The sequence below is a fragment of the Ranitomeya imitator genome, chromosome 3 (genome assembly GCF_032444005.1).
Source record: "Ranitomeya imitator isolate aRanImi1 chromosome 3, aRanImi1.pri, whole genome shotgun sequence".
NCBI classification, from domain to species: domain Eukaryota; kingdom Metazoa; phylum Chordata; class Amphibia; order Anura; family Dendrobatidae; genus Ranitomeya; species Ranitomeya imitator.
This window is the reverse complement of record NC_091284.1, coordinates 234537319-234677195: the sequence shown is the minus strand read 5'-3', so window position 1 is coordinate 234677195 and position 139877 is coordinate 234537319. Positions and strand designations below refer to the sequence as shown.

The 139877-nt window shown below is 43.9% G+C and overlaps 1 protein-coding gene across 2 annotated transcripts; it reads right to left on the bottom strand.

Annotated features, from left to right (window-relative positions):
- Nucleotides 1–26285: 26285 nt before the first annotated feature.
- LOC138672018 (complement decay-accelerating factor-like) lies at nucleotides 26286–121816 on the bottom strand. 2 transcript variants are annotated; one of them, XM_069760107.1, is made up of 13 exons: nucleotides 121728–121816; nucleotides 89434–89532; nucleotides 80853–81038; nucleotides 75617–75802; nucleotides 75291–75476; nucleotides 74236–74332; nucleotides 72588–72664; nucleotides 61131–61325; nucleotides 41042–41138; nucleotides 39218–39294; nucleotides 37314–37502; nucleotides 31395–31491; nucleotides 26286–26794 (listed from the first exon to the last, which is right to left on the bottom strand). In XM_069760107.1, exons 2-13 carry the CDS (start codon nucleotides 89507–89509, stop codon nucleotides 26710–26712), a joined length of 1548 nt encoding a protein of 515 aa, XP_069616208.1. In that variant the 5' UTR covers nucleotides 89510–89532; nucleotides 121728–121816; the 3' UTR covers nucleotides 26286–26709. The 2 variants fall into 2 exon arrangements, with proteins under 2 accessions (XP_069616208.1, XP_069616209.1); XM_069760108.1 differs by lacking the exon at nucleotides 61131–61325.
- Between the last annotated feature and the right edge of the window lie 18061 nt (nucleotides 121817–139877).

Genomic DNA, 139877 nt, shown 5'->3' with positions numbered 1-139877 from the left:
CATAATAATAGTTCCTATGTCAGGTTTCAGCATCATTCCTGTCAGACACTGGCTGTGTAACACAGCCAGCACCCGCTTTTGACAGCAGTTAGAGTAGTGTTATGAACTGGTGATTTAGAACCACAATGGACCTGGTGGTTAAGAGCACTGAAAATGACCTGATAGTTACTAATAACATAGGACGAGCTCTGAGACGTGGGAACTCAGCTGACCGCAATCCCTAATCCTATCACACCACACTAGAGGTAGCCATGGAGCGCTCCTGACCAGACCTAGGCGCCTCAGGCACAGCCTGAGAAACTAGCTAGCCCTGAAGATAGAAAAATAAGCCTACCTTGCCTCAGAGAAATTCCCCAAAGGAAAAGGCAGCCTCCCACATATAATGACTGTGAGCAAAGATGAAAATACAAACACAGAGATGAAATAGATTTTAGCAAAGTGAGGCCCGACTTACTGAATAGACCGAGGATAGGAAAGATAGCTTTGCGGTCAGCACAAAAACCTACAAACAACCACACAGAGGGCGCAAAAAGACCCTCCGCACCGACTAACGGTACGGAGGTGCTCCCTCTGCGTCCCAGAGCTTCCAGCAAGCAAGACAAACCAATATAGCAAGCTGGACAGAAAAAATAGCAAACAAAAGTAACACAAGCAGAACTTAGCTTATGCAGGTCACAAGAACGATCCAGGAGAGAGCAAGACCAATACTGGAACATTGACTGGAGGCCAGGAACAAAGAATTAGGTGGAGTTAAATAGAGCAGCACCTAACGACTTAACCTCGTCACCTGAGGAAGGAAACTCAGAAGCCGCAGCCCCACTCACATCCACCAGAGGAAGCTCATGGACAGAACCAGCCGAAGTACCACTCATGACCACAGGAGGGAGCTTGACCACAGAATTCACAACAGTACCCCCACCTTGAGGAGGGGTCACCGAACCCTCACCAGAGCCCCCAGGCCGACCAGGATGAGCCGAATGAAAGGCACGAATCAGATCGGCAGCATGACCATCAGAGGCAAAGACCCAGGAATTATCTTCCTGACCATAACCCTTCCACTTAACCAGGTACTGGAGTTTCCGTCTCGAAATACGAGAATCCAAAATCTTTTCCACTATATACTCCAACTCCCCCTCAACCAAAACCGGGGCAGGAGGATCAACGGATGGAACCACAGGTGCCACGTATCTCCGCAACAATGACCTATGGAATACATTATGGATGGAAAAAGAAGCTGGAAGGGTCAAACGAAAAGACACAGGATTAAGAACCTCAGAAATCCTATACGGACCAATGAAATGAGGCTTAAACTTAGGAGAGGAAACTTTCATAGGAATATAACGAGACGACAACCAAACCAAATCCCCAACACGAAGTCGGGGACCCACACAGCGCCTGCGGTTAGCGAAACGTTGAGCCTTCTCCTGGGACAATGTCAAATTGTCCACTACATGAGTCCAAATCTGCTGCAACCTATCCACCACAGTATCCACACCAGGACAGTCCGAAGACTCAACCTGCCCTGAAGAGAAACGAGGATGGAGACCAGAATTGCAGAAAAACGGCGAAACCAAAGTAGCCGAGCTGGCCCGATTATTAAGGGCGAACTCAGCCAAAGGCAAAAAGGACACCCAATCATCCTGATCAGCAGAAACAAAACATCTCAGATATGTTTCCAAAGTCTGATTAGTTCGTTCGGTTTGGCCATTAGTCTGAGGATGGAAAGCCGAGGGAAAAGACAAATCAATGCCCATCCTAGCACAAAAGGCTCGCCAAAACCTCGAAACAAACTGGGAACCTCTGTCAGAAACGATGTTCTCCGGAATGCCATGTAAACGAACCACATGCTGGAAAAACAATGGCACCAAATCAGAGGAGGAAGGCAACTTAGACAAGGGTACCAAATGGACCATCTTAGAGAAGCGATCACAAACCACGCAAATGACCGACATCTTTTGAGAGACGGGGAGATCCGAAATAAAATCCATAGAGATATGTGTCCAGGGCCTCTTCGAGACCGACAAGGGCAAAAGCAACCCACTGGCACGAGAACAGCAGGGCTTAGCCCGAGCACAAATCCCACAGGACTGCACACACGAACGCACATCCCGCAACAGAGACGGCCACCAAAAGGATCTAGCCACCAAATCTCTGGTACCAAAAATTCCAGGATGAGCAGCCAACACAGAACAATGAACCTCAGAGATGACTCTACTCGTCCATTTATCAGGGACAAACAGTTTCTCCGCTGGGCAACGGTCAGGTCTATCAGCCTGAAATTTCTGCAGCACCCGCCGCAAATCAGGGGAGATGGCAGACAAAATTACCCCCTCTTTGAGAATACCCGCCGGCTCAGGCAAACCTGGAGAGTCGGGCACAAAACTCCTAGACAGGGCATCCGCCTTCACATTCTTAGAGCCCGGAAGGTACGAAACCACAAAGTTAAAACGGGAGAAAAACAGCGACCAACGAGCCTGTCTAGGATTCAACCGTTTGGCAGACTCGAGATAAGTCAAGTTCTTGTGATCAGTCAAGACCACCACGCGATGCTTAGCTCCTTCAAGCCAATGACGCCACTCCTCGAATGCCCACTTCATGGCCAGCAACTCTCGATTGCCAACATCATAATTACGCTCAGCAGGCGAAAACTTCCTGGAAAAGAAGGCACATGGTTTCATCACCGAGCCACCAGAACTTCTTTGCGACAAAACAGCCCCTGCTCCAATCTCAGAAGCATCAATTCCTCTCAATGGAATAGGATACTGCAAGGGCTCCAAGAAAAACCCACAGCGCCTAGCAAACTCCAAATCCATCAAATTCAGGGCAGCGCCTGAATCCACAAATGCCATGACAAAATAGGATGACAAAGAGCAGATCAAAGTAACGGACAAAAGAAATTTCGACTGTACCGTACCAATGGTGGCAGACCTAGCGAACCGTTTAGTGCACTTAGGACAATCGGAGATAGCATGAGTGGAATCACCACAGTAAAAACACAGCCCATTCCGACGTCTGTGTTCTTGCCGTTCAGCTCTGGTCAAAGTCCTATCACATTGCATAGGCTCAGGTTTATGCTCAGATAATACCGCCAAATGGTGCACAGTTTTACGCTCACGTAAGCGTCGATCGATCTGAATGGCCAAAGACATAGACTCATTCAGACCAGCAGGCATAGGAAATCCCACCATGACATCCTTAAGGGCTTCAGAGAGACCCTTTCTGAAAATTGCTGCCAGCGCACATTCATTCCATTGAGTGAGCACAGACCACTTCCTAAACTTCTGACAATATATCTCTACCCCATCCTGACCCTGACACAGAGCCAGCAAATTTTTCTCTGCCTGATCCACTGAATTAGGTTCATCATACAGCAATCCGAGCGCCAGAAAAAACGCATCAATATCACATAATGCAGGATCTCCTGGCGCAAGGGAAAATGCCCAGTCTTGAGGGTCGCCACGTAATAAAGAAATAATGATCTTAACTTGTTGAACTGGGTCACCAGAGGAGCGGGGTTTCAAAGCCAGAAATAATTTTCAATTATTTTTAAAACTCAGAAACTTAGCTCTATCTCCAGAAAACAAATCAGGAATAGGAATTCTAGGTTCTAACATAGAATTCTGAACCACAAAGTCTTGAATATTTTGTACTCTTGCAGTGAGATGATCCACACAAGAAGACAGGCCTTTAACCCCTTTCTGCCATTGGACGTAATATTCCGTCCATGTGGGGTGGGCCTTAATTCCCAAGGACGGAATATTACGTCCAGCGCGATCGGCCGCGCTCACGGGGGGAGCGCCGCCGATCGCGGCCGGGTGTCAGCTGCTTATCGCAGCTGACATCCGGCACTATGTGCCAGGAGCGGTCACGGACCGCCCCCGGCACATTAACCCCCGGCACACCGCGATCAAAGATGATCGCGATGTGCCGGCGGTGCAGGGAAGCATCGCGCAGGGAGGGGGCTCCCTGCGGGCTTCCCTGAGACCCCCGCAGCAACGCGATGTGATCGCGTTGCTCCGGGGGTCTCCTACCTCCCTCCCTGCAGTAAGTCCCGGATCCAAAATGGCCGCGGATCCGGGTCCTGCAGGGAGGGAGGTGGCTTACCAAGTGCCTGCTCAGAGCAGGCACTTGGTAACGCTGCACTGCTCTCAGACAGATCGGTGATCTGACAGAGTGCTGTGCAAACTGGCAGATCACCGATCTGTATTGTCCCCCCCTGGGGCAAAGTAAAAAAGTTAAAAAAAAAATTTCCAAGTGTGTAAAAAAAAAAAAAAAAAAAAAAATCCTAAATAATGAAAAAAAAAAAAAAAATATTATTCCCATAAATACATTTCTTTATCTAAATAAAAAAAACAAAACAATAAAAGTACACATATTTAGTATCTCCGCGTCCGTAACGACCCGACCTATAAAACTGGCCCACTAGTTAACCCCTTCAGTAAACACCGTAAGAAAAAAAAAAAAAAAACGAGGCAAAAAACAATGCTTTATTATCATACCGCCAAACATAAAGTGGAATAACACGCGATCAAAAAGACGGATATAAATATCCATGGTACCGCTGAAAGCGTCATCTTGTCCCGCAAAAAAGAGCCACCATACAGTGACAACAGCAAAAAAATAAAAAAGTTATAGTCCTCAGAATAAAGCGATGCAAAAATAATTATTTTTTTCTATAAAATAGTTTTTATCGTATAAAAGCGCCAAAACATAAAAAATGATATAAATGAGGTGTCGCTGTAATCGTACTGAACCGAAGATTAAAACTGCTTTATCAATTTTACCAAACGCGGAACGGTATAAACGCCTCCCCCAAAAGAAATTCATGAATAGCTGGTTTTTGGTCATTCTGCCTCACAAAAATCGGAATAAAAAGCGATCAAAAAATGTCACGTGCCCGAAAATGTTACCAATAAAAACGTCAACTCGTCCCGCAAAAAACAAGACCTCACATGACTCTGTGGACTCAAATATGGAAAAATTATAGCTCTCAAAATGTGGTAACGCAAAAAATATTTTTTGCAATAAAAAGCGTCTTTCAGTGTGTGACGGCTGCCAATCATAAAAATCCGCTAAAAAACCCGCTATAAAAGTAAATGAAAAAAATGTATTTATTTCCATTTTCCCATTAGGGTTAGGGCTAGGGTTAGGGTTAGGGCTAGGGCTAGGGTTAGGGTTAGGGTTAGGGCTAGGGCTAGGCTTAGGGCTAGGGTTAGGGCTAGGGTTAGGGCTAGGGTTAGGGTTAGGGCTAGGGCTAGGGCTAGGGTTAGGGCTAGGGCTAGGGTTAGGGCTAGGATTAGGGCTAGGGTTAGGGTTAGGGCTAGGGTTAGGGCTAGGGTTAGGGTTAGGGCTAGGGCTAGGGTTAGGGCTAGGGTTAGGGCTAGGGTTAGGGTTGGGACTAGGGTTAGGGTTAGGGTTAGGGCTAGGGCTAGGGTTAGGGTTGGGGCTAGGGTTAGGGCTAGGGTAAGGACTAGGGTTAGGGTTAAGGCTACAGTTAGGGTTGGGGCTAAAGTTAGGGTTAGGGTTTGGATTACATTTGCGATTGGGAATAGGATTAGGGGTGTGTCTGGGTTAGAGGTGTGGTTAGGGTTACCGTTGGGATTAGGGTTAGGGGTGTGTTTGGATTAGGGTTTCAGTTATAATTGGGGGGTTTCCACTATTTAGGCACATCAGGGGGATCTCCAAACGCGACATGGCGACCGATCTCAATTCCATCCAATTCTGCATTGAAAAAGTAAAACAGTGCTCCTTCCCTTCCGAGCTCTCCCGTGTGCCCAAACAGGGGTTTACCCCAACATATGGGGTATCAGCGTACTCAGGACAAATAGGACAACAACTTTTGGGGTCCAATTTTTCTTGTTACCCTTGGGAAAATACAAAACTGGGGGCTAAAAAATAATTTTTGTGGGAAAAAAAGAGATTTTTTATTTTCACGGCTCTGCGTTATAAACTGTAGTGAAACACTTGGGGGCTCAAAGTTCTCACAACACATCTAGATAAGTTCGTGGGGGGGGTCTAGTTTCCAACATGGGGTCACTTGTGGGGGTTTCTACTGTTTAGGTATATTAGGGGCTCTGCAAACGCAATGTGACGCCTGCAGACCATTCCATTTAAGTCTGCATTCCAAATGGCGCTCCTTCCCTTCCGAGCCCTCCCATGCGCCCAAACGCTGGTTCACCCCACATATGGGGTATCAACGCACTCAGGACAAATTGGACAACAACTTTTGGGGTCCAATTTCTCCTTTTACCCTCGAGAAAATACAAAACTGGGGGCTAAAAAATAATTTTGAGGGGAAATTTTTTATTTTATTTTCACGGCTCTGCGTTATAAACTGTAGTGAAATACTTGGGGGCTCAAAGTTCTCACAACACATCTAAATAAGTTCCTTGGGGGGTCTAGTTTCCAATATGGGGTCACTTGTGGGGGGTTTCTACTGTTTAGGTACATTAGGGGCTCTGCAAACACAATGTGACGCCTGCAGACCATTCCATCTAAGTCTGTATTCCAAATGGCTCTCCTTCCCTTCCGAGCCCTCCCATGCACCCAAACGCTGGTTCTCCCCCACATATAGGGTATCAGCGCACTCAGGACAAATTGCACAACAACTTTTGGGGTCCAATTTCTCCTGTTACCCTCAGGAAAATACAAAACTGGGGGCTAAAAAATTATTTTTGTGGGAAAAAAATTTTGTTTTATTTTTACGGCTCTGCATTATAAACTTCTGTGAAGCTCTTATTGGGTCAAAGTGCTCACCACACATCTAGATAAGTTCCTTAGGGGGTCTACTTTTCAAAATGGTGTCACTTGTGGGGGGTTTCAATGTTTAGGTACATCAGTGGCTCTCCAAACGCAACATGGCGTCCAATCTCAATTCCTGTCAATTTTGCATTGAAAGGTCAAACGGCGCTCCTTCCCTTCCGAGCTCTCCCATGCGCCCAAACAATGGTTTACCCCCACATATGGGGTATCAGAGTACTCAGGACAAATTGTGCCACAACTTTTGTGGTCCAATTTCTTCTCTTACCATTGGGAAAATAAAAAATTGGGGGCGAAAAGATAATTTTTGTGAAAAAAAAATGATTTTTTATTTTTACGGTTCTGCATTATAAACTTCTGTGAAGCACTTGGTGGGTCAAAGTGCTCACCACACCTCTAGATAAGTTCCTTAGGGGGTCTACTTTCCAAAATGGTGTCACTTGTGGGGGGTTTCAATGTTTAGGCACATCAGTGGCTCTCCAAACGCAACATGGCGTCTCATCTCAATTCCTGTCAATTTTGCATTGAAAGGTCAAACGGCGCTCCTTCCCTTCCGAGCTCTCCCATGCGCCCAAACAATGGTTTACCCCCACATATGGGGTATCAGAGTACTCAGGACAAATTGTGCCACAACTTTTGTGGTCCAATTTCTTCTCTTACCATTGGGAAAATAAAAAATTTGGGGCGAAAAGATAATGTTTGTGAAAAAAAATGATTTTTTATTTTTACGGTTCTGCATTATTAACTTCTGTGAAGCACTTGGTGGGTCAAAGTGCTCACCACACCTCTAGATAAGTTCCTTAGGGGGTCTACTTTCCAAAATGGTGTCACTTGTGGGGGGTTTCAATGTTTAGGCACATCAGTGGCTCTCCAAACGCAACATGGCGTCCCATCTCAATTCCAGTCAACTTTGCATTGAAAAGTCAAATGACGCTCCTTCCCTTCCGAGCTCTGCCATGCGCACAAACTGTGGTTAACCCCCACATATGGGGTATCAGCGTACTCAGGACAAATTGTACAACAACTTTTGGGGTCCATTTTCTCCTGTTACCCTTGGCAAAATAAAACAAATTGGAGCTGAAGTAAATTTTTTGTGAAAAAAAGTTAAATGTTAATTTTTATTTAAACATTCCAAAAATTCCTGTGAAGCACCTGAAGGGTTAATAAACTTCTTGAATGTGGTTTTGAGAACCTTGAGGGGTGCAGTTTTTAGAATGGTGTCACACTTGGGTATTTTCTATCATATAGACCCCTCAAAATGACTTCAAATGAGATGTGGTCCCTAAAATAAAATGGTGTTGTAAAAATGAGAAATTGCTGGTCAACTTTTAACCCTTATAACTCCCTAACAAAAAAAAATTTTTGGTTCCAAAATTGTGCTGATGTAAAGTAGACATGTGGGAAATGTTACTTATTAAGTATTTTGTGTGACATATCTCTGTGATTTAATTGCATAAAAATTCAAAGTTGGAAAATTGCAAAATTTTCAAAATTTTCGCCAAATTTCCGTTTTTTTCACAAATAAACGCAGGTAATATCAAAGAAATTTTACCACTATCATGAAGTACAATATGTCACGAGAAAACAATGTCAGAATCACCGGGATCCGTTGAAGCGTTCCAGAGTTATAACCTCATAAAGGGACAGTGGTCAGAATTGTAAAAATTGACCCGGTCCATAACGTGCAAACCACCCTTGGGGGTAAAGGGGTTAATATCCATCACTACACCTGTGTCCTGAACCACCCAAATGTCTAGGGGAAAAGAAAGGCAAAACACAGTGCAGAGAAAAAAAAATGGTCTCAGAACTTCTCTTTTCCCTCTATTGAGAAGCATTAGTACTTTGGGCCTCCAGTACTGTTATGAACTGGTGATTTAGAACCACAATGGACCTGGTGGTTAAGAGCATTGAAAATGACCTGATAGTTACTAATAACATAGGACGAGCTTTGAGACGTGGGAACTCTGCTGACCACAATCCCTAATCCTATCACACCACACTAGAGGTAGCCGTGGAGCGCTCCTGACCAGACCTAGGCGCCTCGCGCACAGCCTGAGAAACTAGCTAGCCCTGAAGATAGAAAAATAAGCCTACCTTGCCTCAGAGAAATTCCCCAAAGGAAAAGGCAGCCTCCCACATATAATGACTGTGAGCAAAGATGAAAATACAAACACAGAGATGAAATAGATTTTAGCAAAGTGAGGCCCGACTTACTGAATAGACCGAGGATAGGAAAGATAGCTTTGCGGTCAGCACAAAAACCTACAAACAACCACACAGAGGGCGCAAAAAGACCCTCCGCACCGACTAACGGTACGGAGGTGCTCCCTCTGCGTCCCAGAGCTTCCAGCAAGCAAGACAAACCAATATAGCAAGCTGGACAGAAAAAAATAGCAAACAAAAGTAACACAAGCAGAACTTAGCTTATGCAGGTCACAAGAACGATCCAGGAGAGAGCAAGACCAATACTGGAACATTGACTGGAGGCCAGGAACAAAGAACTAGGTGGAGTTAAATAGAGCAGCACCTAACGACTTAACCTCGTCACCTGAGGAAGGAAACTCAGAAGCCGCAGCCCCACTCACATCCACCAGAGGAAGCTCATGGACAGAACCAGCCGAAGTACCACTCATGACCACAGGAGGGAGCTTGACCACAGAATTCACAACAGTACCCCCACCTTGAGGAGGGGTCACCGAACCCTCACCAGAGCCCCCAGGCCGACCAGGATGAGCCGAATGAAAGGCACGAATCAGATCGGCAGCATGAACATCAGAGGCAAAGACCCAGGAATTATCTTCCTGACCATAACCCTTCCACTTAACCAGGTACTGGAGTTTCCGTCTCGAAATACGAGAATCCAAAATCTTTTCCACTATATACTCCAACTCCCCCTCAACCAAAACCGGGGCAGGAGGATCAACGGATGGAACCACAGGTGCCACGTATCTCCGCAACAATGACCTATGGAATACATTATGGATGGAAAAAGAAGCTGGAAGGGTCAAACGAAAAGACACAGGATTAAGAACCTCAGAAATCCTATACGGACCAATGAAATGAGGCTTAAACTTAGGAGAGGAAACTTTCATAGGAATATAACGAGACGACAACCAAACCAAATCCCCAACACGAAGTCGGGGACCCACACAGCGCCTGCGGTTAGCGAAACGTTGAGCCTTCTCCTGGGACAATGTCAAATTGTCCACTACATGAGTCCAAATCTGCTGCAACCTATCCACCACAGTATCCACACCAGGACAGTCCGAAGACTCAACCTGCCCTGAAGAGAAACGAGGATGGAGACCAGAATTGCAGAAAAACGGCGAAACCAAAGTAGCCGAGCTGGCCCGATTATTAAGGGCGAACTCAGCCAAAGGCAAAAAGGACACCCAATCATCCTGATCAGCAGAAACAAAACATCTCAGATATGTTTCCAAAGTCTGATTAGTTCGTTCGGTTTGGCCATTAGTCTGAGGATGGAAAGCCGAGGGAAAAGACAAATCAATGCCCATCCTAGCACAAAAGGCTCGCCAAAACCTCGAAACAAACTGGGAACCTCTGTCAGAAACGATGTTCTCCGGAATGCCATGTAAACGAACCACATGCTGGAAAAACAATGGCACCAAATCAGAGGAGGAAGGCAACTTAGACAAGGGTACCAAATGGACCATCTTAGAGAAGCGATCACAAACCACGCAAATGACCGACATCTTTTGAGAGACGGGGAGATCCGAAATAAAATCCATAGAGATATGTGTCCAGGGCCTCTTCGAGACCGACAAGGGCAAAAGCAACCCACTGGCACGAGAACAGCAGGGCTTAGCCCGAGCACAAATCCCACAGGACTGCACACACGAACGCACATCCCGCAACAGAGACGGCCACCAAAAGGATCTAGCCACCAAATCTCTGGTACCAAAAATTCCAGGATGAGCAGCCAACACAGAACAATGAACCTCAGAGATGACTCTACTCGTCCATTTATCAGGGACAAACAGTTTCTCCGCTGGGTAACGGTCAGGTCTATCAGCCTGAAATTTCTGCAGCACCCGCCGCAAATCAGGGGAGATGGCAGACAAAATTACCCCCTCTTTGAGAATACCCGCCGGCTCAGGCAAACCTGGAGAGTCGGGCACAAAACTCCTAGACAGGGCATCCGCCTTCACATTCTTAGAGCCCGGAAGGTACGAAACCACAAAGTTAAAACGGGAGAAAAACAGCGACCAACGAGCCTGTCTAGGATTCAACCGTTTGGCAGACTCGAGATAAGTCAAGTTCTTGTGATCAGTCAAGACCACCACGCAATGCTTAGCTCCTTCAAGCCAATGACGCCACTCCTCGAATGCCCACTTCATGGCCAGCAACTCTCGATTGCCAACATCATAATTACGCTCAGCAGGCGAAAACTTCCTGGAAAAGAAGGCACATGGTTTCATCACCGAGCCATCAGAACTTCTTTGCGACAAAACAGCCCCTGCTCCAATCTCAGAAGCATCAATTCCTCTCAATGGAATAGGATACTGCAAGGGCTCCAAGAAAAACCCACAGCGCCTAGCAAACTCCAAATCCATCAAATTCAGGGCAGCGCCTGAATCCACAAATGCCATGACAGAATAGGATGACAAAGAGCAGATAAAAGTAACGGACAAAAGAAATTTCGACTGTACCGTACCAATGGTGGCAGACCTAGCGAACCGTTTAGTGCACTTAGGACAATCGGAGATAGCATGAGTGGAATCACCACAGTAAAAACACAGCCCATTCCGACGTCTGTGTTCTTGCCGTTCAGCTCTGGTCAAAGTCCTATCACATTGCATAGGCTCAGGTTTATGCTCAGATAATACCGCCAAATGGTGCACAGTTTTACGCTCACGTAAGCGTCGATCGATCTGAATGGCCAAAGACATAGACTCATTCAGACCAGCAGGCATAGGAAATCCCACCATGACATCCTTAAGGGCTTCAGAGAGACCCTTTCTGAAAATTGCTGCCAGCGCACATTCATTCCATTGAGTGAGCACAGACCACTTCCTAAACTTCTGACAATATATCTCTACCTCATCCTGACCCTGACACAGAGCCAGCAAATTTTTCTCTGCCTGATCCACTGAATTAGGTTCATCATACAGCAATCCGAGCGCCAGAAAAAACGCATCAATATCACATAATGCAGGATCTCCTGGCGCAAGGGAAAATGCCCATTCTTGAGGGTCGCCACGTAATAAAGAAATAATGATCTTAACTTGTTGAACTGGGTCACCAGAGGAGCGGGGTTTCAAAGCCAGAAATAATTTACAATTATTTTTAAAACTCAGAAACTTAGCTCTATCTCCAGAAAACAAATCAGGAATAGGAATTCTAGGTTCTAACATAGAATTCTGAACCACAAAGTCTTGAATATTTTGTACTCTTGCAGTGAGATGATCCACACAAGAAGACAGGCCTTTAATATCCATCACTACTAGTGTTGAGCGATACCGTCCGATACTTGAAAGTATCGGTATCGGATAGTATCGGCCGATACCCGAAAAATATCGGATATCGCCGATACCGATATCCGATACCAATACAAGTCAATGGGACATCAAGTATCGGAATGTATCCTCATGGATCCCAGGGTCTGAAGGAGAGGAAACTCTCCTTCAGGCCCTGGGATCCATATTAAAGTGTAAAATAAAGAATTAAAATAAAAAATATTGTTATATTCACCTCTCCGGCGGCCCCTGGACATCAGCGGGAGGATCCGGCGTCCGGCACGGCTTCTTTCTTCAAAATGCGCGCCTTTAGGACCTGTGGTATGACGTCCCGGCTTCTGATTGGTCGCGTGCCGCCCATGTGACCGCCACGCGACCAATCAGAAGCCGCGACGTCATTCCTCAGGTCCTAGAAGGCGCTCATTCTAGGACTTTAGCTGAGGAATGACGTCGCGGCTTCTGATTGGTCGCGTGGCGGTCACATGGGCGGCACGCGACCAATCAGAAGCCGGGACGTCATACCACAGGTCCTAAAGGCGCGCATTTTGAAGAAAGAAGCCGTGCCGGACGCCGGATCCTCCCGCTGATGTCCAGGGGCCGCCGGAGAGGTGAATATAACAATATTTTTTATTTTAATTCTTTATTTTACACTTCCGATACCGATACCCGATATCACAAAAATATCGGATCTCGGTATCGGAATTCCGATACCGCAAGTATCGGCCGATACCCGATACTTGCGGTATCGGAATGCTCAACACTAATCACTACACCTGTGTCCTGAACCACCCAAATGTCTATGGGAAAAGAAAGGCAAAACACAGTGCAGAGAAAAAAAAATGGTCTCAGAACTTCTCTTTTCCCTCTATTGAGAAGCATTAGTACTTTGGGCCTCCAGTACTGTTATGAACTGGTGATTTAGAACCACAATGGACCTGGTGGTTAAGAGCATTGAAAATGACCTGATAGTTACTAATAACATAGGACGAGCTTTGAGACGTGGGAACTCTGCTGACCACAATCCCTAATCCTATTACACCACACTAGAGGTAGCCGTGGAGCGCTCCTGACCAGACCTAGGCGCCTCGCGCACAGCCTGAGAAACTAGCTAGCCCTGAAGATAGAAAAATAAGCCTACCTTGCCTCAGAGAAATTCCCCAAAGGAAAAGGCAGCCTCCCACATATAATGACTGTGAGCAAAGATGAAAATACAAACACAGAGATGAAATAGATTTTAGCAAAGTGAGGCCCGACTTACTGAATAGACCGAGGATAGGAAAGATAGCTTTGCGGTCAGCACAAAAACCTACAAACAACCACACAGAGGGCGCAAAAAGACCCTCCGCACCGACTAACGGTACGGAGGTGCTCCCTCTGCGTCCCAGAGCTTCCAGCAAGCAAGACAAACCAATATAGCAAGCTGGACAGAAAAAAATAGCAAACAAAAGTAACACAAGCAGAACTTAGCTTATGCAGGTCACAAGAACGATCCAGGAGAGAGCAAGACCAATACTGGAACATTGACTGGAGGCCAGGAACAAAGAACTAGGTGGAGTTAAATAGAGCAGCACCTAACGACTTAACCTCGTCACCTGAGGAAGGAAACTCAGAAGCCGCAGCCCCACTCACATCCACCAGAGGAAGCTCATGGACAGAACCAGCCGAAGTACCACTCATGACCACAGGAGGGAGCTTGACCACAGAATTCACAACAGTACCCCCACCTTGAGGAGGGGTCACCGAACCCTCACCAGAGCCCCCAGGCCGACCAGGATGAGCCGAATGAAAGGCACGAATCAGATCGGCAGCATGAACATCAGAGGCAAAGACCCAGGAATTATCTTCCTGACCATAACCCTTCCACTTAACCAGGTACTGGAGTTTCCGTCTCGAAATACGAGAATCCAAAATCTTTTCCACTATATACTCCAACTCCCCCTCAACCAAAACCGGGGCAGGAGGATCAACGGATGGAACCACAGGTGCCACGTATCTCCGCAACAATGACCTATGGAATACATTATGGATGGAAAAAGAAGCTGGAAGGGTCAAACGAAAAGACACAGGATTAAGAACCTCAGAAATCCTATACGGACCAATGAAATGAGGCTTAAACTTAGGAGAGGAAACTTTCATAGGAATATAACGAGACGACAACCAAACCAAATCCCCAACACGAAGTCGGGGACCCACACAGCGCCTGCGGTTAGCGAAACGTTGAGCCTTCTCCTGGGACAATGTCAAATTGTCCACTACATGAGTCCAAATCTGCTGCAACCTATCCACCACAGTATCCACACCAGGACAGTCCGAAGACTCAACCTGCCCTGAAGAGAAACGAGGATGGAGACCAGAATTGCAGAAAAACGGCGAAACCAAAGTAGCCGAGCTGGCCCGATTATTAAGGGCGAACTCAGCCAAAGGCAAAAAGGACACCCAATCATCCTGATCAGCAGAAACAAAACATCTCAGATATGTTTCCAAAGTCTGATTAGTTCGTTCGGTTTGGCCATTAGTCTGAGGATGGAAAGCCGAGGGAAAAGACAAATCAATGCCCATCCTAGCACAAAAGGCTCGCCAAAACCTCGAAACAAACTGGGAACCTCTGTCAGAAACGATGTTCTCCGGAATGCCATGTAAACGAACCACATGCTGGAAAAACAATGGCACCAAATCAGAGGAGGAAGGCAACTTAGACAAGGGTACCAAATGGACCATCTTAGAGAAGCGATCACAAACCACGCAAATGACCGACATCTTTTGAGAGACGGGGAGATCCGAAATAAAATCCATAGAGATATGTGTCCAGGGCCTCTTCGAGACCGACAAGGGCAAAAGCAACCCACTGGCACGAGAACAGCAGGGCTTAGCCCGAGCACAAATCCCACAGGACTGCACACACGAACGCACATCCCGCAACAGAGACGGCCACCAAAAGGATCTAGCCACCAAATCTCTGGTACCAAAAATTCCAGGATGAGCAGCCAACACAGAACAATGAACCTCAGAGATGACTCTACTCGTCCATTTATCAGGGACAAACAGTTTCTCCGCTGGGCAACGGTCAGGTCTATCAGCCTGAAATTTCTGCAGCACCCGCCGCAAATCAGGGGAGATGGCAGACAAAATTACCCCCTCTTTGAGAATACCCGCCGGCTCAGGCAAACCTGGAGAGTCGGGCACAAAACTCCTAGACAGGGCATCCGCCTTCACATTCTTAGAGCCCGGAAGGTACGAAACCACAAAGTTAAAACGGGAGAAAAACAGCGACCAACGAGCCTGTCTAGGATTCAACCATTTGGCAGACTCGAGATAAGTCAAGTTCTTGTGATCAGTCAAGACCACCACGCGATGCTTAGCTCCTTCAAGCCAATGACGCCACTCCTCGAATGCCCACTTCATGGCCAGCAACTCTCGATTGCCAACATCATAATTACGCTCAGCAGGCGAAAACTTCCTGGAAAAGAAGGCACATGGTTTCATCACCGAGCCATCAGAACTTCTTTGCGACAAAACAGCCCCTGCTCCAATCTCAGAAGCATCAATTCCTCTCAATGGAATAGGATACTGCAAGGGCTCCAAGAAAAACCCACAGCGCCTAGCAAACTCCAAATCCATCAAATTCAGGGCAGCGCCTGAATCCACAAATGCCATGACAGAATAGGATGACAAAGAGCAGATCAAAGTAACGGACAAAAGAAATTTCGACTGTACCGTACCAATGGTGGCAGACCTAGCGAACCGTTTAGTGCACTTAGGACAATCGGAGATAGCATGAGTGGAATCACCACAGTAAAAACACAGCCCATTCCGACATCTGTGTTCTTGCCGTTCAGCTCTGGTCAAAGTCCTATCACATTGCATAGGCTCAGGTTTATGCTCAGATAATACCGCCAAATGGTGCACAGTTTTACGCTCACGTAAGCGTCGATCGATCTGAATGGCCAAAGACATAGACTCATTCAGACCAGCAGGCATAGGAAATCCCACCATGACATCCTTAAGGGCTTCAGAGAGACCCTTTCTGAAAATTGCTGCCAGCGCACATTCATTCCATTGAGTGAGCACAGACCACTTCCTAAACTTCTGACAATATATCTCTACCTCATCCTGACCCTGACACAGAGCCAGCAAATTTTTCTCTGCCTGATCCACTGAATTAGGTTCATCATACAGCAATCCGAGCGCCAGAAAAAACGCATCAATATCACATAATGCAGGATCTCCTGGCGCAAGGGAAAATGCCCAGTCTTGAGGGTCGCCACGTAATAAAGAAATAATGATCTTAACTTGTTGAACTGGGTTACCAGAGGAGCGGGGTTTCAAAGCCAGAAATAATTTACAATTATTTTTAAAACTCAGAAACTTAGCTCTATCTCCAGAAAACAAATCAGGAATAGGAATTCTAGGTTCTAACATAGAATTCTGAACCACAAAGTCTTGAATATTTTGTACTCTTGCAGTGAGATGATCCACACAAGAAGACAGGCCTTTAATATCCATCACTACACCTGTGTCCTGAACCACCCAAATGTCTAGGGGAAAAGAAAGGCAAAACACAGTGCAGAGAAAAAAAAATGGTCTCAGAACTTCTCTTTTCCCTCTATTGAGAAGCATTAGTACTTTGGGCCTCCAGTACTGTTATGAACTGGTGATTTAGAACCACAATGGACCTGGTGGTTAAGAGCACTGAAAATGACCTGATAGTTACTAATAACATAGGACGAGCTTTGAGACGTGGGAACTCTGCTGACCGCAATCCCTAATCCTATCACACCACACTAGAGGTAGCCGTGGAGCGCTCCTGACCAGACCTAGGCGCCTCGGGCACAGCCTGAGAAACTAGCTAGCCCTGAAGATAGAAAAATAAGCCTACCTTGCCTCAGAGAAATTCCCCAAAGGAAAAGGCAGCCTCTCACATATAATGACTGTGAGCAAAGATGAAAATACAAATAGATTTTAGCAAAGTGAGGCCCGACTTACTGAATAGACCGAGGATAGGAAAGATAGCTTTGCGGTCAGCACAAAAACCTACAAACAACCACACAGAGGGCGCAAAAAGACCCTCCGCACCGACTAACGGTACGGAGGTGCTCCCTCTGCGTCCCAGAGCTTCCAGCAAGCAAGACAAACCAATATAGCAAGCTGGACAGAAAAAAATAGCAAACAAAAGTAACACAAGCAGAACTTAGCTTATGCAGGTCACAAGAACGATCCAGGAGAGAGCAAGACCAATACTGGAACATTGACTGGAGGCCAGGAACAAAGAACTAGGTGGAGTTAAATAGAGCAGCACCTAACGACTTAACCTCGTCACCTGAGGAAGGAAACTCAGAAGCCGCAGCCCCACTCACATCCACCAGAGGAAGCTCATGGACAGAACCAGCCGAAGTACCACTCATGACCACTGGAGGGAGCTTGACCACAGAATGCACAACAGAGTAGCTGAGCTCCTCCCTCTGCTGTTAGCTCCTTTAGCACACAGTCCATGACTGGTAAAATGAATAATGTTATTCCAAACTACCACTCGTCTCAAAAAATAAGCCCTGATTCGGGTATGTTGACGGAAAAAAACGTTATGGCTTTGGGAATGTTTGTAGGACAAGGCAGAACTGCAAAACTTGTAAACTGCCTTGGTGGGAATAGATTAATTTAACTATAGTTTATTATTAAGCTGATAAAAACACATTGAAAACTGCCAAGATAATTGTGCAATCCGGCCAAAGGCTGCGATACCATGGGCATAGTTTTATACAATATTTTGTAGGAGTCAAAAATTTCCACACTCCTTTGTCACATCTTTCCTGGACCTGCTCCTGTCACATCTGCACCTGTCACTGTTGGGACCAGAAGCTCAAGGTGGCGCAAGCTGTATCCAGCCACTGACTAACTGGCTGGGACCTGTAGTGCCGTCCCGTTTGGCAGTATGGGTGTGTGCGCTGCTCGCTGGAGTAATCAGATGCCTACCTTGGCCAATAAGACAGCATCACACCCTACAAAAGCTCCTAGCTGCCATCTGGAAACTGCCAAAATTCTGCTTGCCTGGTTCATGCACCATGATTGTCAGCTCCTGATTTCTAGTAGATTTACGTGTTTCTCACCTCAGTTCATTTTCTGTCCATTCTTTGACCTAACATTTTTGTACCAGGTCTTACATCATGGTTTTGACCTGGCAACTTGACCACTACTGCCAACTTGCACCACCAAACACCAACCAACCCCTTGTCCCCAGCGAAGACCAGATCTCTGTGCAAAGGTTAAAGGGTGAAGGCCGGGATAACCCCCTGAGATATGGTAAATTCAGTGTTTAGCTCCAAGCCTGCTTATGGTAGCCATTTTTAGAGATGCCAGATGAGTACAAACAGTGGCCCTCTTACTATATGCGACCCATTTATGGATCCCCTACAAGCATTGGTGAATCAGATGCAAATCCTGGTCCATTTGCTCCTGGATCTTGCAGAGCAGTTTCAGTATCATGAAACCACTCAGGTGTAAGCCCCAGCAGCACCTAACTTTTCTGAATCCACGGTTACTCTGCCAGAAAAAAATTCTGGTGACCCTTAAACATTTTTTTCCTTTAAGGAAACCTGTCTCATGTATTTCAGGCTCCACCCACATTCATCGGTTCTTGATAGCTAGCGTGTAAGATTCCTCATTTCCCTGTTACAGGGTGTCCCCCAGGCTCAGGCTTTTTTCCTACCCCTGGACACCCCAGAACTCTCCTTATTCGATTTGTTTTTGAAACCTTACACATCCTATATGATGACCCAGACCGAATAGTTTTGCACAAAGTAGATTAAAAGTGTACCCGTGAAGATTACTGTAAAGACTTTTGGCACTAGGCAACTTACAGTAGAATGACCAAGTTCTTCACCATCAGTTTCATACTGGACTGTCAGACTCACTAAATTAAGCCACATCTCTGGCAGTTTATCTTGATTGGCATGACTAACTCCCATCATGGGCCAAGTGACAAAAAGTGAATCATGGCAGCAAGTGTGGACAGTCTGGAAGACATCAGCTATATACCTTGCTAAGGCAAGTGCTGTCATAACAACATCCCTTATCCAACCCTTATCTAAGAATTGGCCCAATATTTATGGAAGTAACTGTTTATCACCCATGGTAATTCTGCTTCATGTCACCTGGCTTATCCATGGTTTTTTCCCCTCTTTTTTTTTCTATACTATGTTGTGCATAAATATGTGATTCTTCAGAATTTGTTTTAGTCTTTGCCTGATGAAGAGACGTATGTAGTCTCGAAAGCTTGCAATTTGTTACCATCTTTTCCGTTAGCCATTAAAAGGTATCAACCACTGAGGACTCTCAATTCTAAATATTTTTCTATCTACTGGCTAACACCGTACCAAGATATATATCTTTCCTGTATCAGTATTGATACCAGGCATACCCACCTATGTGCACAGCTATTTCCACACAATTCTGCAAAATCATTGCCCCTTGCTTATTTATCTTGTCTTGAACAATCTATGTGGCTTGAGGCCATCATTGATTTCTGTTCCACAGAAAATTTTGATTTACCTTTATTAAAGTTTTCCTATGAAAAGCACTGGCAGTGATAATACACTTCTCACCCAGGGTGTTGTGAAGTACCGTATATACTCGAGTATAAGCCGAGATTTTCAGCCCAAATTTTTGGGCTGAAAGTGCCCCCCTCGGCTTATACTCAAGTCACGGTAGCGGTGGGGTCGGCGGGTGAGGGGGAGAGGGCGCTGAGGTATACTTACCTAGTCCCAGCGATCCTCGCGCTGTCCCTGCCGTCCCACGGGCTTCGGGGCTGCAGCTTCTTCCTCTCTTCAGCGGTCACGTGGGACCGCTCATTAGAAAAATGAATAGGCGGCTCCACCTCCCATAGGGGCGGAGCCGCCTATTCATTTCTCTAATCAGCGGTGCCGGTGACCGCTGATAGAGAAAGAAGCTGCGGCACCGAAGACAGCTGTGACAGGCGGGGACAGCGCGCGGATCGCCAGGACTAGGTGAGTATGTTATATTCACCTGTCCACGTTCCAGGCGCCGATCCATCTTCCCGGCGTCTATCTGCGCTCTGACTGTGCAGGTCAGAGGGCGCGATGACGCACTAGTGTGCGCGGCGCCCTCTGCCTGATCAGTCAGTGCAGAGAGACGCCGGGACCGGACGCTGGGAGCTGCAATCAGCGAGGTGAGTATGGCTTTTTTTTTTTTTTTTATTGCAGCAGTAGCGGCCATGGCACAGACTTATACCGAGCATCTATGGGGCAATATGAACGCAGCAGAGCACAGTATGGGGCAGATATGGGGATATATGAACGCAGCAGAGCACAGTATGGGGCAGATATGGGGATATATGAACGCAGCAGAGCACAGTATGGGGCAGATATGGGGATATATGAACGCAGCAGAGCACAGTATGGGGCAGATATGGAGATATATGAACGCAGCAGAGCACAGTATGGGGCAGATATGGGGATATATGAACGCAGCAGAGCACAGTATGGGGCAGATATGGGGATATATGAACGCAGCAGAGCACAGTATGGGGCAGATATGGGGATATATGAACGCAGCAGAGCACAGTATGGGGCAGATATGGGGATATATGAACGCAGCAGAGCACAGTATGGGGCAGATATGGGGATATATGAACGCAGCAGAGCACAGTATGGGGCAGATATGGGGATATATGAACGCAGCAGAGCACAGTATGGGGCAGATATGGGGATATATGAACGCAGCAGAGCACAGTATGGGGCAGATATGGGGATATATGAACGCAGCAGAGCACAGTATGGGGCAGATATGGGGATATATGAATGCAGCAGAGCACAGTATGGGGCAGATATGGGGATATATGAATGCAGCAGAGCACAGTATGGGGCAGATATGGGGATATATGAACGCAGCAGAGCACAGTATGGGGCAGATATGGGGATATATGAACGCAGCAGAGCACAGTATGGGGCAGATATGGGGATATATAAACGCAGCTACTGATGTCTCAATTAATTTTACTTTTATTGGTATCTATTTTTATTTTTGAAATTCACCGGTAGTTGCTGCATTTCCACCCTAGGCTTATACTCGAGTCAATAAGTTTTCCCAGTTTTTTGTGGCAAAATTAGGGGGGTCGGCTTATACTCGGGTCGGCTTATACTCGAGTATATATGGTATATCTTGTTTTCTGTTCTGGAAACCCTGACAGTGGTTATTGCTTTGAGCATGCCTTGGTTACATAAACTTAACCCGGTTAATTACGGGCACCAGGGTGATATTGTACGCTGGAGCCCAGTGTTAAAACAAATGTTCATAATACCCAGTTGTATAATTGCAATATTTAGAAATTTTGCTAATGTATTTTCTGTGTTCGAATATGAAAAAAATTCCCCCTACATAGATTATAACTGTCCCATTGATATTATACCAACAATTTCTGTGCCCCCAAGGGTAAAATACATAATTTTTCTGGTCCAGAATGAACTTTAAAAAATACTGTTAAAGGGAACCTGTCACCCCGTTTTTTGAGATTGAGCTATAAATACTGTTAAATAGGGCCTGCGCTGTGTGTTCCTATAGTGCCGAGTTTCTCGGCTTTGGGAAAATGGCCGCCGCGATCTCTAATGCACACGCGCGGCATCCCGCGGCCATTTTCCTGAAGCCCCGTGCAGCAGAACACTCGATCTGCGCACGCGCGGCCCCAGGAAGATGGCCGCCCCCACCGATGCAAGGGATTACAGCGCAGATCGCGCGCTGCTTGTTCACCACTACGCCACTACGCCACCAACGTAAAGCTGAGGAAGAACCAGCGATGTCACCACGCCCTCCCGACCTGACCAGCCTGATTGACAGGCGAAAACGGCGACTTTGGTAATGTATTTCTCAGCATAGGTGGGGAATCGGGGTACACTACATACACTATAGGAACACACAGCGCAGGCCCTATTTAACAGTATTTATAGCTCAATCTCAAAAAACGGGGGTGACAGGTTCCCTTTAAGAATCAATATCCTCTGCCACTCAGCCTTGATCTGTATAACCAGCTGCTGGGAACCCGTTGGTTCACCAAGCTTGATCTCAGGGGTACATACTGTATAACCTGACCTGTAAAAGAGAAGGAGATGAATGGAAGAGCTAGAAACCGAGTGGCTAGTGCCAAGCCTGTTCATGATAGCAATGTATAAAGCAGTGCCTCTCATTAAATCGGACCACTTTCTATATGAGGTTGCTACCTCTCCAGTCACTGCTGTTCAGGTTTAAAGATATTTTACCAGTTCATTTGTGACTGCGGTGCAAGATAATGGCTGCCATACTTGCACACGATGGAGAAAGTGATTTGTGGCATGAATGGATGGTGGAGGTCAAATGCACATGTGTCAGCCATGAAGAATGAGCCAGACGCCCTTCTAGGTCTGATGACTAGATTGAGCGTGCAAGTGAACGGATTTGGTTGGATGAACTTTCTGCAGTTTATAATTAATAAAAGGCATAAATCAAAGATGAATCACATATATGGTACTTATTGGAATTTGCTATAAACCACCTAATATATTTAAACAGGCTGAAGAAGAAATGCTGCAACAATCAGACAAGGTTGCAAATCATAATAGGGTCCTTATTATGGGGATTGTACTGTAACTGTTCTCCCAATAACTGTTTTTTAGAGGCTGCAGGTTGGCCTTCAAGTTTTAATTCTATATCTATAAATATGGACAATTATTTTGGTCATATTTCTGTCACTTGTTTGATGATCTAACCAACGGAGATAATTTTTTGGATCTGGACTTGCCAACTAACTAGATACAAGATTTTCAGATTGGGGTGAAATTGAGCAGCAGTGACTATGATATGCTCATTTTCAAAGTAATATTCAATTAGGCCGGGTTCACATTGCGTCAGTGGCAATGCGCTGACGGCATCCGTTACACAGCGGCATTAACGCTATGTAACGGATGCGTTAGCGCACCCATTGACTGCCACTATGTAGCGCATCGCTAATACATGTCATAATCGGCATGCGTTAGCAATGTGCCGTCATTCTGTGTCAGACCCTCGGACGCGGGCTGCAGTGTTTCCGGGTGCGTCACCGATAGCGTCGGCGGAGCATCTGCGCTATTGCGATTGCATAACGCGATCTTTAAAAGGCACTAGCGCTGGAGCAGTCCATTTAACGTATGCGTTCAATGGACTGCACCAATGCAATGTGAACCTAGCCTACCGGTCACAGGAAACATCTGCTGGGATTCGTTGTAGTCACCAGTACGTGGTAGTGCCCAGTTCATGCTTCAGTAGACATGCTCCTGTAAGTTAAATGGGCTCTCATAGAAATGGCAAACGTGTGCACACTAAATGTGGTTTAGGCATACTGTGGTGCTCCGAATTGATGGGGCATTTAAATCTGGGAGTGCAGAATTTATTGAATTTCGTTTGGGGGCGAGGAGCCATTTTGCTTTTTTAGAGCCGTATTTCCATTAACAGATGACAGAGCTGAGCGGGAGCTTTTTTTGTGAATTGAGTTGAAGCTTTTATTGGGAACATTTTACATAACATTTGAGATCACATTTATCCGGCGCTCTACGCTGAGCATTTACATCGGGATTTATATCTATTCCCAAGGAATGTATTCACTATAATGCAGCAGCAGAGTTACTCTGGACTCCGTTCAGCGATGTCCTTCTTTTCAGAAGTGCACAAAACTGTGGTCGACAGTGCTTTTATGTAATTCTAAAAAGACGGTACCACCAGATCATGGGCAGCCACATGGTGTCCATAGTGCCTTCATCTGCCTCATTATAGGGAATCTTCCACTGGGGGTTTCATCTGAGTCACGTATTTCAGAGATTTACATGGCGTCCAGGTGTAACTCCTCTTTGCAGAATGCAGGATAAGTGTTAGATGAGCCTTACTTCGATCTTTGGGATGCAGAATGAAAAGAGCAGCAGGTGAAGAATTGTTTTCATTTACTTTTTACATCGTTCGGTATAAGCAATTAAACGACTTTTATTCTTCGGGTCGGTGAGATTACAGTGATACGAGATTGATAGCGTTTTTTTATACTTGGCTGCTGTCACACACTAAAAGAAGCTTTTTATGGCAAAAACTATTTTTTGCTTCGCCATATTTTGATAGCTATAATTTTTCCTTATTTCAGCTGACATAGTCATGTGAGGGCTTGTTTTTTTGCGGGATGAGTTGACCTTTTTATTGGGAACATTTTTGGGCACATGACATTTTTTGATTGCTTTCTATTCTGATTTTTGGGAGGCAGAATGAACAAAAACCAGGAATTCAGGAATTATTTTGAGGGTTTATTTTATGCTGTCCCGTGTGTGGTAAAATTTATAAGGCAGCTTTATTCTTCCAGTCAGTATGATTACAGAGAGACCACATTTATATAGTTTTTCTATGTTTTGGTGCTTTTACACAATAAAAATTATTTTTGATCGGTGGTATTATGATAAAGCAGAGTTTTTTGCCTTGTTTTTTATTTATTTTTCTAATGGTGTTCATTGAAGAGGTTAACTAGTGGGACTGTTTTATAGGTCAGGTTGTTTCAGACGCAAAGATACCAAGTATGTGTACTTTATTTTTACATAAATGAATGTATTTATTGTACTAATAATTTTTCTTTTTGTTCTTTATTTTGGGATTTTGAAAAAAAAAATATTTTTACAATGTTTATTAACTTTTTTACATTGTCCCAGGATGAGACATCAACTTCAAACAGACAGATCACTGATCTAATACTCTGCAATACTTCTGCATTGCAGAGCATTACAGCAGCATCTGACATGCAGGAGTGTCAACTCATGCTCTGAGCATAAGCTGACAGGCCACCATCCCTGCCCACAGGCTCAGGGTCATCATGGAGACCATCAGCATAATGCGATTGCATCTCGTTGTGCCAATGGGAGCTCCCTCCCTCTGCAATGCCCAGCGATGTCGCTGGGTAATGCTTTACAGAGAACTGGTGGAGCATGAGGCAGTATTAGAAGGTTTGAATTGTAGAGAATAATTAGTCTTAGATCATTAGCATGTGGGTGGTACACAGAAGTGATGAATTGTGGGGAACGTTTTGTGGATGAAAGTGATGTTTGTTTTGTATTTCGAATTGGATGGGTAGCCTATGCCATGACTTGCACAGGGTGGATCAGTGATGGACACAAACAAGCCGCAAGATTGACACTGCTGTCCAGTAGTGTAGATTATTCCCAAGTTATGGAAGCTGCAAGTTTGTCTTCTACTAGTAGTTTCACGTGCACAGTGATCATTTCCACAATCCAATCCAAATGAAATTAAACCATCTTACTTATTGCATTGAATAAACATCACGTTTCAGAACTGGATCGGCTCCCTCAGAAGGTATATATATATTATACATCTGAAATGTGTTGTGTCAACTAGTCCAAGACTATCTTGTACCCTCCCTAACTTGGGCTTTTATACACTACCATACAGCAGTGCCAATTTTTAGGACTTTAGAAAGGATCCAATGGTTGTAGTTACTGTTTCTATTCAGGCAGATTTAGTTTTTATGCACTCAGCACAGCCAACATAGGTTGGTCATTTATGATAACAAATTGGATAACGCTCTGTCTGCAGAACTATTTTTTTACATCTAAAATCAAGGCACAGGGTCGAGACCCTGCATTCAGGTAGATTGAAGAGAAGGAAACTGTTTATTTGTAAGTTGCAGTAGTGAAGATTAGAATAAGAGAACTGGTAAAATAAATAATATTTCTAGTATGATGAAGTTGCATGGCCTATATCACAGAGGGAAGACAAAGCTCTTATCACAGATAATGATGATGACTGCACAGCTCCTGTCACATAATGTATATGTATACTTATATATTGGCTTATTTATAGATAAAATTGGTTAAGAAAGGTTGATCTGGATGGAACTATGTTACTAGAAAACATATACGGTATATTGCTTTTAATATGCAATAAAAAATGAATGAAGTATTGGCGCACAACAGTAAAAAGTGTAGCTAAAAAAAGAAACATTACCTTTCTAGTATTCCAAAAATAGGAAAACATAATTTCTTGTTTCTTGACATTTAAATTTATTTAACATTTAAGATGATATAAAAGCACAGTACAAAAATCAATACAAAGTAAACATTGTACATGATTTTAAAATATGTATTCCTACTTCTGTATCATTAAAATATTAAGAACACTTGGGATATATTACTCAATCACCTCTATGTAATATTGAAATATTTTATTATTATTACTACTTCTAAGCATGTTAAGATTAATATCTATGAAAACCAACCTACTATTTCTTAGAAGATTGTTCCTACTGTGTTAATAGTATAGCATGCAAAAACAAATTTGCTAAATAATAAAAGGTAAATATGAATTAATGACAGAGTAATCACATCTGATAATTCATACAGACTCAGGTAATGAAAGAAAAAAGCTAAAAAAAAGCATGCAAAACACAACAAAATGCTATCTTCGAGCAAGGTATTCAAATAGCTTGGCACGCAGGGGGATTGCCGCCCCATATACTGTCTGCTGTACATTTTCTCAGTGAATTTCCAATCAATTTGTACCTGTAAATAACCAAATAATTGATTACATAATCTTAGGAAGAACTACTTACTAATTTCTGCAGTTTTTATCTTTAAATTTAATGATGATAGTTGAGCAAATGTCACAAAATTCAATTCCTGCAGATTCTCTTATTTGGGAGTAAAGATACAATTTGCATCAAGTCAGAAGAAAAGGCTTTTAAAAAAAATGGACTATTATACTGGCTTCTCCTCGGCCTTCCTCGTTGCTGTCCTGTCCAGCCATCACCGCTACCAACATTGTCTTTTGTTTAATCATCTTCAGCCTTCTTCTAAAGCCTGGTCTTCTGGCATGACCTTTGACTAGGCCCTACACTGTCAAATAACACCATGGGGACTTCTCTACTGTGGCACTGAAATACCGGTAAAGAGAAAAAGGCCATCAAAGATGTGTACCCCACTCCATGTGACAGCATGGCTCCTAATCAACTTCGGTCCTTGAAGACCATAAAAAGAGCCAAGGAAAATTGAATATAATATATTACTTACCATTGGAATTGCAACACTAAGCAAAAGTCAAGAAAATATGAAAATCACAGGATCAAAAGATAAGTTAATGATATGCAAATGATGAAGAAATGGAAATCAATTTTTCAAAACCTCTTGATTTTTTATTCAGTATCAAGTATGAACACCACAAACAGAACTACTCGCACTTTCATATTTTAGTATGCTATTATTGAGGTTATTAATAATTGTCTGAGGAACATTCCGCTATGCTTAGTGAACTTTTGAATTCAATCCCAAAAGATGCTGCAGGCCATGGTAGACATGTTTAGGCCACCCTAGCTGCTAACAGTTGCACCACCAACTTGCAGCCTGGCATTGTCGTGTTAAAAAGGGCTCTTGGGACACTTTAGAGAGATGGATGTACCTCTGGTTCCACAACCAAATTAATATAACACTGAGCTGTTAGTTTATGTGGAATAAAGACAAGAGGGGTCCAGGTACCATACATTATACCATCTCATACCCTAATCTCGAGAATAGAACTGCTATGAAGTTCCAGAATGAAGACTTTCACATGGCACTGGCAAATTGTCTAATTGAATTCAATGAATGAGAATGAGCTGTGGAGATGCATTCTGTACTGGAAGTGAAATAAGACATCACATACGAAGACTAAAGGTACCTTCACACATAATGATTTCGTTAACGATATCGTTGCAATGTCACACTTTTTGTGACGTAGCAACGATCCCGCTAACGATCTCGTTATGTGTGACAGCGACCAATGATCAGGCCCCTGCTGGGAGATCGTTGGTCATTGGGGAATGATCAGGACTTTTTTTTGGTCGCTGAGCACCCGCTGTCATCGCTGGATCGGCGTGTGTGACGCCGATCCAGCGATGTGTTCACTTGTAACCAGGGTAAATATCGGGTTACTAAGCACGGCCCTGCACTTAGTAACCCGATGTTTACCTTGGTTACCCGGGTGCTGCAGGGGGACTTCGGCATCGTTGAAGACAGTTTCAACTATGCCAAAGTCTTTCCCCTGATCATTGGTGGCTGGAGAGAGCTGTCTGTGTGACAGCTCCCCATCGACCACACAATGACTTACCAACGATCACGGCCAGGTCGTATCGCTGGTCGTGATCATTGGTAAGTCGTTTAGTGTAACGGTACCTTAAGGCAGGGGTCCCCAACTCCAGTCCTCAAGGCCCACCAACAGGTCATGTTTTCAGGATTTCCTTTGCATTGCACAGGTGATGCAATTATTACCTGGGCAAGACTAAGGAAATCCTGAAAACATGACATGTTGGTGGGCCTTGAGGACTGGAGTTGGGGATCCCTGCCTTAAGGTATCAAACGTTGTCTACTCAAACTATCAGAAGGCATTTGCATGACATTAGACTACAAGCTAGACATCCAGCTATACCTACCAGCTACAACTGCCACCGCTCTCAAAGGCTATCATGGTGTAGAGCAAGATGACAATGGAGGCTGGAATGGAAGTCTGTCCACCACAGCAACGAGTCCTGCTTTTGTTTTTTGATTTGTCTGTAGACCATATGGGTAACACCATGAAGAGGACTTCACAATGAAACTTCAAAGTGTTCCAAGAGCCATTTTTCAATACAAAAATGCCAAGCCACATATTGCTGGTGCTACTGTGAGCTACCTATGTGGTGCTGATTATTTGCCTGCCAAAGTGCATTGAATGTGGTAGAACATTTCTCATACAACCATTAGTAACCCCATTAATAGTGGAGACTTCTGCATGTGGCGCTCCTACTTGATATTGAAATGTATTTCCATTTTTTCATCATTTGCATGTGATTAATATGTCTATCCATCCTATGATTTTTATAATTCACAAATTTTCCTTCTTGGTGTTGCGATTTCAGCGTTTATGTGTGTAGTTTATTACTTTTTAACCCCTTTCCAGGCCTCACAATCCAGCAAAGTGGCGGCCGTCTGGTCATCATTTTTGTGAATTCATGCAAATTTAATCCCCCCCAAAAATGTCTTAAAATCCAAATTTTGATGAACATTCATAGTGAAATTGGTTGATTCTTTTAGAAGAAGAGATTCACTAATCTCTACTGGTGAAATATCCGCTTTAAAAAGGAGCAAAACCAAATCACAGCGTTATGTTTATAGTGTAAAAGCTAACTCGTCTTTTACATTCTGAATTTTATTAGTGGTTAGAGTAGAAATTTCATTTATGTTCAGAAAGTCCAAGAATGACAAATATTGTTTTTCTTAATACTGCATATATTATTACTGGATTAGCTTCCTCACTATCCCACAGTGAATAACACGCAGAGCTCTATGTTATTTCTAGTTACTAACATTCGTCATGCAGATCATTGAATGTGAAGTTCAGTGACCGTTCTACAGGGCAGTTCCTCGGAATGTGGAGTTTCAGGTTCTGCACATATACAGTGGGGCAAAAAAGTATTTAGTCAGTCAGCAATAGTGCAAGTTCCACCACTTCAAAAGATGAGAGGCGTCTGTAATTTACATCATAGGTAGACCTCAACTATGAGAGACAAACTGAGAAAAAAAAAATCCAGAAAATCACATTGTCTGTTTTTTTAACAATTTATTTGCATATTATGGTGGAAAATAAGTATTTGGTCAGAAACAAACAATCAAGATTTCTGGCTCTCACAGACCTGTAACTTCTTCTTTAAGAGTCTCCTCTTTCCTCCACTCATTACCTGTAGTAATGGCACCTGTTTAAACTTGTTATCAGTATAAAAAGACACCTGTGCACACCCTCAAACAGTCTGACTCCAAACTCCACTATGGTGAAGACCAAAGAGCTGTCAAAGGACACCAGAAACAAAATTGTAGCCCTGCACCAGGCTGGGAAGACTGAATCTGCAATAGCCAACCAGCTTGGAGTGAAGAAATCAACAGTGGGAGCAATAATTAGAAAATGGAAGACATACAAGAACACTGATAATCTCCCTCGATCTGGGGCTCCATACAAAATCCTACCCCGTGGGGTCAGAATGATCACAAGAACGGTGAGCAAAAATCCCAGAACCACACGGGGGGACCTAGTGAATGAACTGCAGAGAGCTGGGACCAATGTAACAAGGCCTACCATAAGTAACACACTACGCCACCATGGACTCAGATCCTGCAGTGCCAGACGTGTCCCACTGCTTAAGCCAGTACATGTCCGGGCCCGTCTGAAGTTTGCTAGAGAGCATTTGGATGATCCAGAGGAGTTTTGGGAGAATGTCCTATGGTCTGATGAAACCAAACTGGAACTGTTTGGTAGAAACACAACTTGTCGTGTTTGGAGGAAAAAGAATACTGAGTTGCATCCATCAAACACCATACCTACTGTAAAGCATGGTGGTGGAAACATCATGCTTTGGGGCTGTTTCTCTGCAAAGGGGCCAGGACGACTGATCCGGGTACATGAAAGAATGAATGGGGCCATGTATCATGAGATTTTGAGTGCAAACCTCCTTCCATCAGCAAGGGCATTGAAGATGAAACGTGGCTGGGTCTTTCAACATGACAATGATCCAAAGCACACCGCCAGGGCAACGAAGGAGTGGCTTCGTAAGAAGCATTTCAAGGTCCTGGAGTGGCCTAGCCAGTCTCCAGATCTCAACCCTATAGAAAACCTTTGGAGGGAGTTGAAAGTCCGTGTTGCCAAGTGAAAAGCCAAAAACATCACTGCTCTAGAGGAGATCTGCATGGAGGAATGGGCCAACATACCAACAACAGTGTGTGCCAACCTTATGAAGACTTACAGAAAACGTTTGACCTCTGTCATTGCCAACAAAGGATATATTACAAAGTATTGAGATGAAATTTTGTTTCTGACCAAATACTTATTTTCCACCATAATATGCAAATAAAATGTTAAAAAAACAGACAATGTGATTTTCTGGATTTTTTTTTCTCAGTTTGTCTCCCATAGTTGAGGTCTACCTATGATGTAAATTACAGACGCCTCTCATCTTTTTAAGTGGTGGAACTTGCACTATTGCTGACTGACTAAATACTTTTTTGCCCCACTGTAGCCACGATAATTAATATCTGATCTAATTCTAGACATTGTCGTTGTGTAATTCTCAATGCAAAGAAGTTGATATTCTTGGTCACTCACCCCTTACTGCAGCTGTAAACAGCTATTGATCCAAAATCTGTTCCTGTTATTAGCATATTTCCATTTCTGATCCTCTCAGGTTCTCCACAGATGACTTCTATAGAAAGAGCAGTTTAGTTATTATGACTTAGTTTAGTTAATCTAATAGGCCGGGATCACACATGCGAGAAACACGTCCGTGTCTCGCATGTGAAATCCAAGCTCTGGCACTGTGGAGCGGAGCGTGCGGCTCCATGTGTTGCTATGCGGCCGCACGCTCCGCTCTGGAGTGCCGGCGGCAGAGTTTGGATTTCACATGCGAGACACGGACGTGTTTCTCGCATGTGTGATCCCGGCCTTACTGACACAATGGGAGATGAATATTCTTCTGCAAATCAGTATGGTGATTTCTTTTGAAATCCATGACAAATACACAGCAAATCTGCATGTGTAATATTTTGATTTGGCTGCTGACTTGTTGTGGATTTCAGCTCTACAATGGGAGAAGTGAAATTCCGGAGTGAATTTTTTGCAACAGAAATGTATATGTTGCAGATTTTAAATTCCATGACAGAAGTCAATAATTTCACAAAGTGTGGATAAGATTTGTTGACATCTCACTTGGCTGATGCTGGGATTTACTACAGATTTTTTGCCTGCAAATCCACATGAAAATTCTCCAGCATTTCATATGGCTGTATTTAATGAACCTCTAACGCAAAATAACACAACTACATCAGTGTTGGGTTGTCTGTGTGTAACAGGGGGCTCAGGAGCTGTTACAAAAACATCATCTCTGCCTAACATCAGCTGCCGGAGCGGAGTTTTGATAACTGCTATTAATTATTAAAATACCCCTGTCAATGTCGGACAGCGGTATTTAAAGGGAACCTGTTACCATGTTTGTCCGATACGAGATATGGCCACCCCCTTTCAGCAGCCCTCAACAGGACAGATAAGTACGCCTGCGCAGGAGCGCAATGCCGGAGAACCTGTGAAGCAAGCAGGAGGGCGGCATCGCAAGAAGATGGGAGGCGCCAGACCAGGACCTACAGCACCCATCAGATTGGCCGGCCCTGCAGGTGAGTATAATAAAAGTTATTTTTCTTTTTTTGCAGGTCGGATCGGGGCTTATCTACAGCATTATAGAATGCTGTAGATAAGCCCTTAAAGGTGATGGCCGTAACTTGTATTGGCAAACCTGGTGACAGGTTCCCTTTAAATGGATGCAATCATGGTTTATCTATGGTTTTGTATGGCAACCAAGGACCTGCTTAAAGCACCTGTCTCTGGCATCTCAGTACGTCTGTGAAGCAGGCTCTGCTCCCTTCACCTTGGTCCGCTGCCCTCCACATCAGGTTTTGCAAGTTGCCTGACGTGACTCAGTAATATTATCTCTCTAGGCCTTTTAAGGCCAATTAAGACATACACCTGTGTCTTCAGACTTTTATTCAAGGCTCTAGTTTGGTGTACGAAACCTTCAGTGCACACAGTGCGAACCTGCTTCTATTACTGATGCCCTGCTGACTTCACTTCATCTGACCTGATGCTCCCAAGATTCCATAAGTTGTCTCGTCCTCGCTCCCCACATACCATCTTGCCAGCTGTACAATTCCCGGGGTCCATGTACTCACCTGGACCTGGGGCTTAGTGGGGCCACTTCAAAAGGTGAGCCTAACACTCAGTTCACTTGATTTTCCCTATTGTGGTTTTGCAGTATGTAGTATGTAGTATATTCACTATTGTTGTATTTTAGTATAGCGTATAAGCACTTAGGCAACTGCATGTTCAAGTCCCATTAGGGGACTAAAAAAAAAATAAAGTAAAACAAAAAGTTTAAAAAATATCAATAATTGAAAAAAACTCTAAAAACTCTAAACACCCACCTTTTCCTCCATTAAAAATAAAGAAATAAAAAGATAAACTTATCAAAGCATGCAATTATTCAACCCATAGATTTAGCAACAGAAAGAGAGGAAAAAAGTTAAAAAAAAGCCACATATGCAGTTTTTCAGTAAACATAATTCCCTAAAAATTTCAATGAAAAGCAATCAAAATGTCATATGTACCTCAAATTGGCTTCCATCATCAGCTCCCCATGCAATACCAGGTCCTCACACTGCTCAATCGATGGCAAAATATTTTTACGGGTGTAAAAAAAATGGCGACATAGACCAAATATACAAAACCAGAGCTCCTCTCACGTCTAACAGTATGAGATCTGTTGTGTTACAACATTGTGAGAACTGTAGGTCTGTATCTACTGTCATGATCTTTCTTTAGTTTTTTTTACTCTCCTTTAGTTTATCTGTGCAGACAGATGTTAATAATACGTAAGTGAAAACACTGTGTGCACAGTCACTATATGGTGCATAGACTAGGTTCCCAGACCATCAATATAAATAAAAAAGAAGTCTAGCACTCATCTTCAGCAAACGTGGAATAGATTTATTTGTAGCACTTGAAACGTTTCAGTCCAAAGGGACTTTCATCAGTCACTACAGTATCATAAGAAAATAAAGAAACAAAAAATGATGTACAACCAGTTCAAAAATAACCAAGGTATATACAGGATAACATACAGTAACTTATAAACAATAAATTGACATACAACATTCGCTTGAGGTCAAAATGGAATATCATGCTAGAATAGGATATAAAGGCAGTAAGTTGAACTGCAAATATCTACCCCTCATGTCAAAGAAAGTGAGACAATAAGTGACCATAAGAGCCCACACAATGGAGAACGTACCATGCTAATGATAGCCAGTAGGGCTATGTTATGGCCAAGGTCCATAAGAATTTGGAGAATCCACCCGGTAGGCCCATTGTAGCCTCCACTGACTCTATCCTATCTCCTATTGCCAAATATCTTGAGAGAATCCTCACTCATCTAGTACCCACTGATGCCCTCCTGGTTACCGTTGATGTTAGGGATTTATATACCTCCATTCCCCATATCGAAGGCATCAATTCCACACGCCGTGTATTAGAGAACACAAACATGGACACGGATCAGATATCACTCTGTACTGACCTCTTGAAATTGGTTCTCACGTCTAACTTTTTTCTCTTCCAAGAGACATTCTATCTACAGGTAAAAGGGACTGCGATGGGCTCGCACGTAGCACCTCCGTATGCTAATGCATACATGATAGACTTTGAAGAAAGTATCATCTATAAGAACCCTCTCTTCCAGGCTAACGTCATCCTATGGAAGAGATACATTGATGACGTGTTCTGTGTATGGCACGGTCCCACTGAGACTCTCCACTCTTTCTTTGAAACACTCAATGTCTCTTGGCCAGGCATCAGCTTCACTATCAGTAACAGCCCTGAGAGGATGAACTTCCTTGATACACTGGTGATCAAAAATCCTGAGGGCCTCTTGGGCACTGATCTGTACTCTAAGAGTACGGACCGGAACAGCCTACTGCATTTCGAAAGTCTCCATCCCCCCTCCACTAAGAAATCTATACCCAGGGCACAGTACCAAAGAGTCCAGCGGATTGTATCCAACATGTCTGTCAGGGAGTCACGAATACGTGAAATGACGCACAAATTTGAAGCGAGAGGCTACCCCTCCCCCTTCTAGAGGACTCTAAAACCACACCAAACAAACCTAAGAGTGACACCTCTAAACGGATTCCATTCGTACATGCCTTCCACCCCTCGGTATACAAAATACATAAAGCCACACGGAAAAATTGGTCAATTCTCGCCACTGCTCACCCTCAAGTCCCTGAATTCAAACAACCGTTTTTACCATGCTTTAAACGAGCTCCCAGTTTAAGGGGCACTTTTGTGAAAGCTGATATAGGCCCGAGCACGGTAACAAGGCAACATTTTCTCCACAAACCTAGAAAAGGGACTTTTCCATGTCTTCATTGTGCGCAGTGTAACAATGTTCTCAAAGGTGACAAAATTACACACCCATATTCCGGCAAAGAATTTAAAATTCATGGTTACTTCACATGCAGTTCTACATATGTAGTCTATGTTATTAAATGCCCTTGTGGCCAACTGTATGTAGGCGAGACATCACAATCCATCTGTGATAGAGTGTCTAAACACAAATCAACCATCCGTTGCAAAAACCTTCTCTTACCGATACCCCATCACTTTATCTCCATGGGACATAACATTTCCCAACTGAAATTCTTAATCTTGGAACATGTACCACCCCCACGTAGAGGTGGAAACAGAATCCTGACCCTCAAGAAGCGTGAGGCGTTTTGGATACATGCATTAGACACATTGTCACCAAAAGGTCTGAATAGAGAGTACGAACTATCTGCTTTTACCTAATGTAATACCATAGTGGCTATTGTATATATGTAATAATTGTGATATGTTCTATTCTCTAATATATGTCTCTGCTTCTTTTAGAGTCGTCTCTATTGAACCGATCGGATGGGCACGCTAAAATATTTCACCTAACATCTTGCCACCCTTCTGTTGATTTAGCACTACCTGGAGACACCTCTTCATAATGTACTCTAGACACCATTAATGCCATTAGACGTATGCAACTATATCACGGACCCACTAAGTGTCTAATACCATACTTTTTCCTTGTTATAGGTATTCAGATTTCACCTTCTATCATACTCAGTATATTCGTCTCAATTTAGACACTCTTACACAGATAATACAGCGTTCTATTTTTTTTTTCTCCAACGCCACATCACATCCTGTTTAGCGGCACTGCCCCCTAATTACCCGGCTCCTGCCTCCTATACTATTTATACACAGACAGATCCACACTCCCCAGACTTGCGGTGGATTCCGTGTCTGGAGGTTGTGCCTCTCTTTCTCCTGTTACCATCATCCTCAGGTAATATGTTTCACGGACATTTGGCACATTTTTACTGGAACGCCCCATATCCTTAGGTTTAACAATAGTCTGAATCCCTTTTTTTTCCCAGACTGCAGGTGTTTTAATTCATAGGTGGTCATCGCCCCACCACTCTGCCTAAGTTATATTACTCCTATCCTTTGTGCCCTATAGAGTGGCGGCGTCTTTGTGAGGGCAGCACGGTGGCGCAGTGGTTAGCACAGCAGCCTTGCAGCGCTGGGGTCCCACCCAGGACAACATCTGCAAAGAGTTTGTATGTTCTCTCCGTGTTTCCTCCGGGTACTCTGGTTTCCTCCCACATTCCAAAGACATACTGATAGGGATTCTAGATTGTGAGCCCCATTGGGGACAGTGATGATAATGTGTGCAAAACTGTAAAGCGCTGCGGAATATGTTGGCGCTATATAAAAGTAAAGATTATTATTATTATTTTAGTCATACCCTTGGTTTTTCATCCTCTCCAGGATATCCTTTATAAGCATTCTTTACAAACATTCTTTTCGTTTCCTGTTTATTTATGTTAGGTACATTGATTGGGTACTGTTTCTTTTCCCATGAACATAGCCCTACTGGCTATCATTAGCATGGTACGTTCTCCATTGTGTGGGCTTTTATGGTCACTTATTGTCTCACTTTCTTTGACACGGGGGGTAGATATTTGCGGTTCAACCTAGTGCCTTTATATCCTATTCTAGTATGATATTCCATTTTGACCTCTTGCCTCAAGCGAATGTTGTATGTCAATTTATTGTTTATATGTTACTGTATGTTATCCTGTATATACCTTGGTTATTTTTCTACTGGTTGTACATCATTTTTTGTTTCTTTATTTTCTTATGATACTGTAGTGACTGATGAAAGTCCCTTTGGACTGAAACGTTTCAAGTGCTACAAATAAATCTATTCCACGTTTGCTGAAGATGAGTGCTAGACTTCTTTTTTATTTAGATGTTAATAATAGGCATCACTCTGATTTGCGTTTTTACTGTAGCTCAGACCCCTAATATCAGTATTTTTTCTGTATTTCTTGAGCATGTGGCAGTATTTGCAGATCACTTAAACTAATTCCAAACTGCACTTACTTTTGCAGAATTCATTGAGGTTTGACCATGTGAACCCTTCCAGACACTGAATGATTGGTGATAAAAATGGATCATATTTGTATCCAGGGAGGCAACTGTAGACTATAATTATGGAAACTGGATAATATTGGGTATCAGGCATCTGAATAATCTGTGCAGATTTCGGAACAGGTGGATCGGGGCAGCTTCCTATTTGGCAGGAAAAATAGAATTATTTTATTTACTATTGTACATTAAGGAGGTTGTCCAGTGAAATAAAAAGTAATCACTTATCCATTAGATGGGAGATAACTTGGTGATCGGTGAGTGGCTGACTGATGAAAATGAGCATTGCAATATGAATCGGCAGGACGGATTCCCGACCTCCATTCCACTGATCTTCTACGGAGCACCCAAGTCAGTAGCAAAGGGAATGGATGAAGTGGCGGTCAATCATACGCTCTGCCGCTCTATTCTAATGGGGACTCCCACCAATCAACAAGATGTCACCTCTTCTGTGACTGGTGATAATTTTTTTGCATCAGACTATACATTTAACAATGAGATCATGAACAACAGATGGTCAAGTTCAATCACATATTTCTGCACACATTATATGTTCTTCCCACTAAGAATGTATCACCTGTCTACACTAACGGTGATATATGTATGATTGCTGGATGGCCCACTTTTGGGACACCAGTGGATTATTACAATGCAAGTCCCATGTCCATTGTTCCTTCTCATTATATGACCATAGTGATGTAGATTTCGAATAGGGCTGTGGTCACACATGCACACTGACTGTCCAGTCAAATTCTTTGGGGCAGACTGAGACTGCCAAGCACAAGGTTTCAGGGTTGTCCAATATTTTTTTGCATAAGGGCAATTGTGGACCTGACAGAAGCAAGTTCTTCTCTTTGTGATTTTCTGACTTTGTATCTATTCTCTTAGAGACTAACCGTCATTTTCATTTTCATTTCATAAATCAATGGCACATATGAGAATAAGAAACTTTGTACTTTATCTTATCAGGGAAATGTGCTTCTTTCTACTCTTGGACTGATCATTCACTCCCAATTCATGGGTAAAATCTGTATTCATTGAAGACAGATTTTCCCTTTATTGAAATAGGAGATAAGAGTTGGTGCTTTTAACATTCTATGTAGAGGGGAGGAGAAGGGAGGAGCTGGAGGCGGATACATACATGCCATTCTACTACAAGTTCTCCTGAAATGACAGTTACAGTTCTCCATAGAACTTTATGAGCACCAACTGTCATCTCTTATTTCAGTAATGGAAATTCTATACTCATTGTAAGACAAATTTTACAGCTACGTTGAAAATTTTGAAAGTGAAACAATAATCCAGGAGGTGAAAGTAGCAGATTTATCTAATAGGATATACCACCGAGTTTATTATTTACTGTCAATTTATGAAAAATAAAATAAAAATAATGGATGATCTTTAACTGTCTGTATAAACACGGATGGATTTTGCTGGTAAGTGCAGTTCAGCTGTTCTGCGGTCAATAAAGATGAACTGCAATACCACATACAACCTTAGGACAGAGTTGGTTGTTTTGGAAGAAAGCAGACATTTGTTTTTTTACTAGTGCACAGCCCAATTACAATATTCTCAATTTGCTCTTGAGGACATCCATATTTTAGAAACATATCAGTGACATCACTTTGGAAAGTATCGGGTCCATTAAATGTTGCTATGAAGAGAGGAGTACTATATTCACTTGTGCTACTGATTTATTTATTTTTTAAATAAGATAGAATTTAATCATAGCACTTCCATATGTAAAGTGAAGGTTGTAGCACGTCACTTATCTGTGTAAATAGGTGAGTGGGACTGGTATTAAAGTAAGACAATATCAGCAGTATAAAATCTGTAGATGTATTTATCAAGTTCCTTACTCTGACAAGTTGGAATGCTTCCGCTCCAGATTCCTTCCTCCAGGCATTCTCTGTATGGATTCCCCACCAACTTGTAACTTCATGAAACATAAAAAGAAAACACACCACATTTGATGAATACAATAGTTTTTATTATATTTATAAACTTGCAATTATATTATATTTGGATGTGTATTGTCCCTCAACTGGTAATTTAATCCAATAAAGTAATTAGTATTGCAAGAGGACAAGTCTGTCATGACCAGACCGGGAAGGGGAGAACAGGACTCAAATCCCGGCCTGGATCATGACACAGTCAATGCTAACACCTAGCAACTCATATTCATAGTGGTCATACAAGGGGACCAGCCTTTCTGGGCTAAGACTGTGCTGCATTGGCATACTCATCTCATCCATGTATTATGTCAAAGGTCCCCAGGCTTTCTTACTTGGGGAGCCACATTCAGCTCTGAGACAGGATCATAAGCCACATCCAGACACCCCCGTCTCAGAGTAGTGACATCTGCTCCCGCTTCCAAATTGGCAACACCAAAAGCCCCCATTAATTATAATGTCAGCCAAAAGCTTTCCCAAACAAATTACACTAAGGCAGTATACTTACAGGGGTTCCGACCTTACCCCGATTTAGTATTCTTGCATAATGCACTTCCACCACATTATCGCATCCAGCTTAAACCGCCTTCTCCGACTGGCAGTGTCATCCTATCTCCAGATCCATAAACCCCCAAGGCCAGTATATGCATTCATATCTGCTCTTCTGTGTGAGGCTAGTCACAAAAGTCAGAATCTGGAGACCTACTATTCATAAAGTAGCTTTTTTGCTAGATCTGATGTTAATTAATCAAGCTGTCAGATAGCCTCACGTCTTGGGATCGCAAGTCACATGCAGCTCCTGAGCCATAGGTTATCACCGCTACACACAGTGATTGATACCACATCATTGCTAAAGCCCGGAAAACAGACAATGTGGCATGGTAATAGGGAAGTGTTGACATAGGAGGAGTGAATTAATCATTTGGTATTTTGGACCATTGTAAACAGCTTTTAAAATTTTTACATGAGGTTAAATCTTAACAAAGTAGTTGGAGAAAACATACAAACATCAGGGCTGATGCATATAAACTTTTCGCAAAAAGTGCCACTTTGGCCAACACCAATCAAATCCAATTTGAGATTTTAGAAAGCTGACCTAAAATGGGATTTAGGCTAAATGCATATGTCTGTATACCATCGTCATCGTGATTTTTATATTGATCAGAGGTCTCTTGGCCTAACTCGTCAGTATCTAAGGCATATATGAGGTTGATGAGTTTTGATCATGGAGACTTGCAGTCAATCCCAAGGTCGTGGTCCTTACTCAGCCTGTGATATACAGACATCTCATTCAGACCTTACTCATACTCTTTGTTATGCACTAGGTGCTCTGTTCAATTTAATAAGGAAATCGTTAGCTAAAATACATAATCAGCTGACAACGGGCCCCCACAATGATCGCCTGCAATCTGTGAGGGAACCTGGCATCAAGAGTTCAATTCTCCGATAGCCCTGCCATGTAATGTATGAATGTGCTGGGTCCCATGGCGAGATTGATGTGCTCTGTAGAAGTTTACTGCCCTGACTAATAGATGGAGTACTAAATAGAGGATAATTCCTCTTTTTTAACTCAAAATAAAAAAAATATTTGACCTTTTTATGGTGTCCATAATAGAAGCTAGATTGCTCGGCTAGCTGCTGTCTTCCCCAATGCACCAGTTACATTGCCATTAGGTTTCAACAACTGGCCATGTTATTTGCTTGTTGTTTGATGTTTCTATATAAACTTACCCACTATTACAGAAGAAAAATGCTTTTGACTGAAACTTGTCGTCTATCATTTCTACATCTCCATTTTCCACTTTTCCTGGTGAACCACAGGATACTCCTTAAAAACATAATTATTTCATAGATGACGTACTACTCCAATGTAGATGCTTTTTCACACAGCCCTTTAAGGACCAGTTCAGGAGGTATACATACATTAATGTTGAATTTTTATTAATTTAGTAATATAAGGGAAAAAAGCAACCTTTTTTTTTACTATTACCTGTTTAAAAAGGTTTTCCAGTTTCAGACAACCCCTTTTCTCCAGGTGAAGTTGGTTGTAAAATATACTACACTTTACCCACCCTCCCCAGGTCCAGAACTGAGTCTATACCACTGCTCCCAGTATCTGTTATTATCTGGAGCGTTGATGTAATGTTGATAGCATTGCAGCTAATTACTGAGTTCAGCAGCTCTACCCAAGTTGACAGCACGAGCCACTGAGCTCACTAATTGGCTGCAGCGCTGTCAATGTGACGTAGTGGCAGAGACTCAGAGCTAGACATGGGGAGTGGACGATGGATGAAGAATAGATTGTGTATTAAAGCAAACTGCAGTCAGGGAGCAAAGGTTTTCTACTAAACAGAAAACTCATTTAGATATACACAAAAAAAGTATTTAGTCAGCCACCAATTGTAAAAGTTCTGCCACTTAAAAAAGTTGAGAGAGGCCTGTAATTGACATTATAGGTAGACCACAACTATGAGAGTCAAAATGAGAAAACAAATCCAGAAAATCACCTTGTCTGATTTGGCAAGATTTATTTTGCAAATTATGTAGGAAATTAAGTATTTGGCCATTAACAAAAGTTCATCTCAATATTTTGTTATATATCCATTGTTGGCAATGACAGAGGTCAAACGTTTTCAGTAAGTCTTTATAAGGTTGGCACACAAAGTGATGTTTTGGGCCTGTCGCTGGGCAACACGGACTTTCAACTCCCTCCAAAGGTTTTCTATGGGGTTGAGATCTGGAGACTGGCTAGGCCACTCCAAGACCTTCATATGCTTCTTACGAAGCCACTCCTTCTTTGCCCTGGCGGGGTGCTTGGGATCCATCCATGTTTCATCTCCAATGCCCTTGCTGAGGAAAGGAGGTTTGCACTCAAAATCTCACGATACATGGCCCCATTCGTTCTTTCATGTACACGGATCAGTCATCCTGGTCCCTTTGCAGAGAAACAGCCCCAAAGCGTGATGTTGCCATCCCCATGCTTCACAGTAGGTATGGTGTTCTTTGGATACAACTCAGCATTCTGTCTCCTCTAAACACGACGAGTTTTGTTTCTACCAAACAGTTTTACTTTGGTTTCATCAGACCATACGAAATTCTCCCAATACTCTTCTCGATAATCCATATGCTCTCTAGCAAAATTCAGATGGGCCTGGACATGTACTGGCTTAAGCAGGGGACACATCTGGCACTGCAGGATCTGAGTCCCTGGCGGTGTAGTGCTTTACTGATGGCAGCCTTTGTTATGGTGGTCCCAGCTCTATGCAGATCATTCACTAGGTCCCCCCTGTGGTTCTGAGATTTTTTCTCACCGTTCTTGTGATCATTTTGACCCCACGCGCTGATCTGCATGGAGCCCCAGATCGAGGGAGATTATCAGTGGTCTTGTATGTCTTCCATTTTCTTATTATTGCTCCCACAGTTGATTTCATCACACCAAGCTGCTTGCCTATTGCAGATTCATTCTTCCCAGCCTGGTGCAGGTCTACAATTTTCTTTCTGGTGTCCTTCGACAGCTCTTAGGTCTTCACCATAGTGGAGTTTGGAGTGTGAGTGTTTGAGGTTGTGGACAGGTATCTTTTATACTGATAACAAGTTCAAACAGGTGCCATTACTACAGGTAATGAGTAGAGGACAGAGGAGCTCTTAAAAAAGAAGTTACAGTTCTGTGAGAGCCAGAAATCTTGCATGCTTTTAGGTGACCAAATACTTATTTTCCACCATAATTTGCAAAATAAATCTTGCCAAATCAGACAAGGTGATTTTTTTTATTTGTTTTTTAATTTTTGCTCTCATAGTTGTGGTCTACCTATGATGTCAATTACAGGCCTCTATCATCTTTTTAAGTGGGAGAACTTGCACAATTGGTGGCTGAATAAATACTTTTTTCCCACTGTATATCCATATTGACAAGCACATGAGACAGCCCGGTAGACCTTTGGTGGATCCAGGACACTGATGACATCAGCCTTAGAGATTGTACTATTGGAACTAGCAATAACCGTTTCAAGGAGGTGTCCTCCCTTTTGCTGTGCTGTGATCATGATGATTACAGCAATGAGTGGATTATCTCCTGAGTTCCGAGTTTTCTCAGAATCTGCATAACGCATGCTTCTACTGTTCATTTTGAGGGTGCAATATTACAATGTTACGAATGTACGTCATTATCAATCAACTAGAAGCTTTCCATAGCATACATTTTTACTGTAGATCATTAATGCTGTGAAGGTGGAGAAGATGTTGAACACCCTTTCTGAAGAGTAATGTATAGTTTTCCTGTGGATAAGGTCCAAATGCCCACCTCCCTTCTGAGCCCCCCACAAGTGTAGCTAAGCCACACTTAATGCTCACATGGTTGGTATTTTTGTTGCGATGAGAACCCACTTAATTTACTGGTGCATGTCTCCAGAAGCATGAGCTGGGCGTAACGTACTGGACATTACAACGTGCTGGGCACTGCAATGTGTGGGAGCTACAATAGCAGATTTGCAAATTTTACTCTGCAACATCCACTGCTGCTTGTTTCTGGAAAACACCCATGGAGTTAAAATCATCACTATACTTGTAGATAAATTCCCAAAGGGGTATAATTTCCCAAATTGGGTTACTTGAGGGAGCTATTCTGCTCTTCTAGCACTTAGGAACTCTATTCTACTAAAATCTGCGCTCCAAGAGACAAATAGGGCTCTGTCCCTCCGAGTCTCGCCATGTGACTAAGCAGTACTGTACCACCACATATAGGGTATTTCCACGTTCACCAGATATTGTGTGACACATTTTGGTGCCATTTTTACCCATTGCCCCTTGCAAAAATGTAAAATCTGGGGCTAAAGCAACATTTTTTAAAAATATTATTTTTCCTTCACTGCCCAATGGTATAAAATTCTGTGACACACATGTGCTGTGAATATGATCACTGCAACCTTAGATAAATTCCTTAGAGGTGTAGTTTGTAACATGTGGTTGCTTAGGCTAGCTTCACACTAGCGTTTGGCAGGGCTGCGGACCGCGGCCTTCTTCCTCTGTGAAGCCCCGCCCCCACTGCCACGCCTCTTTCTTCAGCTCCAACTACGTCTGCATGCATTCTGCGTACCAGGCCATGCGGATGTATGCGGATGCCTCCGCATGCGTTGTTTTGAATTTCTGTGAGGCACATGTGGTGTCAATGTGAGGGGTCACAGAGGCTGTTTTATACCCCAAGCACATCCCATTTAAACATTATTAAATGTTGCTAATTTTATATGTTTTAATACCTTATGCTGCTATGTTCATACATGATGTGTAAATACTGTTGTATACTGCATACTGTAAGATGTGCATTATGTTGTAGCATAGGGAGAGTGTAGTTAGTGGTTAGGACACTAGATTGAGATACTTTAGTATTACATTTTCCTAGGAACAGAAACAGTTAAATTAGGAGGGGCCTGCTGTGGGTAAGAAAGGGAATTTCCAGTTTTCTAGTCAGAGTAGCCTGGGAGCTGAGACAGGCCAGAAGAGCCAGAGAGCCCAGGCAGTCCTGTAGGGCCTTAGAGCCCGGGGCAACATAGTGGTCCTCGCAACGTTCTAAGAGGTGAATCCCAGATATATATATATATAGAAGTGCAGCAGTGACAGCAGCAGTGCAAGGAGCCGTGACAGTGGAAGTAAGAGCAGGAGCTACCGCAAGAGTCACAGCAGTACAGTACCGCAGGTCGCTCCGAAAATGTGGCAACTAGCAACTTGGGCTGATGCCCTTATGTCTGAATGAAACGGACAAGGGAATTCCTAAAGGTAGTCAGGCTGGACACAGAGGACGCTGCAATACCGAGTGGAGCGTCCCGGAAACACATTGAAACGCACAGGGAAAATGAAGAACATGTGCTGTGAGGAACCTAATTTTGATGCTGTAACTGAAAAGACAAAGGAAATGTGCTGTATGGAATGTTGTGTTGATGCTGCAAAAGATATGGATGTGCTGAGAGAAGAAACGAGTAGAGTTATCTGTTTAAAGTTGAACGTGAACTCTGTCTCTATTTGTGCAACAACACCAACAGCAGAAGTTCAGCCGCTCAGATGGGACCCTGATGGTGCAGATGATGTAGCTGAAGGTACGCTAAAAAGGGGACATTGTTTTATGTGACGGGAGACCAGGGCGTGCAGGAGCCATTAGTCTCAGCCACGACTACGGCCCTGGCTCCCTCACATTAACATACTCACCACACCCCTAGATGAATTAATTGAGAGGTGTGGTTGTAAAATGACATCAGTTATGGGAGCTTTCTGCTATTCTTGCACCTGAGGGGCTCTGCCAATGTGACATGGCACCCTCAAATTATTCCAGCAAATCTGAACTCCAATATTGCCCTTCTTCCCTTCTGAGCTGTGCGCTGTAGTTTTTGACCACATATGGCATATCTGTGTTCTCAGGAGAAATTGCACAACAAATTGTGTGGTGCAATGTCTCCTGTTACCCTTGTTAAAATAAAAAATTGGGGATAAAAGGACATATTTATGGGGAAAAATTTGTTGTTTTTTTTGTTTGTTTTTACACCTCAACATTATAAACTTCTGTGAATGACCTGTGATCTCAAGGTGCTCACCACACATCTAGCTACACTCCTTGAGGGGTCTATTTTCCAAAATTGGGTAATTTCTCAGGGGATTACACTGCTTAGGCACATCAGTGGCTCTCCAAACACGACATGGCATCCACTAATGATTCCAGCAAATTTCGCATTCAAAAAGTCAAATGGTGCTCCTTCCCTCCCGAGCCCTGTCATCCGCCCAAACAGTAGTTTTCCTCCATATCAGCGTACTCAGGAGAAATTGCACAACTTGTATGGTGAATTTTTCTCCTGTTACTCTTGTGAAAATGTAAAATTTGGTGTGAAAACAATTTTGTGAGAAAAATGTGAATTTTCTATTTTGACAGCTTTACGTTATAATATTCTGTGAGGCACCTGGCATTTCAAGGTGCTCACCAGACATGTAGATACATTCCTTGATGGGTCTAGTTTCCAAAATTGGGTCAGTCGTGGGGGGTTTCCACTGTTTAGGAACATCAGTGGCTCTCCAAACACGACATGGCGTACGCTCTCGATTCCAGACAATTTTGCATTCAAAAAGTCAAATGGTGCTCTTTCTCTTTCGAGGCCTGTACCCAAACAGTAGTTTTCCCCCACATATGGTGTATCGGTGTGCTCAGGAGAAATTAAAGAACAAATTTTCAGGTCCATTTTCTCTTGTTACACTTGTGAAAATAAAAGCAACATTTTTGTGATAAAAAGTTAAATGTTTATTTTCTCCTTCCACATTGCTTCAGCTTATGTGAACAATCTTCTTGAATGTGGTTTTGAGCACCTTGAGGGGTGCATTTTTTAGAGTAGTGTAAATTTTGAGTATTTTCTGTCATATAGGCCCTTCAAAGTCACTTCAAATATCATGTGGTCCCTAAAAAAAATGATTTTTGTAAATTTGGTTGGAAAAATGAGAAATCGCTGGTCAACTTTTAACCTTCTAACTTCCTAACAAAAGCATTATGTTTCAAAAATCATGCTGATATAAATTAGACATGTTGGAAATTTTATTTGCTAACTATTTTGTGTAACATATCTCTCTGGTTCAAGGGCATAAATTTTAACATTTTTATATTTTCACCAAATTTCAGATTTTTTCCAAAAATAAACACAATCAAACAAATTTTACCACTATCATGAAGTACAATATGTCACAAAAAAACCATTCTCAGAATCTATAGGATCAGTTGAAGGGTTTCAGAGCTATTACCACATATGGTAAAACTGGTCAGAATTGTAAAATTTGGTCTGATCACGAAGATGAAAACAGGTTTGAGGAGTGAAAGAGTTAACAAGGGAAACTGTAAATGGTCTTGTAAATTATTAATAACTGCTGCTGTAAAAAAAAGATTGGAAATCGATGACAAGAGAGAAAAAAATCATCTGGGTGAAATTATTTTTTTTTATCGCTTTAACGAACCCAGCCTCACAGTCCTAGTGTTTGCCTCCAGTCTCCGCTAGGGGGAGCGTATTACTCACAAGAATGTTATGCTATTTCACACATTTATGGCATATGTTTATGGTAAGGTTGGATTTTCTTTTCTGGGACTCTTATTTTTGGGACAATTGGGACCCTTTAATCCCTTGTTTTCTAGTTTAAAACAGCCTTTAGTGGATGCTTTTCACATTGAAGTCAGTGGACATCTAGCATCCACCAGAGGTCTTCAATTTTCTTCAATGGTGCATGGCAGGTGAAAGATGCACAAAATTAATTCTGAGGTACATCAGAACTGGCTTTTTGTACTATCTCTGTGTGTGTTCTCATACATACAACTGTATTAAAGCTTGATATCACATGGATCCTAGTTATGTTCCCTATGGAATTTCATGAGAGTACACTGAACCATTTTGTGCCCCAGATTTGAGTTTAAAGAGAACCTGTCATCAGAATCATGCAAGGTAAACTAAAGGCATAGGCAGCACTGTTCTGCTGATTTAATTGGTACCTTCATTGTTGAAATATGTAGCTTGGTTATTCTATATTCACCAATAGAAGTTTTGGGGCATCAAGTTGTTCATGCATTGGGGTTGGCATGTGGGGTGGGACTGTGGGATGGGTCTTCATCTCTACCAAGGCCACTCAGTTGCTTTTGATGTAAGGATCTACATATTGTTTAAAATTCTGCACCTGCACTGTCCTAGCCACAAGCGACGCACAGATTAATCTGATGGCAGATTTTAGTAAAATGGTGCCAGTGTTGGCGAATGTGCATGTTAACCTTCTGGCAGGCTGCAGGAAAATGGCGCCTACGCAGATGGAGATCTCAGCTCCTCGTTGAGCCAAGATCTCAACCCGCGCATGCTCTGCCACAGGCGTAATTTTCCTGAAGCCTGCAACCAGATCTATCTGTTCAAGTGCTGTCCATGGCTAGGATGGCACCTGCGAGGAATTTTAACCCCTTAGTGACAGAGCCAATTTGGTACTTAATGACCAAGCCAATTTTTACAATTCTGACCCCTGTGACAGCTAGGGGGCGCTGTGAGTGCTCCTTGGGATGTGCATGGAGGCAAATCTATTGTGATAATCGTGGTGAAACAGTGACTGGCTGTGTTGTGAATGGCCGATATGTGTCGCAGAGGGAGTCTGCGTAGTAAGTCTTATGCAATGTTGTTGTTCTGGGACCTGTAGTCCCTCAAGAGTGTATATGTATGGTGTAGTGGTAAGGGAGACTTACTAGGCTAGTTGTGTGAGATGGGTGGGACAAACAAGCCACACATCCACACTCCCACCCAGGGGAGTGGTTAAGGCTTTATAATTTGACCAGGGTGTGGGTCACATGTTCCCGTGTGGTTACAGTGAAAGGTCCTGGAGAGCCTGTGTGTTGGGAGGTCCTGGGAGTAAGACCGGATCCCTGAATAGCACACTGAACCGCCTGTGTTGGATTTCCTGGGAGTAGGAGTCCTGAAGAGCACATGGTGGGGCTTTGGACCTGGTGGGCCTGGTGTGTTGGATTTCCTGGGAATAGGAGTCCTGAAGAGCACATGGTGGGGCTTTGGACTTGCTGGTGGCCTGGGGTGTTGGACGAGGCCCTGAATAGCACCTGGACAGGTCACATGTGCGGTTCATGTGGGGAAACTACCGTCCTTCGGTGGGTCTGGACTGACTAAGATATGCTGCCCAGGCAAGTTGGCGATCCCTGTGAGGCAGCTTTCCCGGAGGAGTGGACTGACAAGGAGTCAGCAGGTGGAGCAGGAGCTCCCGTCAGGTATGTATACAGACTGTTGGTGCTTGTGATGTTCTATGAACTGTGTGGTCTCCCACGGTGACTGAACGGAGTGAGGTTCGGCGTGTTTAGAGACCGCGACCCAGTGTCATATGCGCTGTATGTGACTTGGGACATTGGTGAACTGTACGGCGTACGGACACCCATGGTAACTGGGCGAAGTAAGAGGTCCAGCATGTTTAGTGTCCGTGAGTCAAAGCCGTATATGAAGTGTACAATATAAAGCTGCAAGTTAATATCACCAGTTGGTGCCTATTGTGTTCTATGGAATGTATAATATGGACTGTGCATAACCCAGTTTATGACTCTTTAATAAACTGTATGGACTGTTTTGTGTTCAAAAATCGTGCCTGACTACGTTAATCCCGTGCCAAGCGAGTGTCCCCCACTACACTTAGTGAGAGCAATCTTACAGAGGTTATAACTCTGGAACACTTTAACGGATCCTGCTGATTCTGAGACTGTTTTTTCGTTACATATTGTACTTCATGTTAGTGGTAACATTTCTTCACTATTACTTGCGTTTATTTATGAAAAAAATGGAAATATGGAGAAAATTTTGTACATTTTGCAATTTTCAAACTTTGAATTTTTATGCTCTTAAATCAGAGAGCTATGTCACACAAAATAGTTAATAAATAACATTTCCCACATGTCAACTTTACATCACCACATTTTTGGAAACAAAATTTTTTTTGTTAGAAAGTTATAAGGGTTACAAGTTGACCAGCGATTTCTCATTTTTACAACAAAAATTACGAAACCATTTTTTTAAGGGCCCGTCTCACATTTAAAGTCACTTTGAGGGGTGTACATGACAGAAACTAACTTTTTTTTGCAAACATTTTACTTCAGAACAAATTTTTGTTTATTTTCACAAGTGTAAAAAGAGAAAATGAACTGCAAAATTTGCTGTGCAATTTCTCCTGAATACGTCAATACCCCATATGTGGGAGTAAACCACTGTTTGGGCGCACGGCAGGGCTTGGAAGAGAAGGAGCACCGTTTGACTTTTTCAATGCAGAATTGGCTGGAATTGAGATCGGACGCCATGTCGCGTTTGGAGATCCCTGATGTACCTAAACAGTGGAAACCCCCCACAATTGACACCATGTTGGAAACTAGACCATTTAAGGAACTTGTCTACATTCGTGGTGAGCACTTTAAACCCCCAGGTACTTCACAGAAGTTAATAACGTAGAGCCGTGAAAATAAAAAATCTAATTTTTTCTACAAAAATGATCTTTTCGCCCTCAAATTTTTATTTTCACAAGGGTAAAAGGAGAAATTAGACACCATAAGTTGTTGTGCTATTTGTCCTGAGTACGCCGATACCCCATATGTGGGGGTAAACCACAGTTTGAACGCATGGCAGAGCTTGGAAGAGAAGACATTCCGTTTGACTTTTTCAATGCAGAATTGGATGGAATTGAGATCGGACGCCATGCCGCGTTTGGAGAGCCCCTGATGTGCCTAAACACTAGAAACCCCCCACAAGTGACCCCATTTTGGAAACTAGACCCATTAGGAACTTATCTAGATGTGTGGTGAGCTCTTTGAACCCCAAAGTGCTTCACAGAAATTTATAACGTAGAGCCGTGAAAATAAAAAATCTTTTTTATCCCTCAAAAATGATTTTATAGCTCGCAATTTTTTATTTTCTCAAGGGCAACAGGAGAAATTGGACCACAAAATTTGTTGTCCAGTTTGTCCTGAGTACGCTGATACCCCATATGTGTTGGACCACTGTTTGGGCACACATCGGGGCTCGGAAAGGAAGTAGTGACATTTAAAATGCTGACTTTGATGGAATGGTCTGTAGGCGTCATGTTGCATTTGCAGAGCTCTTGATGTACCTAAACAGTAGAAACCCCCCACAAGTGACCCCATTTTGGAAACTAGACCCCCCAAGGAACTTATCTAGATGTGTGGTGAGCACTATGAACCCCCAACTGCTTCACAGAAGTTTATAATGTAGAGCCATGAGAATAAAAAATCATATTTTTTGCCACAAAAATGATCTTTTCATCCCCAGATTTTTACTTTCACAAGGGTAACAGGAGAAATTGGACCCCAAAATGTATTGTGCAATTTATGCTGAGTAAGCGGATACCCCATATGTGGGGGGACCACTGTTTGGGCGCATGGCAGAGCTCAGAAGGGAAGGAGTGCCGTTTTGGAATACAGACTTCGATAGAATGGTCTGCGGGCGTTATGTTGCGTTTGCAGAGCCCCTGATGTACCTAAACAGTAGAAACCCCCCACAAGTGACCCCATTTTAGAGACTAGACCTCCCCAAGGAACTTATCTAGATGTGTGGTGTGCACTTTGAACGCCAAAGTGCTTCACAGAAGTTTATAATGCAGAGTCGTTAAAATAAAAATGTTTTTTTTCCACAAAAATGATTTTTTTAGCCCCCAATTTTTTATTTTCCCAAGGGTAACAGGAGAAATGGGACCACAAAATTTGTTGTCCAATTTGTTCTGAGTACGCTGATACCCCATATGTGGGGGGGACCACTGCTTCGGCGCACATCAGGGCTCGGAAGGGAAATAGTAACGTTTTAAAATGCAGACTTTGATAGAATGGTCTGCGTGTGTCATGTTGCATTTTCAGAGCCCCTGATGTACCTAAACAGTAGAAACCCCCCACAAGTGACCCTATTTTGGAAACTAGACCCCCCAAAAAACTTATCTAGATATGTGGTGAGCGTTTTGAAGTGCTTCACAGAAGTTTGACGCAGAGCCATGAAAATACAAAATCATTTTTTTCCCACAAAAATGATTTTTTAGCCCCCAATTTTTTTTTTTTGCAAGGGTAACAGGAGAAACTCGACCCCAAAAGTTGTTGTCCAATTAGTCCTGAGTACGCTGATACCCCATATGTGGGGGTAAACCACTGTTTTGGCGCACGGCAGAGCTCAGAAGGGAGGGAGCACTGTTATGATCTGGTGGTTTAGGAACAAGATGAGACAAGCTCTGAAGGAGGTGGTATCTGTACTGACCGCAGACCCTAAACCTAGCAGCACAACTAGAAATAGCCGTGGGGGGTACCTGACGCTCCCTAGACCCCTCGGCACAGCCAAAGATCTAACTTCCCCTAAAGATGGAAACAGAAAACCTATCTTGCCTCAGAGAAAATCCCCAAAGGAAAGATAGCCCCCCACAAATATTGACGGTGAGAGGAGGGGAAAATAACATACGCAGAGATTAAATCAGATTTTAGCATAGGAGGCCAGTCTAGCTTGATAGATAGGACAGGAAAGGATACTGTGCGGTCAGTATAAAAACTACAAAACAATCCACACAGAGTTTACAAAATCTCCACACCTGACTAAAGGTGTGGAGGGTAAATCTGCTTCCCAGAGCTTCCAGCTAACAGAAAAAATCCATAATAACAAGCTGGACAAAAATAGAATGCACAGAACAATAAGTCCACAACATGTGGACTGAAATGAGCAAAGCCAGAACTTATCTTTGCAGAACTGGTCAGGAAACCAGGAGAATCCAAGCAGAGATGTGAATCCAGCCAGAGAACATTGACAAGTGGCATAGGCTGAAGACTAGAGCCAGGTTAAATAGCAGAGCCAGGAGAGACGATTAGTGAAAGCAGCTGCTAAACCAAAACCCAAGGAGCGGCAGTACCACTCAAAACCACCAGAGGGAGCCCAAGGGCAGAATTCACAAAAGTGCCATTTACAACCACCGGAGGGAGCCCAAGAACGGAATTCACAACAGTACCCCCCCCCCTTGAGGAAGGGTCACCGAACCCTCACCAGAGTCCCCAGGCCGATCAGGACGAGCCAAGTGAAAAGCACAAACCAAATCGGTAGCATGGACATCGGAGGCAACAACCCAAGAATTATCCTCCTGGCCATAACACTTCCACTTGACAAGATACTGGAGCCTCCGCCTCGAAAAACGAGAATCCAAAATCTTCTCAACCTCATATTCCAACTCTCCCTCAACCAACACCGGGGCAGGAGGGTCAACCGAGGGAACAATGGGCACCACATATCTCCGCAACAAAGATCTATGGAAAACATTATGAATGGCAAAAGAGGCTGGAAGAGCCAAACGAAAAGAGAGCGGATTAATAATTTCAGAAATTTTATAAGGACCAATAAACCGAGGCTTAAACTTAGGAGAAGAAACCTTCATAGGAACATGACGAGAAGACAACCAAACCAAATCCCCCACACGAAGCCGGGGACCAACACGCCAACGGCGGTTAGCAAAATGTTGAGCCCTTTCCTGAGACAACGTCAAATTGTCCACCACATGAGTCCAAATCTGCTGCAGCCTGTCCACCACAGAATCAACACCAGGACAATCAGAAGGCTCAACCTGCCCAGAAGAAAAACGAGGATGAAAACCAAAATTACAAAAGAAAGGTGAAACCAAAGTAGCCGAACTAGCCAACGGCAAGAAAGACACCCAATCATCCTGATCAGCAGACACAAAGCATCTCAAATAGGTCTCCAAGGTCTGATTAGTTTGCTCAGTTTGGCCATTAGTCTGAGGATGAAACGCCGAAGAAAAAGACAAATCAATGCCCATCCTAGCATAAAAGGCCCGCCAAAATCTAGAGACAAACTGAGAACCTCTGTCAGACACAATATTCTCCGGAATGCCATGCAAACGAACCACATGCTGAAAAAACAATGGAACCACATCTGAGGAGGAAGGCAACTTAGGCAAAGGTACCAAATGGACCATTTTAGAGAACCGGTCACAAACAACCCAGATAACAGACATCTTCTGGGAAACAGGAAGATCCGAAATAAAATCCATGGAAATATGCGTCCAGGGCCTCTCAGGGACCGGCAAAGGCAAAAGCAACCCACTAGCGCGGGAACAGCAAGGCTTGGCCCGGGCGCAAGTCCCACAGGACTGCACAAAAGCACGCACATCGCGAGACAAGGAAGGCCACCAAAAGGACCCAGCAACCAAATCTCTGGTACCAAAAATCCCAGGATGACCAGCCAACACTGAACAATGAATCTCAGAAATTACCTTACTTGTCCGTCTATCAGGAACAAACAGCTTCCCCACAGGACAGCGGTCAGGCCTATCAGCCTGAAATTCCTGAAGCACCCGGCGCAAATCAGGGGAGATAGCAGAAAGAATCACCCCCTTCTTAAGAATGCCAACCGGCTCAAGGACTCCAGGAGAATCAGGCAAAAAACTCCTAGAGAGGGCATCAGCCTTAACATTCTTAGATCCCGGAAGATACGAGACCACAAAATCAAAACGGGAGAAAAACAGGGACCATCGAGCCTGTCTAGGATTCAGCCGCTTGGCCGACTCGAGGTAAATCAGATTCTTATGATCCGTCAGGACCACAACACGGTGTTTAGCTCCCTCAAGCCAATGTCGCCATTCCTCAAACGCCCACTTCATAGGCCGGCGTCACACACAGCGTAAAACAATACGGTCCGTATATTACGGCCGTAATACGCTGAAAAGTCCCCAAAAAAATGGGGACCCAGGGAGCCAGGGAGCTTTCTAGGTAATTTCCCACGATCTATGAACAGCCAGCAGAGGGCGCCTCACCGCAAATGATGCTAAATATAGATCATTGATCTATTTTTAGCCTCATTCCCTGGGGTTTTGCAGCGAGGAGCAGCCTGCATTAGCACAGCTCCTTGCTGCAAAATGTTTTAACCCCTTCAGAAGGATTTACATCGTTGGACGTTACAGATCTGCGGAGGGTAAGTATATTGTTGGTTTATTATGTTTCTTTACTCACAGAACGAGGGTCTTCAGTGACTGGATTGGGCGTTGAATAAAATACTACAACAACCATTGTTTTTATTTCATTAAAATAATTTTAAAGAATGTGTTTGTGTTTTATTTAACCCTTCACTACAATTGGATTAATAATGGATAGGTGTCATAATTGACGCCTCTCCATTATTAATTAGGCTTAATGTCACCTTACAATAGCAAGGTGGCATTAACCCTTCATTACCCCATATCCCACCGCTACACGGGAATGGGAAGAGAGTGGCCAAGTGCCAGAATAGGCGCATCTTCCAGATGTGCCTGTTCTGGGGTGGCTGGGGGCAGATATTTTTAGCCAGGGGGGGGCCAATAACCGTGGACCCTCTCCAGGCTATTAATATCTGCCCTCAGTCACTGGCTTTACTACTCTGGCGGAGAAAATTGCGCGGGAGCCCACACCAATTTTTTCCGCAAGTTAACCCTTTATTTTAAGAGCTAGAACGGCCAAATTTTGCAGATACACACTACTGACATTAGTAGTGTGGAATCTGCAAAAAAAATGGAGAGAAGACATGGTTTACTGTATGTAAACCATGTCTCAAATCATGTCGGGTTTTATGAAGGAGAAAGAAAAAGCCGGTATTTGAATTACCGGCTTTCAAGCTGTATAGCGCTGGAATAAATATTAATATATATACATATATGTGTCTCACTGACATATATATATATATATACCTATTCTATGTGTACACATTTATTATATCTATTGGACTGGAAGCTGTCAGTGTGATTTTACTGTACACCGCACTGAATTACCGGCTTTTCTCTCTAACAGCGCTGCGTATTTCTCGCAAGTCACACTGCTTGTCCGTGTGTAATCCGTATTTTTCACGCTTCCATAGACTTTCATTGGCATATTTCTTGCGCAGTACGGTGACAAACGCAGCATGCTGCGATTTTGTACGGCCGTAGAAAGCCGTATAATACTGATCAGTAAAATACGGCAAATAGGAGCAGGGGCATAGAGAATAATTGTGCCGTATTTTTTGCGAGTTTTACGGACGTAGATTCTGCGCTCTTACGTCCGTAAAACTCGCATGTGTGACGGCGGCCATAGCCAACAACTCCCGATTGCCGACATCATAATTGCGTTCCGCAGGCGAAAACTTTCTGGAAAAAAAGCACACGGTTTCATCAAAGAACCATCAGACTCCCTCTGAGACAAGACGGCCCCTGCCCCAATCTCAGAAGCGTCGACCTCAACCTGAAAAGGAAGAGAAACATCCGGCTGATGCAAAACAGGGGCAGAAGTAAATCGGCGTTTAAGCTCTTGAAAGGCCTCAACAGCCTCAGAGGACCAATTCGTCACATCAGCGCCCTTCTTCGTCAAATCAGTAAGGGGCTTAACCACACTGGAAAAGTTGGCAATGAAACGGCGATAGAAATTAGCAAAGCCCAAAAATTTTTGAAGACCCTTCACAGATGTGGGTTGGATCCAGTCATGAATAGCTTGGACCTTAACAGGATCCATTTCTATAGACGAGGGAGAAAAAACAAAACCCAAAAAAGAGACCTTCTGAACTCCGAATAGGCACTTAGACCCCTTCACAAATAAAGCATTATCACGAAGGATCTGGAACACCATCCTGACCTGCTTCACATGAGACTCCCAATCATTGGAAAAAATATCATCCAAATATACGACCATGAATTTATCAAGATAATTGCGGAAAATATCATGCATGAAAGACTGGAACACAGATGGAACATTAGAGAGCCCGAATGGCATCACAAGGTATTCAAAATGGCCTTCGGGCGTATTAAATGCAGTTTTCCATTCGTCACCCTGTTTAATACGAACAAGATTATATGCCCCTCGGAGGTCAATCTTAGTAAACCAACTAGCCCCTTTAATCTGAGCAAACAAATCAGTAAGCAAAGGCAAGGGGTACTGGAATTTGAATTTGACCGTGATCTTATTAAGAAGACGATAATCAATACAGGGTCTCAAGGAGCCATCCCTCTTGGCAACAAAAAAGAAACCCGCTCCCAATGGTGACGAAGACGGCCAAATATGCCCTTTCTCCAAAGATTCCTTAACATAGCTCCGCATGGCGGCATGCTCTGGCACAGACAGATTGAAAAGTCGGCCCTTAGGGAACTTACAACCAGGAATCAAGTTAATAGCACAATCACAGTCCCTATGTGGAGGAAGGGAACTGGACTTGGGCTCATCAAATACATCCTGGAAATCCGACAAAAACTCAGGGACCTCAGAAGAGGGGGAAGAGGAAATTGACATCAAAGGAACGTCACTATGTACCCCTTGACAACCCCAACTAGTCACAGACATAGTTTTCCAATCCAGCACCGGATTATGTTCCTGTAACCATGGAAATCCCAGCAGAACAACATCATGCAGGTTATGCAACACCAGAAAACGGCAATCTTCCTGATGTGCAGGAGCCATGTACATAGTCATCTGTGTCCAGTACTGAGGTTTATCCTTAGCCAAGGGTGTAGCATCAATGCCCCTCAAAGGAATAGGGCTCTGCAAAGGCTGCAAGAAAAAACCACAGCGCCTGGCGAATTCTAAGTCCATTAAGTTCAGGGCAGCGCCTGAATCCACAAATGCCATGACAGAAAAGGACGACAATCAGGGTCACAGATAAGAGAAATTTAGGCTGTATCGTACTAATGGTAACAGACCTAGCGACTCTCTTAGTACGCTTAAGGCAATCAGAGATAACATGAGCAGAATCACCACAGTAAAAACACAGCCTATTCTGACGTCTGAATTCCTGCCGTTCTATCCTAGTCAAAATCCTATCACATTGCATAGGTTCAGGACTATGCTCAGAGGATACTGCCATATGGTGCACAGCTCTGCGCTCGCGCAGACGCCGATCAATCTGAATGGCTAGAGACATAGATTCGTTCAAACCGGCAGGCGTAGGAAAGCCCACCATAACATCTTTAAGGGTTTTAGAAAGACCTTTTCTGAAAATAGCAGCCAGAGCCTCTTCATTCCATTTAGTGAGCACAGACCATTTTCTAAATTTCTGGCAGTATAACTCTGCTGCTTCCTGACCTTGACACAGGGCCAACAGTGTTTTCTCAGCATGCTCTACAGAGTTAGGTTCGTCATACAATAATCCGAGCGCTTGAAAAAATGCATCTACATTCAATAATGCCGGATTCCCTGTTTCAAGAGAAAAAGCCCAGTCTTGCGGATCACCACGCAGCAAGGATATGATGATTTTCACCTGCTGAATGGGATCACCTGAAGAACGGGGTTTCAAAGCAAAAAACAATTTGCAGTTATTTTTAAAGTTCAAAAACTTGGATCTGTCCCCAAAAAACAAATCAGGAGTAGGAATTCTGGGCTCTAAAGCCGGAGTCTGGACAACATAGTCCTGGATACTCTGTACTCTTGCAGCAAGTTGATCCACACGAGAAAACAAACCCTGAACATCCATGCCAAAACATATATCCTGAACCACCCAGATATCAAGAGGAAAAAAAAAAGACAAACCAAAGCACAGAAAAAAAAATGGTTCAGAACTTTCTTTTCCTTCTTTTGAGATACATTTAATTCATTTTTGGCCACTTGTACTGTTATGATCTGGTGGTTTAGGAACAACATGAGACAAGCTCTGAAGGAGGTGGTATCTGTACTGACCGGAAACCCTGAACCTAGCAGCGCAACTAAAAAAAGCCGTGGGGGGTACCTGACGCTCCCTAGACCCCTCGGCACAGCCTAAGATCTAACTTCCCCTAAAGATGGAAACAGGAAACCTATCTTGCCTCAGAGAAAATCCCCAAAGGAAAGATAGCCCCCCCACAAATATTGACGGTGAGAGGAGGGGAAAATAACATACGCAGAGATGAAATCAGATTTTAGCATAGGAGGCCAGTCTAGCTTGATAGATAGGACAGGAAAGGATACTGTGCGGTCAGTATAAAAACTACAAAACAATCCACACAGAGTTTACAAAATCTCCACACCTGACTAAAGGTGTGGAGGGTAAATCTGCTTCCCAGAGCTTCCAGCTAACAGAAAAAATCCATAATGACAAGCTGGACAAAAATAGAATGCACAGAACAATAAGTCCACAACATGTGGACTGAAATGAGCAAAGCCAGAACTTATCTTTGCAGAACTGGTCAGGAAACCAGGAGAATCCAAGCAGAGATGTGAATCCAGCCAGAGAACATTGACAAGTGGCATAGGCTGAAGACTAGAGCCAAGTTAAATAGCAGAGCCAGGAGAGACGATTAGTGAAAGCAGCTGCTAAAGCTAAACCCAAGGAGCGGCAGTACCACTCAAAACCACCAGAGGGAGCCCAAGGGCAGAATTCACAAAAGTGCCATTTACAACCACCGGAGGGAGCCCAAGAACGGAATTCACAACAGAGCACCATTTGACTTTTTGAGCGCAAAATTGGCTGTCGCGTTTGGAGACCCCCTGATGTATCTAAACAGTGGAAACCCTCCAATTCTAACTCCAGTCGTAACCCCAACACACCCCTAACCCTAATCCCAACCCAATCCATAACCTTAATCAAACCCTAACCCCAAAACACCCCTAACCCTAATCCCAACCCTAACCATAAACCTATTCTCCCAACCCTAACCCTAATCAAATCCCTAAGCCCAACACACCCCAATCATAATCTCAACCCTAACCTCAAACCTAACCCTAACCCCAACCCTAACCTTAACCCTAATCCCAAACCTAAGACTAATCCCAGATGTAACCCTAATGCCAACCATAACCCTAATACCAACCCTAATTCAAACCCTAATCCCAACCCTAACCCTATTCTCAACTATAACCCTAACTTTAGCCCCAATCCTAACCCTAACTTTAGCCCCAACCCTAACCCTAACTTTAGCCCCAACCCTAACCCTAGCCCTAACCCTAGCCCTAACTCTAGCCCTAACTTTAGCACCAACCCTAACCCTAACTTTAGCCCCAACCCTAACTTTAGCACCAACCCTAACCCTAGCCCTAACTTTAGCCCCAACCTTAGCCCTAACCATAATTTTAGCCCCAACCCTAACCCTAACTTTAGCACCAACCCTAACCCTAACTCTAACCCTAACTTTAGCCCCAACCCTAACTTTAGCACCAACCCTAACCCTAGCCCTAACCCTAACTTTAGCCCCAACCCTAACCCTAACTTTAGCCCCAACCCTAACCCTAACCCTAGCCCTAACCCTAATTGGAAAATAGGAAAAAATAATAAAATAAAAAAATGTATGTATTTCTAACTAAGGGGGTGATGGGGGTGTTATTTACTATTTTTTTTATTTTGATCACTGTGATAGGATCTCACAGTGACCAAAATAAAACAAGAGGAAGAATTTTCCTCTGCCGGCCGGCAGATCACGGTGGGCGCTTTGCACATGCGGCCACCATTTTCTTCCTGGAGGAAGAAGCCTGTGGCCAGGAGTGGACGCAGGAGGACCCAGTGACACCGGTAAGCATAACAGGGTCCCCGATCCCCCTATTTCTCTGTCCTCTGATGTGCGCATCAGAGGACAGAGAATGACATGCCACTGTTTGTCTTTTTTTGCGGTCGCCGGTAAATGGTTAATTACCGGCGATCACAAAACGGGTGGTAAAAACCGACCCCGATCATGTTCTTTGGGGTCTTGGCTACCCCCAGCAACTGAGACCCCAGAGAAAATCCAACTCTGGGGGGCGCTATACACTTTTTTCACAACGTCGTTAATTAAGGCGCTGTGGTTTATGTACCCTTAACTGCCGCCATTAAAAGGCGCATCAGTGGTTGTTAAGCGGTTAAACAAAGTGTAGATCCTGAAACCAGAGGCAGCTGAGGAGCCGTAGCAGAGCTGAAGACCCACAGTTCCACCCCACAGGTCTGCCTAGATACAAATACAGCTTGTTGCCCCAAAACTTCAACTGGTGAATAAAAAATAACCAGGCTGCATATTTCAAATGAAGGTACCTATTAAATCAGCACAACAGTGACTGATGACAGGTCCTCTTTAATATTTTTTGGGAGAATACAGTTCCATAAAGCAGAGATAGAGGGGCTTATAAGTAATCTGCAGAACCATAGTACAATCCACATACTATGAGCCTGCAATCCGCATTAATCTGTGTATGAGCTCGTTCTCTCACTCTCTCACTGGCAAGCAAAATAACAAAACCGGATAGGTAAACTGGTGAGGTGAGCTCTGGACACATAACAAATCATCTTTTAATTGTCTGGCAACACCTTTATTTCAGATTATAAATATTATAAATTTACTATCAGATTATATTTGGTAAAGCTATACTTACTTATGCAGGACTCTATGATTTTTGACCACTTGAAATCACTTTGACAAGTGGAAGATAATGGCGCTAAGAAGCTGGGTATAAATCCAGAAATACAAGAATAGACAACCTTAGATGACTGTGGGTAAAAGTGGGCAATTTGGTTTGTGGTTGAATTTATTATTGCAAAGTGTAAGATTGGAGGTTCAGGACAGGTTCCTAAAGGAAAGAAGAAATTAAAATCACTATACTGTAAAATGATGAAACTATATCACTAAGGGGAAATGTAACTACTATGTGTTGGATTATGACATGCAAATGGACACATTGTTAAGTGTTCATATGTGTTTGTAATACAGTTGGGCTCAAAAGCTTACATAGCCCAGCAGAATTTTTTCTTTCTTGGCCTTTTTTCAGAGAATATGAATGATAACACCAAAACTTTTTCTCCACTCATGGTTGGTGGTTGGGTGAAGCCATTTATTGTCAAACTACTGTGTTTTCTCTTTTTAGATCATAATGACAACCCAAAACGTCCAAATGATCAAAAGTTTACATACCCTTGTGATTTTGGCCTGATAACATGCACAGAAGTTGACACAAATGGGTTTGAATGGCTACTAAAGGTAACATCCTCGGGGGCGTGGCCTAGCAGGCGATGTGAACAGACGTGCAACAGAGCTCTCCCGCTTCATTATCTCCTTATTAACCCCTTAGAGGCGCCGCCGAACGCAAATCATACTCTCAGGAGTGCACATAGTCTCGGGGAGCGAGGTGTGACCCGAAGGAACGGAATCTTATCTGAGGATGACACGCAGGAGACAGAAGGAGCTGACAGCTACGGGAAGCTCACAGGCCCAAGATGGCGCCGAGACTGCAGAGGAGGCGGCGAGGGCAAGCGCGGCTTATCAGAGGAAGATGGATGTGATTGCTAAGTTGGAGCGATTTGCCAGGTCGGAGGAGGCTGTAAATCTGCAGTCAGAGGCTGGAAGTGTGAAGTCTGGAGCAGCTGGTGCCCCCGGAGAACAGCAGGAAGGAGGGGCTCAGCTACAGTGCAGTGGGTCAGACCAGGGATCTCCTACCAGAGCCGCAGGAGCTGTTCTGCCTGCACAGTCTGACATGCCAGAAATGGAGGAGCCGACTCTGAAGGACATATTTTCAGTGGTGATGTACTGTAAGTCTGCCCTGGGGGCTCTAAACCTACGAGCGGATGAATTAAAGGGAGAGATGGTCGCTTTAAACTCTGCTATGCGTAAAGTTGAAAAGAGAGTGGAAGTGGTGGAAGAAACGGTTGGGAGTGCAGAAGATCGGATTGGTGAATTGTTAAACAGGGAAAAAAAGTATATTCAACGTATTGCTGATCTGGAGTTTAAGACTGATGACCTTGAAAACCGATCCCGCAGGAACAACTTAAGGATTGTGGGGGTCCCAGAAAAGGCGGAAGGGAGCAACCCCACGGCTTATATTGAGGCATGGCTAAAAAACGCTGTGGGTGGAGATGGCCTTACTAAGATGTTTGCCGTTGAAAGAGCGCACCGTGTGCCCACCAGACCCCTCCCCCCCGGCTCGGCCCCAAGAGTTATCTTGGCTAAAATTCTGAACTATCAGGACCGAGACATTTTGTTGAGGAAAGCCAGGAATTGTGATGAGCTGACCATTGATGGTAATCGGGTCTCCCTTTATCCGGATTACTCTGCGGCGGTCCAAAAGCTTCGGATGAAGTTTGGAGAGGTCAAGAGGAGGTTGCGAGACTTAGATGTCCGTTATTCAATGATTTACCCAGCAAAATTAAGGGTGGTGGCTCTGGATCGGGTGCATTTTTTCCAAAATCCAGAGGAGGCGTCACAATGGCTGGATCTCAATTCTAAGCATGTCAGAGCGGGGCAGACCCGCTGAAACTGATTTAAGTGCTACTGAGGCAATTGTTAACCCTTCACTGTTATGTTTGGTTTGATAGTTAACTGGTACTTATACTGTGACTTTATGGTATATTGATATCATCAGGTTGTGTTCGGCGGCGCAACAGAATTTGCATTTTGGCTATGGTGGGCGGGGGAGCTGAAGGAACGCAGAGTTTTTATCGTTAGGCTGTGAAACAGCGTTCCCAGATCTCAAATTGAGAGGGAGAGTTTATTTTGATATTCTAAGAGTAGAGAGGAGTTGGGTGGGCTTAAGAGAGGGGAGAGATGGAGAGTTATTTCAGTTGGGAATTGGGGATGGGGGCGGGGAGGAGGGAGGGGGTGGGAGTTGGGGTTGAGACCTTAGGGAGCTTGAACTCATTCATTGTTTCTATAAGCTACAATGGGTGGGGAGGTTAAAATCCTAAGTTGGAATGTTAGGGGCCTTGCAAATGCTACTAAAAGAACAGCTATTTTCCAATATGTACTGAAACAGAGGCCTTCAGTGATATGTCTGCAGGAAACTCACCTAGTGAAGGAAAAGGTTGCTATTCTACAGAAGAGATGGGTGAGAAAGGCGTATCACTCAACGTTCTCAAATTATGCCAGAGGTGTGTCAATTTTGATACACGTTAGTGTTCCGTTTGAAGAGGTTGAGTTAACCACCGATAAAGACGGCCAATTTGTGTTTTTAGTATGCAAGATATTTAACAGGTTAATTTGTATTGTGTCAATTTATATTCCACCACCATATTCCAAGAAAAAGATACAGGAGATTCTGGAAATTACGGGTAGGTGGGATGGGGTACCCCTCCTTATAGTGGGGGATGTGAACAATATATCTAATGATCACTGGGACAAGGGTAGACATGCGGAGTTGAGAAGTGAAGGGAACTCTACTCCTTTTGGAAATTATCTAAGAGAAATAGGATGGATAGATTTGTGGCAGGTGGGTAATCCTAGGACATATGCCTACTCATGTTATTCAGCAACATACGGATCTTTATCTCGCATTGATGTGGCTTTGGGAAATGGGGGGGTGAATAATCTAATACATGAGGTGGAGTATAGGCCTAGAGTAATATCGGACCATAGCCCAGTACTGGTCTCGGTACAAATGACTGGGAAGAGTGGTCTGATGGGGTTGGGATGGAAATTTCACCCCTCCTGGCTACAGTATTTGGATATGGAACAGGTGGGAACTGAACCCGGGGAGTTTTTCAGGATTAATGAAGGGAGTGCGGGGAATCTTGTAGTGTGGGACACCATGAAGGCATACCTGAGAGGAATTTTATTCCGGGACATCTCGAGACATAAAACTAAGTCTAAAATTCAAGACAATGCAGTGATGGAGGAGCTGAGGGTGGCGGAAGAGACACTGGCCTCTCAGAATTCAAGAGAAGCGCAACTTCGTATGAGGGCGGCTCAGGTAGCGGTCGATGAACTCCATATGCGTAGGGCAGATAGGTTGAGAGCCTTTCAAAAGGAAACATTTTATTCTGAGGGAGAGAAGGTAGGACATTTGCTCTCGGTGGTGGTTTCTGCGCAGTGGGATTCTTCACATGTATACTCCATAAGAACAGAGGAAGGTAAAACGGTTACTCAGGGGGGGAAAATTTTAGACGTTTTTCGGAGATTTTATAGTAAATTATATTCTCTAGGGTGGATAAAAGTCCTGAGGAAATGAATAGATATCTGAAAGAGGTTGACTTACCCAGACTAGGTAGAGAGGAAAGGGAGTGGATGGATAGACCGCTTGGGGAGGAAGAATTGAAGGCGGCTTTGGCGGATATGGCGGGGGGCAAGGCTCCGGGGACGGACGGTATCCCAGTAGAGGTTTATAAAATTCTTAATGCAGAGTTAATGCCCAAATTGGAGCGAGTGTTCTCTGAGTCGTTGGAGAGGGGAGTGCTGCCTCCATCAATGAGAGAGGCCATTGTGGTGGTTATTCCTAAAGCTGATAAAGATCCTCAACAGCCGGAGTCGTATAGACCAATTTCACTTCTAACGGCTGACATAAAGATTTTGGCGAAGGCCCTGGCGAACAGGCTGTCCCAAGTGATCGATAAATTGATTCACCCAGACCAGTCTGGCTTTATGCCCAATAAATCCACGGCAATTAACTTGAGAAGGCTATTTTTAAATATGCAAATTCCTGCAGACAATGCCGGAAAAAGAGTTGTGGTGTCTTTAGATGCCCACAAGGCCTTTGATTGTGTGGAGTGGAGTTACTTGTGGTCGGTACTGGATCGCCTGGGGTTTGGTCCAAAATTCATCTCCTGGGTTAAGTTGCTGTACTCGTTCCCAACGGCAAAAATTAGAGTTAATAATAATTTGTCAGAGAGTTTCCCGCTGTTTAGGGGTACCAGACAGGGGTGTCCGCTGTCCCCGTTGCTCTTCGCTCTGGCCGTGGAGCCGTTAGCGGCTAAAATAAGAGGTGCTCAGGAGGTCAGAGGTTTCATCTATGGTAGGAGGGAAGACAAAATTGCATTATATGCTGACGATATTTTGTTGTTCCTGGAGGATTCTGAAAGGTCCCTGTGCAATGCGGTTGCTTTGATTGAGAAGTTTGGTCGGCTTTCGGGTCTCACAATAAACTGGGATAAGTCTTGTATGTTGATTGAGGGGGACAGTATTGGCAGTGGAGAGAGGGCGATAACCACAAAATTAAAGATTGTTCAAAAATTCAAATATTTGGGTATTCAGATTGCTCTTCCTCTAACTACCTTTGAGGAACTGAATTTAAATCCATTAATGCAGAAAATTCGAACCAAGATTGCGGCATGGAACAAATTACATTTATCGGTGGTTGGTAGGGTGAACCTCTTAAAGATGATTGTAATGCCACAGTTGTTGTACGTGCTACATAACTCTCCCATTTGGATTACACAGTGCAGGAAGGATATAATGGAACTAGAGAGAGTACAAAGGAGGGCAACAAAATTAATAAAGGGGATGGGAGAACTACAATACCCAGATAGATTAGCGAAATTAGGATTATTTAGTCTAGAAAAAAGACGACTGAGGGGCGATCTAATAACCATGTATAAGTATATAAGGGGACAATACAAATATCTCGCTGAGGATCTGTTTATACCAAGGAAGGTGACGGGCACAAGGGGGCATTCTTTGCGTCTGGAGGAGAGAAGGTTTTTCCACCAACATAGAAGAGGATTCTTTACTGTTAGGGCAGTGAGAATCTGGAATTGCTTGCCTGAGGAGGTGGTGATGGCGAACTCAGTCGAGGGGTTCAAGAGAGGCCTGGATGTCTTCCTGGAGCAGAACAATATTGTATCATACAATTAGGTTCTGTAGAAGGACGTAGATCTGGGGATTTATTATGATGGAATATAGGCTGAACTGGATGGACAAATGTCTTTTTTCGGCCTTACTAACTATGTTACTATGTTACTATGTTACTAGATTCCGTAAGATTAGGTCTTTGTTTGGGGAACTAATATGGGGAGGAAAGAGTCCTAGGTTTAAACAGGAGATACTTCAGAGGGCCAAAACAGAGGGGGGTCTTGCACTTCCTAATCCATGGCTATACTTCTTAGCAGCACAGTGTCAACATCTCAAAGGATGGGGGGAGGAGGCAGGGAGTGTGCAAATACCTAATAGCTTGAGGTTCTTACTACAGGCAGACGTTTTGAGTGACAGTTTGGAGGGAGGACAATTCAAAAAAATGGGTTCACAGGGGTGCACTATCAAATTAATTCACAGAGTATGGGAAAAAGTCAAACTCATTAGGGAAGTGAGTGGGTTCACCAGATTCTCGCCTATTTGGGACAACATTTATCTACCGGAATTTAGGCAGAGGGAGGGTTTTCACTTTTGGTCTGCAGCAGGTATTAAACGGCTGGGGCAGCTGATAAGTCAGGGCAGACTTAAAACATTTGAGGAGTTGCAGGAAGAATTTCAGTTGCCACGGTCTGAATTGTTCCAGTATAATCGTATCTCTCATGCTTATCAGGCACAGAATAAAAGGGGAGCCATAGTGGTACAGATTGATCTCATGCTCGACTATATCCTTAAGAATAGCTGCACGAAGGGGGCGATTTCAGAAATATATGGGTTTCTACTTTTTTCTTTCCTGGAAAAATATCCCATCCGAGCCAAAGGGAAATGGGAAGCTGAATTGGGAATAATTGACAATGATAGATGGGAGTCGGTCCTAGAATATGTGCCCAAGATATCAATGAGTGAACCAGGCAGGCTATCACAGTTATTCGTAATCCATAGGGCCTATAGAACCCCTGACAGGTTGTTCAAGGCTGGGCTTAGGCAGAACTCGGAATGCCCTCGGTGCTCACAATCCCAGGCGGGGATATTGCATATGATGTGGCAGTGCCCTAGACTGTCCTCCTTCTGGATAGTTGTTTTAAATCGTATTGAACTGGTGTATGGATGTTCTGTCCCTAGGGTTCCACTGACTTGCATATTGGGATATGTGGAGGAAATTGTTACGGACAACATGTTTAAAATAGCTATTGCACGATTGTTATTCATTGCTAGGAAATTGATCGCCAAATTTTGGATTAGAGAGGAACCTCCAACAAGAAGAGACTTTCTTAAGCAAGCGGAGCATATACTTACTTTGGAGAAAAGTATCTACACCAAAAGGAATAAGCTGGACATCTTCCACAAGCTGTGGCAACCGTGGATGGACTTGAATTAGGATGATAAATGAGAATATAGGGAACCTAGTATTCAATGGAAATATAACGGATGTTTATTCAAATGTTTGTATGATGATGGGAAGTGGGGTGGCTCTGGCTGAGGTCTCTGGGGTTGGGCGGGGTGGGGGGGCTCTGGGTCGGGGGGAAAAAGTTATCTGTAAATGTTTAATGAAACATTATGAAACATTGTCATGAGAAATATTCTGATTGTTTATTCTTTGCGGATAATAAAAATCTATCTGATAAAAAAAAAAAGGTAACATCCTCACCTGTGACCTGTTTGCTTGTAATCAGTGTGTGCATAGAAGCTGAGTGAGTTTCTGGGATCCAGACAGACTCTTACATCTTTCATCCAGCCACTGACGTTTCTGGATTGTGAGTCATGGGGAAAGCAAAAGAATTGTCAACGGATCTATGGGAAAAGGTAGTTGAACTGTATAAAACAGGAGAGGGATACAAAAAGATATCCAAGAAATTGATAATGCCATTCAGCAGTGTTCAAACTGTGATTAACAAATGTAAAATCAGGGGTTTTGTAAAAACAAAACCACGGTCAAGTAGACCAACAAAAATGCCGTCCATAAATGCCAGGAAAATTGTTTGTGATGCAAAGAAAACCCCACAAATATCATCAGCTGAAATACATGACTCTCTGAATTGCTGTTTGGCTGTTTCAAGATGCACAATAAGGAGGCACTTGAAGAAAAATGGGCTGCATGGTCAAATCGCCAGATGAAAGCCATTACTGCGCAAATGCCACAAAGCATCTAACCTACAATATGCAAAACAGCACAGAGACAAGCTTCAAAACTTCTGGAACAAGGTAATTTGGAGTCATGAGACCAAAATTCAACTTTTTGGCCACAACCATAAACATTACTTTTGGAGAGGGGTCAACAAGGCCTATGTTGAAAGGAACACCATTCCTACTGTAAAGCACGGAGGTAGACTGCTGATGTTTTGGGGATGTGTGAGCTACAAAGGCACAGAAAACTTGGTCAAAGATAAAGGAAAGATGAATGCAGCACATTATCAACAAATGCTGAAGGCAAATTTGCACTCATCAGCCTGGAAGCTGCACATTGGACGTACTTGGATGTTCCAACATGACAATGATCCAAAACACAAGGCTAAGTCGACCTCTCATTGGCTACAACAGAACAAAGTGAAGGTTCAGGAGTGGCCATCTCAGTCTCTTGACCTCAATATCATTGAGCCACACTGGGGAGATCTCAAGCGCACAGTTCATGTTAGACAGCCCAGGAATTTACAGGAACTGGAGGCTTTTTGCCAAGAAGAGTGGGCAGCTTTACCATCAGAGAAAATAAAGAACCTCATCCACAACTACCACAAAAGACTTCAAGCTGTCACTGATGTTAGAGGGGGCAACACAAGATACTAAGAATCAGGGTCATTTGGATATTTTGGGTTGTCATTATGATTTAAAAAGAGAAAACAAAGTAGGTTGCATTTGAAAATGCAAAGAGAATGATCAAATTAATATTTTATATATCCAGCCTTTGCCTTCACAACAGCATTAAAACTTCAACTTCTCTAGGTCCCAAACATCTTGGAGAACTGACCACAGATCTTCAATGGATGTAGATTTGTGCTAGTTCTGCCTCTTTATGAAATTACATACAGCTTCAATGTTGTTAAGATTAAGGCTTTGTGGGAGCCATGTCATCACTTTCAGTACTTGTTGTTCTTCCTGAAGTGGAAAATAATTCTTGAAGGCGTTGCCCGGGATCTTTATATTGATCTTTAGGTCATCAATATCTGACCGGTGGGGGTGCAAAAAACATCTGCTATGTGCCAGCTGAGCTTTTTAACATTAACTCATGATGGAAATTATGAATAACGTATGCCTTTGTTGTTCATAGTAACCAATCACAGTGCAGTTTTTATTTTGTACTATATTCTGGAAAAATTAAAACTGCGGTTATTGGTTGCTATGGGTAACAAAGACAATTTTTTGAAGACAGAATCCTAAATCTTTCTTCATAGCCTTTTATTAATTTGACTGTTTTAAGTACAATACATCTTTCTTTATCATAAAAATGGGAATGAGCTTCTATGTTTTGATGTGTTGCCCCATGCCACTCTTTTTAACCCCTTCATGACCCAAGGTGTTTTCATTTTTTTTGTTTTCGTTTTTCGCTCCCTTCCTTCCCAGAGCCATAACTTTTTTATTTTTTCGTCAATATGGCCATGTGAGGGCTTATTTTTTGCAAGTTTTTAATGATACCATTTTGGTGCAGATACGTTCTTTTGATCATCTGTTATTGCTTTTTAATGCAATGTCGCGGTGACCAAAAAAACGTAATTCTGGCATTTCAAATTTGTTTCTCACTACGCCGTTTAGCGATCAGGTTAATCCTTTATTTTTATTGATAGATCAGGTGATTCTGAACTCGGCGATACCAAATATGTGTATATTTGATTTTTTTTTTTTGGGGGGGGGGGGTTATTTTGAATGGGGCGAAAGTGGGGTGATTTAAACTTTTAGATTTTTTCATTTTTTTGTCAGATTTTTTTACTTTTGCCATGCTTCAATAGCTTTCATGGGAGGCTAGAAGCTGGCACAACTCGATCGGCTCTGCTACATAGGAGCGAATCTCAGATCGCTCCGATGTAGTAGAATTGTTGCATTGCTATGCTATGGAGCTCATAGCAATCCGGCATCAACAACCATAGAGGTCTCAAGGAGACCTCTGGTTTTCATGCCAACGCATCGCTGACCCCCGATGGCCGGAAGCACTAGTTAAATGCCGCTGTCAGCATTTGACAGCAGCATTTAACTAGTTAATAGCGGCAGGTGAATCGCGATTCCACCCGCCGCTATTGCGGGCACATGTCAGCTGTTCAAAACAGCTGACATGTCCCGGCTTTGATGCGGGCTTACTGCCGGAGCCCACATCAAAGCAGGAGATCTGACCTTGGACGTACCATCCCGTCCGAGGTCAGAAAGGGGTTAAAGATGATCAAGCAATCAAAATGCAAGCTGGCTCTCCTTCTCCCCAGCCCTTGAACATTGAAATTGAAACACCAAGAAGGAAAACTTGCCAAGTTTTGGAAATAATGAGATTGATATACATGTTTCATGCTATAGAAATTATGAAAATATGGAAACTAAGGGCCCAATTGATCAAAGCTTCAATGCCAGAATTTTGACATAAAAGCTTTGAAAAGTTGCAAAATGTATGCGCAACTCAAGGTTACACCAAAATGTTGTGGCTTTTGCCGTTTTCACGCCAGTTTCTCTCAGCTCTGCCAAAATGGGTGTCTCCTCGTGCATAAATATTTCATGTGGGATCGTTGTTTATTATTATTTATTTACTTTAGCTAAATCATCACAATAACAATAATTTTGACCAGGGGTGCCCAAACTTCTACATGCAACTGTATACTTTATACTGTATACTAAACAGATGTGCCTTGGTTCATTGCACTTTTCCCCTGAAGAAGCCACCTGTCTTGTGACGATACATGGGGGCTACATCTCCCCCATCTACGCATCCTTTCCTTTTCTATACAGGTTACCACAATGTGCTTTGATATCGCTCTTATTATTTAGCTAGCGTTGGCATCATTTTGAGGTATATTTGAGGTATATTTCTTCTTATGATTCCTTTGGTTCTATTCATTTATGTGCTATAGATCTCACATTTTATCTGCTTACAGATTTACTTATTCCAATGCTGCATTATTTATATATAAATACTGTATATATATTTCCTTAGGCGCTTTTTTATACCTACAATAATACTTCTTTTTCATCTTGCCATTGCACTTAAGAACTGACAATAGTTTTTTTTTGCTATTATATTGTCTTACTGTGACAGGGTCTGTACTTGTGACCTTTCCTGTTGGATACCCGTTTATATATTTTTTCATTGTATTTTCTATCTTTATCAGATGGGTTGGACTTATGCCCTAACAAGGGATCTATCTGATTATCATTTGTGCTAGCCCTTTGGCTTTTTAAGTGTTTTATGTGTATTTTTGGCTCTAATGTTTAATAAAAATTATACTGACATTATTGGGTGATCCCTTCTCCATTGCATGCTTTCTTTTTCTCTTTCTGCCAGTTCATGTTTATTGGGTATGCTATAGTTTGATCCCCCATATTTGTTTGTGCCAAAATGGGTGGAGCTGGGGCACAGCAGAGGCGCAATGCTGCAGCTCATGTTATTCATCACAAGCTGTGGCATTCCCTACTCCAGAAATCTCACTCAAGTCCCTAACTGGAGTAAGATTTCTGGTGTGGCACACTCCACTCATCAGACTCTCCAGATTCATGAAGCACCTCTTCATGAGTCAGGAGCATCAGACTTCACTATACCCCATTATGAAGACAAGCGTTAAGTATGCTGACCTTAATAAATGAGGCCTTACATTTGCAAACCATCTCGATTTATTCAGTATCGAGTGTGATCGCCACACATTTACATGCCTTGCCGGCCTTTCAATGAGGCTATTAATGGTTGTCTGAGGATGTTTACCACGCTGGATGCACTTGGGCAAATCATCAAGATCTGCAGCTGTCAGCTCCCTATGTAACTGAAGACCAATGACATCCCAGATGTGCTCAATAGGACACAAGTAGCACCAAGAACTGCGATTATTTATTTAAAAATTTGTGTCTACTGATTTATCTATAAAATGAAAGTTTTATCAAAACTCTTGAGTGTAAGGGATTCTATTTACCACTTTCCAGTTTCTATATACTGTTGTAGATGAATTCCAATAAATCACAGTAAGGACTGTTGGGCAAATTATTTGGGGGCTTGTTTTTTGATAACAAGTAAAACATCACATAAAGTAAATAAAAGTTAGAAATATTTGTCTTATTTCATCTGATATGACCCTGTAATGTCATATTAGGATAAAACCCTACTAACTGTTACACGAAGGAACTGTCCCATTCCACTTTTCATCAGCTAAGCAGTATCTGGTGTCACTTCCAAACAGCTTGTACCTGTAGGATGAAGATAACATTAGGTTGTTAATGTAATATAAGTACTGGATTTATGCCCCAATAATCCTCCATAAAGTAGGTAAAAACTTTTAAGGGATTATCTCAAATCTAACATTTTCGCAGAACCACTAGGACCCCAGCAAATCATGTGAACCTGATCTCCTTTGTCTCTAGGGCAAATAGAGTGGTAGTTCACATGTGAACAGGGCCACCATCAGGGCATTACTGCCCTTACTGCTAGTGAGCAATCACGGATCATACAGGGAGCGATTACAAATGCACACGGAGTTAACGCCACTCAGTGTGAACAGGAGGCTGAGCTAAAGGCTCAGTTACTCCAAAGAAAAGGAACAGTACAAACGAGTACTAAGAGCTAACTCCTGTTAAACGTCACAGGATAAGCACACAAACTGAACTCACACTCCAACTGAACCATGTCAATCGCACACAGAAACTAAACAGATGCTGAGTGCAAGACTCTGACTAGGGTTGAGCTTGCTCTAAGACTCTCCTGTGCTAATCGCACACATGTAGGTAACAGATGCTAAGCCAAATGGCTAATTACCCCCACTGATGCTAGCTACCTGCCTACGTGTACAGTCCAGAGCTAGGCAGACATACGACACATACAGACAGAATGGTAAGGTCTCCACACACAGCAACACACAAATGATACTAGCGTGCCCGCGGGCGCCATTGGAAGTCTTTTATACAAAAGGCTCCACCCCCAAACACTCACGCCCAGTTGACTGAGGCATCGTCCCCGGGCCAATCTGGAGCTGCCACATCACCAGACCTGGAGACGTCAGACCACCAATAGGAAGACGCCACATCATGGACATGCTCAGTTAGGTGATTTCTGGACTTAGACTCCAGAGCGTCCGGTCGCCACTGCCTATTGCTGGTTACCATAGACTTGGCTAGGCAGCCAGCAGTATCCAAACGAACAGCATGAGCCTGAGCAAGACGAGCCTGGGACCAACGTCTATGCTCAGCAGCGGCCGAAGCTGAACAGGAGACCGCAGAGGCAGATAAGACTTGGGATCTCTCCCGTGCAGTGGGAGAATCCGACGCCTAAGGCCGGGATCACACATGCGAGAAACACGTCCGTGTCTCGCATGTGAAACCCAAGCTCTGGCACCGGCACTCCAGAGCGGAGCTTGCGGCCGCATATGAACACATGGAGCCGCACGCTCCGCTCTGGAGTGCCGGCGCCAGAGCTTGGGTTTCACATGCGAGACACGGACGTGTTTCTCGCATGTGTGATCCCGGCCTATTAGTGTTGTTCATGGAATATTTTAGTCATGTGCAGCTTTGAAATGTTTTTCTGCTGTAGCCAAATGAAGCAGGACATTGCATTGCACTATTAACAACATCTGGAACATACAACTACTTTACTTGTGTCCCTCCCTGGGTGTAATTTTCTTATTCCCACAGCACTGTGAAGATCATCTAATTAACATAATTCACCTAATTTACAAAATAGGTATTTACATGTAAATCTCCCAACCTTCTGAATGATACAGTGTAATACTATGCTTTTGGTTACTGATTTGCATTTTCAGACTTACCCTTCTTCACATTTATAAGATGCATTGGATCCAATCACAGTATTCAAAAATTCTACTTTTCCATTTTGAAGAATATCTGGCATGTGACAATCCAATTCTTAAAAACATTAAATAGTTATAAATTATTTTATATTAATGTGTGATACCAAATAATGCAAATCCGATAGCAACATATACAGTCATCCCTCTTTCATGCACATTAACATTTCTTCTAGGAAGTTGTTACGTAAAGGTTACATACTGCTCTAAGTTTTCATCTGCTTTTATTTTCTGATTGTGTATTTTTTTAGAATTTTCTGTACATAATTATGGAACAGACCTATTGCGCGAGCTTATGTTCGCCTTTAAAAATATGATTTACAGTAGCCATATGGTCCACAGACAGCTAAAATCTGGAGTGGACACATTAACTACCATAGGAGAGTTTTCAGTGAGGAGTGGGAGGTATATTGTGACCATCACCCTTTGTGAATAGCATGATCTTGTGTTTTATATTGTATATAAAGGTGTACTCTGTTATTTAAATCATGCCTGTAATGATAATGAGACCGCTGAAAAGGAAGCATGGGCCTTCTACTAGGCTTCGTGGCTAGGTGATGTCATAACATAAGAATTCTGACAAATCCCCATTTTCGAGCATTCTGCTTCATTTCTCCCAATCTTCTCATACAAATTCATGCTTAGTTGAACTGAGCACGCATGTGTTCTTTATGCAGCAAGGGAGTTAGCTGCTGTATGACACTTCTGGTGAAAGCTTCCTGGGGTTACAAAAGGATCCATCATAACATGTATAATCCTTTTTTTCACAATTATCATTAGGGAAGTGTTCACAAAATGCACGTAGAGTCTTCAAATTTTTAATAAGGGTCGCAACACTAGCCATATTGAATCTAACCTTATAGATAATCTTTAGACCATAATTCTTTTAGACTTTGTATCAAGCATGAAATGATTATATGCTTTTATATATGTTTTTATGCCAAAACCCTTTTCCCACCTCTGATAACTACTGTACTGAATGACCAATAATCAGCAATGGGATGGAATATCTTTACTTTTACAGAAGACCTTCGGAAACGTTGACCATTTTCCATCATCTCCACAGGAGGAAACATTATTTGACCCAGGGATGTACTGATAAGTCGATAAACAAGAATATGTGATGTTGTCTCCTTCTACATAGGACTCTTTTTCAGGACTCGGCACAGCATATGACAAATTTTGAGGATTTGGACAAATCCCTATTTTGGGGAGAAAAACACAGACCAGTTGAGATGTCGCTAAATAATTCTCAAAATTTGACTGCAATTTTGTAACATGAAACAACAGAAGTATATTGTTTAACAAATTAGTGTACCCATCCCCCATGGAAAATCTTTACTTTTACAGAAGACCTTCTGAAACGTTGACCATTGTCCATCATCTCCACAGGAGGAAACATTATTTGACCCGGGGATGTACTGATAAGTCGATAAACAAGAATATGTGATGTTGTCTCCTTCTACATAGGACTCTTTTTCAGGACTGGGTATAGCATATGACAAATTTTGAGGATTTGGACAAATCCCTATTTTGAGGAGAAAAAAACAGACGAGTTCAGATGTCTCTAAATAATTCTCAAAATATTACAGCAATTTGGTAACATAAAACAACCCAAGTTTATTGTATAACAAATTAGTGTACTCGTCTCCCTTTAGCTACGCAGAATGCTTATTTAGTAGTTTTGGAAATGTTGGAATATTGACCACTCTCTTTTACTTAAAGAAGCACTCCTATCAAAGTTTTAGCCTCTTAATATATTGCAATCATCATATTATATAGCACTGTGCACTTACAGTTGCTCATTTTGACGTTCTACTCAGCAAATTCTTCTCTTTTCTCTACTCTGTGTAGAAACAGGAAGTCTCTTGTCCCTACATGAATCGTTCTCCTCTTTAGCTCCTGACCCATCTGCTCCCTCCTCCCCCCTGAAAGGGACTTTTAACTCATGCAGGGAAAATTGACCTTCTGATGGATGGTGTTGGGACTATGAGCGCTAACTAGGTCCCAAGAACTAGGGGCACACTAGGTTATCCCTGTCCCCCAGATTACTCCTGAAGGTGGAGAGGCTGGGTTCCCATGCCTTGCTATGCACCTATATGAACCCTTTTCTGTCCTCTGCTCCACCCAGGGTAGTGGGAAGCTGAAGTGTATAGTAACAAACTAACCAGACAAACAAGATTGGACAGAAATAAATGAAAATACAAGCCATACAAAATTCACACACCACACAACAGAGTGGGACACAGGAGTTTAAGGAAGGAAAAACAAAATAGGAGAGGATGAGGATGTACACACAGACAAGACTCCAAGCAACAATCTCCTGAACAATCTTGAAATGCCAACTCCGACCACAAACTACACCTATAACTCCAGAACCAGGCAGTAAAAAGGAACACTGGAAATCCTGAAGTGCTAGAGGCGAGTATATATAGCAAAGGGGAGTGGCCAAGTAGGAAAGCTCAGGAGCTTCAACTGAACAGATTAACCTTTGCATGCTAGCAAGGAAAAATCCTGAACTGTTTAATACGATGGTAAAGTTCTTCTAACCAGTGTAGGAGTTCGTGAAACCAGACCAGATCTTCTGGCTCCTCTTTGTCACGGTATCCCCACGACACCCAATTCTTCTTTCCCTCTGAATCATCAGTCAGGGTTAGTTGGTAGGCCACTGAAGGCCTATACAGACAGGCTGATAATTGGGGAACAAGTGTTCGTAGGAACACTCATTCTCAACCATCAGTTGTCTAACTAGGGCAGCACCCATCAGAAGAATGAACAAAAGGCTTTTTTGTTGAGTTGTCCTTTATAAACAGGCTATGGGCTATCAATAAAATGGCGTCTATTCTATGCATGCAAAATGATCATATTAATGATCGTTCTGTGTGCATAGTATTCTGGTCGACCTGTCTAAACTGGGCAATAAATGACCTGTACTGTATTTTACTGTACCATATAATAAATAAATATTAATTACTTTTACAGAAGACCTTCTAAAATGTTGACCATGTTTAATTTTCTCCACAGGTTGAAACATTAGTTAAGGCTAAGATGCAGTTATAATTGGGTAAACAGGAATATGTGACATTGTCTCCTTCCTCGTAGACTTCTTTGTCAGCATTGGGCACAGCATATGACAAATTTTTAGGCTTTGGACAAATCCCTGTTTTTGGGAGATAACGGATCCAGGTCACATTTTCCTGCAAACACTGTTAGAACTAAAAAGTACAATGCTGAGCTTAATGCGTGAGCTTAACAATAGATACAGAAGATGCTACCCATGATGGGTTATCTGGTCAAAACAAGAAATCACCTATCTATGGAATAGGTGACAACTTGTTGATTGTGGCAGATGCGAAGCTAGGGGTTGAGCATGGGGTTAGGCACATCTGAGTAGGCCCCTTAGTCATAATCCCGTTAGGGTGAAATCAGACTACCATATTAATGGTCACCTCACAATCCACGGACTGGCCGTCGGCTCTCCTGACCTTAGCGTGACAGCATATGTTTCTATGCAACTGTCATGCTCAGGTCAGGAAACCCGACTACCAGTCCAAGGATTGTGATGTGATGTGATAATGTAGTAGTCAACTACAGGCCTATGTATCACCACAGATAACACAGTAATAAATGAGCACAGATAATGTAGTAGATGCTACCTGCAGTCCCATGTAACATAACAGATAACACAGTGATAACTAAGTACAGATAATGTAGTAGATGTTACCTGCAGTACTATGTAACATCACAGATAGTGATAACTCTCCGAGAACAATGTAGTAGATGTCATCTGCACTTGTATGTAACACAGTGATATAACTCTTTGAGCACACACAATGTATATGAAACCTGCAGTCCCATGTAACAACACAGTTGATGCAGTGATTATACACGGTGTAAGATGGATGTAGGACATCTAGTGGATGGGAGATTATCCTGGAGTAATACTTTAACATGTATAAGACCAAAAGGGGTTAATCAGCCATGACAGTTTGATTGTCAGCAGCTAAAGAGTTGGGAGAGATGGCTGCTCACCATTTCTCTACCCCATGAGTGGTTCACTTTGAAAAATGAGACTTGTTTGTCTCAGACATGTTTGTGTGTTTGGAGGAGTGCAGATCTCCTAGATTGAGTCCTTTGCTAAAGGACAAAGAAGCTGGACTCTAAAGGTACCGTCACACTCAACGATATCGCTAGCGATCCATGGCGTTGCAGCGTCCTGGCTAGCGATATCGTTGGGTTTGACAGTCAGCAGCGATCAGGATCCTGCTGTGCCATCGTTGGTCTGTGCAGAAAGTCCAGAACTTTATTTAGTTGCTGGATCTCCCGCAGACATCGCTGAATCGGCAGGGCCGCGCTTAGTAACCCGATGTTTACCCTGGTTACCAGCGTAAACGTAAAAAAAAACAAACACTACATACTTACCTTCCGCTGTCTGTCCTCCGGCGCTGTGCTTCTCTGCACTGTGAGCGCCGGCCAGCCGGAAAGCTCTCCGCTGTGCTTTCCGGCTGGCGCTCACAGTCAGTGCAGAGAAGCACAGCGCCAGGGGACAGACAGCGGAATGTAAGTATGTACTGTTTGTTTTTTTTTCGTTTACGCTGGTAACCCGATGTTTACCCTGGTTACCAGGGGACCGGCATCGTTGGTCGCTGGAGAGCTGTCTGTGTGACAGCTCTCCAGCGACCACACAGCGACGCTGCAGCGATCGGGATCGTTGTCTGGATCGCTGCAGCGTCGCTTAATGTGACGGTACCTTAGGCTAATCAGCACAAATGTATGGACTCATTACTTTATGTTTTACTTTATGCCGTACAAAGGCCATATTTAAGTTTTTCTGTGATGTGGTTTATGAGGACTGAAATAAACCATCTGGACTTTAAATACAAACTGTTCTTATGAAACCTCCTATCGCTCCCAAGTAAGTAGCATTGTTATAACGGCAATAGAACCAAACCAAAGTGCAATGGTACAAGCAACATATTGGCAAAAAAGTTGCTTGGAAACTGTGGATGTAATATCATTGTCTACTTTCTCACTTGCATTCCAAAATGCCAGGCATCTGTTCTGCTTTTAGAAACAAACAGAATAAATTATTCAAAATTAATCCACTACAAATCTGATACAAGGGGAAACAGTGCAATCCAACTGATTATGGGATGCATCTGGGTTCTAATATGTTGAGTTTAAGGACAGAAAATCAATGGTCTGCATGATGCTATTGTTCTTCCATTCTAAATACAAATATATAGAGGAACCCAGAAGACCTACAATAATCAATGGGGTCCCTTTACTTCCATTCATATCAGTTATGCAGAGGATTGAGCTCCACCATGATTTCCATTTGACTGTTTCTAAAAACGGAAAAAGCAAACATAATGTCTGAATGCAGGTGTGAAGCAGCCTAAAGGTACCGTTACACTAAGCGATGCTGCAGCGATATAGACAACGAGCCGATCGCTGCAGCGTCGCTGTTTAGGTCGCTAGGAGACGTCAAACACAGCAGCTCCAGAACGATGCAGGAGCGATCCAGTGACGTACTTATCGTTCTCGACGGTTGTTAGCTCCATGTTAAAACATTGCTGGCATCGTTGCTTTTGCTGTCAAACACGACGATACACGCCGACCTGACGACCAAATAAAGTTCCGGACTTCTAGCTACGACCAGCGATGTCACAGCGGGATCCTGATCGCTGCTGCGTGTCAAACACAACGAGATCGCTATCCTGGACGCCTTAATGTCACGGATCGTTGTCGTTCTCGTTGTAAAGTTGCTTTTTCTGAAGGTACCTTAAGGCCAAGATTGACAGCCGTAATCCATGGCCTTTATATGGAGGACAATGCCCAGACTGATCACCTGTCTTCTGACCTGGACTGAACCTCAAACATACATGGGGCTGATGAGGTGAGAAGATCTGTGGATGGTCCAAACATTGTACTCTATACATGGCCTTAGGCCACGCCATAATGAAGAGGTGATCAGTTGCCTTGTGCTGGAGAGGTCTTGGGGGGAACCCGGAGACTTACACAATATGTGCAAAAGTATTGGAACTCACATGTCAGTCATTGAGATCAAGGTTTTTGTTCAATCCCATTAACACAGATGTATAAAATGTAGCCCCTAGCCATGCAGTCTACCTGCACTAACAATTGTAAAAGAATATGTTATTCTAAAAGCTTTTCTAGATAGAAAACTGCATTCGGTTACAGAGACCCTCTTTTTTTAATGCTTTTCATAAATGTCCTACTCCAACACATTGAAACATACCCAAAGACTCTTTCAAATTTTGGCTTCAACTATAATAGTTCTGAGGCGTTCCTCAAAATTGTAAGTTATCCATGGGAAAGTAGTCCAACAGATGAGACTCCCAACAATCTCAAGAACAGTTGTACTCTCGGAAGCTGCAGCGGAATTCAAAATTTTATTGTGATGTTTTCCCTTTTTCAGCTGCAATCTATGTAACCAGATGCATGGATAGTAAATTATTGTATCACCGTGAGTTGTAAAAGTGTGAAAAAGACAAATACAGCTGCAATACAATAAGAAGCTCAGTAGTTCTGTGTTTAGCAAACCGTATACTTACTACGACAAAAGGCTTCTGGAAATTTTGTCCAACTTCCATCAGCACCACAAGTTGCAATATTAGTTATGGATGGAATGAAATTATAACCTTCTGAACAAGAATAATTTACTTTGTCCCCTTCATTGTAGGTATCATTATCAGCATTGGGCACAGCATATGCCAGAGGTGGCGGCCTTGGACAAGCACCTGTTTTGATAAATAACCAATCCAGTCAAAATGTGACTCAATTACTTTAGCGACAAGAACAGTATACTTTAAATATGTGTACATACTGTACATATTAGTTGTCAAGTAACTAATCCATTGCATCAACCCAGCAAGTTGCACTTTCTACATATATCCTTTATGGGGGTTTTTATCAGTGAACTAAAATAATATTTAGGGAACAAAATGTGATGCAAATGGGCCTAGCAGATACTTGGGGTTTCTATGTGTTTTTATAAAACAACATTAAAACACTGACAAGCAAAATGGTAACAATGTAAAAAAAAAAAGAACTTTTGATTTCAGGCTCCATATCTCACCATCCACTTCGAATGTGAGACTACCATCATTTTATAGACAATCATCTTGGCTATCTCCTACATAAATTTGACTTGCAACTATTTAGCATAATTAGTTATCCAGTAGACCAAAAAGAGGAAAACATAGAGCAGCACAGCCCAGGTACACGGGATAAACTGTAATGCGTACTTCAAAACAACTGAATGCCCGACTGCTGATCACGGGTGCCCGCATGAAAAATAGGATAGAATGGCAAACATGTCACAGAAAAATGCGGCAGCACTCACTAATCCTGGAGTGATAATAGTCCTTTATTCAAGCCTGTGAGACAACTTCACGGCTTGGGGGTGTGCAAAATTACAAGGGTGTGCAGGAATCGACGACGGCCATTTCGCGCTACGTGTAGCGCTTCTACGGGTCAATGTCTGTCGGGAAGTGACGCTGGAAGAATTAGGTAAGTGCATACAGACTCCTCCCACCCCACATTCCAATCAGACACCAATAAAGTACATCGTGCATATACATTAAAAACATTTAAAAACACAACCGGCAACTCTGATCGGGCAGAAGCACTGAATCCTTATTTTCCTCAAGTAACTCTGACATCAAAATTCATTCATAAAAACAAAAATATGCAAGAATGGAATAAACAGTAAGTTGTGGGTGATTACAGGTGCATTCGCCACATACTCCAGCGGGTCCAATGACGCGCTAGAAACTACCTTGCGCATGGGGGATATGGAGTATATATATATAATAATAATAAAGATAATAATACTAACCAGGCTAGGGGTTCATAGTAAGATACACATATCAATTCTATCATTGAGACCAGCCGGACCTGTCGTCTGTGTGCGCATAATCCACCTGGCCTCCTGCCTTAATAATTACTTATGTAAATCCCCTCCCTGCACCGGTAATACCACCCTCTCTATTCCCATCACAGAGAAAAAAGCAGAGATGTTTACCTGCTGAAGCCTCCAAACAAATGCACTAGCAGGGCGCATCGGACCCAATTAATGATGGCAAAAATGCAGGTGCAAAAAATACCGATGAAACAACCACTTTCAATCCAGTGTTGGCTGTTTGGCATTAGTGCACAAAAAGATAAGCGATAATAGTCTGTATGTGGCATTGTTCACACAGGCAATGCAGAGCATCTGGTTTACAGCCTATTAGTAACGCACATACAGGCGGGCCGCCCAGTGCTGCAAAATGCATGCTGTGTGAATAGAGGCCAATAGTTTACAGAGCCATATTGGTCCGACTGCGCCCTGCAAGATAAAGTGCAAAAAAACCACATATCAATGTATGTAAGGTATTAGTTTATATTGGGGCCTCAATACGTAAGCCGGCAATCCGCGTCAAGGGTCCTTACATTTTGCCGGTCCTACACTAAACATTGAGTAAAAGCTCACAGACACAAAAAGAGGACTTAAAAATCCTCCAGAAAACTGGATTCATAGAAAGATAGACATATCAATTCTATCATTGAGACCAGCCGGACCTGTCGCCTGTGTCCGAATAATCCACCTGGCCTCCTGCCATAATAATAACTTATGTAAATCTCCTCCCTGCATCGGTAATGCCACCCTCTCTATTCCCGCAAATGTCAAGACCTCTGGGTTTCCTTCATGCACCTCCCTGACATGGCTAATCAACCTCGGTACTCCTTTACCTGATAGAATCGACTTGAAATGTCCCCTGAATCGGATGTACACCTTACGTGTTGTTTTGCCTATGTAGTATCTTTTGCACGGACAAAAAACTACGTATACCACGTAGTCGGTCTTACAGGAAATTAATTGTTGAACAGTATGTGATATATGACCAATATTTAACGCCCGCCCGGGGACATGATATTTACAATACTGACAGTGTCCGCAACAGTAATTGCCCTTAAGGGCTGCTTGCTGTAACCAGGTGGTTTTCTGCTTCATGATGCGATTACGAACTAAAACATCCCTAATACGTGTGCTGCGTCTATTTGAGATCAACGGCCCACCAGCCAACCTGCCTGCCTGCTAGATTCTTATCCCTCTCCACAACATGCCAATGTTTCCTAATGGTAGTTCTTATCTCCTGATCCATAGGACCATACTGGAAACAAAAGGCAAACCGCCTTTATTTACTCAGCCAGGAATACCTTTCTCAAACACATCAAGCTTTATCTGAGATATGTGGATGATGTATTTCTAGTGTGGGACGGTACAGAGAAGGAGTTTGCACAATTTGTAGGGTACCTCAATGGCACCAAAACTATGGGGATGTCTTTTACGTTCAATTTTGGGGGCTCCAATTTAGAATTCTTGGATATGTTGGTAGCGATTCAGGAGGGGGAAGTATGTACATCTATTTACCACAAACCCACTGCCACCAATTCGGTACTACATTTTAATAGCTTCCACCCTGGTCACACTAAGAGGTCTTTACCTTATAGTCAATTGTTAAGAACACGGTGGGTTAATAACACACGAAAGGGTTTCGAACAACAGTCGAGGGAATTATGTCATAGGCTTCACAGTAGGGGCTACCCAGATGCATTGTTGCAGACAACATTGGAGCGTGGAAATAATCATTCTCAGGATTGTATGGGGAAAGAAGGTAATATGGTGGGACAGCAGTTTGCCTTTTGTTTCCAGTATGGTCCTATGGATCAGGAGATAAGAACTACCATTAGGAAACATTGGCATGTTCTGGAGAGGGATAAGGATCTAGCAGGCAGGTTGGCTGGGTGGCCGTTGATCTCAAATAGACGCAGCACACGTATTAGGGATGTCTTAGTTCGTAATCGCATCATGAAGCAGAAAACCACCTGGTTACAGCAAGCAGCCCTCAAGGGCAATTACTGTTGCGGACACTGTCAGTATTGTAAATATCATGTCCCCAGGCGGGCATTAAATATTGGTCCTATAACACATACTGTTCAACAATTCATTTCCTGTAAGACCGACTACGTGGTATACGTAGTTTTTTGTCCGTGCAAAAGATACTACATAGGCAAAACAACACGTAAGGTGTACATCCGATTCAGGGAACATTTCAAGTCGATTCTATCAGGTAAAGGAGTACCGAGGTTGATTAGCCATGTCAGGGAGGTGCATGCAGGAAACCCAGAGGTCTTGACATTTGCGGGAATAGAGAGGGTGGTATTACCGGTGCAGGGAGGGGATTTACATAAGTTATTATTAAGGCAGGAGGCCAGGTGGATTATACGGACACAGGCGACAGGTCCGGCTGGTCTCAATGATAGAATTGATATGTCTATCTTCCTATGAACCCCTAGCCTGGTTAGTATTATTATTATTTATTTATATAGCACCATTAATTCCATGGTTCTGTACATGAGAAAGGAGTTACATACAGGGTTATAGATATCGATTACAGAAAGCAGGTTTACATTGACAGACTGGCTTCAGAGGGGAGAGGACCCTGTCCTTGCGGACTTAGATTCTATGGGATAGTGGGGAAGAGACAGAAGGTAGGGGCGAGGCGGCGGCTCTGGCGATGGCGAGTCGGTGGCTCTGGCGATTATCTTTATTATTATTATATATATACCCCATATTTCCCATGCGCAAGGTAGTTTCTAGCACGTCATTGGACCCGCTGGAGTATGTGGCGAATGCACCTGTAATCACCCACAACTTACTGTTTATTCCATTCTTGCATATTTTTCTTTTTATGAATGAATTTTGATGTCAGAGTTAGATGAGGAAAATAAGGATTCAGTGCTTCTGCCCGGTCAGAGTTGCCGGTTTTGTTTTTAAATGTTTTTAATGTATATGCATGATGTACTTTATTGGTGTCTGATTGGAATGTGGGGTGGGAGGAGTCTGTATGCACTTACCTATTTCTTCCAGGGTTACTTCCCAACAGACATTGACCCGTAGAAGCGCTACACTTAGCGCGAAACGGCAATCGTCGATTCCTGCTCACCCTTATAATTTTGCACACCCCCGAGCTGTGAAGATGTTGTCTCACATGCTTGAATAAAGGACTATTATCACTCCAGGATCGGTGAGTGCTACCGCATTTTTCTGTGACATGTTTGCCATATAATTAGTTATGCTGATTCTTGTCATGTCACTGCATTGTTACTGTTCTGCTTCTGGTTGTGGAAAAATCTTTTTCTTCCTGTATAATACAAAATACAACCTGTTCTCGCATTCCCTAATAGCTCAGTGTGTTATTAGGCTTATTCTAGTGATGAGCACCTGAGCATGACCAGATACTGACCGAGTGTCTTTGGCGTGCTCGAAAAGTATGTTCGAGTCCCTGTGTCTGCATGTCTCGCGGCTGTAAACAGTTGCAACCCATTCAGGGATTGTCTAACAGGCAATCCTTGCATGTGTTGCAGCTGTCGAACAGCCACGAGACATGCACCTGCGGGGACTTGAACATAATTTTCGAGCACGACAAAGACAAGATTTACTAGAACTACCTCCTAATCAGTGGAGCCCCCAGAAGGTGATAAATGTAGTCAATTTGGGAAAAAAAACACTTTAATAGTTCTTTCTTAAAAATCTATGGCCTTTGAAATGGAAAAATATATTCTACATATACAATGGGTATGGAAAGTATTCAGACCCCTTTAAATTTTTCACTCTTTGTTTCATTGCAGCCATTTGGTAAATCTAAAAACGTTTATTTTTTTCTCATTAATATATGCTCTTCACCCCATCTTGACTGAAAAAAACAGAAATGTAGTAATTTATGCAAATTTATTAAAAATGAAAAACTGAATTATCACATGGTCATATGTATTCAGACCCTTTGCTCAGTATTGAGTAGAAGCACCCTTTTGAGCTAGTACAGCCATGGGTCTTCTTGGGAATGATGCAACAAGTTTTTCACACCTGGATTTGGGGATCCTCTGCCATTCTTCCTTGCGGATCCTCTCCATTTCCGTCAGGTTGGATGGTGAACGTTGGTGGACAGCCATTTTCAGGTCTCTCCAGAGACGCTCAATTAGGTTTAGGTCAGGGCTCTGGCTGGGCCAGTCAAGAATGGTCACAGAGTTGTTCTAAAGCCACTCCTTTGTTAATTTAGCTGTGTGCTTAAGGTCATTGTCTTGTTGGAAGGTGAACGCTCGGCCAAGCCTGAGGTCCAGAGCACTCTGGAAGAGGTTTTCATCCAGGATTTCTCTGTACTTGGCCGCATTCATGTTTCCTTCAATGACAACCAGTCGTCCTATCCCTGCAGCTGAAAAACACCCCACAGCATGATGCTGCCACCAATATGTTTCCCTGTTGGGATTGTATTGAGCAGGTGATGAGTAGTGCCTGGTTTTTTCCACACATACCTCTTAGAATTATCACCAAAAAGGTCTGTCTTCATCTGATCAGACCAGAGAATCTTATTTTTCATAGTCTGGGAGTATTTCATGTGTTTTTTTTAGCAAACTCTATGCGGGCTTTCATATGTCTTACACTGAGGAGAGGCTTCTGTTGGGCTACTCTGCCATAAAGGCCCAGGTGGTGGAGGGCTGCAGTGATAGGTGACTTTGTGGAACTTTCTCCCATCTCCCTACTGCATCTCTGGAGCTCAGCCACAGTGATCTTGGGATTCTTCTTTACCTGTCTCACCAAGGCTCTTCTCCCACAATTGCTTAGTGCTGCTGGACGGCCGGGTCTAGGAAGACTTCTGGTTGTCCCAAACTTCTTCCATTTAAGGATTATGGAGGCCATTGTGCTCTTAGGAACCTTGTGTACTGTAGAATTTTTTTTTGTAACCTTGACCAGATGTGTGCCTTGCCACAATTCTCTCTCTGAGCCCCTTGGCCAGTTCCTTTGACCTCATAATTCTCATTTAGTCTGACATACACTGCGAGCTATGAGGTCTTATATAGACAGGTGTATGCCTTTCCAAATCAAATCCTATACGGTTAATTAAACACAGCTGGACTTCAATGAAGAAGTAGAACCATCTCAAGGAGGATCACAAGGAAATAGACAGCATGTGACTTAAATATGAGTGTCTGAGCAAAGGGTCTGAATTCTTATGACCATGTGATATTTTAGTTTTTCTTTTTTTATTTAATTTGCAAAAATGTTTACATTTCTGTTTTTTTTTCAGTCAAGATTGGGTGCAGAGTGTACATTAATGTGAAAAAAGGAGCTTCTTTTGAATTTACCAAATGGCTGCAATGAAACAAAGAGTGGCAATTTAAAGGGGTCTGAATACCCACTGAATTAGTGATAACCTTTAGTTAATAAAATAAAAGTTTCATACTGCAATTTGTATTCCTTCATTTGTTTTCACACCTTCTCATATGCAGTGTTCAGCCAGATTCAAACTTTAATTTTTAGCAATTTAGGAGTGTCCCTTAAAGCAGTATATGCTGGATGTGAAATTTGTGTGTATCCAGGGTGCTACTGTCTTCAGTAACGTATACATAGTATATCAGCACATCTTCTAGCCTGAGCTCATTTATTCTCCATGTGCTTTCCTCCATTGCTTCTGTTAGCTTTGGACTCCCTAGGACTGTAGCTACTTTCCCTCTAACCCCTCTTGGGATCTGTGGACATTCCACTTCCCCTTCATGATGCTATCTCTAACACTGAGAAGAGATGGAAAGAACCAAGAGCCAAAAACCAGGAGTGGGAACATTGACTGATATGTTACATCTTTACAAAGCACTGAGCTACTGACTTACAGACACTCTGCAGCACAGTCTGGATACTATTTGGAAAGTATGAATTTCGGAAGCAAATGAACAACAAAAATAAAAAATTCTATGTGAAGGTGCACATAAAATTTAAGGTTGATTAATGTCTTTAGGCCAGTGTTGGATAACAAAAAGATCTGAGCTAAAGGTATCAAATATTATCATGTCTCTTATTTTACCAATTTCAATATTGTGATTTCGTGATTTACGGTACATGGAAACTTTGTTCTCCCACTGTAGAGGGAGCAAAAACCTGACTCTTAAATGACCTCACTGTTTTACTATAACTTATATAATTTTATTTCATTATCAATGTATTTGTGCTTAGATATATTATACTTTACATTTCATATATCATAGTCCCCAAGACAATTAGTATTTAGTAACAACACAATTTCTATACATCACGATAACTGTCAAGTACAAAAGAGAATGTGATTAAGTAGATACACTATAGATATAAATCTAAATATATATACAGCTCTGGCAAAAATTAAGAGACAACTGCAAAATGTTCAGTTTGTCTGATTTTTCTCTTGATAGGTATATTTTTGAGTAAAATGTAAATTGTTCTTTTATTCTATAAACTTCTGACAACATGTCTCCAAATTTCCAAGCAATAATTTTTTTCTGAAATGCAGAAATGGTCAAAATTTAAAAACAAAATAGTGCTTTCAGACCTCAAATAATGCGAAGGAAGGAAGAGTTCAGAAATCAATATTTTGTGGAATAACCATGATTTTTAATCACAGCTTTCATGCGTCTTGGCATGCTTTCCACCAGTCTTTCACACTGCTTCTGGCACAAAAATGTAAGCAGTTCTTCTTTGTTTGATGGCTTGTGACTATCCATCATCCTCTTGATTACATTCCAGAGGTTTTCTATGGGGTTCAGGTCTGGAGATTGGGCTGCCCATGACAGGGTTTTGATGTGGTGGTCTCTTAATTTTTGCCAGAGCTGTATCTATATTTTGAAAAAAATGTTCCGCCACTCTAAATATTTATGCTTAATCAAAATAATTTTTTTATGGAAGATACATATTCCAGAAATTCGTTGTAACGTTTCAGTCATAACATTGACCTTCGTCAGACAAGGATATATCAAACGTGCATAATCATGTGTGCAGTCCTCACAGTAGGACTGCACACATGATTATGCACGTTTGATATATCCTTGTCTGACAAAGGTCAATGTTATGACCGAAACGTTACAACGAATTTCTGGAATATGTATCTTCAATAAAAATTTCTTTTGATTAAGCATAAATATTTAGAGTGCCGGAACATTTTTTTCAAATTGTATGATAAGGGATTGGTAACCCCTGCTTCAGGCACCGAAACATAAAGAGGAGTGACATGTTATTTTTTCTGAAGTATATATATATATATATATATATATATTCTGACTTACTGTAAATTGTAGCAGCAAGGGTTGAACATAACATGATCCTGATGAAGTTCCATTGAGTGGTTTGTATAGAAGACATCTTACTTTTGTCAGTCTGTAATACTGGCAAAAAAGCACAAAAATAATAGACTTGGTAACTACTTATAAAGATGAATTTATTCTAAAGGGGTTCTCTTTTCACCACATGTTGATTACAATAGGATAGGTCATCAATATGAGATTGGAAAGGGTCTGACAACTGGCAGCCACGCCGATCAGCTGTTATTTGCTCCGACGGTGGCTGGATGAAAACATTTGAATGTAGCTTCAAAACACGGGTCCATTCAATATGTAGCTGCCTCTGCCGAGTGCTGTAGAACATTCCTATTCAAAATCAGTTTCACATTTTTCCGAACAGAACAATATAAATATATTTATAAAATATTCATGCTATATATTGACATGTTAATAGTAAGAGGGTATTTATGATATCTGCCTCTCTTCCCCCACAAGCTTAAAAATAAAGGTAATTTATAACTGGATATATTTTTATTGTACAGCACATAAATGTGATGCTGTAGAAATATGAATACTTGGAATGAGTAAATTAATAACTCTAGGTTCAATTAAGAGTGTCCCTATAAAATTTAGATTTCTGGCCTAAACAATAATCCAGATCTTAATTTATATTTTCTGCTTTCCCAGGGAACTCTCATTATCAGCCTTTAGATACTCCCAATGATACTGCAGTGGAGTCATTACCTGGACTTGCTCTCATTCTGCCTCTGATACCTCTGACATTCCTTCAATGATTGAGCTGTCGAGGGTCAAATATATGGGTCAATGGGAATATTAATAATCCATTTAGATTTCACCTTTTTTTACCTCCAAAAAATAGTGATAGCATCACATGACCAAATACTTTGTGTTTAATCTATTTTGATTGTTTGATACATTCACTTAAACCCTTTACCCTCAAAGTTGGTTTGCATGTTAATGACTAGGCCAATTTTTACAATTCTGACCACTGTCCCTTTATGAGTTTCGAACTCTGGAAGCTTCAACGGATCCCGGTGATTCTGACATTGTTTTCTCATGACATATTGTACTTCACGATAGTGGTAAAATTTCTTTGATATGCCTTGCGTTTATCTTTGAAAAAAATTGAAATTTGGCAATAATTTAGAAAATTTAGCAATTTTCCAATTTTGAATTTTTCCTGAGAATGCTGATATGACATATGTGGGGGGAACCACTGTTTGGGCGCATAGTAGAGCTCAGAAGGGAAGGAGCTCTGTTTGACTTTTTCATGGCAAAATTGGCTGGAATTGAGATTAAAGCCATGTTGCATTTGGAGAGCCCCTGATGTGCCTAATCATTGGAAATCCCCCACAATTGACCCCATTTTGGAAACTAAACCTCCCCAAGGAACCAATCTAGATGTGTTTTCACAGAAGTTTATAACGTAGAGCCGTAAAATTAAAAAATCATATTTTTTCCACAAAAATGATCTTTTCACCCCCAATTTTAACTTTCCCAAAGGTAACTGGACCCCAAAAGTGATTGTGCAATTTGTCCTGAGTACGTTGATACCACATATGTGGGGGGGAACCACTGTTTGGGCATATGGCAGCGCTCGGAAAGGAAGGAGCGCTGTTTGATTTTTTTCTACACAAAATTGGCTGGAATTGAGATCGGACGCCATGTCGCGTTTAGAGCACCCCTGATGTGCCTAAACAGTGGAAACCCCCCAAAAGTGACCCCATTTTAGAAACTAGACCCCCAAGGAAATTATATAGATGTGTGTTAGGTGTCAAGTTCCCGCCTCTGCACAGGGGGAATCTCGAACCATTTCCGCTGCGGTCTCCCATTCTTCTCCAGCCGCAGTAGAGTCTGTTCAGCGGAGACATCGGTCCCAGCATCTAGCTCAGGCTGATACTAGACGACTGGTTACTACTGCCCTTCCAGGCTCTGTCCTTGTAGCCAGCAATGTTCAGCAGTGAGCAGGTCTTTCTGGGACTAAGTCCTGCTTTTCCCATATTGAGCATGCCCACAGGATGACCTCCCATTGGAGGTCGGGGGTCACATGCTCAGGTCCTGTTGCGGCTCCTATTGGTCCATCTGGAAGGTCTTGCACCACTTCCGCTATAAAAGGTTCACATGGCCGCTCGGCCATGCACTAGTGTACATTTGAAAATGTGTGTGTTGATGAGTGCAAGTAGTTCTTTAATCATCCCCTCCCTTGTGTATGACTGCTCGTGTAAGGTGGATGTCTGCTATCTAGCGCACGGTTGAGCTATCAGCATTAAACACACTAAACAGCGTCTAATTGCTGTGACCGCCAGTGTAGCGCCGTGTGCTATTAGAGCGCTTTTCTATCCCAAGTCTGGGTGGTTAGTGGGGTCCGCCAGAGCGGCACAGCATGCACTCTGGTGCATTTAAGCTATATTTTCAGTTCCACTGTCACCCCAGTTGCGGTGTCGAGCGCAAGTGGTCTGAACGTACTCTAATCCTGTGTCTTGGGATAGAGTTCTGAGATACCTTGCTTGCACTCTTGGTGCGGTACCATGGCCCTGTGAGGCAACAGGGTTTGCTTCCTTCACACTGAGTGAAGTTAACCCGTGTGTGTATCCACAATGTACCGCCATATAGTCCGTCATTACTCAGCAGCAGGTTCCATCTCTGCACGGTGGACCCCGGGCTGCGAACGCACCTATACCATCTCTCTTATAATTTGGTGCATACCGCTTGCCCTGACATTACATTAGCGCCAAGGTCTGGCTAGTAATCCTTGCGGTACATCCAGCAGCTGGAGGGTAGGTTGGGGGCTCTCGAGCGCACAACCTCAGCTTTGGATGTAACCGCAGTTGCTGTTCAGGCTGCTAGTGTGGCTGCAGCAACCTTGTCCACTGCCACCCCTGTTCCGACTCTATCTAGCCTCCCGCTGCTAGAAAAAGTTTCTGATGATAGTAAGTCTTGTAAGGGTTTCGTGAGTCAGTGCTCTATACATCTCGAGCTTCTGGCCTCTCGTTTCCCCACAGAGTGGGCTAAGGTGGGGTTTATTGTGTCTCTCCTGTCAGACAGGGAATTGGAGTGGGCTACGCCTCTGTGGGAGCATGGCGTCATGTGGTGCAGAGTGTTTCGTTGTTCCTGAGCACTCTAAAACAGGTCTTTTTAGGACCTCATGTCACCCATGATACGGCACTCCAACTGTTGGCATTGACTCAGGGCTCATCCTTGGTCAGCCATTTTGCCGTCCACTTTTACACTCTAGCATCTGAGCTGGAGTGGTCGGATAAAGCCCTTATTCCGATATTTTGGAGGGGTCTGGCTGACCACGTGAAGGACGCCCTGGTCACTAGGGAGATTCTTGCCACACTGGAGTGGTTAATAGCAGTGTCCACTCGTATTGACCTCCATTTTCACAAGCGGAGGTTAGAGCGAGCCCAGTGTAGGCAGAGGTTTTGGCTGGCTCCCACCTTCGCCAAACCTTTTGAATCTCCAGTCCAGGCCCCTGAGTCACATGAGGCCATGGAAGTGTCACGAGCGGGATCTAAATCCCGGACCGCTCGTGCACTCCTGGTTTGTCATGTTTGCCAGCAGTCAGGACATCTTGCCACCAGATGTCCCCAGCGGTCGAGGAAACGTCAGCGTCTAGTGGTAGTAGGTGGAGGTACACTAGACACGGCGACGTTTGCCTCCAAATTGTCGTTTAAGGGGACAATTACAATAGGCTCATTCACTCACTCGGTAGAGCTCTGCGTGGATTCTGGGGCGGTGGGCAATTTTATGTCTTCTGCCTTCACCCAACATCACGCAATACCCCTGGTAATGCTAGCTCAAACAGTAACTGTACGAGTGGTGAATGGGTCGACACTGCCCTCACAGATAACACACCAGACCATCCCTTTCACTCTGTCCTTGTCGCCATCTCATCAGGAGATTATATCTTTGCTCGTCATTTCTGAGGGAATTGATGAGATCCTGTTAGGGATGCCTTGGCTATGGTATCACTCTCTGTCATGATATGTACTTTTTTCCCTGTCCTGTATTTTGTATAATATGTCATGATGTGATGCGACTTCCCTTTCGTTGTATTTACTGCACATTTTGCAATGTCATGGGGTGCATGTAACTAACCTGTCTACTTCCCCCAATACTTGTAGCCCTGAGCTATAATGTAATTAAGCTTTGTCAACATCACTAGTGGAGGAATAGCCATTCTTCCTCACAGCAGGTGGCTAGTCAAATGTACATATTACATAGACTGCCTGGAGCCCACCAGTCTAGAATCTTCTGGTGGACCCAACCATTGAATAGAAGGTGTGACCCCTACCCCCCTTCATGGGCGGATCCCAGGAGCTCAGACAATCAATTCTTATTTTGAGATCAGATGTGAGTTGATCCTTGAAGGAGAAGGAGTGGGGATTCTTAGCTGAGGCAAGACCCCATGTCCATCTGTGACTGCGGAAGCGAACGGGGCGAGACTTGAGCTGAGGACATATCTCGTCGTTCGTGAGATTGTTTTGGGATCCCTTGGACTAATTGTGGACTATTGCTTTGTTACCTGGCACAAGGATTATCGGGAGGTGCCCCCGAACCTGTTCTGTTGGACTAATTGTGGACTATTGCTTTGTTACCTGGCACAAGGATTATCGGGAGGTGCCCCCGAACCTGTTCTGTTGGACTAATTGTGGACTCTGTAGATCTACCTGCATGTGTTGTTCCAGTGTTCTTGATAATAAATCTGTTGAATCATCCCTCGGCCTGTTGTCCCTTCTTGCTCTGCCGTACACCCCGTCACAAACTGGTGGCAGCGGTGGGATCAGAGCAGAAGGAATGGAGGACAATGGCCCAACATCGGGAACCAACACCGCAGAGTACAAGAACTGGACTTTGGGGAGCCTACAATCAAAGGCCTGTGAAGTAGGAGTCCGTTTTAAGGGACTCTCCAAGGAGCAGCTTATTGAGGCTTTGGAAGGAGTTCGCCTGCAAGATGACGCTGAGGAAGGACCCTCACAGCAAATGGAGGAAAGACTGCAGCCGGAGGTAAATACCCAAAAAAGTCAGTGGGTTGTGTGGTACGAGGAGGAGTTGGCATTGCTGGGAGAAGAGGCCACCATGGACGATAAGAGGGAGGCCATTCACAGAGCTCAGGAGAGGGAGGCCATTCACAGAGCCGAGGAGAGGGAGGCCATTCACAGAGCCGAGGAGAGGGAGAGGGAGGCCATTCACAGAGCCGAGGACAGAGCTCAGGAGATGGCATTGCTGGAGAGGCAGATCGCTTTGGAAGCAGCTAGAAGCTCCAGACAGACTCTAACCCCAGCACCCACCATGAGGGAACTCCCCAGAGTGTCCCGCAAAGACTTCAAGCCCTTTAATGAGGCTGCAGGCGACATTGAGGGCTTCTTCCAGGACTTTGAGCATCAGTGTCGATTAATGGAAGTCCCGGAAAGGGAGCGAGTCCGACATCTGGTGGGGCTCTTAGAGGGTGGAGCTGCCGCAGCCTATAGAACTATGGACCCTCGGGGGAACTGTGAGTATGCGGAGATTAAATGGACTATTCTAGAACATTATGCTGTTACCCCAGACACTTACAGGACTCAGTTCCGTACTTTAGCCTGTGATGAGGAAGTGTCTTTCAAGATGTATGCCCACAGACTCAAACAAATATGTCATCGCTGGCTGGAGGCAGAGGAGGCCTTACCCTGGGAGACCTTCCTCCAGGTTATCCTAAAAGAGCAGTTTTACTTCAAGTGCCCTGCTGAGATCCGGGAATGGGTGCGTGAGAGGAGACCAGCCACTGTGGAGGAAGCTGCAGCTCTAGCTGTTGAGGCTCTCACCATCAAGCCTCAGTGGAGGGTTCTGTTGGAGGATGGAGGGAGGCCTACCAGCTCCACAACACCGGTGGCCCCCTGTTCTTCTGTCCCCATTGTTCCCCGTTCCTCTAAGCCACTACCTCATGCTGATACGCGTGTAAATGTGCCTCCAGTTGCTTCTACTGCGTTTTCTGGAATACGACGAGGAGAAGAAGTAGCAGAGCGCAAGTGTTATGGTTGTGGGCATCTGGGGCATCTGCAGGCCTCATGCCCAGCCAGCTCATGGAGAAGTCGTCCTCAAACCCCTACAGCACCTTCAGGTGGGAGCCGGCCTCCAGGTTCCCTTACCCCTCGCCCAAGAGGATGCCTTGGATGGAGTGAGACCCAGCAGAGATGTTATCGATGTGGACAGCCGGGGCATCTGCAAGCCTCCTGCCCAGCTGTTCAAATGAGGATTAATCCTGTACCCAGTCGTATTATTAATTATGTACACCCAAGTGCCATGGAGGACGACGTGTCACCACTACGTGAGGACTGGCCTAGTGCCTCACCCACCCATGTTGCACCACTAGGAGTTTATGGTGTGCGACCTGCAGCTATGACGACTTCTGCTCATCGAGGTAAGCACTTGCAGGAGGTCGTGCTGGATGGACAGACTTATTGGATTTTGTGACTCAGGGGCTTTCCTCACACTGGCTGATCCCCGAGTGGTTCGGCCTGAGGCAATCCATCGAGGACCTGGGATTGTCATTGAACTGGCTGGTGGACAATGGAGGACTATTCCCACAGCCACTGTGGATCTGAACTTTGGTTTTAGGGTCAGGCGATGTGTGGTTGGGGTGATGGGTGGTCTGCCTGCAGATGTTCTCCTGGGCAATGATGTGGGAGAGCTACGATGCCAATTCGTGGCTGCATGAAGCCACATGTAAGTTACGCTCTGCCTGTGTGTACTTAACCAGCGACCTGTAGAGGTCCCTGGTACGTACACAAATTGGGAGGGGAAGGGATTGTCATGATATGTACTTTTTCCCTGTCCTGTATTTTGTATAATATGTCATGATGTGATGCGACTTCCCTTTCGTTGTATTTACTGCACATTTTGCAATGTCATGGGGTGCATGTAACTAACCTGTCTACTTCCCCCAATACTTGTAGCCCTGAGCTATAATGTAATTAAGCTTTGTCAACATCACTAGTGGAGGAATAGCCATTCTTCCTCACAGCAGGTGGCTAGTCAAATGTACATATTACATAGACTGCCTGGAGCCCACCAGTCTAGAATCTTCTGGTGGACCCAACCATTGAATAGAAGGTGTGACCCCTACCCCCCTTCATGGGCGGATCCCAGGAGCTCAGACAATCCATTCTTATTTTGAGATCAGATGTGAGTTGATCCTTGAAGGAGAAGGAGTGGGGATTCTTAGCTGAGGCAAGACCCCATGTCCATCTGTGACTGCGGAAGCGAACGGGGCGAGACTTGAGCTGAGGACATATCTCGTCGTTCGTGAGATTGTTTTGGGATCCCTTGGACTAATTGTGGACTATTGCTTTGTTACCTGGCACAAGGATTATCGGGAGGTGCCCCCGAACCTGTTCTGTTGGACTAATTGTGGACTATTGCTTTGTTACCTGGCACAAGGATTATCGGGAGGTGCCCCCGAACCTGTTCTGTTGGACTAATTGTGGACTCTGTAGATCTACCTGCATGTGTTGTTCCAGCGTTCTTGATAATAAATCTGTTGAATCATCCCTCGGCCTGTTGTCCCTTCTTGCTCTGCCGTACACCCCGTCACACTCCTCATATCGAGTGGTCCACAGGCAGAATTTTAGGATGGGGTGAATCTTGTGGGGCTAGATGTCAGAGGGAAAGCATTCAGGTTGTTACAACTGAGGTACTCGCAGATTTATCCTCTCTCCCCAAGCAATATTGGCCCTATGTGGACGTGTTCTCCAAAAGGGCTGCGGAGACTCTTCTGCCTCACCGCCCCTATGACTGTCCTATTAACCTCTTACCTGGTGCTGAGCCTCCCCGGGGTCGAGTCTATTCGTTATCCCTCCCGGAGATGGAGGCAATGTCACAGTATATCCGAGAGAATCTGGCAAGAGGATTCATTAGGAAGTCAGTGTCACCTGCAGGGGCTGGATTCTTCTTCGTACAGAAGAAGAGTGGAGAACTGTGCCCATGCATAGACTATAGGGGTCTTAACGCCATCACTGTTAAGAATAAGTACCCACTACCCCTGATATCTGAGCTTTTTGATAGGCTACGGGGAGCAAAGGTATTTAATAAATTAGATCTGCGAGGTGCATACAACCTGATTCTCATCCATGAGGGGGACGAATGGAAGATGGCTTTTAATACCAGGGATGGGCACTATGAATACCAGGTGATGCCCTTCGGGCTCTGTAATGCCCCAACCGTTTTCCAAGACTTTGTAAATGACATCTTCCGTGATATGCTTTCCACCTCGGTCGTAGTTTATCTGGATGATATTCTCATCTACTCTCCAGATATAGACTCCCACTGGAGAGATGTTTGTAAGGTCTTCGACCTCCTACGAGCTAACTCCCTCTATGCCAAGTTGGAGAAGTGTGTAATTGAGCAGGAGTCCTTGCCTTTCCTTGGCTATATCATCTGCCCAGGGATTGGCTATGGATCCTGCCAAGCTACAGGCTGTGATGGATTGGCAGGAACCCCATTCTCTCAAAGCAGTGCTGCACCACTATCTGGATGATCACCAACCATTTTTCCAAAATGGTGCACTTAGTGCCTCTTCCACCTTCTACACAGGCTCTGGCTGCGTTGTTCATCAAACATATCTTTTGCCTACATGGTATGCCGGACAAAATTGTCAGTGACCGGGGTCCCCAGTTTGTGTCTCGATTCTGGAGAGCTTTGTCGTCTACTCAGTATTGAGTTGAATCTCTCTTTGGCATATCATCCCGAGACGAATGGTTTGGTAGAGAGGCCCAACCAGACTCTGGTCACATATCTACATCATTTTGTTTCTGCCAGGCAGGATGACTGGGCATCCTTGCTACCGTGGGCGGAGTTTGCGCTTAACAATGCCTTAACCGACTCCACCGGTCAGACTCCATTCCTCCTTAATTACGGCCAGCTTCCGCGTGTCCCTGTGCCCATGCCCATGTCTTCCACAGACTCCAGTGTGGCAGACTGGGCTGTGGAGGCACGGGACATTTGGGTCCGCACTCAGGATGCCATTCGGCCTCCAAGGAGAGAATGTGGTCCTCCGCCGCTCATCGGCGCCCTGCTCCGACCTTTGCTCCTGGCTCTCTGCCCGTAACATCAGGCTGCGTCTTGAGTCCACTAAGTTTGCACATTGCTACTTGGGTCCCTTCAAGGTCCTCGAACAGGTTAACCCTGTGGTCTACCGTCTGGCCCTTCCTCCATGCCTAGGTATTACCGACACCTTTAATGTGTCCCTCTTGAAGCCCGTATACATGTCCCAGTTTTCTGAGTCATCTGCCGGGACATCGGGTTCGTCTACGGACGATTATGAGGGGAACGCTATTTTTGAGTGCAAGGTGGTACTTGGCAAGAAATATTATATGGTGGACTGGAAGGGTTATGGCCCAGAGGACAGGTCTTGGGAGCCTGCTGAGCACATTCGAACTCCGCAGCTCATTGCGGCCTTAGAGCATAGCAAGGTCCAAGGGGGGGGGCATGTTAGGTGTCGAATTACCACCTCTGCACAGGGGAAATTTCAAACCATCTCCACTGCGGTCTCCCATTCTTCTCCAGCCGCAGTGGAGTCTGCTCAGCAGAGACGTCCATCCCAGAGTCTAGCTCAGGCTGATACTGGACGACTGGTTACAACTGCCCTTTCAGGCTCTGTCCTTGTAGCCAGCAATGCTCAGCAGCGAGCAGGTCTTTCTGGGACTAAGTCCTGCTTTTCCCATACTGAGCATGCCCACTCGATGACCTCTCATTGGAGATCGGGGGTCACATGCTCAGGTCCTGTTGCGGCTCCTATTGGTCCATCTGGAAGGTCTTGTACCACTTCCGCCATAAAAGGTTCGCATGGCTGCTCGGCCATGCGCTAGTGTGCATTTGAAAACGTGTGTGTGTTGATGAGTGCAAGTCGGTCTTCAATTATCCCCTCCCTTGTGTATGACTGCTCATGTAAGGTGGATGTCTGCTATCTAGCGCACGGCTGAGCTATCAGAATTAAACACACAAAACAGCGTCTAATAGCTGTGACCGCCAGTGCGACGCTGTGCGCTATTAGAGGGCTTTCCTATCCCAAGTCTGGGTGGTTAGTGGCGTCCGCCAGAGCGGCACAACACGCACTCTTGTGCATTTAAGCTATATTTTCAGTTCCACTCTCACCCCAGTTGCGGTGTCGAGCGCAAGTGGTCTGACCGTACTCTAATCCTGTGTCTTGGGATAGAGTCCTGAGACTCCTTGCTTGCGCTCTTGGTGCGGTACTACGGCCCTGTGACGCAACAGGGTTTGCTTCCTTTACACTGGGTAAAGTTAACCCGTGTGTGTATCCACAATGTACCGCCATATAATCCGTCATTACTCAGCACCAGGTTCCATCTCTCCACGGTGGACCCCTGGCTGCGAACGCACCTATACCATCTCTCTTATAATTTGGTGTGTTCCGCTAGCCATGACAATGTGTGATGAGAACTTTGAACCCCCAAGTGTTTCACTAAAGTTTATAGCGCCCAGGTGTGAAAATAAAAAAATCATATTTTTCCACAAACATGATCTTTTAGTCCCCAATGTTTTATATTCCCAAGTGTAACAGGAGAAATTGCAGCCCAAAAGTTGTACAATTTGTCCTGAGTATGCTGATACTTCATATGTGGGGGTAAACCACTATTTGGGCGCATGGCAGAACTCGGAAGGGAAGGACTAACAGTTGACTTTTTCAGCGCAGAATTGGCTGTAATTGAGATCAGATGCCAAGTTGCGTTTGGAGAGCCCCTGATGTGCCTAAACAGTGGAAACCCCCAATTCTAACTCCAACCCTAACCCCAACACACTCCTAACCCTAATTCCAACCTTAATCATAACCCTAAACACAAACCTAACCCTAACACACCCCTAACCCTATTCCCAACCCTAACCCTAATCCCAACCGTAAGTGTAATCCTAACTTTAGCCCCAACCCTAACCCTAACTTTAGCCCCAACTTTAGCCCTAACTTGAGCCCCAACCCTAACCCTAACCTAACCATTTTTTTATTTTATCATTTTTCCCTCACTAAGGCTGGTTTCACATTTGTGTTTAAAAACGCAGCGTTTTAAACGCAAATGCATGTGGTGAAAAAAACGCATGTAAACACGTTAAAATGCTGCGTTTTTTAGACGCATGCGTTTTTGCATGTTTTAATACAAACGCGGCATTTTGACGCATTTACATGCGTTTTTTCCTGCATTTGCGTTTTTAAAACGCATGATGAGAAGTGTCTGACAGCTGCCAATCATCAAAATCAACAAGAAAACCCACTTTAAACAGAAATAGCTAGGGTTAGGGTTAGGATCCCTAACCCTAGGGTTAGTAACCCTAGGGATCCTAACCCTAACCTTAACCCTATCCCTAACCCTATCCCTAACCCTAAGGGATCCTAACCCTAACTCTAACCCTTAGGGTTAGGGTTAGGATCCCTTAGGGTTAGGGTTAGGATACCTTAGGGTTTGGGGTTGGCTTATTAGTGTGTATTCTTGTGCTTTTCTATTAAAACGCATGCAAACGAATGTGCTTAAAAACGCATGCGTTTACATTGACAGCAATAGGTTTTTTGCGGCAAAAAAACGCCGCTAGAAATTACTACATGTTGCATTTCTGCAACACAACGCATGCATAGAAAAGACGCGGCAAAACGCATGCAAAAAAACGCATGCGTTTTTAATGTTAAGTATAGGAAAAAAAACGCATGTTTTTTTGCGCTAAAACGCAGCGGCAAAAAACGCAAATGTGAAACCAGCCTAAGGGGTTATAAAGGGGGTGTTTGATTTACTATTTTGTAGCAGGTTTTAATAGCAAGTTTTTGTTTGGCAGCTGTCACACACTAAACGACACTTTTTATTGCAAAAAATAGTTTTTGCATCACCACATTTTTAGAGCTATAATTTTTCTATATTTTGGCCTACAAAGTCATGTGAGGTCTTGTTTTTTGCGGGACGAGTTGGTGTTTTATTGGTATCATTTTCAGGCTCATTACTTTTTTTATCACTTTTTATTCCTATTTTTGTGAATGATAATGAACAAAAACCAGCAATTCATGAATTTCTTTTGGGGGGGTGCGTTTATACCGTTCTATGGTTGGTAAAATTGATAAAGCAGTTTTATTCTTCGGGTCAGTACGATTACAGCGATACCTCATTTATATCATTTTTTAATGTTTTGGCGCTTTTATACAATAAAAACTATTTTATATAAAAAATTATTTTTGCATCGCTTTTTTCTGAGCGCTTTAAAGGGACACTGTCACCTGAATTTGGAGGGAACAATCTTCAGCCATGGAGGCGGGGTTTTTGATTCACCCTTTCCTTACCCGCTGGCTGAATGCTGGCTGCAATATTGGATTGAAGGTTATTCTCTGTCCTCCGTAGTACATGCCTGCACAAGGTAATCTTGCCTTGCGCAGGCGTGTACTATGGAGGACAGAGAATGAACTTCAATCCAATATTGCAGCCAGCATGTAGCCAGCGGGTAAGGAAAGGGTGAATCAAAAACCCAAAAACCCCGCCTCCATGGCTGAAGATTGTTCCCTCCAAATTCAGGTGACAGTGTCCCTTTAACTTTTTTACTTTTCTGGTGATGGAGCTATATCGTGGCTTTTTTTTTGCGGGACACGATGATGTTTTCAGCGGTACCATGTTTATTTATATCCATCTTTTTGATCGCGTGTTATTCCACTTTTTGTTTGGCAATATGATGATAAAGCATTGTTTTTTAGACTTTTTTTTTTAATGGTGTTCAATAAAGAGGTTAACTAGTGGGACAGTTTTATAGGCCAGGTCGTTACGGACGCAGCAATAGTAAATATGTGTACTTTCATTGTTCAGATCCAAAGGCAGACGATCCAAAGACAGACGGGCTGTCATCACCTCTGCCAGCTCCAGAATGGTGCGATCGTGTTTGATCGCAGTTTACTGGGGGTTAAAAGTGCCGGGAGTGGTCAGTGACCACTCCTGGCATTTAGTGCTGGGTGTCAGCTGTGAGAATCAGCTGACACCCGGCCGCGATCAGCCACGCTCCCCCCGGGAGAGCGGCTGATCACATGTGACGTACTATTCCGTCCATGGGTATTAAGTCCCAGGTCACATGGACGGAATACTACATGCAATGCCAGAAAGGGGTAAAAGCCCAATGCCTCAGTCAGATGTCGTTTTTTATGTATGATGACAGAATTTCATCTGTGATTGTCTCCAGAGTGTCATCAGGTTTTTTCACTGACAAGAAAATAGAAAAGTTTCTCCGCACACGGATGGCATCCAAATGAGGTCTAGTTTTTTTTTCAAGGACTTGTAGACTTGCATTGCTGATTTTGATCTGACACTCTGATCAATATAAGACATGTCTCCGTTATTTTGGATGGACCACTTGGCTTCAGGATGAAAAATCGAACATGTGAACAACCCCATAGACTGGCATGAGTACAAGTGCTATCTGACAAAAAGTTGCATCTGAAAGAGGTCTTAGTATGTAATAAAGATTTTTTTAGTAGCTCAAAGACCTTGTGCAAGTCTCCTTTTAGGTGTACTAGGCAGAGAACAATGTTATCTGCAAAGTTCACATATTTGATCTACCTTTGCTCTGTGGTTATGTCTGTTATATAATTGATTCAGGGCCGGCGTTTGGGGCTGCAGCCCTTTATGAAGTGTACAGAGGGTGTACAGAATTATTTATAGCGAATAATGCTGTGCATCCTCTGCAGTCCCGAAGTGTCTCCCTCTCCCCCATCTCTCTCCCTCTCCCCGTCCCTCTCCCTCTTTCCCACAGTGTTGGGTTAGAAGTTGAGAGTGAGGGGGTGGGGCCATCTCACAGCATAGCAGAGGTCATACACCAGGGTAGGAAGATGCCTGCAGCCCTATCCGTGTCCCCTCCTCCTCATCATGGCTGCTACTAAACTACTGTCCTGGGATCTGCACAAGTGAATCAGCAGGACCTGGTAAGTATACATATATATGTGTATCTGTGTGTGTATGTAACACCCCTTTAGGGCCACCACAAGACACTGGGTGTTATGGGGGGTTTCACCTCTCCAGGGCGCAGTGCCTCCACCCGAATCTTAATTGGAGCTCTCTCTCTGGGACTGCAGAAGGACTATTATCTTGTGCCAGGGGCTGACTCGGGAAGCCCCTGCCACACTCAGTACACACTCACAGGGATCAGGAGTAAAACAGTTTAACAGGCTTTTTGCTATGCAGCATAAATGAGATGGATTTAAAAGAATAACATGCAATACAAGTAACTGTGCTCTGTCAAAGTCATATATACATCACACTCTAATTCTACTTCAACCCTGCAAGTATAACGTAGCAGGGTTTTTTCCATCTCATCTGGTTTAACTCAGTCCAAACATTGTGGCCCAGTTGCCGCGGATGTTGGCGTGCAAATTAGAACCGTTGGTGCACTTAGATGAATACTAATGGCAATAGTCTGTAGTGTACTCACTGTAAATAGCGCTGGTAGAACCACAAGTCTCAGAAGGGCACTCACTGCATGCCTCCAACGGTCGGATGGGTCTCTGGACACCAGCTGGGAGCAGGCAGATTCAGTCCTTTATATGGTGGGAGTGCCGGCGGAACTCTCCAAGTTCTTGATGTAACTTGCTTCAGAGGGTAAAAACAAGCTGCGCTCTCTCCAACAGAGCAGGTATATCTGAGGGGACAACAACACTGCAGCGTAGAGGGATGCAAATCCGCCGTGCTCAGTCTCTCACAGCAAGTTGCCACGCGCGCTTCTTTCTCTAAACTTTTGCTTTCACTTTCTGCCCAGCTCCTCCCTCCAAGTCCCCCCTCATCCAATCCAGGCTGTGTCATCTGACTGAAATTAGGATCCCTGGGAATGGTAGTCCACTGCAGCTCAGGGGAAAATCTGCTAATGTCTGTAGGTCCCTGTCTAACAGCAGCTGCAAAGCTTTTCTTAGTGTCTGTAAGTCCCAGTATACCAGTAGCTGCCCTGACAGTTCCCAGTGCAGGTGTTACATTCTCCCCCTGGTGAGTCATTGAAAGTGTCCCATCACGACATGAAGACTCACTACCTGAAACATGAATGGGAGTTAAAGCATCCTGACTAACACCAAATTTACATGCACACAAACCACCTCCTGGACACATGGGAGATACTGGGAAATAAGGCCAAAGAGAATTTGAATTAAAGTGTATCAGCCTGGGGACCTCAGTGGTATGTCCCATTCTATCATAAGTTAGCATCATGGGTGGCCTAATGTCCCATTTGGGATGAATGTGTACTGAGGGGGCCCCCTCCCCAGCCCCCGATTCTTGTCTGTCAAGAACGGGCTCCTCCAGGTGGATCTCTTCATTTAAGAAATGTCCCTCTTCTGAACTCTCCCCCAAGGGTGGGCAGAGCGCACTCACCTCCTGACAAATGTCCCTTTTTTGTGCTTCCACTTCAGGGACCGCGCCTATGGGGCATGGGTCCTCGGTCCACCTGTAGCTCCATTCACCGTCAGGTCCCCAATCATCCCCAGACTCGCTGTCACTTCCTCCTGAAGCAACTCCGGGCTGAGGTGGTTGTTGACACCTACGACGTCTCCTATTGCATGGAAGGACTGTATGACCTCCTTGGGTTGGCAATGGTGGTAAAGGGATGTTTTTTCCCACAGGCAACAAATGGTGTCGATGATAGGTTTTGGCAGCTCCACTCCCTCTCTCGGGCTTCACTCTGTAGGCCAGGACACCAGGCAGCTTCTCCATCACCACATAAGGGTCAGAACACAACCTATCAGCAAGCTTGTGCTTCCCAGGAAGACCTAGACGTTGGATAAGGACTCTATCTCCAGGCAGTAAAACTTGTTCCCGAACTCTACAGTCGTAGTGAAGTCTTATTGCGCTTCCCTGACCGACCAGAGGCCTGCTCTGCCAATCTGTAAGCTCTTTTCAAATCTTCTTTTAGCTGGGACACATATTTCAAGTAGGTCTTCCCATTAGAACTGTCAAAGGATGTCCCAAAACTAATATCCTCTGGTAGCCGGGCTTTTCTTCCAAACATGGGAAAATAAGGCGAGTATCCCATTGACTCATTTGTGGTGCAATTGTAGGCATGAACCAGCTGACTCACATGCCTGCTCCATTGTCCATTCTTCCTGAGATGCAAAGTGCCTAACATGTTCAGAAGAGTACGGTTGAACCTCTCAGGTTGAGGGTCCCCTTGGGGGTGATACGGGGTGGTTCTGGATTTCTTGATCCCACAGATGGCGCATAGCTCCTTGATTAGTCTACTTTCGAAATCCCTTCCTTGATCTGTATGGATGTGGGCAGGCAGCCCGTAATGTACAAAGAACTTCTCCCATAGTGTTTTTGCTACAGTAATTGCCCTTTGATCTTTGGTGGGGTAGGCTTGGGCATATCGGTTGAAATGGTCAGTGACCACTAACACATTACTGACATTGCTCTCATCAGGCTCGATGGAGAGGAAATCAAAGCACAATAGCTCAAGTGGGCCATCACTGGTAATGTTCACAAGGGGGGCTGTTCTCAAAGGCAAGGTTTTTCTCAACACACACCGAGAGAATGATTTGCAGTATTCTTCAATATCCTCTTCCATCCAAGGCCAGTAAAATCGGTCAGCCACAAGACTCGTGGTCTTTTCGGTGCCAAGATGTCCATGGTCATCATGCAGGGACTTCATGACCATCCTCTGAAATCGGGTGCGTAGCACCAGCTGTTGGCGGACTTCTCCCTTCTAGCGCTTTGCCTCTCGGTATAGTAGTCCATTTCTTACTACTAGAGACTCTAGCTGCCGAATCAGCAGGACAGATTCCTCTGTTCATAATGCATTCTTTTCGGGCCTCCAGCCCCTCTTAACCTACCATCGGACTACCCCCACCGATCGATCCTCCTGCTGCGCCTTTCGGACTTGATTATGAGTCAGTTGAGGGAGCGAGTCTGGGGTTACATTTGTCACTCGGCAGTACAACAACAGGAGCGCTTCACTTGATACTCCTAAGAATTCAGCACAACCCTGCATAGGAAGAGCATTAGTTTGATGTCTATGGCACAGAGTCTTCACCTCAGGGGCAGGGACCTCTATCCATCCCCCTTCTTCTTCCTCATTTAAGGGTTCCCTAGGCAGGCGAGAGAGTGTGTCTGCATCAATGTTACTGATCCCCAGTCGATACTTTAAGCTGAAATCGTACAAAGAGAGTGCGGCAAGTCACCGGTAACCCGTGGCATCCAGTTTTGCCGTGGTTCTCACGAAGGTTAATGGATTTTTGTCGGTATGAACCACAAAGTGTACCCCATAGAGGTAGTCATGCAGTGTGTCCACTACAGCCCATTTCAAAGCCAGAAACTCCAGTTTGTGAGCTGGGTAGTTGCGTTCACTGGGAGTCAATCCTCGACTAATGTAGTAAACGGGACGCCATCGTGGTCTTAATAGAGAATCCCTCCTAGTCCGTCGAGAGAAGCATCTACATGTAACACATATGGTTTACTGGGGTCTGCATAGGCCAACACTGGGGTTTGGGTCAAGCATGACTTTAGTTTCTTGAATGCCTCTTTGCATGCAGGTGTCGATCTATCCCCAAAAAGTTCATTAACTTTGAAGTAGACCCTCTTTCCTGACCTTGAGGAGTGGGCTATCCTCCCGGAAGGGGGATACCCCTGGGTAAGGGCAGTTAACAACTTCGCAATCTGAGAGTACTGGGGTACAAATCTTCGGTAGCATCTGCAAAACCCTAAAAAGGTCCTAAGCTCCCTCAGTTTGGTGGGCTTAGGCCAGTTTACAACAGCCTCCACTTTGGCGGGGTCAGTGGAAATTGTTTCTCTGCTGACTATGTGCCCCACATATTTCACAGTCGTCTGGCAAATCCGGCACTTATCAAGGGACAACTTCAACCCAGCCTCCTTCAACTGATCCAGCATCTTGAACAACCGCTGGTTGTGTTCCTCCAGAGTCTTCCCAAAAACAATAAGATCATCTAGATAAACCAGAACCTCACATAAGTGCATGTCACCCACTACTTTGTCCATACATCTCTGAAAAGTGGCCAGAGCACCTATCAGTCCTTTAGGCAGTCTCTGAAACTTGAAGAACCCAATGGGGCAGATAAAAGCAGTCTTCTCTTGATCTTCTTTTGACATGGCTATCTGACAGTAGCCACTCCAGAGATCTAACATAGAAAGCCATTGGCTCCCTTGCAGGCAATCCAAAGCTTCATTGATTCGGGGCACAGTGTACTGGTCAGGGATTATACGTTTATTCAAGGTACGATAATCCACACACATCCGAATAGCTCCATTTTTCTTTCGAGCTATCACGATGGGGAAGCATAGGGGCTACTAGACTCTATGATGACTCCTGTGTCTAACATACCGCGTAGATGCTGCCTGACATCTTTGATATCCGCCGGGGCCAATCTTCGGGATCTCTCTCGAAAAGGCTTTTGATCCTTCAACCAAATGTGATGCTCCACTCCTTGGGCGAGGCCCATGTCCCATTCACCTAGAGAAAAAACTGCACCCCACATCATCAGGCCGTCAATGACCATCTCCCTCTCTTCTCCTTTTAGCTCACTTCCTTCAAAACAAAGGTCAAAGCTTTCAAGCTCTAGTTCCCACTTCTCCTCCATTCTCACATAGGCTTCCAGGCAAACTGGGTGGATGGATAGGGTCTGCGAGTAATTTTTTCCCCCAACTTCCCGACACCACTGAGCTAATGCACGGAAGATGTTGGCATTTGTTCCCACTATGACACGTGTTGGTCTCTCATCTGCCTCGGCCTCTGGGCAGATTAGCGCTATGATGAGTATCTCTTTATCCACTCCAACAACAGTGTTTGGGAATCGTAGCGTCACGGACACGTATCCTCTGTAGGGGTAGCTGTACTCACTCAGTCCCCACACCATGAGTCCAGACAACGGTTTCAAAGGCACGTTGGGTAAATATCTCTTATACCATCCTTCGAAGATGATGGATACTTGAGACCCGCTATCCAGCAATACTGTGCAAGGTTGACCATTGATATATGCGGGGACAAAATAACCTCCTCCTTCCGAACTTCCTTAAGCAACTCATGAAAAGAACCCGGAATCTTCTCTCTATCACAAGACCTCATCCGCTGGGCAATTGGATCATGAGTGAGAGCTCGTCTGAGTACTTGTTCCAGATGACACTGATCGACTTCTTTAGGGCTGACTCCACCTTTAGATACTATTCTAAGAACCAGCTTATCTAGTCAGTATAGTTAGTCGGACATCTTCTCATCTGGCTGTTGGTAGGTTGTACGGAGTTTATAGAGTAGATCAGTAGCATCTTCAGGGGATCCAAAAGCATCTTCTAAAGCACTCATATAATCTTGATAAGTTGCCAGAGGCTTGCTCCGCCAAGCTGCCTGCACCACCTCCGTAGCAGTACCCTTCAAGCTCTCTACTATTCTCTGCTTCTTTACAGCATCAGTGCACTGACACTCTTCTAGACACTGTAAAGTGACATCCCTCCAAGTATCATATCCTTCTTCTCCAGCAGGGGTGGGGAGGGCACCCGAAAAAGTTCTTAGACTACGGTAGTTCCCTTCTGGCTGCATCTTGGCAAACTGACTGACTAACTTTTCCATAGCTGTCATAAGCACATCAGCAGGGGCCGCTGTCTCTTCAGGACAGAATCTAGGTGGAGTAGATGGCGGACCTGTACTAGTCTTTCTAGGCTGAGTGGTTGATTCTGGTTGCCGGGGCTCAACTTCGGACTCAGTAGGCCAAGTGATCTGCCATTGTCGACCATACTCTGAAGACACGGCTACCATGGATGGGAAGTATTCTTTCCTCAAGATCTGCCCGTTTGAAATCAGGGCTGTGCGTGACTGTCCCCCCTTTTCCTTCCGGCGGTCGATCACTTTAGGGTGGGCAAGTTCAGTGAGTCAGTTAATTATTTTCAGTATCTCTTCATCAGATGCATCACAGAGCTCACCACTCACTGCAAAGCTTTGTTTGGCGGGAACATCCAGCTCTTCACACCACAAATTCCCTTCTCGTTCTGTTAAAGTCTCCATAGTAAATACTCCTGTGTTAGTTCTGGATCGCAGCAGTGCCTCCACTGTAACACCCCTTTAGGGCTACGATGGTACACTGAGTGTTATGGGGTGTCTCACCTCTCCAGGGTGCAGTGTCTTCACCCGAATCTTGACTGGAGCTCTCTCTCTGGGACTGCAGAAGGACTATTATCTTGTGCCAGGGGCTGACTCGGGAAGCCCCTGCCACACTCAGTACACACTCACAGGGATCAGGAGTAAAACAGTTTAACAGGTTTATTGCTATGCAACATAAATGAGATGGATTTAAAAGAATAACATGCAATACAAGTAACTGTGCTCTGTCAAAGTCATATATACATCACACTCTAATTATACTTCAACCCTGCAGGTATAACGTAGCAAGGTTTTTTCCATCTCATCTGGTTTAACTCAGTCCAAACGTTGGGGCCCAGTTGCCGCGGATGTTGGGGCGCAAATTAGAACCGTTGGTGCACTTAGATGAATACTAATGGAAATAGTCTGGGTTGTAGTGTACTCACTGTAAATAGCGCTGGTAGAACCACAAGTCTCAGTAGGGCACTCATTGTGCGTCTCCAACGGTCGGATGGGTCTCTGGACACCAGCTGGGAGCGGGTGGATTCAGTCCTTTATATGGTGGGAGTGCTGGTGGAACAAGTTCTTGATGTAACTTGCTTCAGAGGGTAAAAACAGGCCACGCTCTCTCCAACAGCGCAGGTATATCCGAGGGAACAACAACACTGCAGCGTAGAGGGATGCAAATCCGTCGTGCTCAGTCTCTCACAGCAAGTTTCCACGCGCGCTTCTTTCTCTGAATGTTCGCTTTCACTTTCTGCCCAGCTCCTCCCTCCAAGTCCCTACTCATCCAATCCAGGCTGTGTCATCTGACTGAAACAAGGATCCCTGGGAATGGTAGTCCACTGCAGCTCAGGGGAAAATCTGCTAATGTCTGTAGGTCCCTGTCTAACAGCAGCTGCAAAGCTCTTTTTAGTGTCTGTAAGTCCCAGTATACAAGTAGCTGCCCTGACAGTTCCCAGTGCAGTTGTTACATGTACATGTGCAGTATACGATGAGTGTGTCTGTGTGTGTATATAGTATGATTATGTAAATCTGTGGTGTGTTTGTGTATAGTATATATATATGCATGTACATACAGTATTTAGAATGTGTGTCTGTATATGTGTATATAGTATGTGTGTGCATATATACAGTATATAGTATGATTGTACAGTATATATCTGTGGAGTCTGTATCTGTAACTATCTATCTATGTATATATACAGTTATATGAAAAAGTTTGGGCACCCCTATTAATCTTAAGCTTAAAGTTTTATAAAAATTGTTTTTTTTTGCAACAGCTATTTCAGTTTCATATATCTAATAACTGTTGGACACAGTAATGTTTCTGCCTTGAAATGAGGTTTATTGTACTAACAGAAAATGTGCAATCTGCATTCAAACAAAATTTGACAGGTGCAGAAGTCTGGGCACCCCACCACAAAAGTGACATTAGTAGATCCTCCTTTTGCAAAAATAACAGCCTCTAGTCGCTTCCTGTAGCTTTTAATACATAGTAACATAGTAACATAGTTAGTAAGGCCGAAAAAAGACATTTGTCCATCCAGTTCAGCCTATATTCCATCATAATAAATACCCAGATCTACGTCCTTCTACAGAACCTAATAATTGTATGATACAATATTGTTCTGCTCCAGGAAGACATCCAGGCCTCTCTTGAACCCCTCGACTGAGTTCGCCATCACCACCTCCTCAGGCAAGCAATTCCAGATTCTCACTGCCCTAACAGTAAAGAATCCTCTTCTATGTTGGTGGAAAAACCTTCTCTCCTCCAGACGCAAAGAATGCCCCCTTGTGCCCGTCACCTTCCTTGGTATAAACAGATCCTCAGCGAGATATTTGTATTGTCCCCTTATATACTTATACATGGTTATTAGATCGCCCCTCAGTCGTCTTTTTTCTAGACTAAATAATCCTAATTTCGCTAATCTATCTGGGTATTGTAGTTCTCCCATTCCCTTTATTAATTTTGTTGCCCTCCTTTGTACTCTCTCTAGTTCCATTATATCCTTCCTGAGCACCGGTGCCCAAAACTGGACACAGTACTCCATGTGCGGTCTAACTAGGGATTTGTACAGAGGCAGTATAATGCTCTCATCATGTGTATCCAGACCTCTTTTAATGCACCCCATGATCCTGTTTGCCTTGGCAGCTGCTGCCTGGCACTGGCTGCTCCAGGTAAGTTTATCATTAACTAGGATCCCCAAGTCCTTCTCCCTGTCAGATTTACCCAGTGGTTTCCCATTCAGTGTGTAATGGTGACATTGATTCCTTCTTCCCATGTGTATAACCTTACATTTATCATTGTTAAACCTCATCTGCCACCTTTCAGCCCAAGTTTCCAACTTATCCAGATCCATCTGTAGCAGAATACTGAGAATAATGAGTTCCTGGATCCTGGATGAAGGTATTTTTTTTTTAAACCAATCAAATTTTTATTGAGTAAAAAACAAAACACATGCAAAGTGCAAAAGGGGAGGGGAGGAAAGGGATACAGACAGCTATGAGATGTCCACGACAAAGAAGGAGTCCAATAATTACAAGACATAAGTGCAAACATAATAATGACAAGCTACATCTTGATTAACTAGGAGAAGGAGGGCAATGGTGGTCAGGGGAGGAGATAAAGGGTGATGAAATCCAAGGAACCCACCATGTAAGAACCTTATTTTTTTTGAGAGACAATCAGCTGTGATTGATTCATAACTAAAGTGGAGATTAATCTTGGATATTAATTCAGATCTTGAAGGGACAATAGGAGATCTCCAATGCTTTGAGATGCATTGTCTAGCTGCAACAAGAATATTAGATATAATGGGTTGAAGGGGAGGTGGGAAGTCTAACAGGGATATACCCAGAACTGCTAAAGGGCCAGTTAGGATGACGGGAAGTCGGGTTACCTCCGAAAGGATAGCTTCAACCTGACGCCAAAATAGTTGCACACGAGGGCAACTCCACCACACATGAGCCAGCGAACCAGTGAGATTGCAGTTTTTCCAGCACAAAGGAGAAGAGGTGGGATAAAATTTTGCTAATTTAACAGGTGTGAAATACCACTGGAGCTGAATTTTTTTGATTTGTTCGAGGTGACCAAGGCACGAGGAGAATTTAGAAGAGTGCCGTATAGCCATACTCCAATCCTCCAAGGAAGCTTCAAATGAAAGAGCAGCCTCCCAAGTGGACATAAAGGGGAGTCTGTCAGAAAAGTCATGGGAAAGGAGGGATTTATAGACTATTGAAATACCATGTGGGATCAAAGTGTTTGGTCTAAAAAAATCTCTGGATTAGAGTCTCCTCCCCCAGGGGGGATGCAGGCACACCAAAAGAACTCCGATGTTTCAAGAAGCTACGTATTTGAAAATATTGAAAGAAGGCCCTGGGAGGCAGGTTATACCGAGCAGTAAGGTCCGAAAATGACCTCAAGCCAGACTCGTTGTAGAGATCATTCACCCAATGTATCCCACAGTCCCCCCAGGCGGAGAGAGACAGTCCCTCTATCGCATTCTCTAGGGCCTGAATAGAGACATAATCAAATAAGAATGGTAAATGAGTAGGGCAAAGACTTGCCCAAACTTTAGAGGCAGAGGAGATTGTTTTGAGAGACGAGCCCAATATAGGCGGATGGAGTAAGCAAAGTTCCAATAATAATTTGAGGGAACCCCTAGGGGCAAATTGCGATTCAACATTAAACCACTGGAGTGAAGAATTCCCCTCCCATCAAATCTTAAGGGGCTCTAGAAGGGCAGCTTTGTGATATAGTTGGATTCTGGGAGCTCCAAGACCACCTTTGGAGTATGGAAGTGTCATTAATAAACGTTTTATTCTATGGGGTTTGTTATTCCAAATAAAACGGTCAATAACTGATTGAAAAGCTGAGAAGTGCCTAGAGGGAATAGTGAGGGGGAGGCATCTAAAAAGATATATAAGTTTAGGGAGGATTAACATTTTGGACGTTTGTATCCTAGCCATCCAGGATAGGTGAGAGCTAGCAAACTGGTCTATTTCCTTTTTAATTTCGAGAAGGGTCGAGTCACAATTAATAAGAACAATGTTTTTTAAATGGGTGATTTGTATGCCCAGATACGTAAAACCAAGAGGGGACCAAATAAATGGGTATTTAGCTTGAATTTGAAGTTGGAGGGAGGAAGAAATAAACAAGGGAAAGATTGTAGATTTAGTCGGATTAAGCTTATAATAGGAGGCTTCGGCAAATTGAGAGAGAATGGAAGAAACCGCAGACAGCGAACGTAGGGGAGCAGAACAAGTTAACACCACATCATCAGCATAGAGGCCAACTTTATGTTCGTGACTTCCCACCATCACACCCTTAATATCTGGGCATTGCCTCACAGCAGCCGCCAGAGGCTCCATAACTAAAGCAAAGATAATGGGGGAGAGGGGGCAACCCTGCCGAGTCCCATTCGAAATAGAGAAGATACGGGATTTGAAGCCAGCTGAACGGACAGAGACACATGGATTGGAGTACAGAGCCATAATAGCTGAGAAGATTTGGCCAGTAAGACCAAATTTGTGCAAAGTAGAAGCAATATAACCCCAGTGCACTCTGTCGAATGCCTTCTCCGCGTCGAGTGATAGGAACACACTGGGGAGGGTAGGCTCCCCCTCTCCACCACATCCAGCAGGTCAATCAGGCATCTCGTGCTGTCTCTAGTCTGCCTACCTGGGACAAAACCAACCTGATCTGAGTGAACCAAGGATGGAAGAACCGACAGTAACCTATTGGCCCAGACCTTAGCATAGATTTTTACATCACAATTTAGAAGGGCAATGGGACGGAAGTTACCAGGAGAGGTCATAGGCTTCCCAGGTTTAGGAAGGGCCGTTATACAAGCTTCCAATCCTTCTTTCTCGATGGTGCCCATTGAGCGCAGAGCGCCAGTAGTTGAATAAAGGTATGAGAAAAGGAGAGAGGATAGTGAGAAACTGAGAGTAGTACGAGAAGGAAAAGCCGTCCGGACCTGGGGCAGAACGTTTTTTGGCCTCTCTGATTATTTGAGAAATTTCAGATGCCTCAATGGGAGCGTTAAGGAAAGATAGCTGTTCCAAACTGACCGCAGGGAGCTTCGCTTTACTCAAAAAGGCAGCTATTGAGGCTTGGGAAGGTTGTGGGGTGTTTGGGTCAGAATCGAGATTATATAAAGAAGAATAGTATGAAGCAAAATCCTCAGCAATATGGATTGGATTATAAATACAGGAACCATCCGGTTTAAGAAGATAAGCAATTTTGGATTGGGCTTCTTTTTTTTTAACGCGTTTAGCAAGTAAAGTACCTGCTCTATCACCCATAGAATAGAATTTAGCCTTCGATTTCCTTAGTGAATTTTCTGCTCTGTGAAGGAGAAGTTGGCGAAGGTGAAGGCGCGCAGTAGAAAGGTTAGAAAATAACTGGGTAGAGGGATGAACCTTGTGGCGAGACTCCAGTCAGGCCACTTCAGCCAAGGCAGATTGAAGATTCAAGTTGTATTTACGTTTAGCTTTCGCAGCCATTTTAATAAAAAGGCCACGAGCTACTGCCTTATGAGCGAACCAAAGGGAGTCCTCGCGCACTTCCGCAGAATCATTAATAGCACAGAATTCTTGCAAAGAGTTCTCAATTAGTATTGAGTTCGCTTGCTTAGATAGGAGGTGGTCATTGAGACGCCAGTGTGAAGGGGGTCTGATTGCAAGAGGGTCTTTTAGAGTAACTGACACTGGTGCATGATCAGACCAAGTGATATTACCTATAGTCGCAGAAATACAGTGGGGAAGGGCCATGTCATCTACTAAGATATAATCAATTCTACTATAGAAGCCGTGTCAAGGCGACCAAAACATGTAGTCTCTCTCATTGCAATGACGATATCTCCAAATATCGTGAAGATTGCAGGAGTTAATCAGCTGTGCCGCCTCACCCCTAGACAGAGAGGACGACGAGCAGTCCAAATTCCTAGATACTGGTATATTTAAATCTCCGGCAACTAATTTATAATCATGCTGAAAATTACCTAGTGTTTGAAAAAAGCTATTCAAAAACTTAGCCTGACCAAAATTTGGTCTGTACACAGAGGCGATGGTGTAGGAGGTATTATTGATTAAACATAAAATTATAATGTATCTGCCCACAGGGTCAACTACAGAACTAATTAATTGGAAAGAATTAGCTTTACTACAAAAAATAGCCACCCCAGCTTTTTTTGTTTTCCCGTTTGCGAAAAATTGGTGGGGGTACAGGTTCGAGTACATTCTTACATTATCTTGTCCTAGCAAATATGTTTCCTGTAAACATATAATATCATGCTTAGATTTAGCTAGCTGAAGCCAAACAAGCGATCTCTTACCGGGGGAGTTAAGGCCATTAACATTAATAGAATATAATGAAATACTCATAATAAATGATTATAAAATTGCGAATGGGGATATGCAAACTTATGATCAGTAAAAGAGTGCAATAGCGTCATGGGCTACCAAGTGATATCAATCTGAAATGTGAGGAGGGAAGGGGGAGGGAAGGGGGAAGGAAGGGGGAGGGGAAAACCAGACAAACAATAACCAGACATTAAAACAAAGGATCATCCAGGGAATTCCTGAGTCCAAGGTGAAAACAACAAACAGTTCACCTGTGGGGCAATAAGCTGAGGAGGGACCAACCAGGAACCAGCCTCAGCAAAAAATCTGTGGAAAGAAAAAAAAAAGAAAATTAGAACTATGCGGGAAAAAGGAAAAAAAAATGTTTCCAGCCAGGAAATGGAAAGGGTTAACACTTCAGGCGACCTTCCAGTCTGGGGTAATACGGTGTCTCCGGGGATTAGATCCTCCATGTTTGGAGGAGGCAGAGGCAGGAGGAGGTCCAGGAGGGTCAAAGCCCCATTGCGACAAAGTCTTGGCTGCTTGCGACAGGGTTGATGTGGTGATGTGGTGATCAATCCGTCTTTGCGAATGCAGAGCTTGGTAGGGAATCCCCAGCGGTATAATATACCTTTTTCCCTCAGGATTGCGGTATAAGGCAGAAATGCCCTACGCAGAGCTAGAGTTCCTGGAGATAGATCAGGGAAAACAGTAATGGCTGCAAAGCGTTCGGGCAGCGACGGCTTTGTTCTCAGAGCCTGCAAAAATTCATCTTTCATAACAAAAAAATGGATGCGAGCCATTACATCTCTAGGGACCGAGGAATCCAGTCCTGAAGGTTTGGGGATCCGATGTATGCGGTCGATTATGATGCCATCTTTAGTATAAAGCGGGAGGACACTAAGGATAAAGTCTTGTAGGAAGGCTTTAAGATCATCAGCCCCAACCGTTTCAGCGATGCCGCTGAGCTTGACATTATTCCTCCTGGATCTATCCTCTAGGTCCAGGGTTTTAGCGTGTGTCTTGGTAGCAAGCAGTTGCAGATTGTCATGAGCTTCCCATAAATCATTGTGTGAGGCTACCAGTTCAGACATTTTATTTTCTAGGTGGTCAGTACGACTCCCCAACTCCTCCACCTCCCCCCTGAGCTCCACCAGCATGGAGTGCATGTCTTCTCGTAGGGAGGTCCGGAGATCTCCCAGCATATCTCTAAGAAGCGATGCTGTGACCGGGGCATCAGAGAGATCAGCTGCTGCTGCGCTTGAAGCAGAAGAATGAGAGCCTCGGCGTGCAGCCCGGGAAGATCTGGGAGACAGCCGCGCCATTTCGGATTTCTGGGGCTGTTGTGAGGAGGCCGCAAAGAAGTCCACTATGCACCTAGAGGGGTCCCCTGCGCCGGATTTAGTCCTCCCCATGTACTCGCCAACCGGTAAGGAGAAGGTGTGGGGAGATTTAGGGGAGAAGGTGCCGTTCGTGCACCGCTATGTGCCGCTTAGATGAAGGTATTTTTGACCATTCCTCTTTACAAAACAATTCCAGTTCAGTTAAGTTTGATGGTCGCTGAGCATGGACAGCCCTCTTCAAATGATCCCACAGATGTTCAATGATATTCAGGTCCGGGAACTGGGATGGCCATTCCAGAACAGTGTAATTGTTCCTCTACATGAATGCCTGAGTAGATTTGGAGCAGTGTTTTGGATCATTGTCTTGCTGAAAGATCCATCCCAGCGTAACTTCAACTTTGTCACTGATTCATGAACATTATTGTCAAGAATCTGCTGATACTGAGAGGAATCCATGCGTCCCTCAACTTTAACAAGATTCCCGGTGCCAGCATTGGCCCCACAGCCTGAAAAGCATGATGGAACCTACACCAAATTTTACTGTGGGTAGCAAGTGTTTTTCTTGGAATGCTGTGCTTTTTGGCCGCCATGCATAACGCCTTTTTGTATGACCAAACAACTCAATCTTGGTTCCATCAGTCCACAGGACTTTCTTCCAAAAAGAAATTGGCTTCTCCAAATGTGCTTTTGCATACCTCTGCCGACTCTGTTTGTGGCGTGCTTGCAGGAACGGCTTCTTTTGCATCACTCTCCCATACAGCTTCTCCTTGTGCAAAGTGCGTTGTATAGTTGACCGATGCACAGTGACACCATCTGCAGCAAGTTGATGCTGCAGCTCTCTGGAGCTGGTCTGAGGATTGTCCTTGACTGATCTCAACATTCTTCTTCTCTGCCTTTCTGATGTTTTTCTTGGCCTGCCACGTCTGGCCTTAACAAGAACTGTACCTGTGTTCTTCCATTTCCTTACTATGTTCCTCACAGTGGAAATTGACAGGTTAAATCTCCGAAACAGCTTTTTGTATCCTTCCCCTGAACAACTATGTTGAATCTTTGTTTTCAGATCATTAGACAGTTGTTTTGAGGAGCCCATGATGCCACTCTTCAGAGGAGATTCCAACAGGAGAACAACTTGCAAGTGGCCACGTTAAGTAGCTTTTCTCATGATTGCATACACCTGGCTATGAAGTTCAAAGCTCAATGAGGTTAGAAAACCAAAAAAGTGCTTTAGTAAGTAAAAAGTAGGTAGGAGTATTTAAAACAAGAAAATGATAAGGGTGCCCATACTTATGCACCTGTCAAATTTTGTTTAAATGCAGATTGCACATTTTCTGTTAGTACAATAAACCTCATTTCAAGGCAGAAACATTACTGTGTCCAACAGTCATTAGACATATGAAACTGAAATAGCTGTTGCAAAAAAACAATTTTTATAAAACATTAAGCTTAAGATTAATAGGGGTGCCCAAACTTTTTCATATAACTGTATATATGCATGTACATACAGTATATAGTATGTGTGTCTGTATAGGTCTATACAGTATGCGTGTGCATATATACAGTATATAGTATGGTTGCGTATATCTGTGGTGCATGTGTATGTGTATATATATATATCTATATACAGTATAAATACATGCCTATACATACAGTATATAGTATGTGTGTCTGTGTATACTATATACTGTATGTATACTGCATGTGTACATGTGTGCGGTATATTGGGTAAATATTAATGTTGAGCATTCCGATACCGCAAGTATCGGGTATCGGCCGATACTTGCGGTATCAGAATTCCGATACCGAGATCCGATACTTTTGTGGTATCGGGTATCGGTATCGGTATCGGATCCATAGTGAGGTGTAAAATAAAGAATTAAAATAAAAAATATTGATATATTCACCTCTCCGGCGGCCCCTGGACATCACCGCGGGTAACCGGCAGGCTTCTTTGTTTAAAATGAGCGCGTTTAGGACCCGAGGAATGACGTCGCGGCTTCTGATTGGTCGCGTGCCGCCCATGTGACCGCCACGCGACCAATCAGAAGCCGCGACATCATTCTCAGGTACTAAACTCCTCATTCTAGGAATTTAGGACCTGAGGAATGACATCGCGGCTTCTGATTGGTCGCGTGGCGGTCACATGGGCGGCACGCGACCAATCAGAAGCCGCGACGTCATTCCTCAGGTCCTAAACACGCTCATTTTAAACAAAGAAGCCTGCCGGTTACCCGCGGTGATGTCCAGGGGCCGCCGGAGAGGTGAATATATCAATATTTTTTATTTTAATTCTTTATTTTACACATTAATATGGATCCCAGGGCCTGAAGGAGAGTTTCCTCTCCTTCAGACCCTGGGAACCATCAGGATACCTTCCGATACTTGGTGTCCCATTGACTTGTATTGGTATCGGATATCGGTATCGGCGATATCCGATACTTTTCGGGTATCGGCCGATACTATCCGATACCGATACTTTCAAGTATCGGACGGTATCGCTCAACACTAGTAAATATATATATATATATATATATATAAACTGTATATGTATGTGAGCATACTGTATATAAACTGAATATATGTTTCTGTGTGCATATACTTTATAAATGTGCTTGTACACACTGTATGTGTCTGTATACTGTATATACAATATATAGTGTGTATATAGTGTATATTTCTATATTTATAGTGTACATGTATAGTGTATATCTGTGTATATGTGCTGCATATATATTTCTCTAATTGTAGTGTCACCATAATATCGATCAGCAGTTTGTCTAATGCCTGTGTTTTACATTAGGGCCTGTTCATACTGTCTTTCTTTACTGTGCCCAGTGGGTTCTGCCTAAATTCCCTAAGAACCATAGATTGCACTGTCAGGAATGGAGATCAAATGTATTCCACGTGTGATGTTTTTTTTTATCGTTTCCGTCTGTTCCAACAGCCACAGAAAAGTGGACACTTTTGCATGAAAAACAGACTTTGAGGGTAGGTGCAGATGATCAGTAGATCTTCAGACGCTGCAGGTTGGATGCTGAGTACTTGTGCAGCGTCCAATCCACAGCGTCCAGATGTTACAGCATAATGGATAGGATTTCAAGAAATCCCACGTCCACTATGGGTCCAGAAACTCCTGCGGAGACAGACATGTGGCGCGTCTCTCCAGGCCGCAGCATGTCTATTTATCTTGAAGAGATTTAACTTCGCAAGTTAAATATCTCCCATAAAATGAATTGGACATGGTGAATCCGCACGATTCAATGAACACATGCGGGATCACCTGCCTTCAACAGCTGGCAGCACTTTTCATGTAGCGGACATGGGCTGCGTATAAAGTGCTGCCAATTACTGATACTCTAACAAAATACAGTAGGGAAAAAAAGTAATTATTCAGCCACCAATAGTGCAAGTTCTCCCACTTAAAAAGATAAGAGAGGCCGTAATTGACATCATAGATAGAACACAACTATGAGAGTCAAAATGAGAAAACAAATCCAGAAAATCACCTTGTGATTCCTTTGAAATTTTTCAGCCCTAATTACATCATTGGTCCGGGTGTAATCCGATGTTTTGTCAGACCGCAATAAGACTGAAGATATGGTCATCTGCATGAGCTCTAAGACTGACGAACGAATCGTCAGTCTTAATTAATCGGGGCCCTCATCTCCTGCTAGTTAGGAGGAAAATTTCTGAATTAAATCTGCTCTTCTTAGAATATGGTAGCAAGATATGCAGAGATTCTGTTATGGGACCACTATTGTTCCTGTTCCAATATTAGTTCTCCCTCCCCTAGAAGCAATGTTCCTGGCAAAGACTTATTAAATGGCATCTTTTCAAAATTGCTATTATTTTTTTATATGCTGTATTATTATATTTTATGCAACAAGAATAAAAGTCTGTGTATTCATGCATTGGTACATTATGGCCTTATAGGTTTCAATAGGTTTTATTTATGGCTTTGTACAGATCAGAGGTTGTACAGGATTACCATTGGTTTGAGAGACTTACCAAAAGTTGGAGTAAATTTTGGAAGAAATTTGCACCTGATCAATATGTGAAGCAAAAATGAATTAAAAAAAAGAACAAAAAATGCATGTAAAATGCAGATTTTCCATTCTTTTTGGGTCAAAGAATGCAACAAAATACTTTGTTACTTTGTATAACTAAATGGAAATTGTAGCTGAATCTTGCAAATCTGTCAAAAGTAAGACTTGTCCGAGGTTATTCTAATAAAAATAAAAAATATTTTTTTCATCAATTTGAATAATATCCCCACTTACTGTTCTTAGAATTTTGTAGCAAAAAATTCCATTCCTATAAAACCACAAAAAATAAACATATAAAATCTAAAATTAAATAAGTCTATAGTTTTCTGCATACAGTTATTTTTTTGACACATAAATGAGGAGATAGCATATACTAGAATTTGAATTAGACTTCAATTTGCTAATGTGTTTCTATTTTATATCAGCAAACATTATTAATTATTGCTACAATGGATCATCTGGTTGCATTTGCTCTTACCTCACTCGTACAACAGAATGAAACTTGTCCGTTCTGTACAGAAGCTGGAACCTAAAATGAAAGGATGTGACAACTTTTCACCTTTTAGATGTCTATCCTCCTCCTACGCCTTACAGGTGGCATATGGACATTTTATTGGTTATTCAAACTGATATAGACACATATAAAGTGATGACCTGTTACACATCTACGCCACTCTGACAACAGTTCTTGTTTTAAATCAACACTAATAAAATTGAGATATAAAGTGTATTAAAAATCTTCTTTTCCTTTATCTTTATATATATAATATAGAACAAAGTCCATAGACATGAATTATTTTTTTAACACACAAAGGCTCAAACAAAACCCACAAATACATGCAGTAACAAAATACGATAGGCACCTGTACACATTCTACTTATACTCATTAAAATATGACTTCTTCACCATCCCACAGTGACCTCACGGGAACTCCCGGGTTAAAGCATGATGACATAATCCCAATAATGTAAGTTTCATAGGGTCAAATAAGATTTACATTTTCAGTGGAAAGGGGCTGACCTCTGGCTATCCAGCCATGGATCTCATATATTACCCCCAAAAAAGATATTCCTAGAAAGTAATAAAAAGATATATCACTTTATTAATAATTATAAAAACATGATTACACAAGACAACAAAATATTGTAAAATAATATATATACAGCACATATACGAAAAAATTGATGTCACAAGAAGAATTTTTTATTAAAACAAAAGCATAAAACAATGATAAAAAATATATATGAAAGAATGTGTAGCAGGGGACAAGGAATAACACACTGTGCGGTAAGAAATAATAATAAATACCAAGTGGTGAAATATAAAAAAAAAAATACAAGTGTACACAAACATGAAAAAATATTTTAAAAATCCATCAAAGAATTCATGTGATAAATTAATAAAAATTAATGCCCATACGAAAAAGTTATAGTGCACATTTTGATCAAAATAAATAAAACTGTTAACAATGGGACCGTGCCAAAAAGTGAACAAATTATTAATAGGAAAGCATAATAGCTATGGTGTACATTTAATTAACCATGTGATTGGTCGACATAAGTTCAAAGGTGCAATTAATACACATACGTGAAATAAATAATACCAACCAGTCTGGAACTCCACTGCCACCTGCACACACCACTCCAACGTGCGTTTTGCTGCCATTTCGGTTTTTTTTGTTTTTTTTTTATGGATCCCATATACCCTGAATTCTCTTTTTAGCTGAGATAGAATGAGCCAACCCTAATTCATATTGGCAGTGTATATTAATTTTCTCAATCACCTCTTTTAGGGTTGGCGAACTCTTCCCCCTCCACCTAGCCACCAGAGCTAACCTGGCTGCTATCAAAATATGCGAGAAAGAACCTCTAAGCACCTGAGGTATTTGATCTATGCCAGTATGTAAAACTCCCATATTGGACCCCAAAACCAACTGTACTCCAAGGACCTCTCGTATTAGATTACCAATATCTACCCAAAATTTAGCTATAACCAGACATGACCTAGTGTCCCCCTTTGCGCACAACCTCTCCAACACACCTGTAATTGGTTAGGACCAAAATGAGCTAACTGCGCAGGACATTGGTACCACCTTAAGTGCACTTTTTTAAACTTTTCCAGGTGATTTATGCAAGATGATACTGTTTGCACCTCTCTTAAACCCTCCCTCCATGTCTCCAGGTCAAGAGATATGCCTAGCTCCCTTTCCCACCGAATCATATATGGTAATTTAGTATCAATAGCTGGTGTATTCAAAGCACTATATAGGATGGAAATTCCCCTAGATCCCAACTCCAGTCTTTGAATATACCCGTGACTGCGTATTGCCAAGATTGGTCCCATCCCCGCAGCCACTGTGACAATGACCTAACACTAACTCCCTAGAAGTAAAACAATCCCGTTAAAACCGAATGCCCCAACCCCCACCAATCAACTAATCCCCACAAAAACAAGGGAGGGTGGGTGGGTTCTTCTTTCCCTGCTAATGCCACATGTACTGTCCCTAACCACACATTTTTCTTTATACCCACACCCTCCTCAGCCTAAACACCCGCCCGCTCCTTTGTCCCCTTTCAACCAATCCCACTGCAGTGCCTTTAAATGTTCCCACTCCCCTTGGTACCACAGTCATGGGGGGGCTTTCATTTAGCTGTGCATATTGCAGCCCCCCCGTCTGACTGCGTTTCGCCAAGATTGGTCCTTCTCTCTCATGACATCATAATCCCACCATTCCAAATTCTCCATAAAACCACGACTTATTACTGAACAAATTAACACATGACCATTTTTTCTTTGGATATATTGGCCACAGCGGCCGTTTATTAACAAAACAAACATAATAACACTAGTTATACAATTGTGTAAAAAACTTGAGGGGAGGGTTCTTGGAGCTAACAAAACTGGCACACCATGGGCAAAAGCCCCCTGACAAACTTTTTTAACCTAACCTTCTTTACCCTCAGCCATAACCATCAGCTCGAGGGCACCATGTAATCCGTTTCCGGGCAAACCAACGCCAAAAGCTCCCGAGGTAAACACCCCATCCAGAGCCCATAAACCAAAGCCAGTTCAACCCCATAAAACATCAACTACAAGAACCCAACCCCCCGCCAACCACGAGCAGCCCTGAACCTCAGGCTCGCGAGTGCCCCACCACCGCCACTGCTCTCTCAACTCTTTCCTGTATGGCTAGCGCCCACAAGTCCAAACCTATATCGTTTAAATGAATACCGTCATTCCTCCAAAAGTTCCCCACCCCATCTTTCAATTCCAAATGCCGAACCGCCAAACCCCCATTCCGGGAAACAAAACTTCCTACAGCCCTGTTCAGCTTCACCCGTGCCCTATTAATACCCTTATGAGAATGTGCCGCCCTCCAAGTCTTCCTTGGCACGATATCAGACCAAACCATCACCATCCCAGGAAAAGATACCCACAATCTCAGATTGTCAAAGTGGATATCCTGAATCAACTCCCTCACCAGCTTAGACCCCAAGTCGTTCCCTCCCAATTGTACCACCACTATATCCGGCGTGCGATCCAACCGAGCAGCGCAGGCAAATTCAGACAACAATCTGCACCACAACATGCCCCGAAATCCCAACCAACGAACAACCACTGTATCTCTGCAAAAACCCAGTTGCCTCCCATTTTGCCTAACGTCAGCCCGAATCGCTCCCCAATGAACGAAGGAATGTCCAAGTATCCAAGCCAACAGATGAGTCCGACCTGCAAGATACAACAACAATTAATACCAAAATAACAAATGTCCACCATCGATCAAGATACTCCCTTCAACACCGAACGTAAGACAAATATCGATTAGACGTCCATCTTCCTATACGCCTTATTACATCCGCACCCAAACCCAAGCCATCCGCCTCCGATGCAGCCCCAATTCTAAATGAGTGTGAGCTGAAGAAAAAGGGGTCAAGACCTAACAACACTAAGACTTTTTTTTAACACCGCCGTAAATTGAAACCGCGACAAAAACTCCCCTTGACGGTGCCTCAACAGTGGACCGGACCTACCATACCACAATCCCCAATAATCCTCCAAACAATGATGTGGACACATCAAACCACCCACCACCTTCCCTAACACCACCTGTTTTCCCTTCCCCAGCTGATCAGTCTTTGAACGTCTAATCCAAAAGGAAATACCCCCTGCCCAAAAATCTACATCCTCGGCTAACAAGCCCCCGGCCAAATCCTTTGTAGGGGACACCAGCTCCCCAAGTCTCAATGCCCCCAAAAAAGGCCAAAGAAAAAGCCAAGCGAAACAGAACGGCCTCAAAATGAGAACTACAAATCTCCCCCAAAGCCCCCCCCCAAACGTTCCAACATCCCAAAAGTTATGGGCCTGCGCTTGTCGCAAATCGAGGATCCTTTACGAAAGCCTCTTAATGCCTGTCGTATCAAAAAGTCTTTCATAACATCCATAGAACCCAGAAGCTTGAGACCAAAAGCCACACCAGCTATAAATTTGTTCAACTGACTGTTCAACACTGACCAACCCCATTCCTCCGCTGACTTTATCAATAACAAAAGCACCATTATCTTATCACTGTCAGACACAACCGTACCCAACTAATCTAACCATTGCTTCCATGCATGCCACGACGATTCGTAACCTGACCAAGTCCGTCCCGACACCGAAGCCTGTATCAAACGACCGCCTCATCCGCAACAATCTGCCACAAATATTAAGGGCATCCTGTTCCTGCCTCCTCTGCGTATGGTGCCAACTCCCGGAAACGCTCCCACTGCAAACGAGACAAAGCATCCGCAATAGAATTTTGAACGCCAGGTACATGAACAGCTGAAATCCATGTATTCAACTCCAGGCACCGCAACACCAACTCTCGCACCAATCTAATCTCCGGGGAAGAGGAAGAAGAAAGGCTATTAATCACCGCCACCACACTCGCATTATCGCAATGGAAACGCACCTGCCTATCCTTAAACATGTTGCCCCAGATAAACACAGATACAACGATTGGAAGCAATTCCAGCAACACCAAATTTTTTGTAAATCCATTTTTACACCACCAATCGGGCCAAAACGCCAATGCTCCATTTACCTCCACAATAGGCACCGTAACCAACACTGCCCGCCGCATCCGTAAAAATCTCACAATCAAAATCATTAAGTTCCTCCTGTAGAATCAAAGACCTTCCATTATATTTTTCTAAAAAACACCTCCACACAATTAAATCCTCTCTATGCTCTTTATTCAATCAAATGAAATGATGCGCCGACCGCACTCCAGAACTCGCTCTGGATAATCTCAAGGAAAAAATTCTACCCATAGGCATAATACGACATGCAAAATTCAAACGACCTAACAGCGACTGTAACTCCTTCAATGTAACCTTGCGCAATTTTTCAAATCTCAGCACCTCCTGCTGGAGAGATAACAACTTATCTTCGGGCAACCTGCACTCCATTCTCTCAGAATTTATAAGAATTCCCAAAAAACTCAACACCGTGCATGGGCCCTCCGTCTTTTCCTGCGCTAATGGAACACCAAAGTGTCCCGACACCCATTTCATGGCAGCCAACAAATTCCTACACACTAATGAATCTGGCGGTCCAACAAACAAAAAATCATCCAGGTAGTGAATGACTGAAGGAACCTGCGAAACATTGCGCACAACCCACTCTAAAAAAGTACTAAAAGACTCAAATAGTGAGCAAGAAATCGAACAGCCCATGGGTAAACACCTATCCAAATAAAAAACCCCATTCCAAAAGCAACCCAAAAGAGGAATGCTATCGGGGTGAATCAATCGGAAAGCCGATTCAACATCTGTCTTAGCCATTAACGCACCAGCGCCATACCTACGTACCCATTGCACGGCTGCATCGAAAGATGTGTATACCACAGCTCTTCAGCAATGCCATCATTAACAGATAGCCCTTTAGGGTATGACAAATGTTGAATCAAACGAAACTTGTTAGGTTCCTTCTTTGGAACAACCCCCAAGGGTGAAAAAATCACTCCCTCCCCAGGTAAACAACTAAACGGCCCTGCCATTCGCCCCAAATCCACCTCCTTCGCCAATTTTGCCGTAACTACATCTGCATGTAAATCAGCTGACCTCAGATTCTTTTTTGAAAAAGGGACTTCATGAGTGGGATGAGGAATCCGAAAACCCTCAGAAAAACCTTCGAAAAGTAACTTCGCCTTTAACCGATCCGGATACCTATTTAGATAAGGGGCCATCTTTTGTACATTCACTGGTGTCACCCCTTTGACCAAAACCCACTGCAGGTCTACCCCTCGCTTTTCTAAAACATTTGGCCGCTCCATGTGAGGCCCCATTGCAGTGGGAACATACATACTTGAATTTACAAGTGCTACCGTACTTGCATTGGCCGTCATTAAACTGCCAACACATCCCTGTTTTGTCTTCCGTCCCCTGAGTCCCTTGACCCCCACCTCCCTGTCCCGGATGCTGCCCAACTCTCCCTCCGCCCCCGTGAAAGGACTGCCCAAACCGTGTTGGTGCCATAACTTTCAACCACAACCCTATATCTTTCTGGTCCCATTTTATCTCAGGCCTAACCGCCTTCCTTTGCCTAAATTGCTCATCATACTGCAGCCACGCCAGGCCGCCGTACACCCTATATGCTTCACCAATAGCATCCAAGTAACAAAAAAGACCCAAACAATTTTCCGGAAACTTTTCACCAATAACACTCGCCAGAATAGCAAATGCCTGCTGCCAATTAACGAATGTCTGCGGAATCAAACGCCACCTACGCTTTTCCTCCTCCTCTTTTCTGCTATCATCCTTATTCCCCTTTTCTAGATTAAATTTTTCCAAAGGAAGGAGGGAGAAAATCTTCACATATTCATCCTTCCAAATTTTTACCTTTACTTCTTGTTTTAAATGAGTGCCTAAAGGCCCTTCAAAACAAACGTAAACCTCCCCTCTTGCCCTATCATCCAATTTAACCGTATCAGCCTTATCCTTTCCAGTTTGTATAGCCACTGACACCCCACCCCTTTTCTAGATTAAATTTTTCCAAAGGAAGGAGGGAGAAAATCTTCACATATTCATCCTTCCAAATTTTTACCTTTACTTCTTGTTTTAAATGAGTGCCTAAAGGCCCTTCAAAACAAACGTAAACCTCCCCTCTTGCCCTATCATCCAATTTAACCGTATCAGCCTTATCCTTTCCAGTTTGTATAGCCACTGACACCCCACCCCAGCTGACTGCTCCCCCCCACACAACATGTCCAAACCCAAAGGCCCTACTGAACCCTGCCCCAAAGCAAGTAACCACGCTCCCACAGGGGATGCCCGTAAACTACCTGCACCCCCCCCCCCATCCAGCCTCCTCAAAATCTGTGACATACTTGACAAAAGCTCTCTCACCCCGGTAATCCCAAAAAACCATGTCATATCCCCCTTTTTTTGCATATTCCACACTACTAATGTTAGTAGTGTGTATGCCCGGAGGAAAAACTGAGCATCGATGAACAATAAATCAACTTTATTCAAAAGCTACACATAACATATAATAACATTTCAAATATATTCAGGTAATATGAACAAAGATGACTGTGAATGATAAGCTGAAAATATAACCCCATACCCTTATTCCCTCTCCCTATGATATAAACCCAGATGGGTGTATATCCTACCCCTGCCCACCCTCCCCCAATAGACTAAGGGAGGGAAAAGAGAGGAAAGTAACACACTGAACACGAATAAGACTCACAATGAAGTCACACGTGTGTCCACCCGAATAAACATGGACCCCCATGTGCCATGTAAAACAGTATCTAGGGAACCCATAGAGCACCAAAAATCATAAGGCTGACATGGGGATAATACCAAAATTATACCGGTCTAGGGGCAAATGGAGAAGGTTTCAGTGTCACTAACCTCACCGGTAAGCGGCGATCTGCAGCCGCGAAACGCGCGTCGGGGACCACCTCCCGACTGCCCCTCCACCCTGCCCTAGTATATGGTAAGCCCCTGTTATTTCGCTGGCAATTTATGATCTTTTTACTTGTGTGTTGTACTGCCAGCAGCTATGGCACCTGTGTGCACATCGGTGCTTACCGGTGAGGTTAGTGACACTGAAACCTTCTCCATTTGCCCCTAGACCGGTATAATTTTGGTATTATCCCCATGTCAGCCTTATGATTTTTGGTGCTCTATGGGTTCCCTAGATACTGTTTTACATGGCACATGGGGGTCCATGTTTATTCGGGTGGACACACGTGTGACTTCATTGTGAGTCTTATTCGTGTTCAGTGTGTTACTTTCCTCTCTTTTCCCTCCCTTAGTCTATTGGGGGAGGGTGGGCAGGGGTAGGATATACACCCATCTGGGTTTATATCATAGGGAGAGGGAATAAGGGTATGGGGTTATGTTTTCAGCTTATCATTCACAGTCATCTTTGTTCATATTACCTGAATATATTTGAAATGTTATTATATGTTATGTGTAGCTTTTGAATAAAGTTGATTTATTGTTCATCGATGCTCAGTTTTTCCTCCGGGCATACATAATTTGTTTTGAGCAGATAGAGTGAGTTCGGATTTTCTTGGTGTTATTTTCACCAGGAATCCGTTTTCTCACATTATATACATGGGATTCTTGTTCTTAATGTTAGTAGTGTGTATATGCAAAATTTCGGCGCTCTAGCTCTTAAATTTAAGGGTTAAATCGCGGAAAAAATTGGCGTGGGCTCCCGCGCAATTTTCTCCGCCAGAGTAGTAAAGCCAGTGACTGAGGGCAGATATTAATAGCCTGGAGAGGGTCCACGGTTATTTGTCCCCCCTGGCTAAAAACATCTGCCCCCAGCCACCCTAGAAAAGGCACATCTGTAAGATGCGCCTATTCTGGCACTTGGCCACTCTCTTCCCATTCCCATGTAGCAGTGGGATATGGGGTAATGAAGGGTTAATGCCACCTTGCTATTGTAAGGTGACATTAAGCCAGATTAATAATGGAGAGGCGTCAATTATGACACCTATCCATTATTAATCCAATTGTATGAAAGAGTTAAAAAAAACACACACATTATTAAAAAGTATTTTAATGAAATAAACACACCATTTGTTTTAATATTTTATTATACAGGTAATCCACCTGAAGACCCTCGTTCTGTAACAAATAAAAAATAATAAACCAACAATATACATACCTTCCGTAGATCTGTAACGTCCCACTTTGTAAATCAATCTGAAGGGGTTAAAATATTTTACAGCCAGGAGCTCTGCTAATGCAGCTGTGCTCGTTGCTGTAAACCCCAGCGAATGAAGGTAATGTAGGTCAATGACCTGTAGTTACCTTCATTCGCGGTGATGCGCCCCCTGCTGGATGTCCCTGGAGCGTGGGAAAAGTTCCCAGGCTCAAGGTCATATGAGGACATCCAGCAGGGGGCGCATCACCGCGAATGAAGGTAACTACAGGGGGCGCATCACCGCGAATGAAGGTAACTACAGGTCATTGACCTACATTACCTTCATTCGCGGTGATGTGCCCCCTGCTGGATGTCCCTGGAGCATGGGAAAAGTTCCCAGGCTCAAGGTCATATGAGGACATCCAGCAGGGGGCGCATCACCGCAAATGAAGGTAACTACAGGTCATTGATTTACATTACCTTCATTCGCTGGGGTTTACAGCCACGAGCACAGCTGCATTAGTAGAGCTCCTGGCTGTAAAATATTTTAACCCCTTAAGATGGATTTACAACGTGGGACGTTACAGATCTACGGAAGGTATGTATATTGTTGGTTTATTATTTTTTATTTGTTACAGAGCGAGGGTCTTCAGGTGGATTGAGCATAAAATAAAATATTAAAACAACCTGTGTTTTTATTTCATTAAAATACTTTTTAATAATGTGTGTGTGTGTTTTTTTAACCATTTAATGCAAATGGATTAATAATGGATAGGTGTCAGAATTGACGCCTCTCCATTATTAATCTGGCTTAATGTCACCTTACAATAGCAAGGTGACATTAACCCTTCATTACCCAATATCCCACCGCTACACGGGAATAGAGTGGCCAAGTGCCAGAATAGGCGCATCTTCCAGATGTGCCTTTTCTGGGGTGGCTGGGGGCAGATGTTTTTAGCCAGGGGGGCAGAAAACCGTGGACCCTCTCTAGGCTATTAAAATCTGCTCTCAGTCACTGGCTTTACTACTCTGGCAGAGAAAATTGCGCGGGAGCCCACGCCAATTTTTTCTGTGATTTAACCCTTAAATTTAAGAGCTAGAGCGCCCAAATTTTGCACATACACACTACTAACATTAGTAGTGTGGAATATGCAAAAAAAAGGGGGATATGGCATGGTTTACTGTATTAAAGCCTATACAAAAGGCCAACATCCACATATACATACAATATAGATGTGGAAAATAGGGTAAGAGTAGGATACAGTGCAAAAAGCAATAGAACTCCAACCAAAAGATGCACCAACCAAGAATTAGAGATTAAAAATATATAATTTTATTACACATAAATATATAAAAGTGCCTGGAGCCCCTGTGTAAGCCCACCGTCCGTTGGGGACGGTGGGCTTACACAGGGGCTCCAGGCACTTTCAGGTAGCTATTATGTATTATTGACTTTTACTTACCTTCTCTTGATTACGGACTCAGCGGTGGTTTATAGCCTCGTTGTGACCAGCTGGTCTTGCTCTGTGGTGTGTGTTTACAATCTGGGTTTCATATATATATCACCCTCTGAACACACTGTGCCAGCAAGTGGATTATGGTGTACTATTTATACCTGGTGGTGCCTCCTTTCCCTGTGTTTGTCCATATACTGGCTCTATCCCTGTCACATCCCTTGTGTATTTTATATATTTATGTGTAATAAAATTATATATTTTTAATCTCTAATTCTTGGTTGGTGCATCTTTTGGTTGGAGTTCTATGGTTTACTGTATGTAAACCATGTCTCATATCATGTCGGGTTTTGGCAGGAGAAATGAAAAGCCGGTAATTGAATTACCGGCTTTTCTGCTATATCGCCCTGAAGTAAATATAAAAAAAAAACAAAAACCCATAGACTTGCATTGGGTTTCGAGTTTTGGCCGATCCCCGACCCCGACTTTTCAATTAGATCGGCCGATTTCACTCGACCCGACTTTTGAGAAAGTCGGGTTTCGTGAAACCCGACTCGACCTGAAAAAAGGAAAAGTCGCTCAACCCTAGTCATAAGTAACAATGTTAACAATACAATAATTAAAGCAACACAAGATGACCCTGCTCGTGAGAGCTTACAATCTACAATGAGGTTGGGAGATACAAAGTACAGGTGTGTATTTACAATGATGTATTTACAATGATGGTCCAGCCATCTTCAGGGAGTGGGGGATAGATGGAAGTAGTGAATGGGCTACACACAAACAAAATAACTGATTAGGGAACATGATAGGCCGCTCTGAACACATGTGTTTTGAGGGAGCGCCTAAAACTATGCAAATTGTGGATAGTCCTAATTTCTTGGGGTAGAGCATTCCAGAGGATTGGCGCAGCACGGGAGAAGTCTTGTAGTCGGGAGTTGGAGGTATGGATTAGTGCAGAGGTTAGTCAAAAGTCATTTGCAGAGCGCAGAGGTCAGTTAGGCCGATAGACAGAAATGAGGGAGGAGATGTAAGGGGTGCCGCACTGTGAAGAGCTTTGTGGGTGAGAACAAGTACTTTGAATTGTATCCTGTAATAAATGGGCTGCCAGTGTAATAGACATCAGGATATTACACTGGCTGCTGCATTAAGGATAGACTGGATAGACTGGAGAGTGGAAAGTCGAGTGAGGGGGAGGCCAATTAATAGAGCGTTGCAGTAGTCCAGGCCGGAGTGGATCAGGGCGACAGTGAGGGTTTTTTGTTTCTATAGTGAGAAAAGGGCGGATTCTAGAGATGTTCTTTAGGTGTAAGCGGCACAAGCGGGCAAGAGATTGTATATGGGAGGTGAAGGAGAGATCGGAGTCAAACATAACACCCAGACAGCACACCTTCTGCCGGGGTGTTATAATGGTGCCACCCACGGAGAGGGAAACGTCAGGTTTAGGGAGGTTAGTAGATGGTGGGAGCAGAAGAAGTTCAGTTTTGGAGAGGTTGAGTTTCAGATAGAGAGCGGACATGATGTCGGAGACTGCGGACAGACAGTCAGTGGTGTTCTGCAGTACAGCAGGAGTAAGGCCAGGGGACGACGTGTATAGTTGTGTGTCATCGGCATAAAGATGGTACTGAAAGCCAAATCTGCTGATGGTCTGTCCAATTGGGGCCGTGTAGAGGGAGAAGAGAAGGGGGTCAAGGACTGAGCCCTGGGGTACCCCGACAGTGAGAGGAAGAGGAGATGAAGTGGAGCCAGAGAACAGAACACTGAAGGAGCGGTCAGAAAGATAGGAGGAGAACCAGGAGAGAGCAGTGTCCTTAATGCCTAGTGACTGGAGCCTAAAGAGTAAGAGAGGGTGGTCAACAGTGTCGAAAGCTGCAGAAAGATTGAGAAGAATGAGCAGAGAGTGGTCACCGTTACATTTTGCTGTCAGAAGCTCATTGGTCACTTTGATGAGTGCAGTTTCTGTTGAGTGTAGGGGGCGGAAGCCGGACTGTGAAGGGTCTAGGAGGGAATGAATGGAGAGGTAACGGGTAAGGCGGGAGTAGACCAGGCGCTCCAAGAGTTTAGAGATGAAGGGGAGATTGGAGACCGGTCTGTGTTATGAACAGGTAATTCAGAACCACAATGGACCTTGAAGTTCAGAGCACACAAAGTGACCTGACAATTACCAAAAACATAGGACGAGCTCTGAGACGTGGGAACTCTGCTGACTGCAATCCCTAATCCTATCCAACCACACTAAAGGTAGCCGTGGAGCGCTCCTGACCAGACCTATGCGCCTCGAGCACAGCCTGAGAAACTAGCTAGCCCTAAGAAAGAAAAATAAGCCTACCTTGCCTCAGAGAAATACCCCAAAGGAAAAGGAAGCCCCCCACATATAATGACTGTGAGTTGAGATGAAAATACAAACGCAGAGATGAAATAGATTTAGCAAAGTGAGGCCCAACTTACTGAACAGACCGAAGATAGGAAAGATTGCTTTGCGGTCAACACAAAACCCTACAAACAACCACGCAGACGGGGCAAAAAGACCCTCCGCACCGACTAACGGTACGGAGGTGCTCCCTCTGCGTCCCAGAGCTTCCAGCAAGCAAGAAAAACCAATATAGCAAGCTGGACAGAAAAAATAGCAAACAAAAATAACACAAGCAAAACTTAGCTTATGCAGGAAGACAGGCCACAGGAAGGATCCAGGAGAAAGCAAGACCAATACTAGAACATTGACTGGAGGCCAGGATCAAAGCACTAGGTGGAGTTAAATAGAGCAGCACCTAACGACTTAACCTCATCACCTGAGGAAGGAAACTCAGAAGCCGCAGTACCACTCTCATCCACCAAAGGAAGCTCATAGACAGAACCAGCCGAAGTACCACTCACGACCACAGGAGGGAGCTTGGCCACAGAATTCACAACAGTACCCCCCCCTTGAGGAGGGGTCACCGAACCCTCACCAGAGCCCCCAGGCCGACCAAGATGAGCCACATGAAAGGCACGAACCAGATCGGCAGCATGGACATCAGAGGCAAAGACCCAGGAATTATCTTCCTGACCATAACCTTTCCACTTAACCAGATACTGGAGTTTCCGTCTCGAAACACGAGAATCCAAAATCTTCTCCACTATATACTCCAACTCCCCTTCAACCAAAATCGGAGCAGGAGGATCAATAGATGGAACCACAGGTGCCACGTATCTCCGCAACAATGACCTATGGAACACGTTATGGATGGAAAAAGAAGCTGGAAGTGTCAAACGAAAAGACACAGGATTAAGAACCTCAGAAATCCTATATGGACCAATGAAACGAGACTTAAACTTAGGAGAGGAAACCTTCATAGGAATATAACGAGATGACAACCAAACCAAATCCCCAACACGAAGTCGGGGACCCACACAGCGCCTGCGGTTAGCGAAACGTTGAGCCTTCTCCTGGGACAAAGTCAAATTGTCCACTACATGAGTCCAAATCTGCTGCAACCTATCCACCACAGTATCCACACCAGGACAGTCCGAAGACTCAACCTGCCCTGAAGAGAAACGAGGGTGGAACCCAGAATTGCAGAAAAACGGCAAAACCATAGTAGCCGAGCTGGCCCGATTATTAAGGGCGAACTCAGCCAAAGGCAAAAAGGACACTCAATCATCCTGATCAGCAGCAACAAAACATCTCAGATATGTTTCCAAGGTCTGATTGGTTCGTTCAGTCTGGCCATTTGTCTGAGGATGGAAAGCCGAGGAAAAAGACAAATCAATGCCCATCCTAGCACAAAAGGCTCGCCAAAACCTCGAAACAAACTGGGAACCTCTGTCAGAAACGATGTTCTCTGGAATGCCATGTAAACGATCCACATGCTGGAAAAACAATGGCACCAAATTAGAGGAGGAAGGCAATTTAGACAAGGGCACCAAATGGACCATCTTAGAGAAGCGATCACAAACCACCCAAATGACCGACATTCTTTGAGAGACGGGGAGATCCGAAATAAAATCCATAGAGATATGTGTCCAAGGCCTCTTCGGGACCGGCAAGGGCAAAAGCAACCCACTGGCACGAGAACAGCAGAGCTTAGCCCGAGCACAAATCCCACAGGACTGCACAAAAGAACGCACATCCCGCGACAGAGACGGCCACCAAAAGGATCTAGCCACCAAATCTCTGGTACCAAAGATTCCAGGATGACCAGCCAACACCGAACAATGAACCTCAGAGATAACTTTATTCGTCCACCTATCAGGGACAAACAGTTTCTCCGCTGGGCAACGGTCAGGTCTATTAGCCTGAAATTTTTGCAGCACCCGCCGCAAATCAGGGAAGATGGCAGACAAAATTACCCCCTCTTTGAGAATACCCGCCGGCTCAGGCAAACCCGGAGAATCGGGCACAAAACTCCTAGACAGGGCATCCGCCTTCACATTTTTAGAGCCCGGAAGGTACGAAACCACAAAGTCAAAACGGGAGAAAAACAGCGACCAACGAGCCTGTCTAGGATTCAACCGTTTGGCAGACTCAAGATAAGTCAAGTTCTTGTGATCAGTCAAGACCACCACGCGATGCTTAGCTCCTTCAAGCCAATGACGCCACTCCTCGAATGCCCACTTCATGGCTAGCAACTCTCGATTGCCAACATCATAATTTCGCTCAGCAGGCGAAAATTTCCTGGAAAAGAAGGCGCATGGTTTCATCACCGAGCAATCAGAACTTCTCTGCGACAAAACAGCCCCTGCTCCAATTTCAGAAGCATCAACCTCGACCTGGAACGGAAGCGAAACATCTGGTTGGCACAACACAGGGGCAGAAGAAAAACAACGCTTCAACTCCTGAAAAGCTTCCACAGCAGCAGAAGACCAATTGTCCACATCAGCACCCTTCTTGGTTAAATCAGTCAACGGTTTAGCAATACTAGAAAAATTATTGATGAAGCGACGATAAAAATTAGCAAAGCCCAGGAACTTCTGCAAACTCTTCAGAGATGTTGGCTGAGTCCAATCATAAATGGCCTGAACTTTAACAGGGTCCATCTCGATCGTAGAAGGAGAAAAAATGAACCCCAAAAATGAAACCTTCTGAACACCAAAGAGACACTTTGACCCCTTCACAAACAAAGAATTAGCACGCAGGACCTGGAACACCATTCTGACCTGCTTCACATGAGGCTCCCAATCATCCGAGAAGACCAAAATATCATCCAAGTATATAATCAGGAATTTATCCAGGTACTCTCGGAAGATGTCATGCATAAAAGACTGAAACACTGATGGAGCATTAGAAAGCCCGAATGGCATAACCAGGTACTCAAAATGGCCTTCGGGCGTATTAAATGCTGTTTTCCATTCATCGCCCCGTTTAATACGCACAAGATTATATGCACCACGAAGATCTATCTTGGTGAACCAACTAGCCCCCTTAATCCGAGCAAACAAATCAGACAGCAGCGGCAAGGGGTACTGAAATTTGACCGTAATTTTATTTAGAAGGCGGTAATCAATACAAGGTCTCAGCGAACCATCCTTCTTGGCCACAAAAAAGAACCCCGCTCCCAGTGGCGACGATGACGGGCGAATATGACCCTTCTCCAAAGACTCCTTCACGTAACTCCACATAGCGGCGTGCTCAGGTACAGATAAATTAAACAGTCGACCCTTAGGAAACTTACTACCAGGAATCAAATCGATAGCACAATCACAATCCCTATGCGGAGGTAGGTCATTGGACTTGGGCTCATCGAATACATCCCGGTAATCAGACAAGAACTCTGGGACCTCAGAAGGGGTGGATGATGAGATAGACAGAAATGGAACATCACCATGTACCCCCTGACAACCCCAGCTGGACACAGACATTGATTTCCAATCTAATACTGGGTTATGGACTTGTAGCCATGGCAACCCCAACACGACCACATCATGCAGACCATGCAACACCAGAAAGCGAATATCCTCCTGGTGCGCAGGAGCCATGCACATGGTCAGCTGGGTCCAATACTGAGGCTTATTCTTGGCCAAAGGCGTAGCATCAATTCCTCTCAACAGAATAGGACACTGCAAGGGCTCCAAGACAAACCCACAGCGCCTAGCAAACTCCAAGTCCATCAAATTCAGGGCAGCGCCTGAATCCACAAATGCCATGACAGAATAGGAAGACAAAGAGCAGATCAAAGTAACGGACAAAAGAAATTTCGACTGTACCGTACCAATGGTGGCAGATAGGGTTGAGCGAAACGGGTCAAAATTGTTCAAAAGTCGCCGACTTTTGGCAAGGTCGGGTTTCATGAAACCCGACCCCAGTGGGGGGTCGGCCATGAAGTCGGCGATCTTTTGAATCTGGAATCGGAATTCCGATCCCGATTCCCGATATGTTTAAGATATCGGGAATTGGTATCGGAATTCAGATTAAAGTGTAAAATATAGAATTAAAATAAAAAATATTGCAATACTTACCCTCTGACGCGCCCTGGTACTAACCGGCAGCCTTCCTCCTTCGAATCCGCGCTTCTAGGACCTTGCCGTGACGTCGCGGTGACGTCGCGGCTTGTGATTGGCCGCGCGGCCGCCCATGTGACCGCTCGCGCGGCCAATCACAAGCCGCGACGTCACCCGCGACGTCACCGAAGGTCCTGGAAGGGCTGATTCTTAGGAAGGAAGGCTGTCGGAAGGAAGCAGGGCGCTTCCGAGGGTGAGTATACACCTAATAGGAATATACTCACCCTCGGAAGCGCCCTGCTTCCTTCCGACAGCCTTCCTTCCTAAGAATCAGCCCTTCCAGGACCTTCGGTGACGTCGCGGGTGACGTCGCGGCTTGTGATTGGCCGCGCGAGTGGTCACATGGGCGGCCGCGCGGCCAATCACAAGCCGCGACGTCACCCGCGACGTCACCGAAGGTCCTGGAAGGCTGATTCTAAGGAAGGAAGGTTCCCGGTTAGTACCAGGGCGCGTCAGAGGGTAAGTATAAGGATATTTTTTATTTTAATTCTATATTTTACACTTAAATATGGATCCCAGGGCCTGAAGGAGAGTTTCCGCTCCTTCAGACCCTGGGAACCATGGAAACCCAATGCACTGCATTGGGTTTCGAGTTTCGGCCGACCCCGACCCCGACTTTTTTATAGGATCGGCCGATTTCACTCGACCCGACTTTTCCAAAAGTCGGGTTTCGTGAAACCCGACCCGATCCTATAAAAGTGAAGGTCGCTCAACCCTAGTGGCAGACCTAGCGAACCGCTTAGTGCGCTTAGGACAATCGGAGATAGCATGAGTGGAATCACCACAGTAGAAACACAGCCCATTCTGACGTCTGTGTTCTTGCCTTTCAGCTCTGGTCAAAGTCCTATCGCACTGCATAGGCTCAGGTTTATGCTCAGATAATACCGCCAAATGGTGCACAGATTTACGCTCACGCAAGCGTCGACCGATCTGAATGGCCAAAGACATAGACTCATTCAGAGCAGCAGGCATAGGAAATCCCACCATGACATCCTTAAGGGCTTCAGAGAGACCCTTTCTGAAAATAGCTGCCAGCGCACATTCATTCCATTGAGTGAGCACGGACCACTTTCTAAACTTCTGACAATAAATCTCTATCTCATCCTGACCCTGACACAGAGCCAGCAAATTTTTCTCTGCCTGATCCACTGAATTAGGTTCATCGTACAGCAATCCGAGCGCCAGAAAAAACGCATCAATATTACATAATGCAGGATCTCCTGGTGCAAGGGAAAATGCCCAGTCTTGAGGGTCGCCACGTAATAAAGAAATAATGATCTTAACTTGTTGAACTGGGTCACCAGAGGAGCGGGGTTTGAAAGCCAGAAATAGTTTACAATTATTTTTAAAATTCAAAAACTTAGCTCTATCTCCAGAAAATAACTCAGGAATAGGAATTTTAGGTTCTAACATAGGATTCTGAACCACTAAATCTTGAATATTCTGTACATTTTTAGCGAGATTATCCATCAAAGAGGACAGACCCTGAATGTCCATGTCCACACCTGTGTTCTGAACCACCCTGATGTAAAGGGGAAAAGAAAGA

Coding starts and splice junctions, on each gene's coding strand:
- LOC138672018 (XM_069760107.1), bottom strand. CDS start 89,509: ATGTCTTCTATACAAACCACTCAATGGAACTTCATCAGGATCATGTTA. Junction 37,503..39,217: donor AAGCATTCCAACTTGTCAGA/GTAAGGAACTTG, acceptor CCTGCCAAATAG/GAAGCTGCCCCGATCCACCT. Junction 31,492..37,313: donor CCTCAATGAATTCTGCAAAA/GTAAGTGCAGTT, acceptor CTCTTTCTATAG/AAGTCATCTGTGGAGAACCT.